The sequence below is a fragment of the Rhodnius prolixus genome, unplaced genomic scaffold (assembly GCF_049639745.1).
Source record: "Rhodnius prolixus isolate KJV_2025 unplaced genomic scaffold, Rpr scaffold_5, whole genome shotgun sequence".
Classification (NCBI taxonomy): domain Eukaryota; kingdom Metazoa; phylum Arthropoda; class Insecta; order Hemiptera; family Reduviidae; genus Rhodnius; species Rhodnius prolixus.
In genome coordinates this window covers 21,992,969-22,137,147 of record NW_027411624.1, presented here as the reverse complement: position 1 = coordinate 22,137,147, position 144,179 = coordinate 21,992,969, and the positions used below count along the sequence as shown (strand labels likewise).

Below are 144,179 nucleotides of genomic sequence, written 5' to 3'. Positions count from 1 at the left end.
AATCTCCTTAGAGGATTACCACATAATGTGGAGGAAGATAGGTGTTCTATGAGAGGGTTAGGATGAGCTGCTGTAGAGTGGAATGAAATTTGAAGAAACGAATGTTAGCTAGATCTGTAATGAAAGGAATTTTGAGGTCATTATGGATAGTGTGAGGTTAGATACATAGAACGGAGCGTTAAGAAGTTTTCGAAGTATTTTTTGACTGTAATGCCTGGAGGTGTAGTGAGTTGGAACGGTTTAGTCGATCCCCATACTTCGATGGGCCGTATGACCAAATAGGTCGCAGTAACAGTAGATATAAGAGTATTTTGTTATGTAGGTTAAGTTTCGAACGTTTGTCAAGTAGTTTGTAGCGTTGGTTAGTTTCTTGTCTTTTCAGTCTAGTATGGGGGATTCCATGTCAACCGTTTCTAGGTGCAGTCCAAGGTAGCGTACTTTGTCCCACAGTTATTACAGGAGTTTGGTTCAAGATGATGGGAGGTAGGATTTTCCGTCTAAGAGTAAATACTATAAACTTTGACTTCGTAACGTTTAATATAGATTTTTTTTTTTATCTGTAATAGCTAAATAATGTGCCTATTTTTTTTTCCGGCGCATCGACGTCTGTGGCCATCAGCGCCTACTACACAGTTTCTTTTCTCACATAAAGGCCACTACAGCTGGGATGGTACCTATTGTCCTATCGGGCTGCCACACACATATCTTGCTCAGCAAGGCAGGGCGGAGACTAGGCAAACGGAAGCAGACCGCGCTCTCCTCTTACATCATCGATCTAGCTGACGAGAAATGTGCCTATTATTATGCAAAATTTAGTGAATAATTTCATATTTCAATCACTTGTGTCTGAAAATAGTTATTGAACATTGTTCTATCACTTTGTTTTGTGAATGCATAACCTCAAAGGCACCACGATAGCCGAGCGGTTAGAGATGGGACTTGCTAAGCTAATACTTATTGTGGAGGTAGTGGGTTCGATTCCCGGTCCTAAACCTTTGAATTTTATTTAATTTCATTTATAAAAGGAATTAGCAGTAAATTATGTTTTTTCTGCAACCATGTAGGGAAGTTCTCATTACTCAATTAAAATCAGCTGTGTAATGCCCAACTTCCCACACTAGTGGGGGGAAATTCCCATTAGTGTCACTTTCCGCACAAGTGAGTGGAAAAACTTTATTGTGCTTCCTTGATATAAGAAGTTTTGTTATTAACATAAATATTTTCAAAACTCTAATAAGCTTATTTAAATTTATTTTATTTAAATAATTAAAAAACGAATATTAAAAAATAAAATAAAAATTGAAAGGAATATAGAAATCAAAATAATACTTTAATAAATAATTAGATATTTTTAATTATAACAGTTAAAAAGGTTATAGTGTTACCTTATAGAAATTTAAAATGGATTCTAGTGATGCCTGTTTAGAAAACACTCCTCCATCAATAAAAGAAACAGCAGAAAATGTAATAAGTAATGTAAATACGTAAGTAATGTAAATAATTGTAATATAACAATAAATGTTTATAATAAATAAATTACTTTTTGTAGACTGTAAAAATGAAATTTTTAATTTTATTAGTTAATAAATGGTTGCAGTAAAAATATAATATTTAACTCTAGTGTAAAGTATTTTCCTCACACTCGGCAATTTGCACTTGCACTCGCATCGCTTCGCTCGCTCGTGCGTGCAAACCCTGCCTCGCGTGAGGAAAAGTACTACTTTCCACACTTGTTAAATAAATAACTATTGCTAATCGCCTCCTTCCACAATACCCCTAATTTGGTACATGAATGTGCAAAGCCTGCCTGAAAAAATAGTCATTGCATTACTTTTAATTTAGTTAGTTTATTTATTTATTATTTTTTTTTAATGATTTAAGGCGCGTCAACATCCAAGGTTATTAGCGCCCGGAGCTTTTTCCAGTGCACTGCCGGCCTCCGGACAGTGTTCTCTCGTTACAGACAACACTGTCCATCACCGGACAGTGAGCTGTAAGAAGCTCCTAGGAAGAGAAAATCTAAAGGTCAGCTGCTGGATTCGAACCCGGGACCTCCGCGTGGGAGTCCAGTATGCTAACCTCATAGCTAATCCCTTCCCTTTAGTTAGTTTATTTATTTTTTTTTTTATTCAGAACCTCTAGAAACTATTTTTAGTGAATCTAATATAAGCAGTTTTCTTATCTAGATCAACTGTAGAAGTGAAACTGCCCCAATGGCAACGCTCTCGCCGGAGTTTTGTCACATTACTGTTTAAAAAAAACTGCAAAATAATTATTTCACATAAAAACCTGCCTACGTACTTCCTATTCTTATGTATTAAATATAACATAATAAAAATGTAAGCATGTTTTTAAGTTAAATAATTATTTTAACATTTTTCTCAATCTTTTCGTAGTAATATTGTTTAGTTCAAAATCCGCCAGAAGACTATTTGCAAAGTACATCATTCTGTTAATAGGGAAATGATAAGAATAATTGATTTTGAAAAAGCTTGGTTAGAATAAGTTTTTTTTAAAAGGGTTTGAAAGGAAGTTACGCGGAAATTAAGTAAAGTAATTTGTATAATAATAAACCATTTCACTTCCTAGAAGCTTCTAATAGTTTATGTCCGGAGATGGGACAGTGTTGTCTGCACTGAAAAGAAATTGAAGTTTTTTTTTTGTTTTTTTTTTCACTTTATTTGTACATTTACAACTGCAACAATTGTTGCATCAAGTAAATTTGATATTACTGGTTCAGTTCACTTGTAATGTCATGGTTAGAGCAATCACCCACTGGTGAAACTCTTTCACAATGATTTACGATCACAACAAATCTCTGGGCCACCTCCGCTTCAATCGTCGAGGAGGATTGTCTGGAAGGTGAGGAGAGGAGAGCTGTTGTACGAGAGGATTAGGATGGAGAGAGCTAGGAGGCTGTGAAATTTGCGGTAGCGAGACTTTATAAGATCGGTGACGAAAGGTATGTGAAGGTCAGTGTGTATGGTAAGGTTAGAAATGTAGTAAGGAGCATTCAGGATTTTCCTTAGGATTTTAGATTGTAATGTCTGTAGGCGTTTGGTGTTACGAGGGTTTGGTTGAGCCCCACACTTCTGCTCCGTATGTCCATATGGGTCTTAACAGAGTCTTGTAAATTGTCAGTTTGTGATTCAAGTCGAGTTTAGATCTGCGGTCAAGTAGTCTAGTAAGTAACTTGTAGCGTCTGTTCACGTCTTGTCGTTTCAGTCGAGTATGTGGGTTCCACTTGAGTCTCTTGTCAATGTACAGTCCTAAGTATCGTACGACGTCAGCTGGAGGAATCGTTACACCGTTCAGTTGAAATGGTGGACTCGCAGATTTTCGTAAAGCAAACGTAATGTGCACTGATTTTTGTTCATTAAGTTTTATTTTCCATTTACGGAATCAGGTTAAGAAATTAAAGTAAATAAATAATAAACAAGCGGACTGAATAACCAAAAAAAACTAAGAAATAATCTTCCAAAATATTGTTTTATCTCAATTCTTGAAGATTAGTTTGTTTGTTTAATCCTCTTTTAGAATTGAGCGTTTCGTCACATTATCTCGGAGGTTAGAAATAGATTCGTTCTCATCTGTCTTTGCTTTGCTGGCACGATAAATCATTGGTAGAACAACCATACAAAACAGTGTGGCAAACATTCCCTCTCTCAAAAATATACACTTAAATATTGTACACACCAAACAAATCTCCTCCATGGTTCCGGTACTGCAAATGTAAATTCTTCCGTTCCCTATTTCCTGAAGCTCTTCAGATAATGTAGACGACTGTCCCTAAGTTTGTGTGTATGCGACTGTGCTTTACTTTGAAAAATGATAATCAAAACGTTCTGTAGGAGAGTAAATTAGAAAATGTGTACCGTGCATGACTCCCCTATGATGGTAAGGGATTTTCTGATTCTAGTTCATTGTCTGCTTATAGCTCTGTCACTATAACTGATTGTAACTGCTACGGATTATTATAGTTATCCCCTCTTCATTCAACGCACTTACGCGTTCCAAGTTTCTCATACTGTCAACAATAAACATTTCCGCCCTTCTTTAGGCAAATAATCCTTGGTAACATATGCTAGCTTGTCCTGCTAAGCCTGTAAAGCTGTTAAGATTTATTACCCAATGAATTAAAAGCAAAGAAAACATTAACTAAATCCCTACTAGCTATGACGTAAAGAGCTTTAAGAATGAAATCGTCGCATGATTTACGTCTAGTGAAATAATCAACAGTAATAACTAACACATTTTTATTCGCCTGCATAATAACGATTTGCAAAGCACTGAAGTTTGTTGCATGGCTTCTCCTGGTGGGTACTTCATTGTTGTACCCTTAGTGATATCTACATAAATTGCTTACCAAAGCTTGTATCTTCCTCTACAACTGCAACAAGAATCAAAAGTAAAACTTCTGAACAGATTTTTACTACAAATACAGGTTTAGAAATTTAAACAACTTTGATAGAAAATAAATAATAATAACTCGATGATGGCCCTCAGAAGAAATAATTTTCTCTTCTTAGGAGCTTATTACAGCTCATGGTCCTGCGATAGGATCTTTCGAGTCAGTAACGGGAAAACCAGTGGTCAGCAATGTACTCAATAAACCTCAGATTTTTTCTTTTTGCGAGGAGGAAAAATGCGGAAAAGGCACCTTCCAACGATCTGTCGAGTGTGTGGGGCTCAACCCACTAAAAACCCTCTTCAGGCAAAAAATGTCCAATCCCGGAACCGCCAAACAGCATTACATCGGGATGGCGCCTCGTATACTTGGCTTCCCTTCTTGTTTACTCTTCCTCCATACCTGTAATTATCCCTGGTCCTTTCTTATCCTTATTAGTATATTATTTTTTACAATGGAAGAGACCTTCACCTAGTGCTGTTCAAGAGCTGAGCTATAAGGCTATAAGGTTCGAGCCTTGAGCGCTCGAGCTCTCAGGGCTCAGCGGGTGACTCGAGTCAGTGCTCGAGCTGAAGCCTCACAGAGAGCTCGGTGAGCCTCCAAGGCTTGGCACAAAAGGCTCGAGCTTTTTTTTTTTTTTGTTTTTTATATGAAGCATTTTATTTGTACTATTAATAAATTCATTTCTTAACATAAAATCAAGTTATAGCAGCTAATGAATTTTTTCAACATATTTTTGTATAAATGAATACAATAATTTTCAAAATGTTCGTTGTTCATTGATTACTCGTCATTCCTTAAGAAGTTAAAAAGGCTTGCACTTTGTGAGCCTTCAACTCCAGGTTTGTGAGCCTCCAACTTGAGCTTCACGGCTCGAGCTTCGAGGGCTATGAGGCTCGAGCTTTGAAGGCTCAAGCCGTAAAGGCTCGAGTCGAAGCTCGACTCGGTTGAGCCTTCAGCTCGAACCTCAACTGAACAACACTACCTTCACCTAAGCTTCCTTGTCTTCCAGCATCTGTCCGACGATGTTGTCCGGAGTTATAGGACCGGTAACTTCCTGCATGCTTCTTCTTTTTTATTGCTAACGTGAACATTCAAAAAAATCATCAGAGTGCCCGTAAATGCGTGTCCCAGATGGCCTTTTCCCGATTTTATTAGGGAATCCTGCGAAATACCAGTAGCCAGTAAGGAATTGGGCGAGATAATAATCCTCCTCTTCATGTTTCCTATTTGCCCAGGTCACCGGATCAACAATCAACCTTGCAATCCATCGCTCATGGTCGTCATTCGTCCAGCAGTCTCCCGATTCTTGTGCCAGCCAAGCAGTCGCTCTCTTTTTGGCGTCGGTACTACCCAAAGACTCCCTCAGCAGATAGGTCCGTCTTCTGGCCATTGCCACCAAAGTCAATGGTGGGAACCTCTGCTATTACCAAGGCCACCGACCCCGTAACCGTCCTGTAAGCACTGATAGCCCTCAGTGCCCCTTTATTTTTGGACTGCCCCCAGCCACTTCTTATAACATGGCCGCGGTCATGAGCCGTCTCTTGTTAAGCGAAGGTCCTCCAACGTTTGCCATTAGTCTGCTTAGTGCAGATATGGTTTTTTTTTCAGCCTTGAGAGTTGAGACATCTTTTAAATATTCCCCTAGATATTTCAACGCGCTCTTGGTTTCCATTGCAACCTCTCCCATTTGCATCTCGACTCTGGTCAGACATCAGAACGTCAACATATCAATAATAATAAAAATCGGCTGTATAAGGGCATGTTGAAATCAGAATACCCCTCCTAAAAAATAAACAAAAACACAAAAATCAACCCCGAATTCCACAGGAAGTTCAAAAATGGACATTGTTTTGAAGATTCGGTTAGGTTTGCTTGATTTTATCCATTGTTGGGCGCACTTTTCTGGTGATTTACATCCATTATAAGAGGTACTCTTAGATTACTCAGTTTAGTGTTAAGAGATTTCGAATTCACTTACACCATCTCACGCTACACTTGCTCAATTTTTGTTACCACTTGCTGAACATCGATCCTGGTTTCAAAAGACTAAAGGGACCAATAGTTTAAATTTTGGAACTGCTCACTACAGACGGATGTCAACTGGCTAGAATTTAATACTCCTTCAATATCAAGATCTGCCGATATTAGTTATTCTTTTGTTTACCTTAAGATGTAATTTAAATCGACTACTTTACAACTGACCAATAAAAATCTCATTGGTTTAGTTCTGTAAACCACCCATATATATGTATGTTGTAATAAATGTCTGAAACAGGTAGCCATTAAGACAAAATAAAGAAAAAATAGAATAGAATGTAAAAATAAAAGAATCACTATCTAATGATTTCACTATTGCCGGTGTAAAGTAATAAATAACCTCTTAAGATAAAGAAAAATAACTAATATCTCGGCAGGGCATAATATTAAACAACCTCTATTATGAAATATATGTTTATTCGATAATAATCAGATAGCTGACAGTGTTTGGTCTATCCTTTACTTACTCCCGGCTCCGTCATCTTGCTTTCTTGTTTTAGCCATACTCTCTCTTGTCCCTTCTCTTCTTCCAGAATATTAAACTACTTGGCCCATACATCTTATGCACACTATATACATGTAATGCTTTAAACAATATATCATACTGGCGTATAATATTAATTCAAGTCATTTTTTATTTTTTTATACTAACTATATATAATCTGAGATCATTTATCTAAAAAAATATATCATATATGAGACACGCAAAAGAACACAATGCTGGTGGTGGTGATAGTTGACATTAATATTATGTAAAAATACTTATTAGTTGAAGAGTTATGATAAATATATTGAATTAATTTCTTTAATTGAGTAACAATTTAAAGCTCAATATTTATAGCTTTTAAAAATATTTTTTGTTAGTTTATTGCCTTCGTAATTAAGATTCGTTTATATATTTACTAAATTTATTTATTTTTTTGTACGTTCGTTTAGTTAATCTTCTACTTGATTATTTGCAACTGTAAAATTTACTACATGCAAACGCGATACTACACAAGTCTGTCCAGGTTTTAGCCTACGCAGATAACGTGGATATAATTGGATGGTCCCTCCAAGATATGGAAGGATCCTTCCTTAATCTGGGTTAGAGCGATTGGAAAAGTGGGACTACAAATAAATGCTGCCAAGACCAAATATTTAAGAGCCGAAAGACCTGCAGATCATCCCGCGCACGTAACATTTGGCAATTATATGATTGAACAAGTTGATTCATTCAAAGAAGGAGTATGTTGGCCAATAGGTGCTATAATGGTTTAAATAAGCAAGTGAAAAGCAACCTAATTTCAAAAAATACAAAAATGCTTCTCTTCTAAAACCCTGATCCGACCTGTATTAACATACAGCTGCGAAGCTTGGGTAATTTCAAAAAAAGAGATGAAAAGATGCTGCAAGTGTTCGAGAGAAAAGTTCTTCGACGAATTTTTGGCCTCATTAAAGAGGGCGCGATTAGCAGAAGAAGAAAGAATCAGGAACTACAGCATCTATTCCAAGAAGCAGACATCGTAAAGGTAATTAGGCTTGGCAGGCTCAGATGGGGCGGCCATGCGGGAAGGATGTCTGAGTTGGAAACACCCAGACGGCTTCTACAGGAAGATGTACATACAGTCAGGAGAGTGGGCAGACCTAAATTGAGATGGAATGATGGGGTAGGCGTGGATGCCATAGACCTGCCAGGAGTGAGGAATTGGGAGGTTGCTGCAATGGACAGGGAGGACTGGCGGAAGCAGATTGAGGAGGCCATGGCCCAGTAATGGGCTGTAGCGCCAATAGTAGTAGTAAATGCGATATTAGAATTAATTGGCATGAGTGACATTTGAAGAAGATACACACTCAGTGGTTGAACTGTTTGAGGAATCCGATATTGTATCCTGTATACAAGCGGGTAGACTGCGATGGTTGGGACACATTCACCGCTTGGAGGATTAATGGGGACCAAAGAAAGTTATACATGGACATCCTGGTACGTGAAGATCCTGAGGCAGCCCAATTTTGAGATTGGTTGCCTGGGATGGATTTTAATTACCACACTTTGCTTAATTCAAACACATAATGTCGATTCCATTTTAATAATAAGTGTGTAAAAAATATATAAAAGGTAAAAATGCAATCTTGATAACAAGAAGCAGTTACAGTAACCGCAATCAATTTAATTACTACTAGACAGCCTTATTAAGAGAGACGTGTGATTGTCGCTTAGGATGGAATGTGCACAGAAAGGTTGGTTGGCCGAAGGTACCGTTATAAACAAGAGACTGTCTTCTCATCGTACCTAAGAAGAAGCTCCTTCTCGATTATTACTGGGATTTATTGCTTCGATTAGTACATTTATTTAAGGAGCAACAACACATAAGGAAATTGGCGTTTGAACCTCCTCGCTGCATTGCTGTCTCCGGACAGTAATCTTTTATCACAGAGAATCCATGCCTTAATTGTGCAATGAGGAGAACGTCCTTATCGGCCACTATTTCCTCAAGATGTCTACCGGTCAACTGCTACTAACATCAGGGCCGGAATGGAGGACATGTCCACTGGGAGGAGTAATCTTTTCTAAACGCCACTGGCATTTTAACCGCCATAGAAGGATGATCTGGAAGGTGGTGAGATAATAAATGATGAACAAAAGGTTTGGAATGAGACTGTAAGTTCTGATGAACGAGTTCGAACAATCTGGACTTTCAAACGGAATTACCAACAAAAAGTCTGTGTGGATGGTTAGATTTAAAGCATAAAATGAAGTTGTTAACGATAGTGCGTAGAATTTTCGATGGAATAGATTGAATTCGTTTAAGATTAGAGTGTTTCGTTGAACCCCACAGTTATAGCCGGGATATACATCCAGAGGTAGGGTTTTATGTAGTCGATAGTGCCTGCTAACTTCCTTTTGTTCAAGTCGTGTCTAATTACAGTCCTGTCTAAATACAGCCCAAGATAACGGACAACAAATTGGCTGAATATGTAAAGTTAAATTCGTATATTAATGCATAACTGCTTGTAATGAGATGTGAAACTTAAAAACAATAAAATTTGATTTGATTTGAAAAGAGTGTAAACAATGGACAAGGAGAAAACACAAAACGAGGGACAATAGGTAGCAGCAAGAAATGAACAAGTATAAAATATAACCATAGTAACTAAGTATGCAAATAAAGATCGTTCATACGTCTTGGTAGCTAGTTATTACTTATCAATTATAAATAGTTGGGAATAGAAATTATGTTGTAGTTAGTGTACAGGTAATTGCTTTGAGCTATTCGAATGGGAATAGAAGAAGGAGGTAATAATTGCTCTCTTGTTATCCTTGGTGAGAGACTGAGACACAGCGTTGCTCTCGGATAAAGAGAGAGAACGAGAGATATGCGATGAGAAAGTATAAATACTGTAATAAAGGTGAAGTTTATTTCTACACCGTTCACACAAATCATTGTTAACTTCTCCAATTACGCGCTAGAGTGTGCTCGTGTAACTAGAACCAACAATATACCCCAGCAATGTACTGACAATCCTTATTAAGGTTAGATATGTCCTGCTTTCCATAGGTGGTGGTTAAGTAGTTAACTTGTATATATTACTTGCATTCCCTGAGTGCATTTATTACCCACAATCTGTTCTGTTTTACTGTGAGAGAATTTCTCATCATGTATGCAACAAATAAACAATTTCTCTCATTCATAAATAGTTGCATAATGTCCATTGTAATGAGGTTTGTTTCTATACATTTCTATTTTTAAAGAAGATGAGAAGAATACATAAGTTTTTCAACACATGTTGCTGATGAGCCGAGAAATGTTGCCACCCGCGGGATAAAAACATAGGTAAGCGAGATATTAAAATTGAAAGGTATAGCTTCATTTTGAAACAGCCTTTGAAATGAAATTCAAATACATATAGGTCTCCTAATAACAAGAAATAAGTAATAATAATAATAATAATATTACTTTATTTAAAAATACAGAACAGAACTATATTCATGAACAAAAACAAACAAGTAATGTACAGCATGGAACTAGTCCGTCTGCTGGAGGTCGACGTAAAAATAAAATATTGATTCGTATTATTATACTAAAGCAATATACAATATAATTAGAATATAATACAAGTTATAATATAATACGAATAGATTAATAAATACTTAACGAGAACAAAATAAAATTAAATGCCTAGTAAATTATAATAATTGAACAGAAAAAGAAATCTGAGATTGAACTAATTTCTCAAAATTTGAACGTGTTTTTTTTTCAGGAAATATTATTTTAGGTGATTCTGTGAGAAAAGATTAATATTCGTTCTTAACTATGACAAGAAATAAGTATAAAAATGCCTAAACTTATCTGGAAAATTCAAGATGGCAGAAATGGCAAGCATTGAGAAGGGGATTCAAAAGTGAAAAGGCACGGATGAGGAAGGATTTATCATGGACTGCTGCCCTATTGGGAAGGAATGTAAAAGTTACTAGGACGAGAACGGATATGTCGAGAATGCACAGAGGATCTAAAATGGAGAAATTGCAGGATGCAGTAAGGTTTTGGGAATTTTAAAGCTTGGAATTGGGAGGCTACTAAGGCGGAATGCAGGATGGAGTCAGTTTAACGATTCTTTTGATAGGAGCATTTTTGGGAATTTCCAAAATTAAAACGTAGAAAACGTAGTTCATCCCATAAACCAAAATCGAAATTATAGAGGGGACGAGCAGTTAGAAGGTTATTTTAGGGATGAAGAGGACGGAGTTGATTCAAGATCTTTTGAACGCAATTAGATGTACTGCCGGAGCTGAAATGCAGGTAAAATATGGCCAATAATTAAGGAAGCAACAAAAGAATTTTTTTTTTGTAAAACAAACAAAAAAATACTTCAAACTTTGAACCCGCTCACTAACATATTCTCAAAATGAAATGAGTAAGTAGATATAGTTTATAGAGGTGATAGAGATAGGACGAAAAGGTAAAACTTGTGATTAATGTTGCAGGGGGATAACGTTTGTGACAAGTTGACGATATCGTTAGCGTAACGTCAAGAACGATTTGTCAACACGGGGGAGGGGGAGGGTCAACAATTCGTATTAACACTGTCCTCCCTACCATAACATGTGGCGCTCTCTTACTAACTTACATTGTACCCCTGGCATCAACACGGGGCGTTATCTCGTCTCCCCGGCACTACTTGTCACACTGGACTGTCCTGTAAACTAATGAGAATAGATTCGCAACATGTTGACATAATTAGATAAATTATTTATTTTTTTACATTGTTACTTCCTTTTTATTGTACTAATTGTAGAATGGGTATTACAGAAGCTAATTCTTTAGTACAAATAATTTTTTCTAACAAATAAATAGTAGTCATACGCGGGATTCGATCTGGTGATCTTCCACACACAAAGCCACGCTCTTGACCACTAGACCAACACCTGCCTCTTTGAAATCATGTGGCGACGCCACAATATGAATCTGTCCACCTAAAGTACAACTTTTCTTTATTTTTTTAATCTTTTATTATAATTTACCACTGCAACGGTTGTTGCAACAAGCAAATATGGTAAAACAAAAAAGAAATAGAAGAAAATCATGAGTGGAGAAGGCACCCAGTGGTACCACTCCAGTAACGTGCTTTGCTCTCACGATAAGAGAAGAGGCCATCTTCTCTTCAATCTCCTTAGAGGATTACCTGGTAATGTGGAGGAAGATAGGTGTTCTATGAGAGGGTTAGGATGAGCTGCTGTAGAGGAATGAAATTTGAGAAAACGAGTGTTAGCAAGATCTGTAATGAAAGGGATTTTGAGGTCATTATGGATAGTGAGGTTAGAGATACACAGAACGGAGCCTTAAGAAGTTATCGAAGTATTTTTGACTGTAATGCCTGGAACGCTTTGTCGATCCCCATACTTCGATGCCGTATGACCAAATAGGTCGCAGTAACAGTTGATATAAGAGTCTTTTGTTATGTAGGTTAAGTTTCGAACGTTTGTCAAGTAGTCTGGCGAGAAGTTTTGTAGCGTTGGTTAGTTTCTTGTCTTTTCAGTATGGGGTATTCCATGTCAACCGTTTGTCTAGGTGCAGTCCAAGGTTTGGTTCGAGATGATAGGAGGTAGGATTTTCCGTCTGAGAGTAAATACTATAAACTTTGTCTTCGTAACGTTGGTTTTGATTCTCCATTTGAAAAGCCAGTCCTGCAAGTGGTTGATGTGTGTTTGTAGAGTTCGTGTAACGATAAAAGGATCGGAATGAGGAGATAAGATTGCAGCACCGTCAGCAAAGGTAGAAAGAATGGTATTTGGATGTTGAGGTATGTCTGCTGTATATAAGGAGTAAAGAAGAGGACCTAGGTCACTGCCCTGAGGAACACCAGCTCGAGCTAGACGGATATCAGAGTCTGCTGCTCCACAGTTGACTCTGAAATATCAAATCTTTTAGGTAGGATTTGAGGATGAGGTAGTAAGTATGAGGAAGAATCTCCCTCAGCTTAAACAGTAGTTCCTCATGCCACACCCTGTCGAACGCCTGAGCGACGTCAAGGAAAACACTCGGGCAATACTGCTTTCGCTCGAGGGAGGTAGCGATAGTGTCTACTTACAACTTAAATTATTTTTTTTTCAATTATTAAACATTTTGTAAAAAACGACAATAACTATTTGTTTTAAACTTGTCATACTAATGGTAAATATGTACGTAGATATTTGTTTTGGAACATAATTTTTTTTTTATCGAACTATTCGATTAAGGACAGGTACGTGATTATCCTTTCCCGTAAAGCCAATTTATCTTCGAAAATCCGATATGTGTGTTGTGGAAAAAAAAATCTTCATTGAATAAATAATTAGATGCTGTTATAACACATATAAATATCTTGGCTGTGAAAGCTGTCCATTATTCCACTCTTGCTGTTAACTAATTATGTTCACTAGTGGACAGATATGTAATCATTTCTCTTTTTTATTTCTTTTTTACAAAAAAATAAAATTAAAATAAAATATAACTCTTTCAAATAAGATCTAATAATCTGACAACTCTAGCCGGATCTTTCATGAATTATTTATACTTTAATAATATTTCTTCTCTTATTTTTGGTTTAGATTGTTTCAATTAATACATCATCTGTTGCTATTTATTAAGCTGAAAGCTTATTTATTTCCACTTTTTCTAATATTAACGATCTTCTTCTTAACTGGCACTACAACTCGCTTGCGCGAATCTTGGCCTCCTCTATCAAAGTTTGCCAGTTGTCCCGATCCAATGCTGCCACCATCCAGTTTCGGACACCAAGGAGTGTTCTTGAATCCTTCGCAACACCATCAGTCCATCGCGACCTCTGTCTGTCCACTCGTCGCGTACCATATATATTTTCTTTTATTATCTTTTGTGGTATTTCCACAGGATTCATTCTGGCTACGTGCCCTGCCCAACGAAGCCGTCCAAGCTTCACCACACTCACCACGTCGACGTCCCTGTACAAACTCCTTAGTTCTACATTACTTTTCCGTTTCCATGTTTCGCCATCCAAAATGGCTCCATAGATCCGGCGAAGAATTTTTCTTTCTAGCCTAAGGAGAACAAGCTCGTCATTTTTGGTGGTGACCCAGTACTCTGAGGCGTATGTTAAGACGGGTCGGATAAGGGTCTTATAAAGCCTTATCTTAGTCGACCTGGAGAGTAACTGACTTCTAAAATGATGTTGCAAACCAAAGTATGTCCTGTTAGCCAGCAGTATTCTTCTATTAATTTCACTGTGCACGTTGTTGTCGGAATTAACCTGCGTTCCTAGATAAATAAAATTATCCACCCACTCGAAGGCGTAATTTCCGAATTGCACATTATCCTGTTTCTGCTCCGCTCCAGAAGTGGACATATACTTTGTTTTTGCTTGATTCACCTCAAGACCTATTTCTGTTGCAGCTCTCTCCAAGTCGATGAACGCATTTTTGACCGCACCTCTTGATCGACCAATCAGATCTACATCGTCTGCATACGCCAACAGCTGAATGGTTCTATTTAGAATGGTGCCATTTTTCTGTATGCCAGACCTTCTTACAACCCATTCCAGTGCCAAATTAAAGAGCAGGCAGGCAAGGGCATCTCCCTGCTTTAGGCCTTTATTTGTAATAAGGGTGACCCAGTGAAAATGACCACATTTATTTCTTTAATAACAACAAAAGTATTATAGATATAAAAGTAACAAAAAAATCTTTGAAAAGTAGAAACATGGGAGATTATTTGTGGAATATTACATCCTTCAAATGATGACCGTTCTGGGCTTTACATTCTTCCAATCGTATAACTAAGTTTTTGAATACTTTCTTCAGCATGGAAGCCGAATTTTTTGCGAATTCGGCTCTAATCCTCGATTTTAAATCCTCTAGATCACGGGGCTTGGTTTCATAAACACGACTTTTCAAATACCCCCACAGAAAAAAATCTGGAACCGTCAAATCTGGCGAGCGAGGCGGCCAAGCGAAATCTGAAGAACGTGACAATAAACGAATTCCAAACGTTTCTTTCAACAACGCAAGTGTAAGAGCGGCGGTGTGACAAGTTGTTGGAACCAGGTTCGATTCAAACGACGTTTGCGGCGGAGTTGGGGGATGAGGAACAAGTTTAACATCTCCCTGTACCTCTCTCCATTGACGGTTCCGTCGAAAAAATACGGTCCGATAATTCCCGACGACGCTACACCGGCCCATACTGTAACTCGTTGGCTATGTAACGGTTTTTCTGGAATGGATTGGGGATTACCACTTGCCCAGTACCGAAAGTTTTGTTTATTTACCGATCCAGAGAGTTCGAAATGAGCTTCATCGCTCATTAAAAGAGTATTTAAATCAATCTCACCATCGTCCAATTTCTTTAACATGTTTTCGGCGAAAAGTAATCTCTGTCGGTAATCAGTTTCTTTCAACTCTTGAGTGATCATCAACTTATATGGATGGTGGTTCAAGTCTGAGGTTAGAATTCGACGCACAGATTCCCTTGAAGCTGCGTGACGGCGAGCGGAACGAGTTGGACTAATTTTTATTGCTTGGCAAACTTTTCCGATGTTTTCCGGTGTACGAACTGTTCTTTTGGCACCTGGATGAATCTTATCAGTCGTCTTGCCACTTTCACGGAAGTTTTCAACCCACCTGAGGATCGATTTTCGCGTAAGAACAGATTCATTACTTTTAACTTTGAACTGTTTACGAAACGCTCTATGAACTTTCACAACCGATTTATCTCGAAAATACGCTTCTACACAAAATGCTCGTTCATTTGCAGTGTAACGTTCCATGATTACTAAAATGTTGATAACACGAATCTCCCAGGTCTCTACTAACCATAGAGCGCGCGTTCGTCCCTGTAGCAGTGTTACCACCACAGTTATTCAAAAAAGAAATGTGGTCATTTTCACTGGGTCACCCTAACGATCGGCACACATTTTTAATTATCAAGATGTATTGTTGTTTAAGGTTTGATTCCCGGTATGTAGGCCTTGGATTTTAATTATTGTTTAACATGAAAGTATTTATAGTATGAAGTATGTTTGCGAATCGCTTCCTTCCACGATTTGGATGTAAAGCCCGCCTCGAGAAATAGGATTCGCTTTGATTTTTTTTTTTTTTTTAATTTAACAAAATCGTATTATAGTTCGCACCATAATTTTTTCAATATTAATTCTAAAACCTATAATTTGATAAAAACAAAATTTATTTGTTAGATTCGTACCTGCGTGTGACCGGATTTGATGGTATTTATAAGTAGATATTCAGTGTGTATTATATTGTATGGTAATTCTATTATCTAATAGATTGTATGTAAATGCGATGTAGTTTTATAAACGATTAAACGCGATTAGTATTTATTGCTATGTAAAAGCGGTACAATTATTGGTTTTGTGGTGTTATTATATAAAAGAACGTTTTGCATCTCCCACGTTTTATTTGGTTTCTCATCGATTTTTCACATATCTTTTAATTATAGTAGTGAGGCAATTTCACATACTATACGTTAATTGGATTTCAAAGATTTTTGAATTGTAATTACAAATTTTTTGAAAGAACGAATAAAGTGTAAAAAATAAATAAATATTGGTCTAAATGTGTGACTGGTGGGTGAAATCGGTGAGTTCTTAATTCGAAATTTTCATTACCACAATTTCGGTGACGTATTAGGCAATGCGGTAAAAGTCGACCTGGGTCACATTATTCTTCAGTAGGGAGAGAAACCATACTGTATTAAAAGCCGCTCTATTCAAAGCCATAGAGTTGCATGAAAGCGTAATAACAGGGGGAGAAGCCGTGAGAGTAACAAAGAACTGGACGAAAAATTAGATCCAAGATAAGTTCCAGAGTCCTCAGGAGTCACCTAAGTACAAATTGAGCAATTTCCTTGTGGGGGAAATAGTCTTAACCCTCTTGAAACCTAAACAATCCGTAATAAGATGGATAGGTGTTAACTTCTCCGTACTCAGATCAGTCATGAACCCGATTTTTCAAAGATTTCTCTTAAACCACAATGTCCAGCAACTAGGATTCTTAGCGTAGTCCGTGAAAGACTTCACAGCAACTAAATCTGCAAAGGTCCTGATCCATAATTTTAGACTGCCGACAGATCTAAGAGCTCATTCATTACAATAGATAACTGCAAGGACGACCAAGCCTGGAGACCAGACATGCATGTTTAAAGCGACACTCCCAGCTGGTTCGGGCTCCCGATTTGGACTACCTATCCCTCTTTCTTGATATCAGAAATCCCCACATGAAACCGGCACTCAGTTTAGAAGAATATCTTTAAAACAGCTAGCTCTTCTTTTTCTCCTTAGAGCATTGTAACACCATTCTGGAAGTAAAAGATACAGCGTTCAGTACGTGACAACGCAGCCTGAGTAAGCAGCGCATACCGGACAAGTCACAGGTCGTCACTTTCAAACACAACACTGGAAAACTGAGGTCAACTCTCCAAACAAACAAGAGATTTCCTGTAAATAAAAAACGGCCACTCCAGACCTTCTCTTCGTGACCCAGGAATCTTAAAATTCATATGAATTTACAGCGATTTTAGATTAAAAGAAAAAAAAAATTACTCCCTCCAACCAAATCAATAAAAGGCGCTGCTAAATCATTTGAATAATTTAGAATACAATTTAGGAACGTTCCTAACATACTCGTTTCAAATTAAATCATAAATTTTTATCTTTTTAACATAAAACTTATATCAAAGAGGTTATACTCCTGTTATCTAAAAAAAAAATCCTTTATATATAATTATATTGGCCAATTAGTGCCTCGCATTTATACAGCTATATTTTAACCGCATGATTTACAACTCACCTGTGTTTAACCAAATATCTATTTACAACTAAGCACATAATATTTAAGTGGTCATTAATTTTAATTATATTTCAAAACATTGCCACACAAAAAAGTTCCCTTCACTTCATTATTGATATCCTGATTAATTAACCGCCTTCTGCTAATATTTTGTCTTTTTTTTTACGTATAAGTAATATACGTGATTTAAAATGGATAAAACTAATTTTGATAGTTAATCATTCAGAGGAGAGAGATTGCTATTAAATGTTCCATAATAGTATTGGCTATTATGCAATAGTAATCAATAATACAAATTTTATTTCATAAATTCCAAATAAATTATTATACTGCCTCTATCGTAATACTTTGATGACCTTAATGTCGATACCTTTATATCGATACCTTCTATATCGATGGTGATCCGGCTTCGTGTATTTTAATGGCATCCTGTTCCAGGAGCTCACATAGAATTTGTTTCGAAGGGAATTTAGAGTGTAGAGATCACAGAGTACCATAATAAAGTACCACAACAGTTGAGTCAGCAAAGCAGCAAAAACTTGGTGAGTTATGTGAAAAATCTCAGGGCAGAGGCAGGCGAAAAAATGCATTTTTAAGTCTCTACGGGCATTACTAAAACTTGAATTTACATTTAAACCATTAAAACCATTTATATTTATTTTTTCTAGCTTCGCAATTGAATTATGAGTTTGGATTTTAGAATTTTAGTAGAGTTCTAGCTAAATTAGACTTTATGAAACTTCTTATGTGCCTATGCTCGAATTCGTAGCGCTAATTTCCATGCATGGGCTTGCCACATCATTTGAGTTCCGATCTTTTTGGAACGTAGCTCGGTCGACTATCTGGCCGACTATAGATAGATTTAGAAACAGGACGGGACCTACGCCCCAAGGCACCGCAGTAACGAGAGGCTTATTGTACTAGCTCCCTTTTTTTTTGGATATAGTAGACGAATCCTTCCCTACTAAGGAGTTTGAGGACTTTCCCTACTAGTTCTTTTTGCGCTACTATCTCCTTTGGTCTCAAAGTTCCAAAGGTTTCCTAGCGCAACCGCAACACAATCGAAAAACAGGTGAGAGGCCGTTTCCTCCTCTTCCTGACACAATCTGCACCACGGTTCTGAGCTAATAAGCCCCCACCTTGTACAGAACTGCTTCCTAAACCTACCGTGTCCCTGTGAATAGGCCTGTGATCAAAATAATCAGATTTCTACCCAAACACTGGGTCTCTTTGGCTCTTTGCTTACACAGCCAAGGCATAATAGTCTTGCTGTATTTGACCACCAGGACACATCACCCAGTTCTTTTCCGTGCTCTCCCTCCAGATCCAATCTCTGGGAGCCGCACGAACCGGGCCGTTGGTGATCCCTAGGACAGGCTCTGGGCCGATGAAAGGAGTGTTAGATCCATTCAGCTGTCTCATTCCACGTCCGACTATAAGTTGAACCTTTATTTAATCTAGTTTTATAAGCTATATTTTCGTAAGTAAAAGTTTTAATTAATAGATTTAAAGATTATTAAGTTAGTATTTATTTCAAAATTAAATTGGCCTAATCTTAACTTCTCTCTTAAATTGTAATCATAATTGAACTCATAAATTGATTACCTCTTGATGGCTTATCTATTTTTGATACACTGAGAAAGTTTTCCGAGGCACTGCTAACTCAGAGCTTGTGGTACTATTGCCTTAAAAGGCTAAGTAGATAATGTTCTTTTCCTCGTAGGGTGAAGTGGAATAGTGGATTCTTCAGGGTACTTGGCGTCCTTGCAGGTATCCCAGTCTAACATTCATGAACATGAGCAAAATTTACTGTTACACCCCAATAAATTTACACAGTACACATAGGACATAGTCATCTGTACAAGGTGGGGCTTATTAGCTGGAAACCGTTGTGCAGATTGTGTCAGGAGGAGGAGGAGGAAACGGCCTCTTGTGGTTGCGCTATGAAACCTTTAGATCTTTGTGACCAAAGGAGATAGTAGCTCAAAAAGAACTAATAGGGAAAGTGCTCAACCTCTTTAGTAGGGGAGGTTTCGTCTACTAGATCCAAAAGGGATGGCACAATAAGCGTCTTTTGGCTGCACAGGTCCCGCCCCGATAATCTAATCTAATGTCCTTTTACGTGGAGCTATAGAGTCTGCGGTATAGACTATTTTGCAACATAATCTTCTTCTTGTCTCAACATATCGAAGAGCTATAGGTAGCAACCTAGAAGAGTTTGCAATGCTGACAAACTCTTCAGAGAGGCTGAGGCTATTTCCTTCTGCTCATTTGTTTGTGGACTCTGGGCACCACAAAAACGGATCTCTTTCCTACTTTTTAATCTAATATAATGTAGAAAAAAAAGAGAAGCAAAGCGCAGAAGTAAGAAGAAACGTAAGTTCATGTGTGGGTAGCAGAGAATTAGGAGTGTTAAAACGTCTGAGGCCATGGGTTAAAGTGTTGAATTAGTTGAATGCTCCACTGTCTATGTAACAAATGTGTTGGGGTCAGGGGTAATACACGCTCTCTATCCATCACATCGGAGGCGGCTAGTGGAGTGTAGGCGTGTGATTTAGGGAGTGAAAGGAGGCGGTCAGTCGGCCGGCCAACTTACTCTCATACCTACTCTACCACGGGCGGGGTTGGATCAGTATGGCTCGTCCGTACATAACCACTACAACATTTAGTTCACACATAGATATTCCTTCAACCCCCGCGCTTACAGAATGCCCACAAATTCACAAGCTGAACCCATAACAAACTGTATACCTCCCAGTCCACACCACTTAATCTATTAATTACTTGATCTCCAATCTTCCCACACCATACAGAAGGATTGGTGCCCTCTATAGTTCTCGACAACATTTCAACGCTTTAGTCCGAAGCTATTGTCGGCCATTAGTTAGCCCAACTTCGCACTGCTAGTTTGGCTGCCCTCTTTTCAATATAATAAAACCCTACCTTTATTATTACTAAACTTATTTGAAGCAATAACCATTCATTATAAGCCTTCAATTAGATGAAATTCCAATGTTTCAGCACTTTCTCCATTAAATGATTCGATTGGCTTGGAAATTAAAAAATTGTTCATTATTTGAACTAATCCGAAAGCGCAAACAGTGTTTATCTTCTTTTTTAATCCAAACTGTGCCGTCAGATTAAAACCCAATAGTCATCAATTAAAATTACAAGCATTCACTTGCAAGCTGCAAAGTATTGGCTGAAAATGACATCACTCAAAAGATTTCTTACCATTAACTATTGAAGAATAAGGCGCCACGGTAGCCGAGCGGTTAGAGGCGAGACCTGTAAAGCTAATATGTATTGTGGTACTGGGTTCGATTCCCGGTCTTAGGGCTTGGATTTTATTTAATGGTTAATAAAAGAAATTTACAGTAAAGTATGTTTGCTAGTCGCCTCCGTCCACGCTACTTGGTAGTTTGACGTTAAGCCCAGCCTGAAAAAATAGGCGGTTACTTTACTTTTTTATACACTCCACAACCTTAATATTTACATTGGTAAATCTGTTCAAACTTACATACCATGGCAAAAAAACCTTACTATATAGAGTTAATTAAAGCAAGATATGCTTTAGCCTTTTGTGCTTGTATTTTTATACAAGAGAACTTAAGTTATAGTCTACAATACTTCATACATATCTCCTTAACAAAAACTTACAGTTTAAAATGTTAAGTATAAGGGTTGATTAAACGCCAAAAGGTACACAAATCAGCGAGTACCCAACATTTCATTAATACTTCATTAATAGTTAAGTAATTCTACTGCATTAATTTTCATTAATAAGTTATTTTTTAGAATTTATTAGATGTCACAGACCCTTATGCTGGCCATTTTCGTCTACAAAATATATGTTCAAGTAGCACTGTAGATTGACTGTAATATCTAGTTATCTATAATAATAAAACTATTAATTACAGGTTAAAAAGAAAAACGTTACAAAAAATAAAAAAAATTATGAGGCTAAAAAATTCAAAAACTTTTTTTTATAAAAAACTTACACCAATGATTTTGTTTATTTTATTTATTTATTTTTATTTTTAAATAAAAATCGTCGGTTTAAGTTCATTCTTTGATTAAAGTAATTGTTATTTTATGAAGTAGTCAAACGTTTATAATAATAGATAATAATTATCTGGCTTTATCGCAAATAATATAGTTTTCTTCAATTACATTCTCAATCTAGGTATTCATTCCACAATGTTGTATGTATGTAATATAAAGTAAATAAGATATGCATATTTTTAGGGCAGCTAATTATTCCAGTATTTTACTATAAGTAAAATTAGGGGGACTAAATTAAATTACAATTGAGAAATGAATAATTGTTGTTGAATAATCTATTTGTTATTAACTGTGTGTTATTTGTGCTCACGAATATTTCGGTAAGACGAATTCAAGACAGTAGCCTACTCTAACTTTGTCTTTTTCTACTTTAACATGCATGTACATATTTATGTGATTTATCATAATTATAACAAAAAAATATTATAAATGAAGTGGCCAGCATAAGGGTCTGTGACATCTAATAAATTCTAAAAAATAACTTATTAATGAAAATTAATGCAGTAGAATTACTTAACTATTAATGAAGTATTAATGAAATGTTGGGTACTTGCTGATTTGTGTACCTTTTGGCGTTTAATCAACCCTTATACTTAACATTTTAAACTGTAAGTTTTTGTTAAGGAGATTTTTGTACCTTTTGGATAGATTTTCATTTTTGTTTATTTTACAAAGTTACTTATCTTCTTTACAGATTTTTTTAAAATTTGGAATAAACAATTCTATCATTATAATCTGATAAGGTGTTAAGTCGGAACCGTAACTACCAATGGAGAGATCTTTTTAAAGAATGATTATAGTTGCGTTCCCCCAAACCATCCTCAATAACAATTTTTTTGAAAAAGCGTTTTGAATAACATAGGAAGGTATTTGTACGTAAATAGCAAAATTAAACTGCGATTTCAGTACTTCCTTTTAAGAGGAGTAAGAAAAATAAACTACGATTGCAGTACTTCTTCCTAAAAGGCAAATAGGCAAAGATCTTTTAATCGAACGACAATTCATTGATTTAAATCGGTTCACTCATTGATAATTTAAATGATTGCAGTACTTCCTCTTAGTAGGTGCAAGAGCATCAGCAACGTAGAGCAGCTTTAACCACTTATTCGAGCTGAATTTTATCAAAATCGGACTAAGCGTTATAGAAATATTGGTAATAATAGTTTTAGAAAGGGCCTTATTTGGGTGGGGCAAACTCCCCTCCTTATGAGGCACGGCGTCGAGACTTTTAAAGTGCAAATCTGTACAAAATTTCGATTCGAATGACCCTTCATTCATGCAAATCGGTTCACGAGTCGATAATTTGCAACGATTGCTATACTTCCCCTTAAAAAGTGTAAGAGCTGATCGTCGCTTTAATGTTACGTAGGGGAGCCCTAACCCTTTCATCCTACCAAATTTCATCACAATAGGGTTAAGTTTTACTGAGTTATTAGTAATAATAATTTCGGAGGGGGCCCCACATATATGGGGCTAACTCCTCTCCCATTCGATGCACAGCGTCGAGACTCCCAAAAGGCCCATCTACATAAAATTCCGAATCGAATGACACTTCATTCATGAAAATCGGTTAACGCGTTTAGGCGCTATGTAGTTTACAATAAAGCTAACAAGAACAACAAGAACAAGAACATTTTTTGAAAATGCCGTTTTGCCCATTTTCAGCAACTTATTTCTCGATATCTATTTAATCTATGTTATTGCAACAAAATTACAGTTATAAAGGAGGATTTTTCCTATATTTTAAGGAAAATTTGGGAATTTTATCTTTTATAGAAAAAGAGAAAAAAATTGTCAAAGTTGGGTGTTTTTCAACGTTACGCTTTTTCGTGCAGTTTTTGATGATCAACCCTTATACAACTGTCCTACCGGACATTTTTAATTGGTAGGGACTGTGTTCAGGAAGGTACAAAGTTTTCCGCAGCATTGTAGATAAATGTAGACACGCTGGCAACATCAAGTGCTACGTGTATGTAGTCTAAGGGTGTCCGTCGGGGATATGACACAATTAGCCTTAAGCATTTGTTTTGGACTCTTTGTAACTTCCTGTAGTTGGTGCAACAAAGTATTGGACCACAAAGGAGCCGCATATAAGAGTACTGCACGGATGTAGTGATTATAAATTAGTTTTTTTTTAAGAAAATCTATGTTAGAGTTGCGGTTCTGCTCATAATAATTATTGCTTAGTCACAAACTGTATTTATGTGTTGGGTGAATGTTAGTTTTGAACCTAACATCAATTCCAGGTATTTAACTTCCTTACTCCACGGAAGGGATTAATTTGAACTAAACTATTCACTACCGGCCTACGACGTGTAAACAATATCACTTGCGTTTTGGCATGGTTTGGCCTTACTTTCCATTTGGTGAAATATTTGAAACATTTATGAAGGACTATCGATAAATGTTTGGCTATTGTGTCAACTCTGAATGAAGAAATAAAGAAGGCACTTGAAAAAAACATTATTTCTTGCTGTAGACGCTAAAGAGATCTGGAATGCACAAAATGAACTAATTTTAAAACAGAACTTGTCCATCCTCAAAGCTAAAAAAAAAGGACAAAAATCTGCCATCTAAAGTTATTAACGGGAGGATCACTAAATTTCAGAGATAATTCCCAGTCCATGGCGTGCACATACTCACAATGTAACGTTCCTCAATCAGTCAGGAAGTCTAGTGTATGATCGAATCATTTTGAAGGCAAATTCTCTACACCAAGAAACCAATTAATCAACTTTTAATGATGGATGAATATCCTAAACCGTTCACAGTGTTAAGATGGATGGAATCTGCGATATATCCATCACTGTAGATCTTACCACTTTTTTTTTTAAGAGAAACATTTTTACAAAATGATCTAACATCACGATGTTGTGACTAATTATACGTGTTAATCGTGAATATTTTTATGAAAATATTTCTTTTAAAATTATTCAGAAATTTAATAGATAAATTATTTAAATCTTACTAGCATATAATTAATCAGCAGAACTCGTTACCTTTACAAGTTAAGGATACTATTCAGTGAGTACCTAAAATTAGAGTATATCTTTTAAATTGTAGTAAAGAAGAAAAATAATAATAATATTGCAAGGGAACAGATTAGCTGAGTGGTTAGAGAATACTGGTTTCCATTACAGAGATCATGGGATCGAATCCAGCTGCTGGCCATTAAATTTTTCTCTTTCTAAAAGCTTTTTACAGTTCACTGTTCGGTGATGGTCAGTCTGTAACGGGAGAATACTGTCCGGAGGCTGGCAGTCCACGGTAAAAAAAATCCTGGCGCCAATAACCTCAGATGTTGACTTAAATAATAATAGTATTGATAATAATAATAATATTAATAAATAATAATAGTATTAATAATAATAATAGTAGTATTAATAATAATAATAGTATTAATAATAATAATAGTATTAATAATAATAATAGTATTAATAATAATATTAATAATACAATAATACTGCGCACGAGGGAAGTATTTGACTCGCTCATGAGAGCAAAATTCGGTGAGTAAAAACTCAACTTACTATACTTGTACAATAAATAACTATTCTCTATGTGAGATAAAATTGAAAAATGTTCCTACCAGATTTTTATTATTTTTGTAGGCGGTATTATTTTGAATTAAATATTAGCGCAAAATATGTAGAAAAGAGAAATTGTTTTAGTTAAAGATTGGACAGTTGGTAATATGTTAGACTGATAGGAGATGGTTGGTGCCAAGGCGGTTAGACGTGTCATTTAGTTGAGTACAGCTGGAAATAGATGTGTTGTGCCGTGGAGAAGAGCTAATGAAAGGAGTCCGCCCCAAGTGAGGGCATCCATCATCGGCCGAAAGACGCGGCGGCCCAGCGTCGCTGATTAATGGAGAGCTACATCGCCGCCGTGCCGACCCGCTTGCTCATTCTAGCCTTGTCATGCCCTCTCCTCGCACTTCTCTTCAAGACTATTCAATGACCTTGCTCCCGAGTTGACTGTGATTGATGCCCCTAGTGGTATATAGCAACGCTACTCTTCTTCTTCTTCTTCTTCGTGTTCTCCCATTCTACGGCTGCTTTGATAAACGAGCCCAAGCTCGCAGTCTAAGTGCCCCCGATTATTCAGCGGTTTCCATTCTACCCTGTCACTTTGCTTCTCTCTCTCGCTTCTATATATTCTTAATTCTTCTATCTCTTTCTTTCTCTTTCAGACGCTCTTCCAGCCGGCAACCTGTGGCCTACTCCTTCAAAATTATAACCAATTTATAGATCAGCCCTCTTTACCTTCTCTTACTTCGTAAGACTAAGTACTCGTATGTCGACTATATCACATGTTCAATGCAGAATTTTCATTTAAATGTGTTGAGCAAGGTCAGAAACAGTCCAAAAAAAATGGCATGTGTATTTGGTTTAAAATCGAAAAATTCGAGAAAGGACAGACCTTAAATTTTGTTTTAATACCATCGCTTATAAGACCCATTAAGGATTACATTAATAGCTAAAATTTGGCAAATTAAAACTTTCAGGTAGGACAGTTGTATATGGGTTGATCGTCAAAAACTGCACGAAAAAGTGTAACGTTGAAAAACACCCAACTTTGACCATTTTTTTCTCTTTTTCTATAAAAGATAAAATTCCCAAATTTTCCTTAAAATATAGGAAAAATCCTCCTTTATAACTGTAATTTTGTTGCAATAACATAGATTAAATAGATATCGAGAAATAAGTTGCTGAAAATGGGCAAAACGGCATTTTCAAAAAATGTTCTTGTTCTTGTTGTTCTTGTTAGCTTTATTGTAAACAACATAGCGCCTAAACGCGTTAACCGATTTTCATGAATGAGGTGTCATTCGATTCGGAATTTTATGTAGATGGGCCTTTTGGGAGTCTCGATGCTGTACATCGAATGGGAGAGGAGTTAGCCCCATATATGTGGGGCCCCCTCCGAAATTATTATTACTAATAACTCAGTAAAACTTAACCCTATTGTGATGAAATTTGGTAGGATGAAAGGGTTAGGGTTCCCCTACGTACTATTAAAGCGACGATCTTCTCTTACGACCTACTAAGGGGAAGTTTTGCAATCATTTAAAATTATCATTTCGTGAACCTATTTTCTTCAATGAAATGTATATTTGCATTTTTAGAGGTTTCGATGCTGTGTACCTTTAGGAAAGGAGTTTGCCCCACGCAGGTCAGGCCCTTTCTAAAACTATTATTACTAAATATTTCTACAAAGCTTAGTCCGATTTTGCTAGAATTTAGCACGAAAAAGCGGTTAAAGTTTCCCTAAGTGAATAAAGTGCCATCATGCTCTTACATCGAAAATATATTTGAGTAGTGTTTTGAAATTTTATCAAAAATGGCCCCAAAGATTTCTTCAACTTCGTAAAAAACGTTATTTTCATGTTGATCTACGTATTTTATTTTATAATGGCCATGGCGATTTCCAGATAGTAACCATTTCCAAAGAACAGTTTGCCAACAGTAAAGCGAACATAATGCGTACATACATCCAAGAAGATAGAACGATGTTTCATCTTCCTGGCCTCACTTAGCACATAGCGGTTCCGCAGCAAGACCCTCCCTTCGTAGATCCTTATTGGCCTTGTTTTTCAGGCGGGGCTTAACGTTCAACTGCCAATTAGGTGTGTCGTGGACGGCAGCGGAAGCTCATACTTTACTATAAACATATTTTTCTAATCAATAAAAAGTAGCCATACGCGGGATTCTTACCGGTGATCTCCCACTTACAGAGCCACCCTCTTGACCACTAGGCCGTAGAGTAGCGGTAATTTTCCTCAGCTCTGCTTTCGTTCTACCAAAAAAGATCTACATAAGGTTTAGATATACGAGGTCTGTAAATTAAGTAATGAGACTGATTTTTTTAATTTTTTTTATTCAAAAAGAATTACAATTCACAGCGCTGGAGATGTTTCTTCCACTCCTCATAGCGAATAAGGAGGCTGAGGAGCCACAGGAATATTTTTACTAGTCAAAAACTCCGTTTATTGAAATTGCTGTGTGACAAGGAGCATTCTCGTGATGGAACACCCACTTGTTCTTGATGTTTGGTCTCACACGAATGACCCTTTTTCAAAGTTTTTCAAGAACCTCTCGGTAAAAGTGTTGATTGACCGTTTGACCTTGAGGTAGAAACTCTTTGTGGACGATTTCGTGGATATCGAAAAAACAAATCAGCATGCATTTGATCTTCGACTTCGCCATCCTTGCTTTTTTTGGGCCTTGGAGAGGTTGAAGTGTGCCACTCTACATGCTCTGGCGCTTGGTTTCTGAGGTCGTACTCAAACACCCAAGACTCGTCACCAGTAATGACACGTTCCAGAAAATGGGGGTCATTTTCTCATTTTGGGACAGTCGAAAACATTCAAACGGCTGTAACCGACCAGCGAAACGTCTCCAGCGCTGTGTGGCTTCAGAAGGAAGTTATTTTGAAGGTGACAATATAGAATTGTAATTCTTTTTGAATAAAAAAATCAGTCTCATTACTTAATTTACAGACCTCGTATTGTTGAAGAGACAAGATAAGAAATATTGAAGCTGAAACACAACCATTCCTCGTCGCGCATTAGAAGCTAAAGAATGGAACAAACTTATGTAAAATAGTTGTGTGCTCTAATATGATGAAAAGTTATTTTTCTTTAAATGAGGAATGACAGACAATTAATTAATTTAGAAGGAAACAGAAGCAATTATTTGGGATAGATGAGGTGAAAAGAATAAATAAAGAAAGACTAGACAAGAGGGCGATGAAATAGAGAAAGTGTGTCGATATATTGGATGGTAATTGAAAACAGGTAAGCTGGTATTAAGGAATCTGTTTGCGATGTGGGGAGGAGAGCTCTCGGCTACAAGTAACAACTAAAGTGTGGTCGAGAATAGACCTGTACGCGGGGATCTGTAATAGAGTTTAATCGGCCAATTAATGTAGCGTCGTCAGTCTTGTGGTTAGGTGCTAAATAGGGGAAAGACGGGAAATAGAAGCGGCGGCAGGGCTCTCTGTAGCGTTTGCTACACAACAGACTTAGCGAGCGAGTGAGCAAGAGAAAGAAAGCCAGCGAGCAGCGGCGCGGCGATGTTGATGGTAGGGCGAGATCGTGGCAAACTGGGAACCAGTAGTGGGGGCAGGCGGCCATCTTGGTCTGTCTGGAAGTGGGGGGAGAAAAACGTTGAGGCTCTACTGCCTTATAAATCAAGCCTTCCTCTCTAGTTTTGAATTATGGGTATGTTACAACAGCTCTTTTACACATTGGGTTTAAATAAAGTGTGCGCGTTGGTTTGTGGCGCACACAAAGAGGTTTTCCGCGTGCTCGCTCGTGCGCTTGCGGATATGTATCTCTTTCCGGGCTTTTCTTTTGTACAGAATCCGCAGCCTTTCCCCCGTCTCGAGCTAGTTTTCGCAACGCCTTTTCTGCTACATATAATGTCGCACGTTCAATTTATGGCTCGCTCTATAAACATTTATTACACAAGTATTTTTTTACATTCTGATTTCAATTTTCTACTGCTTTTTTAATTTATATGCTTATCTACTATTTCCCAAGTCGCTTATAAGAATAGATCAAATTTTATAGAATCATTCTTTAAAAAACTGAGATTGATGCAAAGTTGCTGTGATTTTCAGACATTAGGGACAAGCATGCTAAGCAATATATTTGTACCTTGAATTTTAAATGAAAAGCCATAATTTTCCCTTAATCTCAGAATTAGCCTAATCGCGCCATACATTTAGCTGTTCAATTACAATCCTTTTTAATCCGTTCTCTTCCCTCAAGAACCCATACACCTTAAGGTTGGCTGCCTTCTTGCATTAATAACCACTTAAAGTGGTTGATCGCCGTTCACGTTCCCACTCCTGCGTATCGATTAGCTTGTGTGCAGTTGTAAAATAAAATTGAAAAGAATAAATCTAAAATAGTTTTTAAGTCATAAACTTAAAAGTGCAGAAATTAATTTGCTTCATCTAAGTTGAGATTCCAAAGACACGATTGAGTCTTTTTAATGATTGCAATTCACCAATAACATCACACATGTACAACTGCCTTTATTATCACAGGAATTACTGAATTTTGATTAGAAGAAGAAAAAGTATACTATATATTACACCCCACACTAGACTTAAAAGAACAAAACTGAATAGACGCTATCGACTACTTAAAGGCTCTTAGACGAAAGATCAAAACTCTCTCTGGACAACAAAAGACTAATTAATACTACTATTTTAAAACCCATCTGGGCGTATGGAATAGAGCTGTGAGGTTCAACCAAACGCTCCAATCTCCAAAGGATTCAATCTCTACAATCTAAAATACTTCGAATTATTGTAAACGCTCCATTTTACATCTCCAACATACTGACCTTAACATTCCTTTTGTCACACAAGTTGCTAAAACAAGATACAGAAAACTCCACTTCAACTTGCAATCTCATATAAATCCTCTAGCTAAAAATCTTTCTTTTAGAACTCTTCCTGAATACCCGACAAGACGCCTTAAGAGACAGTGGCCTCGTGATCTCCTCTCAAGTGAAGAGAGCGACTAATAGCCTATTTTGGAGTGTTACCACTGAGTAACTTCTCCACTCGTATACCTCTGTAATTCATAGTTCTGTTATCACTGTTACTTATAGCTCCAACGCGCTGATTGTATCAAAAATAAACGCCAAAAAAAAAATATATAAATATACAGGGTGACCAAAGTTATATGCTCCACCCACTTTTTTTTTTAGCGGCGGGAAATTTCGAAAAAATAAAAAACACGTATTTAATCATTTTTAGTCTAGTTTATTTTCAGAGATTGACCCATTTTTTTAAACCCTTGTATCTCGAGATGCAGCATCCAACTTTTGTTTTTCAAATGGAACGTTATATTTTTTTTTGCATATAGTATTTGAGCACCTAAAAGAAACAAAAAAAATGTTTTTGAAATCGGTTAAGTTTTTCAAAAGTTATGGTAATTTAAAATATGAAAAACAAATTTCAGTTTATTGTCAAAATTACGTTATTTTTTTTAAAGAATCTGTTCAAACTGGGCACAATCAACGGATAGGCAAGCCAAAACTCTGGACTCCCACGCTTTGCTTGTAGCAGCACTTATGGTAACAAAGTCAAGATCTAGGCAGGCTAGAGTTATTCGACGTTCAGGTTGTTTTTTCTACAAACGTTTGGTGTGGAGTTTTAGGAAATCAAACTAATCGGCCCATACTTCTACAGAGAGAACTTAACTGGTGCAAGGTATCTAACTTTTTTTTAAGAGACATTTTGCCAGTTCTGCTTGAAGATCTTTCTCTACAACGTCGGCTAGATATGTATTTTCAGCAAGATGGTTGCCTGGCACATAATGCGAGAGTTGTTCGACGTTACCTGGACAGAAATTTCCATGAAAAGTGCTTGGGAACTCATTGTCCCATCCAATGGCCACCTCGATCTCTGGACTTAACCCAAATGGACTATTTTTTGTGGGAATATCTAAAAAATAAAGTGTACAGTAACCTTAATCCCGTGGCTTTAGTCGATCATCTGAAACGTCGAATAACTCCAGCCTGCCTAGATCTTGACTTCGCCACCATAAGTGCTGCTACAAGCAAAGCGTGGGAGTCCAGAGTTTTGGCTTGCCTATCCGTTAATAGTGCCCAGTTTTGAACAGATTCTTTAAAAAAAATAACTTAATTTTGACAATAAACTGAAATTTATTTTTCATATTTTAAATTACCGTAACTTTTGAAAAACTTAACCGATTTCAAAAAAATTGTTTTTGTTTCTTTTAGGAGCTCAAATACTATAAAAATATGCAACAAAAAATATAACGTTCCATTTAAAAAACAAAAGTTGGATGCTGTATCTCGAGATACAGGGGTTTAAAAAAATGGGTCAATCACTGGAAATAAACTAGACTAAAAATGATTAAATACGTGTTTTTTATTTTTTCGAAATTTCCCGCCGTTAAAAAAAAAGTGGGTGGAGCATATAACTTTGGTCACCCTGTATATTACAAAATCAAACTCTCCCTAATTATTATTTGCCTATTATCACGTCATTGAATCTGTCGTTAATGTCATTTCAGAATAGAGAATAGAATCTCACAACTAATGGTAGCTCCAGTAAAATTAACAAACAAGAACGGACATGTCTCTTCCAAGAAATAATTTTTACCCGAATTAATAAATCTAAATTAAGAAGCCAAAATTCCAAAAGATATACAAAGTTATTTTGAATTAATTAAACAAGAAACTGCTTATTCGTAAATTGAGATATTTAAAAATTGCTATTGGTTATTAAAATAATTCAAAATCACGTTATAAACCCTCACTGAAATTGAAAAAATATTTACCTAATATAACTTCATTAAATAAGAAAAGCAAATTGCATTATTTGCATAAACACGGATTTAATTAGACACTTCTTGGGCAGGATAGTTAATAAAACTGTTTTGTTTTTACTTAAAACTGATTATTGAACTTAAAGAAATCGGATCACGAACCCGTTACATCAAAGTATTTAATAACAAATATATTATTTTTGGTTCTAAAAATTCAATGAGAACACTTCGCGATCTTCAAAATGCACAGAATTGCCGCTTCTCGAGTCAGACTACTATGCAAATTCAAATTTGCTTTTTAAGCAGAAGATACAAACTTCTTTTTTCTTTTTTTTTGGCATTGGCTTCCGCCATACAGCCAGCATCGTCTAGGTGCTTATCACTAGAATATCACTCACTCTCCATTCTTACCTACAAATACATTCGCTTCACACATTCATCATTCTACTATATACCGCTATTTACATAAACTACTGCTAATGGATGGAGCAGCACTCTGTGCTCCTGCCATCCTTATAGCTTAACCAAAATTAAAATCACGTAATCCTTCTCTAAGCATTTTCTTCCCTTCATTCTAATTCGGCTATAGCTTTTAAATACATTCATATTTCATTGCTAGCTCTGCTATCGACTTAAGCACATAAATGTTGGTGGAGAATATAATGTCTTCCTAGCGAAATGGTGCATCTAAATACCTGTATATATCGTCAAACATTCGTTTCCTTTCTACCACATAACGTGGACATATCATTATTACATGTTTGAAATCCTCCTCCTCATTGCAATCTACGCAAAGAGGAGAGAGGACCTTTTGTTGATCCTGTGTAGATACGATTCGCACACCGCGTAGTTTGCTCTCAGCCTGCTTATTGTCGTAACAACCCGTTTATTAGTGACAGTTCCCCTTAAACCATGGTTGTCTAGGTAACTGATCTGCCATAGTTTTATAGATTCTCCCTTTATTACCATTACTGTAATCTGTCTGCCATTTTTGTAGTGCTGTTTTTGCAATTATACACTTGATATCGGTGTGTTAATTTATAGTTAGCCATTTCCCCACTAACTTCTCTTTAGACTTCTCGACTAACGTTTCGATCGATAGTAGAGAACTCAATAACAAATCGCTTATATCTACACTAATGATACTTAAACCTGTCAGGACTTGCAGAATGATACTTTGGAGGACTCCGTCAAAACTTCCAATAACTTCAGAATGCAATTCTTCCTCAAAAAAAACCTCCATCGAATCGCTAATGCTCTTCAGTTTGTATCCAACTCTACCTTATACTAAGTTCCTCTTGTTCCTGATATGTCTAAAATTGCGCAATCTCTCTATGCCAACTTCCAGGCCCCAGTTTTTTTTTGTCATACTTCTTAATTTTCAATTTACCCAACTCAATGCATCGTCAAGAAATCCTCTAATTTGGTTGAAGCACCTGTTACTATACTATTTGAGTCATCATATTGTGGAGTTTAAGGTTATACCAGACCACCAATTTGGTTTTTCAGGAGTCATCGTAGCACTGTTCAACAATGCCATCGGGTTGTGGATGCTATTGCTTCAGCGGTGGAGAGAAAACTGTATTGCTCAGAGGCGTTCTTAGACGTAAGCCAGGCCTTCGTTCGTGTTTGACATCCTGGATTACTATTAAAACTAAAAAAGAATCTTCCCTCAACATACTACCTCATTCTGCACTCCAGATTTTTTTAAGTTAGTACTGGCTCCGCAATCTCTTCTTTCTACACAGTGGGGGCGGTAGTGCCGCAGGTGAGTATACTTGGCCCCGTTCTCTACACAGTATACACATCAGACATACCTGTACAACCCTCTACACTACTCTGTACATATGCAGACGATACAGCCACACTAGCTACAAGTACACATCCTTCATCAGCTTCATACAAGTTACAAACACATTTACGCAAAATAGAAACCTGGGCAAAGAAGTGGCGGATTAAAAATGAACCCGCAGAAATGAACCCAGCATGCCACCTTTACTTTCCGGCGGGGCTCCTGTCCTGTCTTCAACAGCAATCCTCTTCCTTGTACAGATCTGGGTGCGCTACCTTGGGCTCTACATAGAAAAACGACTCACGTGGAACCCACACACGACTTAAAAGACAAGCAATGACAAAACGTGCGAAACTGCTTTACAGACTTCTTGGACGACGCTCCAAATTACTCATTGAACTCAAACGCTTAATATACAACACTATTCTGAAATCTATGTGCACTTACGGACTAGAGCTGTGGAGTTCAGCCAAACCTACAAACTTACGGACAGTACAAACATTTCAGTCAAAAACTCCTCCGACAGATAGCTGACGCTCCTTTCTACGGTGACTAACCTTACTCTTCACCACGACCTCAACATTCCCTTCATAGACCAACTCGACTAGCTCTAATCCTCTTGTACTGTCTCTCGCCTCCTCTGACATCCCTAATACTCCTCGCCGACTGAATCGCCAGTGGCCCCGCGATAAATTTTAATGGCATATTTGGTGCTTTTATTTTTTTCATAAATTTTTCGAGTTGGTTTTTAACCTCTACATCTCTCCAGGTCATTGCTATGGCAAAATTAACTTTTCAGCCAAATTGCGGTTAAACTTTGTCAAGACTGACTGGTGAAGTTTTAATGGAAACGATTTAGTTCTGAATAGTTGTGACGCTCCTGGAAATATGGATAATTGGACAAAGTGGAAAAAAAGAAGGGAATGCTTGAGGCAATTAGGAAATCAGATTTAGATGGTGAACATAAGAGGGCTAAATCTTAATTATAACGTAAGTTGCTGTATGCTTTAATCAAGATATGGTCAGACTACAGAGTGTGCTGATCTCTCTTTACATTTGCAATTTAACGTATATTTCCTAGCGAACAAACGGGACAAAATAAAAAAATGTTTAGGAAAAAATACTTCTTCTTTTTTAATTATATATAATAATATGTAGTATATAGTAAGCAAATTACACAGCTGTGAAGCGTCAACAGTGCGTTAGCGTTGTTCATGACCGAGCTCTCGGCTAACACTCAAGGTACCTGTAATTACCTTGCCGACTCAGTGGATCACGATAACCTAATGAGAACCTACCAACATCCTGATGCTCTTCGGTACTTCCTCCATCAGACACCCTCTCTCAACGCCTCGGCACGTCCACATATCTCTACCGCATAGGTTGCACGTTCGTTGTGGTGCACAACGGGCTTGATGAGGTTATAACGACTGGCCCCCAGGGCATCTCACTTAAACTTTCCTCCTCGTCCATTTTCGTTTGCTTCCACCCTTCCTCCAGCTTCATATGTATATTATTACCTCTCACCCTGAACTTATCCTTCCCACACATGCGAGGCAGACGTTACGGTTAATTACATTTGATACCGCCTTCACACCTAAACCATCATCCCACTTCCAGAACCTACAGCACACACAATCATCCCTCGCCAACCAAAGATCTTGTCTTCACCGTCTCCTTAACTCCAACTACTCAATAAATAACTAGTGATTTTCTCTGACATTATTATATCCTTAAACCAGACACACTCATTAATCTTTTTCTTAAATCACGCTCAGAAATGTACGTATTGAAAATACTATTTATTTGTTCTGAATGAATTAAAGCAGGAGGTATCAAACTGACGGCCCCCGACCAGTAATTTCTTGTGGCCCACAATGTTCTGAAATAAGATGAAAATAGGAAAAATTGTTATAAAGAAAGTAACGCTTAAGGGAGATCAAGGCAATACCTTGACCCATAATTCCCTTCCTCGTTAACCCTTTAGCTACTGAAGAGGAGTATACAAGTGGCCCAGTGCCTTACCTGGAGGCCTGCGGGCGTGTATAAACACGCTGACTCAGTTCTGGCAAAGTTTGGAAGCAATATGTCGGCCACTCTAAGTGGAATTCCAGAATGATTCGGTTTTAAAAGACAGGAAATATGTAGGGATTCCCCAAAATATATTCTTACGTTCTTAGTCCTTGAATCCAGTTATAGCAAAACTTGTACGAGGAAAGCGCTGGCTAGTTTCGAGTTAAAAAAGAATAATTTTAGTTTCATGAATACATTAAATAGAAAAATAAATAAAAGCAATTATATTCTGTTTCAATTATTCTATCCACATTCTTAATCCTCACTTTAGAATATAAATTTAACAAGATTTGTAAATGTGGTCTGGAGACTCTAGGTAATTAGTACCAGTGGTTAGGGGGAAATACTCTCTTGCTGTAAACCCATTGATGGTAAAAAGTAAAGTAATTGCCTATTTTTTCAGGCGGGCTTTACGTCCAACTACCAATTAGGCATCTTGGACGGAGGCGACTAGCAAACGTACTTTAAGGAGCGTATCAGGAGCTATATGAGAAGCTGGAAGCTGACCCTGTCGGATGTTATGACCCCCAAGTATAGCTTAGACAAGCCTTTCAAGGTCTGTATTTGGGACCAGAAGGCTTGGAGACGCGGTCCTCCAGTTGTGGGGGACTCGATGTGGTTCACGGACGGCTCCAGAACAGAGGAAGGGGTATGAGCGGGAGTGTACGGGGTGAAACCGAAATGTAGGTTTTCGGTTAGCCTAGGAAAACTAACTACAGTTTTTCAGGCTGAGCTAGTTGCAATTAGGTTCTGTGCTGCCGAGATTGTTGGGCGAGGAATTAATTCCAAGGTCGTAATTTTCTCGGATAGTCAGGCTGCTCTAAGAGCTATAAGTTCCTACTAGGTCAACTCAAGGCTGGTTTGGGACTGTCTGGGTGCACTGAAGGAAATTAGTGACCAAAACAAGGTCTTTCTGGTGTGGGTACCTAGTCATTCAGGACATTAGGGAAACATAAGATTTATTGGCCAGGGAAGGCTCTGCGGGACACTTCGTTGGCCCGGAGCCCTATTTTGGGGTCTCCAAGTGTCTTAAGACTGCGGCCATTAAACTATGGATGCACACTAGGTCTTAGGATTGATGGCTTGCCACCACTGGGCAGAGACAGGCGAAGGAGTTCTTAACGGGCTATTCTGACTGCAGGCTCAGAATTAATCCGTCAAGGCCGTGGGGGCTATAAAGATAATTGTAGGCTTATTAACCGGCCACTGCAGGCTCAGAAAACACATGCATTGCATGGGCCTGGCAGATGATAGCCTTTGTAGGTTCTGTCTGGAAGAGAAGGAAACGGCACTGCACGTGTTGTGTCAGTGTGAGGGGATTGTCTGGCTAAGGATGTTACTTCTCGGGGAGGAAAAACCAAGGCCTGTGAACTTTACCCAGGAGTCACTCTCCAGCATTAAGAGTCTGATTAAACGGACAGGTCTGGAGGGCGAGCTCTAGAGTTGGGGAGCCACAATAAATCCAAAGGGGTCGCAGTGGCGTAGGCCTTAAGAGCCGCCCTATTAGAATCTTATCTTAACATACTTTACTGTAACTTTCTTTTATTAACCTTTTAATAAAATCCAAGGCCTAGACCGGGAATCGAACCTACTACCACAATACATATTAGCTTTACACAAGTCTCCTCTCTAACCGCTCGGCTACCGTGGCGACTGGCCTACTGATAGTTTTCTTTAATATTTAAAATAAGGGAATGTAGCAGAGAGGGGTTTACCGGAAGTTGTCAACCCCCAACAGTCTATTTTTCACTTCTTTTCTAGAGGAACTGGGGTGTTGTTGTATCACTTGGGAGGTCTCCATTAAAAAAGGTAACTGAGCAGAGATTATTGTGAATAAGATAGGACTCAGAATGTTTCCTTTTGGAACACCAGGTTTCACAGAAAAATAAGAATAAAATGAAAGAGACTTGGCAAAACGTGTTACACCAAAAATGATTTAAGAAATAGGAAATGAGAAGTGAAGTTTCATACCATCAAGCACTTAATAAGTTTAAAAGAATAAGAAAAAGGGCACAAAAGAACCAGCCTGAGGTGATTAATGTGTTACAAGATATAAGATTAAGTAGTCATGGTGTGTTCTTAGAAAGCAAAACAATATATCTTATTGTGGAGACTATTAATTCTTGGTAGAGGGGGCCAATGAATAGTTACTACAAACGTGTGTAACAGTTAAAATATATTGTTAGATATTATCAGATGAAATCATTTAAGTAAATCACAAACACCGCACACACTCACAAAACTTATTATACAACCTGTGGGGGGATGTGTTAGTGTTGGTAATAGAGAAGGGCAGTCAGGGGGACCTTGGGTTAAAAATTTCAACATAACCTGCAACACAGACAGACACATAGTGGTTGAATGCTCATGTGTTTCTGTGAGCTGTCTTAAGTTCCAGAGAGATGTTACCAAGTGATGAATGCTTAGGTTTTTTTTAAATACCACCTAGGATTTCGTGTGCACGGTGGGGGAACACTGCAAAGAGATATCTACTGGCAGGAAATAATGAATAGGTGTTGTCAGGTTACCTTTTTATTCTCTTTTCTCCTCTATCTGTTATAAATACGCTTATCTTAAACAAGAATCATTTTGATAGATCAAGGCCGATCTTTTCTATCTTTTTAGTGAACTATTTAAGGATTATTTGTGCGCTGGCCTACCGCACTCAACTAGCAATTTAATGAAAAGTAAAAATCTAGTTAAAAGAGTCAAATGAATTTTTTTCGAGTACCTATCTTCTACTTTTAAATATTTTATTTAACAAATTAAGTATTTACTAACTGAAATCGATTTAGACTTTCGGACTCGAAATACGGTGATCAGCCAATAATTTCTGTGTCAATCATTACAATTTAACATTCTTCGCCAAATAACTAAGGTATATCCAATTACATCTCCAACCGCAATGTCCATAATGATCTTAATATACCATTCATATTGGACTTCATATCATCTCTAGTTATCCTTATCCATTAGCTCTCATTTTGTACTCATTCTAACAATCCTATTCTAACTGTTCCAAAGATTTACTTTGAACTTTGTAAATTCATAGCAAATTTTGTTAAGGAATATTTTTTTCCCCTACCTGTTGGTAGCCCTGCTGATAGGGAGTTTATTTACAATATCACATAACTTGTACCATTGTTCGTACAATATGTTATTATAACATACAGGGTGTTCATTTTAAGACGGCTCAAATGCATTTCATGCTTAAACGGTTGATCTTAGCAAAAAATGGTAGAGGAAAAATTTGTTGCCCATCACCTCCAGTTTCAGAATATGGGACTTGATTTTAGATTCCTGCCCGTATACGCGGCTGACGCGCGTCCAAAAGTAAGGGTTTGCAGATGATCCCAATTTTCATATACACAGTTTTAAAGAATATAAAAACTTATGAAAGGAACCGGAAACCGCAATTCGATATCTTTAACATTAAAGGTGCTAGGCCATTTCAAAATCTGGTATTTACTAATCATATTTCAATTTAACTTGTTATCAAAGAGGAAGAAGAGCACGCGATAGGTCATTTTTATGTATTTTTTCATCCCTTTTTTTCTGAAAATATTGCCAAGGCGGTAAAGCTAGCATTTTCAAATGAAAAGAGCTTTAGATGTTCTCAACCATACACAAAATAGCTAAAAATTAATTTTACATCTGTTACAAACAAGAAGGTTTAATAATTATTTGGTAATTTTGGGAGAGTTGCGTTTAATTATCAAAAAAAAAAAATGGAAACCTCCTGCCACATATTTAAGTGATCAATTTCTTTCATTTAAAGGATCAAACTTATTCCTTAATTTATCAAATAATACACTTTACACAGCTTGTGCAGCATGTACTGTGCCTTCAAAGGTGCCTCCTCTGTCTCGCCTTCTTGTTTGTATCAGATGTAAAATTAATTTTTAGCCATTTCGTGTACGCTTAAGAACATCTAAAGCTCTTAACATCTGATTTTTCCAAGAAAATCACTCGGAAAACTACTTATTTTCTGATATCAAGAAAAATACTAGCTTTACTGCCTTGGCAATATTTTTAGCAGAAAGGGGATGAAAAAATACATAAAAATGACCTATCGCGTGCTCTTCTTTCTCTTTGATAACAAGTTAAAAAATTGAAATATGATTAATAAATATCAGATTTTGAAATGGCCTAAAACCTTTAATTGTAAAGATATCGAATTGCGGTTTCCGGTTTCTTTCATAACTTTTTATGCTCTTTAAAACTGTGTATATGAAAATGGGGTTCAACTGCGAAACCTTGGACGCGCGGCGTATGTGGGCAAGAATCTAAAATCAAGTCACATATTCTGAAACTAGAGGTGACGAGCAACAAATTTTTCCTCAACCATTTTTCGCTCAGATCAACCGTTTAAGCATGAAATGCATTTGAGCCGTCTTAAAATGAACACCCTGTACATAATATCTAATATACATTGATACAATACATAATGCACAATACAATATACGTAATTACACATTAATATACTATATATATTCATACCCAGGCGCTTATCTCTATTGAATAGACGAACCACGGCCAACTGAAGAGTTGAACTGAAGCGGTAGTTAAGTAATGGACACAAAAGATGTTCGACACTTGATTTCGTTTCCCACTTATATTTGACAGTCAGCAATGAATTTGTTTTTAATATACTTACCTTCCTAAGAGAAAAATTAATGGTAATTCGAGAGTAAATTAAGTTCTTTCTACAAGTGAAATCACAATATCAGTTGGCTGCAATGTTTTTATCTTTCTCTATCAAAAACATTCAATATCTAAAACAACAATAGACTAGTACTGAAATTCATAATTATACTCTTTGTTAAATCCAAGAGTTATAGGATTGTTCGTGTTGTTGTATATATAAATATATAATTGTATTTGAGTAAAATACGATGTGTCGGTGTTTGCATTAAATCAGTACAAACGGTCACACCTCTAAGTTGTAGAATATAGCTGCCATAGCTAATTACATGGCCGACACTAGTGTTTATATCTGGAAGAAATACGAGCAGCGTGCTAACCTAGCAGCTACCTTGTCAAATAAATCCGACTCACAAAACGGCCCACTTGATTAAATGTTCACTTTAAAAAAAAAATAATAAAAAATAAAGGAGTAAAATAAATAAATAAAAAGAAAAACGAATTTAAGAACCATCTGCTTCGATAATAGACTTCGCGCTCGCCAACTCCTTCACACCTTTCTCAAATAACTTGTTTCTTCTTTTACACTTTTATTTTGTTTTTGGTCTTCTTTTTTCATTTTTACATACCAACTTAGTTGTTTAGAAAGGTATTCACCGTTATTATTTATGGTCTCTATAATAAAATTTATGTTGATTGCACCATATTTCTCAATGTACAGACGCCATATTGAGTGAATTACGAGATAGAACATTTCCTTAGCATTTATATATCGTCCGTTATACAATCGTTTCTAAACTTAATTTTTATTAACGACAAAAAATACTATGATTTATTTTTCTAATTTTAGATGAATATGGAGCAGTTGATTTTTGTTTATTGGTTAAAAATGTATTGACGACAGAAATGAATTAATACCTAAACTATGGATGCAGAATTAACCAGTTAACTGTTTCGACCTTCTTGGAAAATGTGTCCCCTACGTGCGTCGTACAAATCAAACGATGACATACAGTGACTCCCATTAATATTGGGACACCTATTACAAAATGATTTAAAAGGAAAATGAAAATAACATACAAAAGTTTGGAATTTTTTTTTTTTTAAATTACATTAGCAACATCTGTGGAAATTATATATAAGTATAAATCGATGAAATTCCAAACTGTTAGGTAGCACTTTTTGAAAACGTGTAAAATAAGGCTCTCAAAAATATTGGGACACCAGAAGTGCTAGAGTTTAAATGTTCAATATTTAAAATCTCCTACTATTTAATATTTGGTTGGTAATAATTTAATAATTGCTTTTTGACTTACAATAGCCCTCAAACGATCAGGCATAGGTGAAACAAGTTTTTGGTTAATTCAGGTGGGGTTTTTTTCCCATTCTTCCAGGAAACATCGTTTTAATTCATTTTTGTTAGATATTATTCGTTTTTCTTAAAGCACTGGCTAAATATTGCCATAAATGTTCAATGGGATTAAGATCTGGTGACTGCGGAGAGGTTTGGAATACTTTTGGGCCATTGTATAACAGTCACTGACGTATCACCCAAGCCGTAGGTTTGGGGTCGTTCTCTTGGTAGAATTTAGAAGACCCTAAAATACCAAATGTTTGGGCACTTTTTTCAAATTATATTTTAATATATTACTATAAACCATTTTGTGCATCATTCCATCAATAAACACTAATTCTCCAAATCCTGATGCGGACATCCAGCCCCAAATCAGAACTGACCCACCTCCACCCGGAGGTGCAGCTTTAAAACCCTTTAAAGTTGGCTGTAAATTCTTCTTTTCGAGTTCAGCATTCGCTTTCCTCCAGACCATAACCCTTCCATCTGACTGGAAAACATTAAATTTTGATTCATCGCTAGAGTATACCATTCCAAAAGTCACTATTTCCATTGGAATATTTTTCGGCAAATTTCACTCTCTTAACACGATTTATCTTACTGACAAAAGGATTCTTCCAGGCTACTCTACCATGATAGTCGAGTTTTCTTAGCACTCTCCGAACTGTTTCTGCTCCTTTTTTGCTCTCTGAACATGTCAAAAATTTCACATAGAAGTTTTGGAGCACTAAGTCGGTGATCTTTTCTAATTCTTTTAATATATAACGCTGCTCTCTCTCAGAGAGCAGTTGAGGACGGCCTTTTTGTGGGGTTGAAACAATTCTTTTTTCTTTTTGGTAACGCTGAATGATGTTCCACGCAGTAGATGTTTTAGGTCCGATCAGTTTTTCTGTCTCTCTAACACTTTTTATTGTCTTTGTGCAAAGAAATTATAATATTTCTTTGTTCAATCGTTGTATTTGTATTTTTGCGCGACATGTTACACCTGGCTTGATTTATATAAACTAATATAATTATTAATTTCATATTGAATATATGCTTAAGGTATATATTTACAAATTGTATAAATATTCGGGCAAAACCTTGGACAAACTATAAATTATAATAGTGTCCCAATATTTATGAGAGGTAGAATTTGCTCTTATTATTATATATTTTTTTAATCTACCAAAACATTTTTATGTACTTATTTAGTTTTTATTTAATTAATAGTAATTATAAAATGAAATGAATTTATAAAATTTTGAATAAATGGGTGCCACTTTTAATTTTCGTCAATTTTTAACTTCTGTATGTACTGTCCCAATATTAATGGGAGTCACTGTATATATTCGTCAAACCCAGAGTACGAGTATGTTTGATATGAAATTGCGCTGCAATGAAATAACTTTTATATTTTTTTCGTTATTTATTTCATGTACATTTATTCATTTATTTATATTAACATAAATAGGAACCAAAAATATATTTACGAGAATATATTTTAGTTTTAACTAAAATTGCAAAATTAACTGCCGATGGTCACTACTGAAAACGCATGACGAATATACTCGTCATATCGCAAAATTTTACACGTTTTTCATAGCGAATATCTTCGTCATAAACAGTTAACTGGTTAAATACAATAACTTCTTCTTCTTTGTCTTAGGCTCTTATGCCTTTCAGCGTCGAGCTTTAGATAACTTAGGCCTTTAACCAACTCTCCCCGCAAGTGGTGCCTGATGCATGCAGACACTTACTTAGCTCACATCGGTTTGAGAAAATTCTGCCTTCAGATGTCTAATGGAATCCCCTGCGAAAATTCAAAATGCGAAATCTATACGATTATAATAATTTTTATTAACAATAAATTTTAAAGGGAAAGTAAAAATGAGTATACAAAATAAATGTTGAATGATTCATGCCTTAATTTAATTACTATCATTATTGTCTTGTATATGCAATACATATTTATGCCTATCACCTGGCATCCCTCATGCATTCTGTATGTTTTTACATACAACATGTTCCCTCTCATTAAGCTGTATATATCATTTTAGACGCACAAATAATTTTCTAAAAAGCTTATTGATTTTATAAAACATTTCCTTTATTAACTCACTTCTTTTGTATATAATTTAAGGCGCGTCAACATCTGAGGTTATTGGCTTTCTTCAGCGCACTGCCGGATCCAGAACAGCGATCTCTCTCTTGCCAATCACCGGACAGAAGCTCCTAAGTAAAAAGAAAAATATTTTAAGCTTTAGCAGCTGTATCAGAACCTGGTATCTCCGCGTAGAAAACCAGTATACGAATCACTTAGCGATTTCCTTCAACGTCATCGTTGTATGTAGAACATGGAGAAAGGAATTCATAATGGAGTTTCGGCTTGCGGTATGATTGAAATGTCACGATCAGTTGGTAAGTTAGAATCTGATTTGGATGAAAACAATTTGTGACAATATCCTTGACAACTTCTAGTGACTTGTTGAAGGCTATAATATTTGTTGATCCTCAAGCTGAAACATAAATAGTGGCAGATTTATCTGAAGTACGAGAAGTACTCGTAGAATAGAATACCTGGCTTTAATGACTAGTAGTGCGACTGCCAATAAAGAAAGGTATATGTAGTCTAAGGATTCCCAGTTATCCGTGGGATCTTCGAAGAAGCAGCTATTAATGTCCAGGCAAAGGTAGGAGCTAAAAAAGCTTTATCCCAACAAGATGAATCTTCTAGCCAACTAATTTTCCTCTTTATTTGTGAAGAGCGAGCTAAGAAAGCGCCTGGATAAGAAGAATAAAGATGATAACTGTTGGCCTACCTAAGAAGAGAGATACTCTGTAGAGCCGGAGTTACGTATCTGTATTAGCCTTCTTACTCCATTATCTACAAGCCTAACTCTACCTCGAAGAACCAATTGAAGACCCAGATGATGTTCTGGACAAGGCAGTGAGAACCTCAAGATGTACACTTCTAGGAAAAAGGAAAAATTGAAAGTCTTTACAGTTAAAAGGGATAAAAAAAAACGAAGTCGAATTCTTTACACTGAACAAATTATTCTACGTCTGCTGATGTATCCGAAACCGGTATGGGTTATAATAATCATAATATGGATCAAAATTAGCGATATTATCTAGTACAAAGAACCGAACCGCATTTTCAACATGAATGAGGGCGTTAAAGTCTTCGTGCAGATAAAAATATCGCTAGGCAAGCAAATAATTTAAAATGATCACCCAATAAGCTATTAGAACAAAGTAATACGAATGCAGGAGATTGTAAACAGTAGGATTTATTCCAATTCTCTGGCATGCTGTTCAACCTTAAGAGAATCCAAAATATAATTATTTTTGTACTTATTTAAACCGGATTTTCTCTCCATGGATTTCTATAGAGATCAGCGCCTGTGTCTAAATCTCTCTAGTACACCAATCATCCTCTCGCAGAGCTCGCCCAGCCATCTGCTAGTCGATCTTCTTACTCCCATCTCTTTGCTGGTCTTCCTCTGTTCCTCAAAAGGATTCCACTTCCCCCTACATCCTCTGGCCATCTACTGGAAGTCATACTCCTGAGATGTCCATACCACTTAAGCTCCTTTCTCACGGTCCTCATCGCTGATTTTCTGATTATATCTGCTCAATTAAATCCATTTCCACTTCCTTTCAATGACTCTGAACGTGGTAGTCTGCTTCATACGTGTGAATCCCTTCTATAATTGATTGAAAAAGATTTTTTTCTGTTTTCCGCAGGAATTACTCTTTTGCACAGCTCCCGGATGCATTATTCTCGCAATTTTCCGAGCCTGTAGAGCTCGTTCCTTCACTGTCAAAATAAAATATTTTAAATAATAAATTTGACCATCGAAACCGCATTTTCTCTCCATAGATTTCCACAGAGATCACCGCCTGTGTCTAAATCTCTCTAGTCTAATCCTCTCGCAGGCCTCGTCCAGCCATCTGCTAGTCGATCTTCTCCTCCCAAACTCTTTTCTGGTCTCCCTATTCCTCTGTTCGTCAAAGAATTCCACTTCCCTCACATCCTCTGGCCATCTACTGAAAGGCATCCTCCTGAGGTATCCATAACATATTTGGAATAAAACAGATTCTTAAAAATAAATGTTGCAAATCTAAAATTGAATTTAGAGCCCAGAAAGACAATAAATAACTACTTTCTAATAGCCAATAATTTTTATATTCTTTTAGTAGTCTTCTTTCATCAAAAGACAATACAAAGACCAGAAACCAGGAATAAAATATTTTAAAGCTGTATACAGCTCAAGATCAAGATTAAAATAGATTTCTTTTTTTAAAAAAATGGTAATTTAGACCTTGTCGATATTCTCTAACTGATATTTGTGAGTTTTCTTTACGAGTAATTTTAAAGGATTTTTCGTTTTGTTTCTTCTCATGATCAATTAGTTTATTAAAGACAGACAGGTAAAGTAAAGTAATCGCCTATTTTATTAGGCGGAGCTTAACGTCCAACTACCATTTACTAGATGTCGTGGACGGAGGCGAATAGCAAACGTATTTCTCATTTAACCATTAAATAAAATCCAAGGCCAAGACCGGGAATCGAACCCAGTACCACAATGCATATTAGCTTTACAGGTCTCGCCTCTTAACCCGCTCGGCTACCGTGGCGCCTTTTAGTAAAGACAATAAAGAGACAAAATGTAATTTGATCCGACCAACTAAACATAACAAAAGTTTATAAGAATAGTTCAGAACATGAAAAATGATGGTTAAACCAATTTTATCTGCCTGGCAAAAGTCTTAAATTTATACTGGCATCCAATTCGCTGAACTAGACGATAAGCTTATAAACTTTCTCCTCTGAATCTATTCTTATCTATTATCTAGTCTTGTATTTAGGGATTTAAAAACAAAATAGAAGCAGTTTCCCCATCTTTCATCAAACATACAATATTAACAAAAGGAAAAATTTACTCTTTAAAAAAAATCTTTTATAGCAGCATAAATTATATTTATCAAAGTAAAAAAAAAAACTGCCAATAATAAATCAGACTATATTTAAACAACAAATCTTTAATGGTTAACAGTAAATTAAAGTGAAGTTCAAAGGAAATGAAAAAGTATAAACTCAACTTATCTCAGTCGTTCACAAAAACACATTTGTCAATAATAGAAGCATTAGTTTCTTATACTGCTGTATTTTTACACCAAACAACATACTCACAAACAAAAATGAATAATGATAAGTTAGTGATGGTAAATAAAGCGCTAGCATTTAACTAATAAATTTATTATGATTTATTTTTGTATAAATATTGACTAGAGCGGAATGTTTGGGCATTTCTACTTTTATTATTATTACTTAAAATTAAAACAGATTCTTAAAAATAAATGTTACAAATCTAAAATTGAATTTAGAGCGCAGAAAGACAATAAATAACTAATAATTCTAATTCTTCCTAATAGTCAATAATTTTTATATTCCTTCGCTAGTCTTCTTTCATTTAATTAACTACAGTATTAATTAAACAGGTCACTTGATCAAATCTAAATACAAATTTCTTTTAAGATTCAATTATTATTTCTTTTTATTTTATCTACAAGTCTATTGTTAACTGGAAAGTTATTTTAATTTTTGATTATGAGAAGTGTTTTTTGATAATTTTAATTTTTTACTAAGTATTATTTGGAACTCTAATAATTATGTTTACAAATGTAAATGTAGGTCAATTTGTATCAGTGTTAAATAAATAAATAAAATAGTCTTCTTAGGGAAGGGATTAGCTATGCTGTTAGCGTACTCGACTCCCATGCGGAGGTCCCGGGTTCGAATCCAGCCGCTGATCCTTAGATTTTCTCTTCCTAGGAGCTTCTTACAGCTCACTGTCCGGTGATGGACAGTGTTATCTGTAACGAGAGAACACTGTTCGGAGGCCGGCAATGCACTGAAAAAAAGCTACAGGCGCCAATAACCTTAGATGTTGACGCTCCTTAAATCATTAAAAAAAAAAAAAATAGTCTTCTTAGGGAAGGGATTAGCTATGCTGTTAGCGTACTCGACTCCCATGCGGAGGTCCCGGGTTCGAATCCAGCCGCTGATCCTTAGATTTTCTTATCCTAGGAGCTTCTTACAGCTCACTGTCCGGTGATGGACAGTGTTATCTGTAACGAGAGAACACTGTTCGGAGGCCGGCAATGCACTGAAAAAAGCTACAGGCGCCAATAACCTTAGATGTTGACGCTCCTTAAATCATTAAAAAAAAAAAAAATAGTCTTCTTAGGGAAGGGATTAGCTATGCTGTTAGCGTACTCGACTCCCATGCGGAGGTCCCGGGTTCGAATCCAGCCGCTGATCCTTAGATTTTCTCATCCTAGGAGCTTCTTACAGCTCACTGTCCGGTGATGGACAGTGTTATCTGTAACGAGAGAACACTGTCCGGAGGCCGGCAATGCACTGAAAAAGCTCCGGGCGCCAATAACCTTAGATGTTGACGCGCCTTAAATCATAAAAAAAAAAAATAGTCTTCTTTTATCAAAAGACAAAATTCAGGGGTCCCGCATTTTTACTCAAAATAAACTAAAATGTTTTACAGAATGGTTTTTCCAATTTTTCTCAAACAAAAACAAAAAAAATTCTCCATCGATTTTATTTAAACATTCTATCGTAGCTACAATCGATCTTGACCTCAGGCGCACCTAAAAGAGGGACATTATGGGGTCGACCCCATAATTTAGGAGTAGTGCTGCACGAGACCGAGACGAGGCGAGACTTTATGCAGTCTCGGTCTCGGTCTCGTCGAGATATCTCGTTTTTTTTTTGAATTTTTGTTTAAGTATTAAAAATGAACCTAATATCTGAGGCAATCAAAATGAACAAAAAAATGGTTTGTTATTAATAATATTTTCAAAAATTGTTATTATTAAAACTGTCCGGTAGGACAGTTGTATAAGGGTTGATCGTCAAAAACTGCACGAAAAAGCGTAACGTTGAAAAACACCCAACTTTGAATTTTTTTTTCTCTTTTTCTATAGGGTAAAGTCGGGTGAGATGGCCAATCGGGAGAGATGGCCAACAGCCGAAATTTAACCGAAATGTCGTCCGACGGCACTGCGTGACTTCTCAAGTGATGAACGTTCATGTCTGACTACAGTGAGTTCATTTTGGTCTGCGCCAAAACGTTATTAATTAACTCAGAGAATAAAAACATTATCGTCTCAACAAAAAATTTTATGATAGTTGCATATTGCGTGCTGCAGCGAATGATTGTCGAAATGTTAGTGTGGTTTTTCTACATATTAGGAAAGTACAATATACATTAATGAATCCTAACTTTTAAAACTGTCAAAAAGTACGCGTTGAGTTATGTTTATCATGATAGCCATCTCTCTCTAGCATCCGGGACAGATGGCCATCAAACAGTAGGCCAATTATTTTTATTTTTATTTTTGAATATATTGGTTTCGTGACCGTAAATTACTAAATCAAGGATTTAGTACTGGCGAGGAATCGGTCAAATAAAAACAAGAACTCGTCTTTTTCGCCAACGTTTCGACAAATATATTGCCTTCTTCAGGGCCTGGATATTACAAATACAAAAATACAAACAATTTAGAGAATGATTAATGTAGAAAATCAGTTAACAAAATTAACAATTAACAAAAACGTTAAATACAAAACATCGGAAAAACCTAACTTCTGTGGCGGTATCTGTGTGTATTGTTTTATAGTGTTCCATTTTTTGGGCAATTATGTTGACTACCAGAAGGCCAGACTTAACCTGAGCCGGAGAAGAAAGGGCTAGATTGTTCTGGGAGTTTAGTGACCGAAGCCTGTAACGGTCCGCTGTATAAAAGCCAAGGGAGCGGCCCCAGTTGGGGTGGGGGCAGTGTGTGTTTTCCCAGTCAGTGAGTCGCAGGTCTCTAAAAATTAATATTTGAAAAACCAAGACGAGACCGAGATTTCTCGACGAGATATGTATGATGTCTCGATCTCGGTCTCGGTTGCTCAAGTACCGAGACCGAGATTTGTCTCGTTTCTCGTGCAGCACTATTTAGGAGCAATTTAATGAGTTTCCCTCTAACATGCTATAAAAAAAATTGTGTGTTTACCGATTATTTTTACATTATTTAAAATATTGCAGCTCTAAGACCAGATTTCCTGAGTTTAATTCTCCTAAATCGGTGTAGAAACATGAATCCAACTGTTGCTTGCATTCTGGACATATGGAATGCACTAATCTAAAAATTGGTAAGTTTGGATTAGATTTGATTCCGTGAGGATTGGTTATTTAGCATATTCCACCACGATCCATGGATCTGTTAAGGGCTCCCCCAAAATGGTGTTCCTCTTCATCTCTTGGTTTGATTAGGGTTAAATGCCAAAGACTCCTAGGTCTTCACACTGGCGGAAACCATAAAGCCGTTTCCTCTTCTATCTAACAAAACCTTACTTACCCTTTGTCGAGGCCCATACATGCTGCATTATTTACTCAGTCTGTTTACTTAGATCCTTCAAAAAGGCCAACGGTCGTTCAAACTGCCTTTCGGCCTTGCTGGAATAATGATGTACGAGTAGTAAAATTTACATGAGTGGCTAATACAAGAAAGCATTTTGTCTGCCTTGGTCTTCAGGTTAACATCAACCAATTGCATCATTTTTTAGGCTATTCTAAAGTAAAAAATTAAAGTAAAGTAATCGCCTATTTTTTCAGGTGGACAGAGGACTAGCAGACATACATTACTGTAAATTTCTTTTATTAACTATTAAATAAAATCTAAGGCTTAAGACCGGGACTCGAACCCTGTACCACAATGCATATTAGCTTTGCAGGTCTCGCCTCTTAACCGCTCGGCTACCGTGGCGCCTTTTTTGTTAGGCTATTTTAACAGCTTTATTGGCTGCATTTCCACGAAATTTTCTTTGGATGTAGATCCTTTGAAGGTACCAAGGGCTAGGATTTCCGTGCTTTTCCCGCCTTGTATATCCCTCAGATCATTTACAAAATACTCACCACAATGTCCAACCAGATAGTCTCTCAATTCTTTAAATTAAAACACAAGAACTTGTAGCCAAAATAGCCTCCTAAAATTTGAGAAAATTCGATGATTCTTTGAAAACATAAGTGAACATTAATGCGACATCATCAGGTGCCACGGTAGCCGAGCGGTTAAAGGCGAGACCTGTAAAGTTAATATGTATTGTGGTACTGGGTTCGATTCCCGGTCTAGGAATAAGGTTTTATTTAATGGTTAATAATAATTAATAATAATAATAATTGTTTTATTTTTAATTAATTTATACTTAATATTACAACCAATGATTCATATGTACCCAAAGCATGGTCAGCAGTCCATCTTCTTGACCAATTCGAATTCTACTTAAAAAATTTACTATAGCAGCCAGAACTTAATCGTATAATTTTCGTTATACACATTATTACTATTATACGAAGTAAGTATGTTCTATATTACTGTTAGATTCTTGTAAGTGAAAACTTCTGTATTTTCATGCTCTAATATGATTTCTCTGATTTTTTATTAATCTTAGATGGAACTTACGTTCATTATGATAGTAACATTCCAAGGCCTCTTGTAGTCGATGCGCCGGAAATAAAAACTTAAAAATTTCATTGTTTCGTTATCCTGGTGTTGGTCTACTTTTCTTTCCTTAAATATTTCCCGCTTCTCTATAATGTGTACACATCTGACCTACCAACTGTCTCAAACACACTGCTCTGCACTTACGCTGACGATACTGCTATTCTCTCTTCTAACTCAGACGCCACTGGGCCAAAAAGTGGAGAATCAAATTCAATACTCAAAAGTGCGAACAGATAACTTTTACTCTGCGTCGTAATTCTTGTCCTACTTTAAATTTTAACTCAATTCCTCTTCCTTCTGCTAATTTAGTTCGCTACCTTGGGATGTACATTGACAAAAGATTAACGTGGAATCCACACACTAAACTGAAAAGACTCGAACTCAACCGACGAAACAAATTACTGTTACGATTAATTGGCAGACAATCCAAACTACCACTGGAACATAAACGACTAATATACAACAGTGTACTTAAACCGATCTGGACTTACGGACTTGAGCTGTGGGTTTCAGCCAAACATTCCAATTCACAAAGAATACAGTCCTTCCAATCAAAAATTCTCCGACAGATTACAAATTCTCCATTTTATGTGTCTAACTCTACCCTCCATAACGACCTCAATATCTCATACATAACTGAAGAATCCAAATCTAAGTATAGAAAATTCTTTGACTCTCTTCCATTCTGTACCAATCCTCTTGTTCTAAATCTCGCCTCCACAACGATTCCAGATCGTCCTCCACGACGATTGTGAAACGCTGTTGGCCTCGTGACAATCTCCAGTAATGTAAGAAACCCCAGCGAGAGTGTTGCCGGTGGGCAGCTTCTCTCCTCAAGTTGATCCAGTCATGAAGACTTCTTTTATCGTATTCACTTATTACGAATTTTATTCTTTGTAGATTGTGAATAGTAAATAAATTTAAAAAAAAAAATCCAGCGAAATTCGTTTAAAACACTTTTTTTAAAATTATCTTTTAAAATTATCCTGAAGTTTGTATTCATTTAAAAAGGTTTTAAACAGTAAAATTTTTCAGACCACTTTTTTTTGGGGAGAGAGAGAGGAGAAGCCATTTTGAAAATTGTCAGCTTGTTCGTAATACACATTTGTCTTATTAGAAACGTAGTAAGAGAAATTCGTGTCCCGAGTTCATCTAAGATTTTTGTACTTATTTTATTTTCTTTAATTGATGGAGATTTAAAAATAATCGTTTCTGTTATTTATTAACACGGTAGAAATAGTTCGTTTCTCTCTATTTTATATGGTAGAGCTATTTGAAAGAAACAACCGGTGAGTAATAACGTATGTAGAGCTAATGTAAATAATTCTTAAGCAGAACTGTAGAACCTGGTGCTACGAGTCTGTGAACACTTACAAATCGTTCTACCTAAATCAAGCGTGTCTTGGCCATTAATCTCAAACTGAACATACCACTTTGAGCACATTGGGTTGTGAGTGTCGCACCACTGTTAGATAGGTACATCTTAGCAAAGTACACCACACTAGATATCCCAGCCAAGACGTTATGTTCTTCGTCAGGGTGACAAATCGTTCACAGTTTCTCTTAAATTAAACTACTTAGCAGTTTGCCACTATTTCTATCTCTATTTTTTTTTTATTATTTTTTTTCTTGTTTTTATGCCACCCATAATCTTTAACAGTGTGGTTAATATTGCTGAAATATATTACCAGAGTCATGCCCACTGTTGGTAGCCCTGCAGGGGACTTTTTCAACGCACTCAAACTAGGATTGGATGTACTGTATTTTGTGGTTATTTTTCATCTTTTACCGCCCACATATGTCAACAACTAATCCATACTATATTTAAAAATATATTTTTCTGCAACCATGTAGGGAAGTTCTCATTACTCAATTAAAATCAGCTGTGTAATGCCCAACTTCCCACACTAGTGGGGGGAAATTCCCATTAGTGTCACTTTCCGCTCAAGTGAGTGGAAAAACTTTATTGTGCTTCCTTGATATAAGAAGTTTTGTTATTAACATAAATATTTTCTGTAAAACTCTAATAAGCTTATTTAAATTTATTTTATTTAAATAATTAAAAAACGAATATTAAAAAATAAAATAAAAATTGAAAGGAATATAGAAATAAAAATAATACTTTAATAAATAATTAGATATTTTTAATTATAACAGTTAAAAAGGTTATAGTGTTACCTTATAGAAATTTAAAATGGATTCTAGTGATGCCTGTTTAGAAAACACTCCTCCATCAATAAAAGAAACAGCAGAAAATGTAATAAGTAATGTAAATACGTAAGTAATGTAAATAATTGTAATATAACAATAAATGTTTATAATAAATAAATTACTTTTTGTAGACTGTAAAAATGAAATTTTTAATTTTATTAGTTAATAAATGGTTGCAGAAAAAATATAATATTTAACTCTAGTGTAAAGTATTTTCCTCACACTCGGCAATTTGCACTTGCACTCGCATCGCTTCGCTCGCTCGTGCGTGCAAACCCTGCCTCACGTGAGGAAAAGTACTACTTTCCACACTTGTTAAATAAATAACTATTGTATTCTTATTTATTTTTTTTGTATTATTTGTGTTGCCCTGTGTTTTAGGAATTTGAAAAAGGGCTTGTAGAAAACTTTCATGGAATAATGGGTGACTGCAAAGGGTGTGAATACATGTCAACGGATAACCTTGCAGATTTGACAGAAAGAGGAAGAAATAAAAATACATTTGTGGGATATTTATTGTCAGTATGAAGAACGAAGAGTCGAAGGGTGTAAAATGAGCCAAGTAGACCCTTTCCACCATAACTCCAGTTTTACCTTCACGCGGAAGACCCTGTTAAGCTGAGCAATCCTGACCAAGATTGGGGTAACCAATCCCTACGGAGTTCTGGAACAGCAAACAGTCGAAGTAGACGGAGCGCCTGGCCAGTTTTGGTCAGAATTGGTGTTAACTGCCAAGTTTTTACATCTAGGTGGCGGGACGAACTTGTCACTAGAGATAACCACAGCCTCCTGTAGAAGTTAGAATGTCTACTGTGAAGGGGTAGGAAGAACTCTAAAGGAAGGTAACTTTCAAAGGGGAGGGCACCCTAAAATCATAGCCAACAGTCCTCCAGGGATGCAGGTTAAGCATGGGAGGCCAACTCCTCCATCTTGTAGAAAAAAAAAATAAATCCATGTGCTTTGAGACCCGCAATTCGAGGGAAAATGGATGGTTATGATGGCAATGATCATGGCGAGAAAAGGGAAAATTAGAAACAGCAAAAGGACGCCCAAGGAAATGCTGTAGAAGATGATCTGTCTAAAATCGGAGTGATCGAATGGAAGACGAAAAGCTCCAGTCAGAGATACTTGGAGAAGAATTGTCAGGGAGGCCAAAGTCCACCTCGGACTGTACAGCCAGTTAAATAAGGGTTTTTAGTTCTGCAAAAAAAGTGTGCCTTTACGCAACGTGAATCCCGATTTTACACAAAGAAACCCTTTTTCATACTCTTACGTCCAAACAAACCGACTGCTGGCCAAATCAAGCCAACAAACTGAGTCGTGCTTGTCAAAGGATAATCAGAAAGGTAAGAATTTTTAGTCAATTGTGGGGCACTTTGGATGAAGGAAAATTCAGGCCTCCATGTTTTTTGTCCCAGCTTCCTTTCTTAGACTCCTTAATCCTGTTCCAACAGACAGGATTATTTGAGTGCTCCAATGAGAGGGTGCCATGCAATAGATCCCTATTAGGCTGCAAAGCGTTGGTATAGGCTGGCCAATTTCACAGAAACTAATTTGTTATTCACTTATTATAGAATTATGTTTAGAACGCTGAAAAAAACAGATGGGTTCAAGTCAGAATTCGTAAATTTTTCTTGTTTTTATATATTTTCCGGCAGTAGAGGTTAACCACTAACTGCTTCTGTGTATGCCATTATTTCTTTTATTGAACACAATTAAGAACGCCTGAGCAATCACTGGAGAATCGAAAGAAGAAGAAAACTGATAATGAAAATATGGAGAATTTACTGTTTCAGTAAAGTTATCCTGCGATTGTAGGATTGTCTCAGAGATAGATTAGATTTGAACGGCGGGACGGGACTCATGCCCCACGGCACTGCAGCCACCAGAGGCTTATTGTGCCTTCCCTTAAGTCTATTAGATGAAACCTCCCCTTCTAAGAAGGTTGAAAGCTTTCGCTACCAGTTCCTTCTGCGCTATAATCTCCTTTGGTCTCAAGGTACCAAAGATATCATAGCGCAGTCTCTCGATTGCAACGCAATCAAATAACAGGTGAGAGGCCGTTTCTTCCTCTTCTTGGCACAATCTGCAACATCGGTTCCAAGCTAATAAGCCCCCACCTTGTACAGAACTGCTTCCTGAACTTTCCGTGCCCTATGAATAGGACTGTAATCAGAGTGATCTGATTCCTGCCCAAACCTAGAGTCACTTTGGTTCTTTGTTTGCACAACAAGGGGACCCCAGGAAACATTACCCAGTACTTTTCATGTTCTCTCTAGATGCAATCTCTGAGAGCCTCACTAACTGCACCCTTGGTGATCCCCAGGACTGGTTCCGGGTCAATGAAGGTAGTACATACTAGCTCCATTCCTGGCCAACTGATCAGCTATTTCATTACCCTTAATCCCCACATGGCCCAGCACCCACTCCAGCCGGACTTTATTGTGCCGATCCAGTTGATCTAGGACCTTTTTACATTCCCAGACCGAGGAAGAGGTCTGATGTAGTTCTGAAGGAAGAGAGGGCCTTCAGTGCCGCTTGACTGTTCTAAAAAATCCAAATCTCCCTATTTCTAAGATTCATTCGCAGATTTTCCTCAGCGCAGGTTTTGTCTCAGAGATAACTTTGTGCCTATTGCTACATTATTTTCAAAATGGAGTAAACGGGAATGAGTAGACGACAGAAGGTTACAGATACTGGAGAAATTGATAAGTTTACTCGATAGAACTTAACTTTTCTCGTTGCTACGCGAAGATTCGATAAAAGGCCTTTTTATATAAATGTTTAAATTCGCTACTTTCTGGTTTTCCCTTTTGGTGATAACATCACGGTAATAAATTTACTTAATAAAAATTAATGAATAAAAATTTATGTCTTACAAAAACCCAACGAAATCAAGTTTTTTAAATTTTTTTTTTTATGAATTGGTGACAGTCCTTTAACAATTAATTGTAGAATTGCATGTGCTCTAACGATACAGTCGCAGTTTAATCGTTATCTTAATTTTTGTGGCTTTATTCAACATTCTCATTTATCATTTCTTTTATTTATTCTTTCTTAATTTAATGTATAAAAGCTAACTGTAATCTTTGTTAATTTATGCATTGCCCTTATTATTAATATTTATTTAGGTACTCTACGTTAACTTAATTCTCTCCTAATTATTAATTGCGTGATTATTAAGTTTACTTTTATTTTCTAATTATTATGGAACTGAAAATATTTTACGCAATTAAAGTAAGAGTATTTTTTTTACCAGTTGTGTCGATTAATTGCATTAGCAACCAATAAGCACATACGTTTAATTATGCAGCAAGATAAGCTAAAGAAATTCTTACTTCTAGCATGGGCAAGTGCAGTTAACCGGGTAGCGGTCCACTACAAGACCCAGTAATGTGTGTAACTCTATCCAAGAAGTGATCTCTAGGGCTACTTACGAGGCTCGTTTGAAAAGTCCGTTCAAAAATAAAAACTACTTAATTTTGGGGGGTAAACCTTTTTTATTTTTCAACATAGTCTCCTTTTAGGCTTATACACGTCGTCCAACGCTGCTCTAGTTTGTTGATCCCTTCCGAATAATAGGATTTGTCCAAGTCTGAAAAATAGCCATTCGTTTCTGCAATCACCTCCTCGTTTGAATAAAATCTTTTTCCCGCCAGCCATTTCTTCATATTGGGGAACAAATAGTAGTCCGAGGGAGCCAAGTCTGGAGAATAGGGGGGATGTGAAACGAGTTGGAACCCTATTTCCATTAATTTTGCGACCACAACTGCTGAGGTGTGAGCTGGTGCGTTGTCGTGATGGAAAAGGACTTTTTTGTGGGCCAATCGTGGGCGTTTTTCTTGCAGCTCGGTTTTCAAACGATCCAATAACGATGAATAATATGCACCTGTAATAGTTTTACCCATTTTCCAGATAGTCGATGAGGATTATTCCTTGCGAATCCCAAAAGACAGTCGCCATAATCTTTCCGGCCGAAGGAACGGTCTTCGCCTTTTTTGGCGCAGATTCCCCCTTGGTAACCCATTGTTTAGATTGTTCTTTGGTCTCAGGAGTGTAGTGATGTATCCATGTTTCATCCACAGTGACGAAACGACGCTTAAAGTCCAGCGGATTCTTCTGGAACAGCTGCAAACCGTCCTTGCAACACTTCACATGATTTCGTTTTTGGCCAAGCGTGAGCAATCGCGGCACCCATCTTGCGGATAGCTTTGTCATGTCCAAATGTTGATGCGAAATATTATGTACCCGTTCATTCGAGATGCCCACTCTATCTCTATGGTGCTATCTCTCTGACTTTGCACGGACTTTTCAAACGACCCTCGTAAGAGTACAAAAGCTACTTCACAGCCGACATTCTGGATGAAAATCTGGGAATTTGACCAGAAATAGACTTCAAATCATCTTTGAAAAGAAGCAGTTCGACAACTGGTAAGTTAAAAGACTATAAAAAGTAATGAAAAGTAATTGCCTATTTTTTCAGGCGAGCTTTACGTCAAACTATGAAATCATGGACGGAGGCGACTAGCAAACATACTTAACTGTAAATTTCTTTTATTAACCATTAAATAAAATCCAAGGCCTAAGACCGGGAATTGAACCCAGTACCAACAATACATTATTAGCTTTACAGGTCTCGCCTCTTAACCGCTCGGCTACCGTGGCGCCTATTAAAAAAACTATAATTTATCAAATTTGTAATTTTGACTATGCGTACTATAACTTGAGTACTTTTCAAAGCATTTTTTTTATTTTTAGTATCAAACATTCACTTAATACTGTTGATAGAATGATGACAAATTTTATGTTTTTTAAAGAATTTACCTATTTTTTTTGCCCCCAGAACTGTAAGGACGAATAAAGAAAGCTAAATATAGATTCAGTAACCACTGAAACAAGTGTCTTTCTTTCAACACATTACTCAAAAGATACGTATGTATTTCTATCATTTGACATATGAGCCGTTCACTGCACAACACGATTAACTCCAAAAATCAAAAAAAGTGAAGAAATGCAATGAAATAATGCACATTTTTTTTTTAAATTCCATTTACAATATAAATTACAATAAATTTACTGTTATCACACAGCGCCTTCTAATGAATTTTAGTTGAATTATTGCAACGATTAACATTAGAGCATAAAGTTGATCAAAATGGCTTCAGAAATAAATGATTTATTTATTCAATGGCCAAACAAAATTTGTCGTTTAATGGTTTTAATATTTTATTATTTGTGAAATTTATTATACGAGGGTCGTTTGAAAAGTCCGTGCAAAAATAAAAACTACTTAATTTTTTGGGGTAAAGCTTTTTTATTTTTCAACATAGTCTCCTTTTAGGCTTATACACTTCGTCCAACGCTGCTCTAGTTTGTTGATCCCTTCCGAATAATAGGATTTGTCCAAGTCTGAAAAACAGCCATTCGTTTCTGCAATCACCTCTTCGTTTGAATAAAATCTTTTTCCCGCCAGCCATTTCTTCATATTGGGGAACAAATAGTAGTCCGAGGGAGCCAAGTCTGGAGAATAGGGGGGATGTGAAACGAGTTGGAACCCTATTTCCATTAATTTTGCGACCACAACTGCTGAGGTGTGAGCTGGTGCGTTGTCGTGATGGAAAAGGACTTTTTTGTGGGCCAATCGTGGGCGTTTTTCTTGCAGCTCGGTTTTCAAACGATCCAATAACGATGAATAATATGCACCTTTAATAGTTTTACCCTTTTCCAGATAGTCGATGAGGACTATTCCTTGCGAATCCCAAAAGACGAAAGATTGTTCTTTGGTCTCAGGAGTGTAGTGATGTATCCATGTTTCATCCACAGTGACGAAACGACGCTTAAAGTCCTGCGGATTCTTCTGGAACAGCTGCAAACCGTCCTTGCAACACTTCACACGATTTCGTTTTTGGTCAAGCGTGAGCAATCGCGGCACCCATCTTGCGGATAGCTTTGTCATGTCCAAATGTTGATGCAAAATATTATGTACCCGTTCATTCGAGATGCCCACAGCACTAGCAATCTCACGCACCTTCACTCTTCTGTCATCCATCACCATATCATGGATTTTATCAATGATTTCTGGAGTAGTAACCTCAACAGGGCGTCCAGAACGTTCAGCGTCACTTGTGCCCATATGGCCACTCCGAAAATTTTGAAACCACTTATAAACTGTTCTAATCGAAGGTGCAGAGTCACCATAATGTTTATCAAGCTTCTCTTTAGTCTCCTGAGGCGTTTTGCCTTTCATAAAGTAGTGTTTAATCAACACACGAAATTCTTTTTCGTCCATTTTTTGAAAATCACTCGACTTCCTCGATTCAAACGAATGCCAAACACAAAGAAATAGACCGATCTGGCTGAAACTTGGTTTGTGTTCTTCCAAGAGATGCTACTAACTAAACATAACCTCGATACGCGCCAGTAGTGCTATCTCTCTGACTTTGCACGGACTTTTCAAACGACCCTCGTAAATACAGAAAGCTATGACTGAACCAAGTGCTTTGACACTTAAATTTAAGATATTTCAAAATGTAGAGTTAATCGGCACATTTAATATTTGTCTAAACTTAATTGCAGGTCTTAATCACAGAGAATAAAAAGTGGAATAACGATTTTACTGAAGACAGTCTTCTTTAATCTTTTAACAGCTGAAACGATGGCGTTAACAGGAAGTCAAATGAGCTTTCAAAAGAAAGCTGCCTTCTTTTTTTCCTTTTTTGAAGATTGAAAAATTTAATACAAAACAAAAAAAAAGTTAAGTACATAATTAAAATTGAATTAGTATTGAGCAATAAGATAGCTGTTACAGTCTTGCGTTACTATAAAGAGAATCATTTACACAGACATCTTCGTAGTTTTCTATTTAGAGAGTGACAAATTACTGAAGGCTTGCCAGAGCAAGAATGGATGTCCGCAGGGAGGTTTGAGAGTAAGACATCCCCTTCCAATTCTTAGCTACAAAACATTCTGCTTGAGTTCATCCCGTTTTCTGGTAAAAGTAAATTCAAATTTAACTATTGTCACTCACTAACTCTTTAAGACGAGGTTGCATTCCAACTTCAGTCTTCGTTCTTTACTTACTAACTATATTAAAAAAACATCGTACATAATGAAGAGAACTCTATTTTATTTTTTCTTTTCAAGTCATTGCTTTGTTTAGAAAATTCGTTCCACATTCCCATCTCATTTTATTTCTTAGATAATTTTATTCGAAAATCTAAAACATGTGACGTTCAAAAGAATTCTTAAAATACCTCAACACAATTTACATTTTAACAGAACTTTAAAAATAAAAAACAAAAACAAAAAACCTTCCAAAATAGAAGAAAAGGCTTAGAAAAACGCGCAGGCAGATATAAACTTTGAATATAAGATTAATGAGTAATGCATATATTTAATATATATAAGTATAGGCAACATATATTATAAATAATAGGCCGCTGGCTGCTATATTCTCATCCAACCATGCTTGTTGATAAGATCGTATCGAATTTTTCATTTTTGTCTTTGCCTTCTTTTAAATTCTTGACTAAATTCCAAGCATAACAATCTGTTGAAAGAAGATTTGAACTTTATAAAATAATTTTAAACATAAATTTTGAACGGACAGTCATTTTGTATTTCTACTTATCGTGAATTCCATTCTAAATTAAGCTAGCTCAGCTTGATTCGGGTGATCTTTTATAGTCCGATTAATCTGAAGCTTTTTCTGGATAATGATACCGAACCAGTAAGGGGAATGTTCAAGATGAGCACCTGGTTAAAGCAATGGATGATAAATTTGCTTTTGAACATCAACTACACGAGCGAAATAACTATATGTAATTCTTAAATTTTCTTGAATATTTTTCGACTCGTAGGAATTCCACTGAATATAGCATGAACGGTTGAACCCAGCACTCCACTATCTCATCCAGAAATCTTTACCTAACTGACAAAGACATTTTCAAATCATCCATGGCAAGTCTGCTGTCTCCATTTTGTGCACGCAGCAATATCGTAGGGTTCTAGCACCTCTACTCAGTAAACACAGCCGTCTTATACCTTCAGACTTCTTTATACCTTCACATTTACGTTCGCCGACGATGCTGCTATTCTCTCTAGACACACATTGACCCCTGAACACTCTTTGCGTTCTCTTAAGTTTCATTTTCCTGACTCTGAAGCCATTGATTTCAATTGGTGTTTAAAGATTAGCGTAGACAAATGAATGCATGGACTTTACCCTCAAACAAGTAACACATCTACCAGCCTTCTTTCATAAAAGACCTATTTTAGCGGTACCTTTGACTGTTCTTACAATAGAGACTTAGTTGGAACTCTAATACCAGGCATTGAACTAAATAAGTCCAGACTTGATTAACGATCTAAACTAACATTAAAGAATTATTGTCGGCTATCTACCTCTTTTTACGCCGATAAGGACTTACAACCTCAAACTACAATTAAAAGACACAACATGGACAGATTACAGAACTGTACAAATCCTTCTTCGAATTTCAAACACTCCTTTCTATGCCAGCAATTTAACTAACATAATCATACAGGCCTCAAGATTCTATTTATAATAGAACTTTCCAAATTTCTCTATACCAAAGTCCACCAAAACAAGATCTCAAAAGGCCAATCCTCTTGTAGCGAATCGATCCTTTAACCTTGAATTTTTGTTAAATCCTTAAAGATGGCTGAGGCACCGAGAAATGTTGATTTTTCACTGGACGAGTATACATCATGCTGATATCTATCCCCATTCATAACATTTATTAGTTGTACTGCAATGATGAAGGAAATTAATTAACAAATCTTTCTTGGAATTTAGGTTTTTTCCCTTTGAAAGGCAATGATGAAGGAAATTAATTAACATATCTTTCTTGGAATTTAGGTTTTTTTTCCTTTCAAAAGGCAATGATGAAGGAAATTAATTAACATATCTTTCTTGGAATTTAGGTTTTTTTCCTTCCGAAAGGCAATGATGAAGGAAATTAATTAACATATCTTTCTTGGAATTTAGGTTTTTTCCTTTCAAAAGGCAATGATGAAGGAAATTAATTAACATATCTTTCTTGGAATTTAGGTTTTTTCCTTTCAAAAGGCAATGATGAAGGAAATTAATTAACATATCTTTCTTGGAATTTAGGTTTTTTTCCTTTCAAAAGGCAATGATGAAGGAAATTAATTAACATATCTTTCTTGGAATTTAGGTTTTTTCCCTTTCGAAAGGCAATGATGAAGGAAACTAATTAGTTAACATATCTTTCTTGAAATTTAGGTTTTTTTCCTTTCAAAAGGCAATGATAAAGGAAATTAATTAACATATCTTTCTTGGAATTTAGGTTTTTTTCCTTTCGAAAGGCAATGATGAAGGAAACTAATTAATTAACATATCTTTCTTGAAATTTAGTAATTGTAAGTATTCTATAAACAAATTGTTATCTTTCCTAAAGTTTACTTATTCAATAAGAAAAATAATTGACAAATGGAAGGAGATATTGGTAGAGATGATGATGCACCACTTATCGCTTTCTGGTCTTGAATCAGGATTAAATACCTCCATTGTTGCGGTGATACTGATAAAAGGATACCGACCAGTTAGTGCTAGAATTGCGTGCCTCGATGGTAGGATGAGAGGATCAAGAAGTTGTGGTCTATTTTATAAGGGAGGAAAAAAAAGTAATGCTGACCAAGTGTGAAGGGGCTGGTAAAGATGGAGAAGAGGTTCTCAATCACTGAAGACGTTGTAGCAAAGGGGCCGCGCAGGCTGTTACATTGAGTTGGACAAGACGGGAGATCGGGCTGTCTAAGCGCTCTCTTTCAATCCATTGTTGCAATCACTAGTGGAGTTGCCTGCGGCGATGTGCGCAAGTGCCATTCCTTGCAGCTTTCACCATCACCAACACACTATTGCACTATTGCAATCAGCCAAGAATTTTGCTGTAATTCATGCTTTATTTGATAGCAAAAAATACCTGTGAAATCTCTAAATAATTTAAATTTAAGACAAAACATATCCACTTTGAATTACATATCTAACATATCTTTCTTGGAATTTAAGTTTTTTTTTTCCTTTCGAAAGGCAATGATGAAGGAAATTGATTAACATATCTTTCTTGGAATTTAGGTTTTTTCCCTTTCAAAAGGCAATGATGAAGGAAATTAATTAACATATCTTTCTTAGAATTTAGGTTTTTCCCTTTCAAAAGGCAATGATGAAGGAAATTAATTAACATATCTTTCTTGGAATTCAGGTTCTTTTTTCCTTTCGAAAGGCAATGATGAAGGAAATTAATTAACATACCTTTCTTGGAATTTAGGTCTTTTTTCCTTTCGAAAGGCAATGATGAAGGAAATTAATTAACATATCTTTCTTAGAATTTAGGTTTTTCCCTTTCAAAAGGCAATGATGAAGGAAATTAATTAACATATCTTTCTTGGAATTCAGGTTCTTTTTTCCTTTCGAAAGGCAATGATGAAGGAAATTGATTAACATATCTTTCTTGGAATTTAGGTTTTTTCCCCCTTTCGAAAGGCAATGATGAAGGAAATTAGTTAACAGAAGAACCTTAATAATAGGGTAAATTCAAAATAACAAAAAGTGTAACATTTCCTTCGACTTAAGAACAAATTGCTCGTATAAATATTGTGTTTTGCATAGAATGTCTTAATGTATAGAATGAAGTTATTCTGTGTTTGATTTGTTGATGCAGTAGTTACATTGTAAGGAAGGGTAGATACTGAGAATTAAGACACTGGGTCTAAGTTTAAAGAGAGGGTTCTGTTGAAGAAATATGTTGTTTTACGACAAACACACAAAGTTGTTACGAGAATGGTTTAATATTTATGTAGAAGATATTACAAGTTATGTAGTAATACTTAGCCATTTTACTTCTTTTATGCAAGTGTGTGTGTGTGTGTGTGTGTGTGTGTGTGTGTAAATGGGTGGAGAAATAGGGGGATGTTGAAGGGAAAGTACTTTGTTGTCTTTACAAATAACATTTGTTTGGGTGCGCTAGTGTTATGTTTTTGAAATGGGTTGGGGCCCCCTGCCTAACTGAAGCCAGTATCTCTCGATAGTTGCGAGTTTATTGTTTAAGATAAATCATTGTTATATTGTGCTATATGTTTTCTACATACATTTAGTGGGGCGTGAGAGGGGGTAGAGTTATATATGGAACGACTGCACTTATTGTCAGCAGGAACTTGACACTTAAAACATGTTCCTTAGTTCTTATTCCATTGTATGCATTTCTCAGTTCCCTATCTTCATCCATTATATATATCTCTTCTTCCGCTTGGTCGTTTGCAATTTCTTTTTCAGGTTTTTCTTTATGTATTCGTTTCTTGTCTTCATCGCATTATAGATATATTATTTTGTTTATGGTTTATAAAACAAAGTTATCTTTACCATACTCTGTTTACTTAATATTTATTAACAGCAAGCTCTGGGTTATCCCAATATAAGTAAATTCTCTGGAAGGATTTCCTGGCAAAATTTAAGAATCCATATTTTTGTATGTATTTATTCTTAAAACTCTGCTACGGGAAGAAACTTCTGCGTTATACTATCAAAGACATTAAAGGTCCATTAAGCTAATCCATTGTAATATCATCAAGTTGACGAAAAGTTTTTATATTATGTAGTTCACGTATTGATGTTCTCTTAATATGAAAAAGTGAAATTGTGCAGGATTGTGTTCAGCATAACTGGGAAACCCTCAAAATTAGCAGCAAGTTCAAATTTGATATTTTATTTCAATACAATGCAAACCCAATAGACCCATCAGTAGAATGCAATACGCCAACAGGTTCCCTGCATTCGGATATTATCAATTCCATGTAAAAGAGCCAGGTATTGCTACCATTTGAAATTTCAGTTATCATAATTTTACTGGAAATAGCATGCAGTCACCGACACCGTTTTTTTCATGTTGTGGAGTTTGATTGTCGATGGAATCAGTATTTATTAGATTCCTGCGTCATTCATAAACATCTTTCCGATTCCTAGTTGGATATCTTAATGGGCATTTATCTCTGCATAGTAGTACAAACTTTTTTTTTTTGTATACATTTGTATTGGGGTTTGGGGTTTGAAATCAGGATCAAGGTCTCTAGAATGATGGCTGTGATTCTCCATAAGTTACAAACTATTTATTACTCGATTAGATATTTTCCTACATTGAACTCCCTTCTTCAACTACATGTTTATTCTAAAATATTTATGATACCAGTATAGATTAAAAGAGAATCCGCCAAATTTAACAAAACGTCATGGCGTACTTACTTTTCTTGGCCAACATTAAAGCACATCTTGATTTTCCTTCTCGTTACATATAAATCATACAAATTTACCTAATTCCCAGTCTTACTAAGCATAAATAAGTTATATCAATAAATATGAATGCATTTGAAAATATTTTTACATGCAGAATTTTTATTGCATTATCTGATAAATTATCAAATACCTAAAGGGGGGAAATTAGTAAAAAAAATCTAAACCATATTTTTCTATGAAAAAATTAACGTTAAATAATTAACCAAACAGAATGTAGAGATGCAAAATGTGGGCGGAGGTAATGGCCAATCAGAAACTAGAATATCAATGGCGACCACGCCTACGCCATGCCCTATTATAAAGGATTGCAATGGCTTCTTTGTCGAAAGGTATCAGCTTGAAAGCTCAAAAATAGTGTAAAACAATGAAAATTCGTTTATACTTTTTAACTATTTTTAAATTAGCACAAATAATGTTATTTTATTTAAAGCTAGGTCAGCTGTTCAGAACCTGTGGCCAACGATTACATTTCTTGGGCTCAATATTGTAAATAAAAAATAAAAAATGTGTAGTAAATCAGATTCTAATCAAGGGTTATTGCAAAAAAAAAAAAAATACCAACTTGACGGACATAACAAATATTGGTGTTAAATTTCTATAAATAAGATTAATAATAACCAGGCGTTTTAGGAGGGATTTGAGGTCAACTGTGAACGAATAAAATGACAGGGTCTGTTAGTTTGATCAGAATATTTTCAAAAACGTGAAATCATAAGAAGCTTAAACTTGGTAATTTAAGTATTTTCGGATGCAATTTGCGTTTTTTCACCGAAAACAGTTCAAACGATTTCGTTTAAACTTCCTTCTCATTATGATCTATCCTTGCAGGCCGATCACTGCCATATGAAACTTTTTTCTAAAAAGTTGAAAAGAATTACTACTTCTTTTCCTTAAATTTTGTTTTTTGTAGCCAATTTTTATCAAAAAAGAAAAACTTTTTGTACTGATTATGCAAATGTCATGTACTTTAAAAAGTAGTAATTAGTTTTTACGTGTAGGAATAATTAAAATTAATTAAATTACCATATAAATTGAAATTAAAATGTAGATTATATAGTTAATATTTTACAAAAATTACTAAATTAATTTCACCAATAACATAGTCTGGGCAAAACAATTAGAATATAAATTGGCCAATAAGAGAACGAAACTGTTACATCACTAAAAATAAAGAAAAATTGTTTGCAAGATTAATTAAAAAAAATAATAATAAAAGAAAAAGAGAAAGGCCCATCACTTTTGATTTATGGCTGTAATTAAACGCTAAATATGGCGGATACGATTCTGTTTACTTTTTGTAAAAAAACACAAAAAAAAAATTTAACTTATACTAAGTTGTTTACGCATTCTTTTTAAACTTTCTAATTCTGAAATATTATTTTAAAAAAGTATTCAAATAAATAACGTAGTGGGGAAAAATTAACTATTAAAAAAAAAAAGAAGTAACTTTGGTAGCGATTTGAGCTGAGAAAAAGGAGAAAACATAATAGTCTTTAGTCCAATTTTTCCATTTCAACGACTGAATTACCTTAATTCGGAGAGATAGTGTGTTGGTCTAGTGGTCAAGAGCGTGGCTTTGTGTGTAGGAGGTCACCAGTTCGAATCCCGCCTAAGGCTACTTTTTATTTGCTAGAAAAAATTGTTTATAGTAAACTATGAGCTTCCGCCCCTCGTCCACGACACCTAATTGGTAGTTGGACGTTAAGCCCCGCCTGAAAAAATAGGTGATTACCCAAATTTTGAAAAATAAAAAAAAACAATAGCATTAATTAAGTGATAGACTGAAGAATCTATAGCTACAAGTGTTTGTGGTTCGTTGCAAACTGCATTTCAGTGCAACAAAATGATTCTATTTTATCTACACCTGCGTTGCAACCATCTTATTCCCTTCACAGTTTTTAAAACCTGATATTTTTGGAACTCGAGAATACCTAAAAATATTATATAAAAGTGAAAGTTAATTTGAATTTAAATTTCGACTAAAAATAGCAAGGGAAGAAATGTAATTTGTAATATCTCTTTTAATATATATTTTTTTTAAAACTGAACATATTTTAGCATAGTCTGGGCAAAACAATTAGAATATAAATTGGCCAATAAGAGAACGAAACTGTTACATCACTAAAAATAAAAAAAAATTGTTTGCAAGATTAATTAAAAAAATAATACTTAAAAAAAAAAAAAGAGAAAGGCCCATCACCAAAGTATACAGAAGCTTGCTATTTCATTGTAGCAGAAATGCACAATATCATTACTGGGGATCAGATTATTGTAAAGAGAAGATATTTTTGTATTTATATATATATTTTTTTAATTTAAGACAGAAATTTAGTGCCCAATCTTGAGAAAATTTAATGCTTCTCAAATAATTATCCGTGCTCCATTTAATAAAAACCAAAAGCAGTTAAATTAATAAAAAACACCTCGCCGTAAAAAAAAAGAAGCGTTTAACGGCTGTATTACTTGATTTCATTCGAAAATAAAGGTTAAGTAAAAGCTGTAATAAAAATTGCTGGCTAGTACAGCTGTTAGTCTTGTCAATCTTGCTCAGACTCGGCAGTCATAAAATTTTATGTTTATAAATTAACTTCTTATTCATTTATTATACAAATTAAAATTAATTATAACATAATTTATATTTATTTTACACTTGATTTCAAGCAATTAAGTTCTTTATTTTCTCTTACGCTTAGTGAAAAATAGTTATTTTTCTGCAACCATGTAGGAATGTTCTCATTACTCAATTAAAATCAGCTGTGTAATGCCCAAATCCCCTCACAAGTGGGGGAAAATTCCCATTAGTGTCACTTACCTCACTAGTGAGTGGAAAAACTTTATTGTGCTTCCTTGATATAAGAAGTTTTGTTATTAAATATTTTCTGTAAAACTTTAATAAGCTTATTTAAATTTATTTTATCTAAATAATTAAAACACGAATATTAAAAAAATAAAATAAAAATTGAAAGGAATATAGAAATAAAAATAATATTTTAATAAATAATTAGATATTTTTAATTACAACAGTTAAAAAGGTTATAGTGTTACCTTGTAGAAATTTAAAATGGATTCTAGTGATTCCTGTTTAGTTTTTTTTTTTAAGTTAATAACCCTAATGGTTGCAGAAAAAATATAATATTTAACTCGAGTGTAAAGTATTTTCCTCACACTCGGCAATTTGCACTTGCACTCGCCTCGTTTCGCTCGCTCGTGCGTGCAAACCCTGCCTCGCGTGAGGAAAAGTACTACTTTCCGCACTTGTTAAATAAATAACTATTATTTTCAAGGTTTTAGTTGAATCTAGTCAACCGGTGTATTTTAAATATTTCACGGAAAAAACAGATATTTAAGGGAAATTTTGGGCCAGGAGTTAGTTGAGCATTCTAATGTTTAAAATGAAGTTGACGAAATAAGGCAGTTGTATAAATTTAATCGTCAAAAATTGCACGAAAAAGCGAAGCAGTTGAAAAACACCCAAATTTAATTTTCTCTTTTTCTGTAAAAGATAAAATTCCCAAATTTTCTTTATAATTTAGGGAAAATCCTTCTTTATAACTGTAATTTTTTTTGCAACAACATAGATTAAACAGATTTCGAGATATACTTTGCTGAAAATGAGCAAAAACGGCCTTTTCAGAAAATGTTCTTGTTGTTACCTTTTTTTTGTAAACAACGTAGCGCCTAAACTCGCTAACAGATTTTCATGAATGGAGGTATCGTTCGATTTAAAATTTTATGTAGATATGCCTTTTAGAGGAGTCTCGACGCTGTACATGCAAATGAAAGAGGAGTTAGCCCCAAGTATGTAAGGCCCCCTTCTAAAACTATTATTACTAACTTCTTAACAAGAACTTACGGTTTTAAAATTTAAGTATGAGGTTTGATTAAATGGCAAAAGGTGCACAAACTGATTTGTTCTTGTTAAGGAATAGTAACTCTTTAACAAAAACTTACAGTTTAAAAAGTTAAGTATAAGGGTTGATTAAACGCCAAAAGGTACACAAATCAGCAAGTACCCAACATTTCATTAATACTTCATTAATATTTAAGTAATTCTACTGCATTAATTTTCATTAATATTTTTTTGAATTTATTAGATGTCACAGACCCTTATGCTGGCCATTTTAATCTACAAAATATTTGTTCAAGTAGAACACCATTTAACTTAGATTGACTGTAATATCTAATCAACAAACTATTAATCACAGGTTAAAAAGAAAAACTTTATTGAAAATATAAAAAAAAAATATGAGGCTAGAAAATTCAAAAACTTTTTTAAAAAAATGCTTACACCAACATTCATCAATGATTTCATTTATTTATTTATTTATTTTTAAATAAAAATCGTCGGTTTAAGTTCATTCTTCGATTAAAGTAATTGTTATTTTATGAAGTAGTCAAACGTTTATAATAATAGGTAACAATTATCTGGCTTTATAGAAAATAATATAGTTTTCTTCAATTACATTCTCAATCTAGGTCTTCCCACAGTATTATATATTTGGAATATAAGATAAATAAGATATGCATATTTTTATGACAGCTAACATAATTATTCCAGTATTTTACTATAAGTAAAATTAGAGGGACTACATTAAATTACAATTGAGAAATGAATAATTATTGTTGAATAATTTACTTGATATTACCTACGCGTTATTTGTGCTCACAAATACTTCGGAAAGACGAATTCTAGACTGAAATATTGTTTTAAATCCGTGATTCAAATTTAAATAGAAGCCGACTCTGCCTTTGTCTTTTTTTACTTTAACGTGCATGTACATACATACGATATATGTGACTATTCAGAATAAAGAGCATAATAAAGATAAATCAGAAGAATAATTTGGAATAAAGCTAAAATAAAGTACCTATTTAATTACGAAAATATAATGTACATTTTATCATAACAAAAAAATAAAATATTATGAATGAACAAAGGGAAGGGATTAGCTATGCGGTTAGCATATTGGATTCCCACGTGGAGGTTCCGGGTTCGAATCCAGCTGCTGACCCTTAGATTTTCTCTTTCTAAGAGCTTCTTACAGCTCACTGTCCGGGTGATGGACAGTGTTGTCTGTAACGAGAGAACACTGTCCGGAGGCCGGCAGTGCACTGAAAAAAGCTCCGGGCGCCAATAACCTTAGATGTTGACGCGCCTTAAATCATAAAAAAAAGAAAAAGAAAATGAATGAACTGGCCAGCATAAGGGTCTGTGACATCTAATAAATTCAAAAAAATATTAATGAAAATTAATGCAGTAGAATTACTTAAATATTAATGAAGTATTAATGAAATGTTGGGTACTTGCTGATTTGTGTACCTTTTGGCGTTTAATCAACCCTTATACTTAACTTTTTAAACTGTAAGTTTTTGTTAAAGAGATTTTTGTACCTTTTGGATAGATTTTCCTTTTGTATGTTTTGCAAAGTTACATATCTGCTTTACAGATTTTTTTAAAATTGGGAATAATAAATTTTAATTTTATCATTATAACCTGAAAAGGTGTAGAGTCGGAGTTACTACCACTGGTGAGATCTTTTTAAAGAATGATTATAGTTGCGGTCCCCCAAACCATCCTCAATAACAATTTTTTTGAGAAAGCGTTTTGAATAAAATAAGAAGGTAATTTGTACGTAAATAGCAAAATTAAACTGCGATTTCAGTACTTCCCTTTAAGAGGAGTAAGAAAAATAAACTGCGATTACAGTACTTCTCCCTAAAAGGCGAAGAGGCAAAGATTTTGAATCGAACGACAATTCATTGATGTAAATCGGTTCACTCATTGATAATTTTAACGATTGCAGTACTTCCTCTTAGTAGGTGCAAGAGCATGATAGCACTTCACAGCCACGTAGAGGAGCTTTAACCACTTCTTCTTGCTAAATTTTATCAAAATGGGACAAAGCGTTATAGAAATATTGGTAATAATAGTTTTAGAAACGGCCTTACTTGGGTGGGGCAAACTCCCCTCCATATAAGGCGTAGCGACGAGACTTTTAAAGTGCAAATCTGTACAAAATTTCGATTCGAATGACACTTCATTCATGAAAATCAGTTCACTTGTCGATAATTTGAAACGATTGCTATACTTCCCCTTAACTAGTGTAAGAACAGATCGCCGCTTTAATGTTACGTAGGGGAGCCCTAACTCTATCATCCTACCAAATTTTATCAAAATCGGGCTAAGATTTACAGAGTAATTAGTAATAATAATTTTGAAGGGGGCCTTACATACAGGGGGCTAACTCCTCTCTAATTCGGTGTACAGCGTCGAGACCCCCAAAAGGCACATCTACATAAAATTCCGAATCGAATGTCACCTCATTCATGAAAATCGGTTCTTGCGTTTAGGCGCTACGTAGTTTACAAAAAAGGTAACAACAACAAGAAGAAGAAGAAGAAGAAGAAGAAGAAGAAGAAGAAGAAGAAGAACAACAACAACAACAACAATTTCTGAAAATGCCGTTTTTGCTCATTTTCGGCGACTTTTTTCTCAAAATCTATTAGGTCTGGGGGGTTGCAAAAAAATTACAGTTATAAAGGAGGGTTTGCCCTATATTTTAAAGAAAATTTGGGAATTTTATCTTTTATAGAAAAAGAGAAAAAAATTGTCAAAGTTGGGTGTTTTTTAACGTTACGCTTTTTCGTACACTTTTTGACGATCAATCCTTATACAACTGTCCTACCGGACAGTTTTAATACAACTGTCCTACCGGACAGTTTTAATGAGTGTAGAAATTTAAGTTTTATTAATTGACTTGAAGACTTTTCCAACGATTCTCTGTAAATATCGAAAATTTCATTGAGTACGTGAAAAGCTATTGCTAGTTTTCTTTTAATTATTTTACGAGAAAAATAATTCTGGAAATTTTCTTAGCTTATCTCGCAAATTCATTTATAATTTTATTTATTTATTTTTTAATTTCATTTAATTTGTTAATGTAATGAACATAATGCGAATATAATACGATCTTATATTTTTGACATCTTGATTACAATGTGATATCTGAGAATGCTTATTTTTTTTCTTTTTTTTTGTAAATACGTTCAGCAGTAAACGTCATAGGGACAAAGGGCAATTTTAGACAAAATTATTCTCTGGTTTATTGAATGGAAACACAAAATTAATGAAAAATCGAGTCAAAATCTGTAGTTCTTTTTTTAAAAAAAAGAAACTCGTAAAAGTTAGGAACATCTAAGTTCTTAAGCTTGTTGATTATGACTGCGCAGTCAGTTGGCTTTCGGCCCAATCCAGACCCGGTAATGGATACAGAAATCTTAAATCACATATACGCATAATTTTTAAAAAGTTTCTGTATTCTGCAGTAATCTTAATTTTCTAATCTGTGTTAATTATTATTATTCTCTCTTTTGGGTTACAGAAACCCACTTGCACAATGACTATTTCTTCTTTTACTGTATAATAATAATGATAATAAAATAATAAGTAATAATAATAATAAGTAATAAACATAGCAACGAAAAAATTTACAATACAGAACACAAATGCATGGACACCGACCATCAGCATAGTGGCACCTAAGGGTACGTTTACAACGGAGCTGTGAGTATAGATGATAGCAGAGATGATAACTGATAGAGTAAAATATAATCGCTGATTAGTGTGCACAACGGAGCTGTGATACATGCAACATGTCCGAGTAGTGAAGAAGAGTTTTTATGTTCAGCAGCAACGAAATGGAATATTTTAAAGAAAAAACGCTTTAGAAAATATCATGTACATCCCATAAATAAAAAACGAAGTACTTTGGGCGAATTTCACCATTTATATAAGGAACTTAGAAATTATCCGGATCGTTTTTTTGAATATGTGAGGATGGGTCCACCCACATTCGACTATATTTTAGAAAAAATAAGGTCAAAATTAAGAAAACTTTGGAAAAATTGTCATGGAAATCCTATAACCATAGAAGAAAAACTAGTGATTACTCTTAGGTAAGTAATGGTTTGATTGAAAAAAACAACAACAAATAAATACACATGAAAATAAATGTAAGCACGATTTAAAAAACAAAATATTGTTTAAAAGTAAATAATAAAATAATAACCAAAAATAATGAGTAAAGAGAGCACTAAATAATTTTTCGACGTCCATTTTGAAGCTCCGATACTGGAGTTCAGCTAGCAGAAAAATGAAAAATTCAATTCTATCATCTATGCTCGTTTATAGCAGCGAGTATGAGTCACTAGTCGCAGCTTCGTTGTGCACGCTCACATAAGAATGTACTAGGTTATTCTATAAGCGCTGATGCATCACTGCTATCATCTCCGCTATCATCTATGCTCACAGCTCCGTTGTGAACGTACCCTAACTAAAAATTCCAACTTGATACAGAACAAAAATAAACGAATTTAAAAGAAGAAATTAATAATTAAATTCTTCAACCACAAACTTCCGATACCTACCTGGGCATAAACAAAACATATTAAGCTGAATCCAATCCCTACCATTCAAATACTCAAAAAATTGGGGTTCACTTAACTGTTTTGTCCCAAAACATCTAATTCTGAACTCCTCCTAAAACTGGACAAATGGTAATTTAGTGATAAATCTCCCTCTACTTGACCCAGATTACACAAACTGTACTCATTTGCTCATTTCTCCTAAAATCTAAAATTCAATCCTAACAGCTGTCTCCTAACCCTAAATACATTTTTCATCAAAATAAAGTTATTATCATCGGAAATATTAGGATTTTAGTGCCTCCTCAGACTCGCAAGCCAGGTTAGCCAGGAGGTTATCAACTGCTCTCTGTATCTGAAGAGGCACCTTTGAAGGCACAGTACATGCTTCACAAGTTGAGTAAAGTGCATTATTTGGTAAATTAAGGAATAATTTTGATCCTTTACATGAAAGATATTGATCACTTAAATATGTGGCAGGAGGTTTCCAATTTTTTTGGTAATTAAACGCAACTCTCCCAAAATTACCAAATAATTATTAAACCTTCTTGTTTGTAACAGATGTAAAATTATTTTTTTAGCCATTTTAGGTATGTTTGAGAACATCTAAAGCTCTTAACATTTGATTTTTCTTAGAAAAATCACTCGGAAAACGACTTATTTCCCGATATTAAGAAAATTACTAGCTTTACTGCCTTGGCAATATTTTTAGTAGAAAGGGGATGAAAAAATACATAAAAATGACCTATCGCGTGCTCTTCTTTCTCTTTGTTAACAAGTTAAAATAAAAGAAATATGATTAAAAATACCAGAGTTTGAAATGGCCTAACACCTTTAATTTTGAAAATATCGAATTGCGGTTTCCGGTTTCTTTCATTACTTTTTATATTCTTTAAAACTGTGTATATGAAAATGGGGGTCAACTGCGAACCCTCACTTTTGGTCGCGCGTCAGCCGCGTATGCGGGCAGGAATCTAAAATTAAGTCACATATTCTGAAACTAGAGGTGACGGACAACAAATTTTTCCTCTACCATTTTTCGCTCAGAACAACTGTTTAAGCATGAAATGCATTTGAGCCGTCTTAAAATGAACACCCTGTATAAACATAGTTATTTAAATTTGAACATTCAAAATAAATTCTTTGACATTTAAACCTCATAAAATTTTGAAAAAAAACTGTCATTCCACTTAGTAAACCAGCTTTATGCGTGTCTTTTCAAATTAGTTTTATTATTGAGTGAATAAAATTCTTGTAAATATAACAAGTTAATATAAATAAATTTATGAGGATGTAGCATTTATGAGCTTGTTTTTGAGGCGCGTCGAGTCCATGAATCAGAATATTTATTAAATATAGGTAATAAAATATTCCTCTTGAAAATAATTCATACAATAAGGCGCCGCCTGTGTAGTGCGATTCTACGTCGAATAACTTAGCTTCTTGTAAAAAACAAATACATGCCAAGTTAATGTAACTGTGTGTTTAAAAACGATGTATTTACAAAGTGTATTCCTGAACAACTCCGTAGATTTGTGGGAGTTTTTTTTGAAACCACTCACTCCTCCTACAAGGGCATAGTGACTGTGGCAAACAACTTTTCATCGCAATAAATTCTTTTAACAAGTTTACTCGCAGCAATAAATTAAAAAAAAAAAAAATAATAAAGTAAATAACATTTTTAAAAAACTGAAGGGATCTTTCTCCTTTCTCCAATTTTTTTGGGGGCCAAGTGACCCCCCCAAATTTAGCAGCTTCCTGACCCTTAAAGCTGCCAACACAAAGCCATCCCAATGAGTTTACAAAGGTGTATGCATAAGTTTTTTTTCCGGTTTTGGGGTAAAAATTAATTTTTTTTAATTCAAAATATTGGCCATCAGCTTCTACACATTTCGCCCATCTTTCAGGTAATTTATGAATACCATGCCAGAAAAAGTGCTTGTCTTTTGCGGCAAACCATTCGTGAGCCCATTTTCCAACTTCCTCGAAATTGCTGAAGTGCTGTCGCGTGCCTCCATTGATGCGAAGAGGTGATAGTCAGATGGCGCCAGGTCTGGGGTGTATACGGCGGGTGCGGAAGGATGCCCCATCCAAGCGATTTCAAGGTGTCTTTCACTGGTTTTGCTGTGTGAGATGGCGCATTGTCGTGTAACCACAAATCACTTTGCCAAGTCTTCCGGCCCATTCCGGTCGTCTTTCGATTAATGCGTGGTTTAAATTAATCATTTGTTGGCGATAGCGTTGTGTATTAGCAATTTCACCGGGCTTCAAGAGTTCTTAATACACAATACCTCTCTGGTACCACCAGACACAGAGCCATTGTCTTCTTGCCGAAGTGATTTGGCCTTGGTGTTGATGGACCGGCCTTCGCCAGGTGAAAGCTACGATTTTTTCCGCTTCAGGTTTTCAAAATAAATCGCATTTTTCGTCACCCGTCACAATTCGATACAAAAATGATTTCCTTTCGTGGCGGCGTTGAAGCAGCATTTCACAAGTGACTTTGCGATTTTCCACTTGACGTTCATTCAAATTGTGAATGGACCCATTTACCGAGTTAATTGATCTTTCCCATTGCTGCGTAATCGTCTGCTGATTGTTTCTTGTGATACATGTAATGCTTCTGCTAATTGCCGTTGAGTTTGAGTTGGGTCATCAACCAATAACTCCTGCAATTGCTCGTCTTCGCATTTTTGTGGTCTACCAGAGCGCTCACTGTCTTTCACATTGAAATCACCACTTTTAAATTTTCGAAACCATGTCTCACATCTTCTAATCGATGGAGCGTGTTTACCATATGTTTCTACCAGCAAACGATGACTTTAAATAGCCTTTTTCTTTTTGATTAAATAAGAAAAGCAATGCGTGCCGCAAATGTTCTTTTTCAGGCATAAAACTCGACATGATCACTGAACGATAAAATAAAGACGCCAGTTTTTGGCGGACTCAACTTGTGTGTGTTTGTAGTTATAAATGTAAGACGAACAAAATGACGTATGTGTCAAATTAATACGCTGCGTATTTTTCACTGGCGCCATCTCTTAGTTAAACCGGAAAAAAATTATGCATACTTGATAACGTCCATGAAATAGAGTACAGAAGACTCTAGGGTCCACCCTCCTTAACAGTAAATTCAATTCAAGAATTTATGCGCTTTTAAGAAATACGACTTTTCAGCCCGTACTACAAGCAAGTTCTGTCGTTTTCTCTTATTATCGGGCAGTGAGCCTAAGTTTTAAGCCTATTAGACGAGCAAGGGAAGGCAAATTAATTTTTAATTATGCTCTCCCAGATGGCACCTAGGGCTCTTCTCCAAGAAGAAGGCGTTTGGAATGGGATATCTAGAGAGCTGGCTTGTATACGGCCCCATTAACTTACAAGTTTTTATGAAGGGTCATTAAATAAATAAAAAGCGACGCTCTCTGGAGGGGATTTTTCTTTCTTTCGAATAAGGCAGACTTAATTAGATGTAATTATTTGTCCTAATTAAGTACTAACTTAAAATGTGAAAGTTTACTGTGAATAAATAATTAAATATTATTTTTACTGTAATGATACAATAAATTTTTACCTTAACAAGGTAAGAAAAATAAGCATTAAAATCATCTTAAATAATCAATTTCAAGTTTTCACTAGCAATATTCCTTTTTAACGACCGGAGATTTCAAAAAAAGTGTTTTTAATAAAATAATCTTTGTGTTTTTACAAAATATCTCAAAAACAAGATATCGTAGAAAGAAACGACTGAAAGTATCGTCTGAAATTTAGCGATCAAAATTGCTCATGAGAAAATGAATTGTACCGAATGAATTTTCCAGTTTTTTTTTGGGGGGGGCATTTGTTTCAACTTGTGTTTAAAATATTTTTTCAAAAAAATAATTAATTTATTTAACAAGTGAGGAAAATACTTTACACTCGAGTTAAATATTACATTTTTTCTGCAACCATTAGATTTATTAACTAATAAAATTAAAAATTTCATTTTTACCGTCTACAAAAAGTAATTTATTTATTATAAACATTTATTGTTATATTACAATTATTGGCATTACTTACGTATTTACATTACTTGTTACATTTTCTGTTGTTTCTTTTATTGATGGAGGAGTGTTTTCTAAACAGGCATCACTAGAATCCATTTTAAATTTCTATAAGGTAACACTATAACCTTTTTAACTGTTATAATTAAAAATATCTAATCATTTATTAAAGTATTATTTTTATTTCTATATTCCTTTCAATTTTTATTTTATTTTTTAATATTCGTTTTTTAATTATTTAAATAAAATAAATTTAAATAAGCTTATTAGAGTTTTACAGAAAATATTTATGTTAATAACAAAACTTCTTATATCAAGGAAGCACAATAAAGTTTTTCCACTCACTAGTGAGGAAAGTGACACTAATGGGAAATTTTCCCCACTAGTGTGGGAAGTTGGGCATTACACAGCTGATTTTAATGGAGTAATGAGAACTTCCCTACATGGTTGCAGAAAAAGAATCTTTTTAGTTTGCTATTAGCAGAGGTTTTCCCTGTAAGGGAGTGTAATTTATGGCCTCTCCACTTATAAAATATTGTCACTGAGTAAGTATGTAAATTTAAATTCAAATTTAAAATAGACACGTTGACCAGAAATATCATTTTAGGTGGGTAGGTTTTTGTTTAGTTTTTGGCGGTTCAAAAATTGTACCTTTAAAGCGGTCAAACTGGCGTCTCGCAGATCGTGTTTTTTTGTGGCCCTCAATGTTCTGAAATAAAATGAAAATAGAAAAAAAATTGTTATGAAGAAAATATCGCTTAAGGGGCATCGAGACAGTACCGTACACACAGTTCCCTCCCTCATTAACCCTTTAGCTGCTGAAGACGAGTATAGACGTGGTCCAGTGCTTTACCTAGAGGCCTGCGGGCGTGTATAAACACGCTGACTCAGTTCCGGCGACGTTTGGAAGCTATGTGTCGGCCACTCTAAATGGAATTCCAGAATGATTCGGTTTTAAAAGACAAAAAAGAAGTACGGATTTCCAAAATACTCGTATATCCTTACGTTCTCAGTCTTTGAATTCAGATGTAGCAAAAATAGTACGAGGAAAGCGCTGGCAAGATTCGAGGTAAAAAAGAATAATTTTCGTTTCATGAATACATTTAATAGAAAAATGTTTTAATAAAAGCAATTATGTACTGTTTTATTATCATATCCATATTCCTGAATCCTCAATTTAGCATACAAATTTAACAAAATTTGTAAATGTGATGTGGCCTGCGTGAATCTTGCCTGTAGCACATATTGGAGCATGTTTTAATTGAGTTTGACACTCCTGCTTTAATGTGATAGTATTCACAGAGATTCACACACACATACAGATCAACTGTGAAGTCTCACTCCAAGGGAACCATCTTCATGATCATGGTTAACCTAGATGCACAGTAATGGTAATGAAGGGTGTTTCTATAAAACTATGGCAGATCAGTTACCTAGACAACCATGGTTTAAGGGAACTGTCACTAATAAATGGGTTGTTACGACAATAAGCAGGCTGAGAGCGAACCACGCTGTGTGCGGATCGTATCTACACAGGATCAACAAGAGACCCTCTGCGTAGATTGCAATGAGGAAGTGGATTTCAAACATATAATAATGATATGTCCACGTTTTGTGGTAGAAAGGAAACGAATGTTTGACGACATATACAGGTATTTAGATGCACCATTTCGCTACGAAGACATAATATTCTCCACCAAATCTGTAGCAGAGCTAGCAAAGAAATATGAATGTATTTAAAAGTTATAGCCGATTAGAATGAATGGAAGAAAATGATTAGAGAAGGATTACGTTATTTTAATTTCGGTTAAGCTATAAGGATGGCAGGAATATAGAGTACTGATCCATCCATTAGCTGTAGTTTATGTAAATAGTTGTATATTGTAGAGGGATGAATGTGTGAAGCGAATGTATTAAATTGATAAGTAAGAATGGAGAGTGAGTGATATTCTAGTGATAAGCACCTAGACGATGCTGGCAGTATGGCGAAAGCCGATGCCAAAAAAAACTCAGATGCAAGGTTAGTGATAGTATATGGTATTTAAGAGGCACCACGGTAGCCGAGCGGTTAGTACTGGGTTCGAATCCCGTTCTTAGGCCTTAGATTTTATTAAAAGGTTAATAAAAGAAATTTACAGTAAAGTATGTTTGCTAGTCGCCTCCGTTCACGTCTACCTAATTGGTAGTTGGATGTAAAGCCCGCCTGAAAAATAGAACATATGGTATTTAAGAGTCAACTACATTTTGCAAGTTTCAAAAAGAATTAATTACGTATTCAGCAGTGTTTTCACTTTTATTTTTTCAATTAGCGCTTTTCATCTCAGAGATTAATTGACGCCCAATGCTTTCTTGACGTCCTGTCAGCTTCAATACAGAAAATAATACTGTCTATTGCTGGGAAGTATAAGATCCCTTACGGAGGGGTTAATCTACGCAGGTTGTGAAACCCAAGATCCTTCATGCTGGAATCTAGCGCGTAACATTGAACTAATTACTTATGGATGAAATAATTATTTTAAAAATAACAATAGTTACCAAAATTGTGGTTAAAGTTATGAATATAAAGCATTATGAAGTTTTTAAAAATCTCATTGTTCATTTTCTTTAATAATCATTTTTGAAGACCCACTCAGAACTTATAAGTTTCGGTTGAGTAAGTAAACAATAAAGGATCTTTAGAATCCCCCTTTTTTTTTGCTTTGATGTCTCACACAGGGATGGAGAGACGAAGGCTATTCCATTAGTAACGTCCCAATTACAACAAAATGTATTGCCTACTTTATACTCTAAAGAAAAGATTATAGTTCCTACCAGTGAGGGGCTAATACCTCAAACAAGAAACTAGCGGCTGGCTGGCACACCCAGGGCTAAGATTATCCTTCAAGTGGAATAACTGGATTTGGAAATATTTCACAAATCAAAATGGCTTCTGTGTACAGATGGTTGAAATGAATTTGCTAGTTTATCTTTATTTTATAGTCTGTTATTCTTCAATTGAATTTCTATTTATTGAAATTAGATTGCTTTAGAATCTCATTTTAGATGATGCGATACGTTTGTATCTCCTTAACAAAAACTTAGTTTAAAATGTTAAGTATAAGGGTTGATTACACGCCAAAAGGTACACAAATCAGCAAGTACCCAACATTTCATTCATTCTTAGTTGATATAATTTAAATAATTTTGCTGCATTAACTTTTCCTTCACATTTTTTAGAATTTATTAGATGTCACAGACCCTTATGCTGGCCATTTTCATCTACAAAATATTTGTTCAAGTAGCACTGTAGATAGACTGTAATATCTATTAATCTATAATAATCAAACTATTAATTACATGTTAAAAAGAAAACGTTATTAAAAATAAAAAAAATTAAGAGGCTAAAAAAATTCACACTTTTTTAAAAAATGCTTACACCAACATACATCAATGATTTTGTTTATTTTATTTATTTATTTTATTTTTAAATAAAAATCGTCGGTTTAAGTTCATTCTTCGATTAAAGTAATTTTTATTTTATGTAGGAGTCAAACGTTTATAATAATAGGTAATAATTATCTGGCTTAAACGCAAATAATATAGTTTTCTTCAATTACATTCTCAATCTAGGTATTCATCCCACAATGTTGTATATATGTAATATAAAGTAAATAAGATACATATTTTCAGGACATCTAATTATTCCAGTATTTTACTATAAGTAAAATTAGGGGGACTAAATTAAATTACAATGGAGAGATGAATGTTTAATAATCTACTTGTTATTAACTGTAAGTCATTTGTGCTCACGAATATTTCGGTAAGACGAATTCAAGACTGAAATATTGTTTTAAATCCGTGGTTCAAATTTAAACAGTAGCCGACTCTAAATTTGTCTTTTTTTACTTTTAACAAGCATGAATATGTGTCAGAATAAAGGGCATATTAAAGATAAATCAGAAGAATAATTTGGAATAGAGTTAAAATAAAGTACCTAATTAATTACGAAGATATAATAAACATTTTATCATAATTATAACAAAATAATATTATGAATGAACTGGCCAGCATAAGGGTCTGTGACATCTAATAAATTCTAAAAAATGTGAAGGAAAAGTTAATGCAGCAAAATTATTTAAATTATATCAACTAAGCATGAATGAAATGTTGGGTACTAGCTGATTTGTGAACCTTTTGGCGTTTAATCAACCCTTATACTTAACATTTTAAACTGTAAGTTTTTGTTAAGGAGATTTTTGTACCTTTTGGATAGATTTTCATTTTTGTCTATTTTGCAAAGTTACATATCTGCTTTACAGATTTTTTTAAAGTTTGGAATAAGCAATTCTATCATTATAACCTGACAAGGTAACCGTAATTACCACCGGAGAGATCTTTGTAAAGAATGATTATAGTTACGGTCCCTAAACCATCCTCAATAATAATTCTTTTTTAGAAAGCGTTCTGAATAAAATAGTAAGGTATTTGTACGTAAATAGCAAAATTAAACTGCGATTTCAGAACTTCCTTTATGAGGAGTAAGAAAAATAAACTGCAATTACAATACTTTTCCATCAAAGGCAAAGAGGAAAAGATTTTGAATCGAACGACAATTCATTGATGTAAATCGGTTCACTCATTGATAATTTTAACGATTGCAGTACTTCCTCTTAGTAGGTGTAAGAGCACGATGGCACTTCACAGCCACGTAGAGGAGCTTTAATCACTTCTTCGTGCTGAATTTTATCAAAATCGGACTAAGCGTTAGAGAAATATTGGTAATTATAGTTTTAGAAAGGGCCTTATTTGGGTGGGGCGAACTCCCCTCCTTATGAGGCACAGCGTCGAGACTTTTAAAGCGTAAATCTGTACAAAATGTCGATTCGAATGACACTTCATTCATGAAAATCGGTTCACATGTCGATAATTTGAAACGATTGCTATACTTCCCCTTAATAAGTGTAAGAGCAGATCGTCGCTTTAATGTTACGTAGGGAAGCCATAACCCTATCATCCTACCAAATTTTATCAAAATCGGGCCAAGATTTACAGAGTAATTAGTAATAATAATTTTGGAGGAGGCCTTACATAAAGGGGGCTAACTCCTCTCCCATTCTATGTACAGCGTCGAGACCCCCAAAAGGCACATCTACATAAATTCCTGAATCGAATGACACCTCATTCATGAAAATCGGTTCGCGCGTTTAGGCGCTACGCAGTTTACAAAAAAGGTAACAACAAGAAGAGGAACAAGAACAACAACAATTTCTGAAAATGCCGTTTTTGCTCATTTTCAGCAAAACCTATTAGATCTGGGTTGTTGCAAAAAAATTACAGTTATAAAGGAGGGTTTGCCCTTTATTTTAAAGAAAATTTGGGAATTTTATCTTTTATAGAAAAAGAGAAAAAAATTGTCAAAGTTGGGTGTTTTTCAACGTTACGCTTTTTCGTGCAGTTTTTGACGATTAACCCTTATACGTACAACTGTCCTACCGGACAGTTTTAATGTCAGTAATTCGCAATAAAAATAATGTTTGGCAGTCAAAAACTAGTTTTTCTTGGTCGCCGCACTTATGACAGTTACAACTGTTAGTTTTACTTTACAAAAATTTGAAATTATTATTAACATTTTTTATTCTCCAACCGTCTTAGCACCATGACAGCTGATTTTAAGTTAATTATATTTTCAAAGAAGTTTGTTATTTTATTTTATATTAAGGTTATACAGGAAAAAACTAAGAAAGAAAACTGTAATAAAATTTAATCCATCATTGAATTCGCTTTTTGCAAGGAGGGTTGCTCGTAGGTTTCCTTCGATGTTCAGCAGGCGCCAGGAGTGGACAAATTTGGATGATTTAGCCACCAATTATTATTTTATCATAAAATTCCACTTGTCCGATAGGTATTCGAGTATAAATAGGGTCGTACTTTTTTGCCATTCAAGAGTGTGAATCTGTCGTTTTTCAGATTAGCATTTTTGGCTTCTATTTTTATACTATAGACACACTAACTGATTCTAGTACTATACTTCTTACATACGCAGATGATGGCCAAATTATAGGGTTGTAGAGAAAGGAGATGCTAAAAATGTTCAAGAATCGTTTAATTAAACTGCGTAGAAAACATTGAATCTTTCAGTTTTTGTTCTTGTTTTGTATAATTTACTGTTTCAAAATCTTAATTTTAGAGGGCATACTAGAAATGGACAGACTAATGACAGCGTAAATGTTAGGGTCTCGCCAGTAAACTCAAGAAATAAAAACTAACCAACACAAGACCGCACATTGCTGTTAGGGTTGAAGGTTTTTCATTCATTGTAGGGACCTGTCGGTTCTTATAAAAGGACATGTTTGTCATCCTTAAGGGTGAGATCCCCCATTAGAGTTAAGACATCATCTCCAAACATACATGGAAGGTTTAACAGGAGGAAACCCTTTTGAGAAGGAACTTGTCGGCGGCCCTTATACTTCTACAGATTTTTCTGGTTAAAGGATATTATTATAAGGTAACCTGAGAAAGAAAGATTGGAACTGTCAAGTTATCCTGTACAGCATGGTGTGGTCCACATTCTACCACCCCTGTCAGCTCTTCTTAATCTTCTAGTATAAAGCAGAAGACTGGCCGTCTTGTGTTACCCCTTTAGCGGGTAATTGCTACCTCTATAACTAAAACCTTGTTCAACAAAAAAAAAGAAGAAATACTTCTATATAATATAAACCTTTACTTAGTTGTCCGTTGCTTCTTTTTTGCCGCCCGCAGGCATCTTTGAATATTGTGGACCTCCCTGTTCAGTCTTAACCAGGATTTCCTTTAAGTACATCTAATTGCAATGCACTCTAGATCTGCACTATAAGTAGTCTAAGGTACTTTGTTCCTTTAATGTCCTTTTGATGTATACCCCGCATTTTTGAGAAAAATGAATCCTGGTATGGCGCACTTAATCTAGATTCTTAGTACCATTGTCGCACTTGGTACATTATTACTATTTAAAAGGATGTACCGCAATCGTGTCGTTTTACAAAAAAAAAAAAGAAGCTTTCTCACAGGAAATTTTTCCATTTTGAGACTCTTTGAGCGCAAAAAGAAATAAATTAAATCTGAATATCAGGGACAATCATCTGTAGTCAGAGTCAATGGTTCACCTTGCTGTTTGACGAGAAATTCTCGTAGATATTAAACTAGAAGTATGGACAGGTCTAAACTGTGTGGTACTGATGGTGAAAAGGATGTTCGCAAAATATCGATAGAAATGGATTTAGGGGACCAAAGCAGATTAAAGGAGATTAAGTCTCCTAATCATTTGTTCTAGGATTGCACCGATGCAGAGAATTTGGGATCAGTCTGTTTAGTGAATAGATAAACCGCAAATGTAGCATTAACAATTTTGTGTTTAAAATTTCTACAATTTTCTAGAATGTGACACCTAGTTTACTAACCTAACAGTTAAAGAATGATTGATTGAATGATTATGATAAAAATGATTATTTACCAGAATGATTATTGCCAATTTCAGGCTTAATTTTTTGCCTAGCATTTGACCTGGTATTACATTACTAAAAACAAATTTACCACTTAACAAACATAAATAGAAGATTCAATTTAACAGTCTAAAGTAATTCAATAGTCAAAATTATTTCATATTTCTTCACAGTATTGTTATTGTTTTGTTTTTACAATTACAATGAAAGTACGAGGGTCGTTTGAAAAGTCCGTGCAAAGTCAGAGAGATAGCACCACTGGCGCGTATCGAGGTTATGTTTAGTTAGTAGCATCTCTTGGAAGAACACACACCAAGTTTCAGCCAGATCGGTCTATTTCTTTGTGTTTGGCATTCGTTTGAATCGAGGAAGTCGAGTGATTTTCAAAAAATGGACGAAAAAGAATTTCGTGTGTTGATTAAACACTACTTTATGAAAGGCAAAACGCCTCAGGAGACTAAAGAGAAGCTTGATAAACATTATGGTGATATGCACCTTCGATTAGAAAAGTTTATAAGTGGTTTCAAAATTTTCGGAGTGGCCATATGGGCACAAGTGACGCTGAACGTTCTGGACGCCCTGTTGAGGTTACTACTCCAGAAATCATTGATAAAATCCATGATATGGTGATGGATGACAGAAGAGTGAAGGTGCGTGAGATTGCTAGTGCTGTGGGCATCTCGAATGAACGGGTACATAATATTTTGCATCAACATTTGGACATGACAAAGCTATCCGCAAGATGGGTGCCGCCATTGCTCACGCTTGACCAAAAACGAAATCGTGTGAAGTGTTTCAAGGACGGTTTGCAGCTGTTCCAGAAGAATCCGCAGGACTTTAAGCGTCGTTTCGTCACTGAGGATGAAACATGGATACATCACTACACTCCTGAGACCAAAGAACAATCTAAACAACGGGTTACCAAGGGGGAATCTGCGCCAAAAAAGGCGAAGACCGTTCCTTCGGCCGGAAAGATTATGGCGACTGTCTTTTGGGATTCGCAAGGAATAATCCTCATCGACTATCTGGAAAAGGGTAAAACTATTACAGGTGCATATTATTCATCGTTATTGGACCGTTTGAAAACCGAGCTGCAAGAAAAACGCCCACGATTGGCCCACAAAAAAGTCCTTTTCCATCACGACAACGCACCAGCTCACACCTCAGCAGTTGTGGTCGCAAAATTAATGGAAATAGGGTTCCAACTCGTTTCACATCCCCTCTATTCTCCAGACTTGGCTTCCTCGGACTACTATTTGTTCCCCAATATGAAGAAATGGCTGGCGGGAAAAAGATTTTATTCAAACGAGGAGGTGATTGCAGAAACGAATGGCTATTTTTCAGACTTGGACAAATCCTATTATTCGGAAGTGATCAACAAACTAGAGCAGCGTTGGACGAAGTGTATAAGCCTAAAAGGAGACTATGTTGAAAAATAAAAAAGGTTTACCCCAAAAAATTAAGTAGTTTTTATTTTTGCACGGACTTTTCAAACGACCCTCGTAGTTAGATACTTAACTTATTACATCTTTTGGCTGTGGTTAAACTGTTTGTTTACAATATTTCTATGTTATCCAGTTACAAATAAGGATTAAACAATTTTAGCAAACTAATATGCCTTTGATAAGCATTAATATAAGATTTAATGTTATTACAATGGAAATTCTTTATTTTTGTAAGATATATATCTAAATAATTTCAAATAAAGTATTATTTTAATAAATATTGTTCATCGTTATTGATGACTTCTTTGAACCATAAGGCGGAATGATTATTGCCAATTTCAGGCTTAATTTTGTTTGCCTAGCATTTGCCCTGGTATTACATTACTAAAAACAAATTTACCACTTATAGAAGATTCAATTTAAAGATAATGGTTTCTGTTCAACCAATTCAGTTCTAAATGAACTTATAATTACAGGATTTCTTAGTTTGTTTTTTTTTATTGATAGCATTCATACTGAATGTAGTCCAATTAGCACATTACTCAACTTAATGAACGTGTATTTACGGCTATGTCAAGAATTTCTACAGCCACCTAATGTCATTTCTACCGTCTTTAATATTCTTACAACCTTCAAACGTTTTTTTTCATTTTATTATCTCTACTTCAATTTATATTATTTCTTATGGCGTTTTCAAAACATTCTTTCGTAGAATATCTAACCGTCGGCAAGTCACAATAGCGATTGGGGAATATACGCCAGCGATGAATACACAAAAGACATCTGAAGGTGGTCTCCTCTGTTTTTGTTTTTTCTGTTCCTTTTGGAATGTTTTGATCGGCAAATATTTAAGGGTCTTTTTATTTGTTAATACTTGGTTTTTATCAGGACTACATTGTTAGTTCGCTTGACTGAATATCAAGTAGATGTAAAACTTTTTATTGCAACCTCTACAGCCTTACATTTTTATGCACTAATGTGGCACCAATAACCACGAGCCAAATAAAAGTATTAAACAAAACAAAGGGAAAAAGACAAGTAGTATTTTAAATGAAGTCAGCTAATTGATTTTTATCATTACTTATATCTTTTTATCGAATACTTTTTTTTTTAAATTCCAAATTCTGTTATTATCGTTTACATTTCATAAATATCTTTTTTAAAAATAAACTGACAAGTGAGACAAGTATCAGGTTAAATAGATTATTTATTTTAATTTGATATTTTAATTAAGTATTTATATATTGGGTTTCTCTTAAACAGTGTCAGCTAAACCAGAAATCTAAAGGAGATTGGCTGAAATTTGTCAATAAAATGTGCTATTCAATTAATTTCGCATACTCTTTTAACCATATTCAATTTTATCTGAAAGATTTTGCAAGGAAACTGTTGATATGAAGATGTTCAGATCTGAGTCCAATCATAACTTGCGGGGGCATAAACCGCGCCATCTTTGTTTTTCAAATCTATCATCTTAGTCAAAGTTCTGAAATAGAGGTTCGAAAACTAATAAGTGAATAAAAAAATAAGTAATAATAAATGAAATATCGTGTACCTCCCACTTTGAGACACATCTTAAAAAGTCACAATCAAAATCATTACTTTAATTTAAATATAGCGTGCCTTTTGAGTAAGGAACGGATTTTTATGTATTTAAAAATGCCAAATATTTAATTAAAATATGCATTTATTTTCGCCAATTATGTGGAAAATATGTGATTTTCTTAAAATATTTTCTGGAATATTTAAGTAAAATGGAATTTTTTTTTGGGGGGGGGGCAAGTTATAATGATTTATACAACAAAGAGCATTTTTACTATTTATAAAAAGATGTGTTAAATTTTCAATTTTGAAAACTTCACTCTTCGAAATTGTTTGCAACCACATGAAATTTCAAATGTTGGAACGTAAAGTGACGACGATCTGGGCGTAAGATGGACTTGTAGCGACTAAAAGATCGTTCAACATCTACAGATGTTATAGGTGCCTTGCTGAAAGAAGTTATCTCGTTGGTTGTAAAGGGTACACGATGTTCTGAGGTGACTTCTGTTCCACTGATAATATCAGAAATCTGGCAGATGGTCTCCCACCCTTTGTTCTTGCTCAGTACTTCTACCAGTTTTGATCTGATCAGATCTCCCTTACTCCCAGGTATTCCTTCCACCTTTTCGATGACTTTTTTAACGTTGGACACGTTTTCTGTCAGTCGAACATTTTGGGACTCAAGTTGGGTAATGGCTTGTGCAAGAAATACGCAATTGTCAGAAATGAATGCAAGGTCGTTCCTTAAATTAGGTTTCTCGAATAAAGACTTGGCTGTATTTATCGCTACTCCTTCGTCTTCGAGATGTGAAAGGACATTCTTGATTTTATTGTAGTTTTCATAGTAATACTGAGCTGCTTCCAGCCAAGTACCCCATCTTGTCAATATTGGTTCTGGTGGAAGGCACAAGTCTGGATAGAGATCTTTTAGCATTTTAATGCGACTTGGTGCTTTTAAGAACACTTTTTTAACCGAGGAGATTAAGGAATCTACGTTACTGAACAAAGATCGGACAGTTTCTGCTACTCGATGCAAGGCATGAGCAATACACGTCACATGAATTATCTTAGGATAAAATACCTGAATAGATTGCCCAGCCTTGACCATGTTGGGGGCAGCATCAGAACATAAAAGAACTTTTTCGTTCAAAACTCCACTGGGCCATAGGATGTGCATTGAGGCATCGAAGAATCGTAAAATGGTGGAATGATTGCATTTTTCGAGAACCTCACAGTTCAAAAGGAATGGTTTTGAATCCACAACAGCATCACTGTCAAGTTTTCCAATAACTGCATTGGCAATATATCTACCCTCAACATCAGTGGTTTCATCAATTGCACCCAAATCGGTCCATCTTTGATATGTTCTCGAATTTTGGTTAGTGTATCTTTATAGATATCTTCCAGGTAGTTTTTCCGCAGAGTGCTCTCTTCAGGCATTTTTTTCCCAATATAGGTCTCTAAGAATCCTTTGAAATGAGGATTTTTAAGTTTGTGGAAAGGGATATCTGCTCTAACCAAAGCCCGACACAGATCTGTACTCAGAGTAGACTTACTTGATGATGGAGATGTAAGGAAGGCTTGATAGGACGTCCTCTCTTTCTTTCTGTTTTTATTCTCTATGTGCGATCCGGTGGCAATATGTTGGGTGACTTGGGAACGTTGAGAGCAAGAAACGTGCTTGTCACAAGCTGTGCAGTACAAAATGTCTCCATCACTTCGAAAAAGTTCTGCTGGAAACTCGCGAAGATATTTAGCAACCAGTTGTTTGTTTGAGGCCGATGTTCGTGGCATTTCACCCAAAAAAGAATACACTAAGTGACCGAACGAAATGAATTGGACACTTCAACGAACGAGCTGAAAGAACAGACAACGTCAGACAACTTCAAAGAACTAACAAGTGCCCGTCACTGTTTAGCAGCATTCTGTGTAAATTACAATAACCATTGTACCCACTGTGATTCACAGCCCTACAGTCTGTGGTTCACAGTTCCTGTCAACCACCTCCCAATTATGAAAATATGCCCAAAATGAAAAATATGAAAAAATATGTACATATTTTGATTAAATATGTAGAAATATTTATTTATTTTAACCAAATATGTATAAATATGCGATAACATCCAAATATGTGGAAATATGTGTAATAAAAGTAGACTCAAACGGCTTAAAAAGTGTCAGTATGAATACTTCTAGTTTAAAAACGTCTGTAAATTGCCTAGAAAAAAATATGTAAATACATACGAATCCGTTCCCTACTTATGAGTCTTATCCTGTTTCTGAGTTCAAACTTAAATTTTAAATGAGACTGTTGTAATGAAACGTCAACTTTAATTTTAAACTAATCTAATGTGAAGGATGAATCTGATGATTTTTAACAAGTTTGTTAATATCAGACTCGAATTTACTGCAAAACATGCAAACGATTTCTCTTTCTAGTTAGCAGTGTTGCCACAGCACTAAATCAACGTTCTCAAAAATACGTCGATGGGAATGCTATCAAAAATCGTTGAACAATCGACCACAATCCAGGGGTACAATTGCGGGATTGGCTTTTGTAGCCCAAAATTAAGGAAACAAGGAAATAATCGATGTAGGCAGGTTTTGATTTTAAACTATCTGAAAAACAAAAATCAGCCATCTCGCCCTCCTACACGCTTCAATATCCCCAAATTTTCTCTGGGTCCTTTACCGACACCCTGTAGGCCTCCAGCGCCCACAAGGGGCCGTTATCGCCCACTTTGAGAAAGACTAACCTAAAAGTTACCCAGCAGTAACACTCCTTTAAATAATCTAACTACACTCTTCATCAGACTACAGTAAATCGCAAAGTCACTGGTGTTTTAATCGCCTAGAGTAGAGTTCACCAAACGTTTTTGCAAAGAGGGCCGAATAATTGCCCCTAAATGAGGAGTGCGGGCCCCATATTTATTATGTACAATACTTGCCAGCGAAAAACGAAAGCTCTTAGAAAAAAGAGGAAAAACCAAGTTCAGCCTTCCCCGTGTTAATCTTGGGTGAGTGCCAATGCAATGCACAAAAAACAAGGACAACCAATATATTTATTTACTGCATAAAGTCATCAGAGAAGGCGAAGTTAGCAATAAGATAGTTTATATCGGACCTAGTGTGCATAATTACGAATCTCACAAACTAAAAAGCAAATAAACGGTCGTGAGATTCATGATACTGACGTTTGGCTTTCAAGATATCAACGTTTGGTTTGAAATTGCAGCATCCAATCAAAAGAGTTGCTTTCAAATGTTCATCTGTCAATCTCATTCGATATGCTGAATACTCACACTTCATTTTCTCCTAGTATTCTAAATATAATATTTAAATTCAAATTTGTCTCGTGTTCCTACATTTTATCAAAACAAATTCAAGAACCGTCGACAGGAATAGTTGGGTGTGGCCCTGGCCGATAAGGACGATTTGAATGAAAATGACTGATAAAGAGAATTTTTACGTTCTGATGAAAGTTTCTAAAACTGAGTTCGAGTAACCAGATTTAAGAAACAGAATTTCCAAGCCTGTGTGGTTGGGTAGATTTAAAACATAAAATGGAGCCGTTAACAAAAAAATAAAACTTACTTCCGTAAGCTGTAGAAAGAGAAAGTCAGGTGAGGATACAACCAGATTTATTTGGTGCAAATCGGTTCAATAATATTTTCAGAAAGACCTTTCTATTTTTTGGCACCTGAAAGGATTCTAGAAAGAAGGTGAAAGAAGTAACATCTTCACATTATTTATTTATTTATTTTTTAAAAAGACAGCAATCGACTAATAAAAGTCCAAAAAATGAAACAAAAATAGAAAAAGTAGAAACATAATCGCTTGTTTATTGGTGGTACCGAAGTGAAAGTACAGTTGGTTAGATTTACAAATCTGACAAATTAATTTATGACAGCTTATATATTATATATAAATGTTGACAGAAATATAAAGATCTGTTATTATGTTATGAATTTTATATAATTTTTTTTTTTTTAAATTTTCAAATTGGAATCACAGGTGTTATAACAATTTTCAAGTCATTCTTGGGTTACAGAGATATCTCGAATGTAGACTTAAGCATGTGGTTTGTTGGATTTATTGCTTTGTACGTGCGTATGTATAAGTATAGTAATTTGCAATTCAAAATAGACACAAATGTATACAAAATACAGCACGCATACAAGCACAGCACAGTTGTATATATATATATACACACACACAACACATATGAGACTGAGAGAGAGATAGCCACAGCACAGAAGTTGGTATTTGTAAGGTTATGCAATCAAAATGATATACAATCTCTTAAATAATATTCCTGTCAGGGCATGTTCAATTATACCTACTGGTTTCATATTTGTGATTGTCTAACTTGTCTTTCTACAACAAAGCGTGCGTTTGTGTGGCAGTATGTGTATAATCTTGTGCAGGTTGTAGTTTCGATGTTCTGTTGCCTTGTTGTGGCCAACATAAAAACAAAAGATTTTTGTCTAATTTAAAAACATTATCCCTTACGCACATTCTACAGAAATCTTTTCATTTATTAACTAACTATTTATGATGTTATCACTTTATAGCTTATAAATGAACTTTTTCATTTATTAACTATTTATGAAGTTAACACTTTGTAGCTTATAAATGAACTTTTTCACTTTGAAGTTATCACTTTGTAGCTTATAAATGAAATTTTTCATTTATTATGGACCCAATTCTTATACTAAATTTTTAGTTTAGGAAGTTCTAATTTTAAACACTAATAGTGATTGTTAAATTTTCATTTTTAAAGCTTGATTGGTCCACTCTTATTTCAAGGCTGTAATTCCAAATTGGTTTCAATAGTTTCAGGAGTGCTTAATTCTTACTTTGTGGAACAATGTCAGTTTTGATCGTATGCTCAGTGGTAGCGCTGGTAAGTTTCTTATTTGAGTCTTATGTGCGAATTCCATGTTAATCATTTACCAAACTATACGTAGTTCTAGATTTTTGACAGTTGCAGTACAAAAAAAAAAGTGCAGTCTGATTTAAGCTTAAACTGGAGGGCAAATAGTTCGTATAAAAGTAAATATTCTGGAATTAGAGAACATTTAACTTTATCTTGAGTTATTCAAACCAGATTTCCAGAACGTTTTTAAATGTTTTTGCATAGCTGCTGGAGGATTTTAGTGGGTCAGAATGAACAGCGGGAGCTGATTGGGTTTAAGAGAAGTTTTATTTTGACATCATTGCTCACCATCAGCGGAACACTCATTGGGGATGCTTTTCTGATCTATCCTGACTTACAAGGAAGCGTGAGTCTAGATTAACTCGGCAATGGCAGTCGGCCTTTGTCCAGATCAAGTCCCGCAACCTGTTACCGGCTTGATAACCAGTTACTGGCCTGTTTGAAGGTGTGCCCTTTGTCTTGACCATCAGAGGATAGTATAAGGCATATCTCCTCCTAAAAAAAAAAAAAAAAAAATCATCCCAGACTAGAATGCCCTAAATCTGCTCTAAATATCAATTCCTGCTACTTCTAAGGACGAGGAAATATCAGCCTTTATTGAGGAGCTTAATTTGTCAATGTGGAGTACAGAATCTGTCTTCTCCTAGGTTTCCTGTCACTGCATCTGTACTCGCTGTCTCCAATAAGTAACTTAACTGTTCACTGGTTCGGGCGTCATTCTCGATGTGGCTCAGGCCTTTGATCGGGTCTGGCACTCGGGCTTACCGCACAAACTTATAAATCATCTTCCTTTCACCTACTACTTGATCTTAAAATCTTACTTAACCGATCGGTACTGCCGCGTTCGTCAAGGGCAGGCCCTCTCGTCCTTTATACCTATAAAAGCTGGAGTCCCTCAAGGAAGCATTCTAGGCCCTTTCCTTTTTCTAATATATACTGCTGACTTACCTCTATCCCAAAATACAATAGTTTCAACATTCGCCGACGATACTGCCATACTTTCATCCCACACCGATCCGGTTCATGCCAGTCAGAATATTCAAATTCATTTAAATTTTCTCGAAACCCGGTTCCGAAAATGGAAAATAAAAATTAATGAAGAAAAATCAGTGCACATTACTTTTACATTACGAAAATCTGCGAGTCCACCAGTTCAACTGAACGGTGTAACGTAGTACGATACTTAGGACTGTGCATTGACAAGAGACTCACGTGGAACCCACATACTCGACTGAAACAACAAGACGTGAACAGACGCTACAAGCTACTTACTAGACTACTTGACCGCAGATCCAAACTCGACCTGAATCACAAACTGACTATTTACAAGACACTGTTAAGACCGATATGGACATACGGAGCAGAAGTGCGGGGCTCAACCAAACCCTCTAACTCCAAACGCTTGCAGACACTACAGCCTAAAATCCTACGGAAAATCCTGAATGCTCCTTACTACATTTCTAACCTTACCATACACACTGACCTTCACACCCCTTTCGTCACTGACCTAGTAAAGTCTCGCTATCGCAAATTTCACAGCCTCCTAGCTCTCCATCCTAATCCTCTTGCCCAACAACTCTCCTTTCCTCACCTTCCCAACAATCCTCCTCGTCGTTTGAAGTGGAAGTGGCCTAGAGATCTATTGTGATTAAATCATTGTGAAAGAGTTTCACCAGTGGGTGATTGCTCTAACCATGTCAATACAAGAACTGAACCAGTAAGATCAAATTTACTTGATGCAACAATTGTTGCAGTTGCAAATATACAAATAAAGTGAAAAAAACTGTTCTCTGTATGCATTTACTGTTTCTGCTAATAATTGAAGAGCTTGTTGCAAAAAGGAGTTATCTACAGTTTTTTAAAAATTTTAGTAGAGACAAAAAAAAACTAAATATACTTTAAGATGTATTCCTTATGTTGTGTCTACTGTAAGGATTAGTTCATATACTGTGATGGGGGTCATTTGGGACTCAATTTAAACTTTCTAGGGCATTTTTTAAGCTTGCTATAAGCAAAAGTTATTTTGCAGCTAACTCTTTTTTGCACCAAAATCATAATTTTCAGTAAAACTTGAGTACATATTAAGTACTTTAGTCAACAGATTTCTTGTTTTTGAGCTTTTAAGTAGCATTTTGTGTCTTGTCGAAGCGAATGTTAGATATATTATTATGCCCGTCAAAAGGAAAAATAATAATATCCACCTAATTAAATAAACCTAATATAAACATTTTTGTTTGATTGATGGCGTCATCTTTTCTGTTTGGAGCAAAAGAAAGTTATCTGCAGTAGAAAACTCATTTTTGCTCCACATCTAACCTAGGTTAGAGTATAAGTAATAATTAACGAGTCTGCATAAAGACTCGTTTATGCACCAAAAGATGTAGAATTGAACATACAATAGGGAGCGCCACTAAACACATTTTCTGAAAAAATGTAGATAACTCCTTTTTGCACCAAGCTCTTCCAATTGAAATCTGTTATATTTTCGAAACGTTATTTTTTAATAAAATTAAATGTTCTACTTAACTTGAATGTTGTACTGCTAAATATTAACAGCGGAAAGTGTTGCCTTTTTGTTATTATTTATAGACTAAAGTCACTACTTTAATAAGATAAGAAATTTATAAGCATCTAACTACAAGAAATATAAGGTTAGAATCAATAAAAGGTTGTTGCAGATAAAAATATAAAATTAAAAAAATAATGTAATTTCATCATATAAGGAATTTCATATCTTTATTATATCTGGAGGAGACATTGATTTCTTTTCTACTTCTACTTCTTCTACCTCTTCTACTTCTTCTACTTCTTTAAAAATACGTTGAGTATAATTTATATTTGATGCAGTTTTTGCCCCTTTTTTTACTTCAATCTCGGTTCTTCCTAGAAAGGGAGCGCAGCAATTTAACAAGAAATTGTCACATTCTTATTTATGTGTACAGTAAGAATGTCGGTACGTCTTAAGATGATGATGATGATGATGATGATGATCAGGGCAGCCAAGGGAGTGCATCTGATCGGTATGGACAGTCCGTCAATCAGTCAATGCCGCCAGTCCGTCAATTCCTTCTTTCTTTCTACAAGTCTGGCCTGTCCGTCCGTCTAACTTTCAACTTGCGATGTAAATCAACGTCAGTCTAATGAGGTGCTCGTCTATCTCTAGTCCCCATAATTGGATGTTGTACTATCGCCGCGGGATTCTAATCTATGCGGATTTTCTAGTATTCTTTTTCTTTCTCTATCTCTTTCCGTCATTCTCCTTCCTCTGTACTCGTGCTTCTCCCACTTCGTCAAGATCTATGAATAAAACACGAAAGCCGATGCATTGCATTTGTCTTGTACAGTTGAAGAGAAAAGGTTCTCAAGATTTTGTTACAAAACTAAAGCAGGTTAATGTTTAGATAAAACATTAGATATCTTCTCTAGATTATCTACTTCAAGATAATTATCTCTGAATGAATATTGATCGAACAGTTAAGATTGATCGGATAGATGTATTGTTGTAACTGTTAGCAGTAGTAATGAGTTGCATGTGCAGTCTAATTGTTAAATAACATTGCGTTGTCAACTACCAACAAGAAAAACACACATCATTAGCAAGGCGGTCTTTTTTTAAAAGGAGAAACGCGGAAAAAATTGTATTTCTTTAACAACCAATCAAATTTTATTGAATTTTCGTAAATTAACAAAACTTAATTACATTAATTAGGTATTTGCTTATTAATTTTCCTCTTCTGTTCGAATGTAGGTCCCTCTTTAATGTAAATTTTTTTTGTGAAGGCGGAGGCTTTATCTCTTAAAATATTAAAATAATTAAGAACTGAACTGTGATGATTTCTCCAAAGAGATTTCGTGAGAATTTTGTTCACTTCATTGGAGAAAGGTGAAGTAATTAATACGAGGTCTGTAAATTAAGTAATGAGACTGATTTTTTTAAATTTTTTTATTCAAAAAAGAATCACAATTCTATATTGTCACCTTCAAAATAACTTCCTTCTGAAGCCACACAGAGCTGGAGACGTTTCTTCCACTCCTCATAGCAGTGCTCGAACTCCGATACTGGTATAGCCTTCAGTTGGGCGGTTACAGCCATTTGAATGTTTTCGACTGTCCAAAAATGAGTTCCTTTGAGGTTTGATCCCATTTTCTGGAACGTGTCATTACTGGTGACGAGTCTTGGGTGTTTGAGTACGACCCAGAAACCAAGCACCAGAGCATGGAGTGGCACATTTCAACCTCTCCAAGGCCCAAAAAAGCAAGGATGGCGAAGTCAAAGATCAAATGCATGCTGATTTGTTTTTTCGATATCCACGGAATCGTCCACAAAAGAGTTTCTACCTCAAGGTCAAACGGTCAATCAACACTTTTACCGAGAGATTCTTGTAAAACTTCGAAAAAGGGTCATTCGTGTGACACCAAACATCAGGAACAAGTGGGTGTTGCATCACGACAATGCTCCTTGTCATACAGCAATTTCAATAAACGATTTTTTGGTCAGTAAGAACATTCCTGTGGCTCCTCAGCCTCCTTATTCGCCTGACTTGAGTCCTTGTGACTTTTTTCTCTTCCCGAAGTTGAAAAATCACTTCAAGGGAACTCATTTTGGGACAGTCGAAAACATTCAAACGGCTGTAACCGACCAGCTGAAGGCTATTCCAGTATCGGAGTTCGAGCACTGCTATGAGGAGTGGAAGAAACGTCTCCAGCACTTTGTGGCATCAGAAGGATGTTATTTTGTAGGTGACAATATAGAATAGTAATTCTTTTTGAATAAAAAAATTTAAAAAAATCAGTCTCATTACAGACCTCGTAAAATAATATTTAAAAAATATAATTGAAAGAAAGAATTCATGTAAAATTTAAATTATAATTATTATTCCACGTTAGCCGAGCGGTTAGAGGCGTTGCCCAAAAGTAAATATTTATGTATTGTTGGATAGTGGGTTCGATTCCCGGTCTAGAATATTGGATTTTATTTAATATTTAAAATAAGAACTGTTCGCAAGTTGCTCCCATCCACGATACCTAATTGGTAGTTTAAACGTAAAGCCCACCAGAAAAAAACAGACAATACTTTACTTTTTACTTTACTTATAAATTATATTAATTCTTTTCAGTTAAAACATTGTAGAATGATGTGTCACGTCAATAAAACTATTTATACTTTCAACCTGTACACAATAAAGATTATAATATAGTCAGTACAATAAACAAATTAATATAATTGTACAAAATTGTTGTCCAAAAATTTAAAGGTAAGATGAAAAGTTTATATTTATTTTATTTTTGCATTATTTATTTGTTTATTTCATCCTATAAAAATAAATTATACCCATAATGCAATTTAGTGATAATATTTATTGTCTACCAACAATGTGCTGAATAAGTACGTTTAGTATGAGTTATTTGGACTCAAATTTACGTAATTAATGATTTTTTTTGTGTGTGTGTTTTCAGATGGTATCATCAGGATTTCTAGTTGCATTTATTCATCATGCAGTTGTGCATTACTAATCAAGGAATAATATAGTTTTCCCTATATCAATTTTAAGCTGCAAATAAGTAAACAAATAGTATTACTCTTTAACTAAAGAGACAAAGGCATCGGTTGCTAATTTCTTTTAGAAAATCTGAAATAACTGTACAAGTCAATTTAGTCAGGCTAAAATTCTATTCTACCTGAAATTTTTTAAATAAATCACAATAAATTTTTGTACTCCTAAACTAATTTAGTACTTGTTATATCGATTGTATTGCAAATTTTCGTATAGTAAACTAAACAAATTAAAAATGTCATTTTTCAAACGTGTGTCTTCTTGAGATAACTTTTTATTTTAATTTTTTGTAAAAAGAAATTTAATTCTTTATTTAAAAAGGCAAGTGATTTGGTAAATAATGTTGATATTTTTATTAGTTGCACTAGGTTTGTTTATTAAGTATTCCCAAATTACCTGAAATATTATTTAATCTTTGAAGTATTATACCAACACCAGAAAACAGCTCTTCCTACCGCCAAAACTTTGTATTAAAATAATATATAATAATAATTGTAAAGTAATGTACATCTTTTTGGTACACTGATTCATTAATACAAAAGAAAGATTACTGTCAATATCGGTCATGCTTATTTAATTTTATCTTTAAGCTTATAGACCTACGGCCATCTCCAATGGGAGTTCAGTGGGAGAGTAATGAATCCAATAGGAGAGTAATGAGTGCAATGGGAGGGTAATGAGTTCAATGGGAGAGTAATGAATCCAATAGGAGAGTAATGAGTGCAATGGGAGAGTAATGAGTCCAATAGGAGAGTAATGAGTGCAATGGGAGGGTAATGAGTTCAATGGGAGAGTAATGAATCCAATAGGAGAGTAATGAGTGCAATGGGAGAGTAATGAGTCCAACAGGAGAGAAATGAGTACAATGGGAGGGTAATGAGTTCAATGGGAGAGTAATGAATCCAATAGGAGAGTAATGAGTGCAATGGGAGGGTAATGAGTTCAATGGGAGAGTAATGAATCCAATAGGAGAGTAATGAGTGCAATGGGAGGGTAATGCGTTCAATAGGAGAGTAATGAGTGCAATGGGAGGGTAATGAGTTCAATGGGAGAGTAATGAATCCAATAGGAGAGTAATGAGTGCAATGGGAGAGTAATGAGTCCAACAGGAGAGAAATGAGGCGCCACGGTAGCCGAGCGGTTAGAGGTGAGACCTGCGAAGCTAATAATGTATTGTGGTACTGGGATCGATTCCCGGTTTTAGGCCTTGGATTTTATTTAATGGTTAATAATAGACATTTTTATAGTAAAGTATGTTTGCTAGTCGCCTCCGTCCACGACACCTAATTGGTAGTTGGACGTTAAGCTCCGCCTGAAAAGATAGGCGATTACTTTACTTTACTTTATAAATTAATTGGTTTGGATATGTTTTCAGCTAGAAAGGTATATTTAAGGAGCGGCAACATCTGAGGTTATTGGCACCCAGAGTTTTTCTCAGTGCACTAACCGGCCTACACTGTTGGTCATCGGACAGTAAGCTGTAAGAAGCTCTAAAGAAGAGTAAATCTAGGTTAAGCTGAATTCGAACCCGGGATCTGTGCATAGGAATTCAGTATGCTTACCAATGTGAGCTGATCCAATCATAGCTAGTAATATTTCTGACTGCACTTTTTTGTTGACTGAATTGTTGTGGATATGATAAGTCAATTCTTTGCTATAAAGCTCATTGTATTTAAAAGTAAATAATAAATAAGAAATAATTGTTAGTGGCTATCCAAATGCAAACATTAATTTGACATTTATTGTAAGAATAAAAACTATACAAGAAATCATAATTAAAGTAGAACCTAAAAGCTGGGTAATTAATGAAAGAGATAAATGTTTAATAGCGATAAAAGGCCAGCAATCAACATTATGCAAGCAAGAATATTTGCTGGGAACGAGCGCGTGTCTTTGCATAACTCCTGTTTGTGACTGAGACTCACCTCATTGAAATTCGAGGCGGCCACCTTGCTGACGTACGGAATGCGGTTGCTGAGGTCGCCTATTGTTGTCCAGTGTCTCCTCATCAAGAAGCTTCAAGAGGATAAAAAAAAAACAAACCTCTTCCACAGATTGTTGGAACGTCGGCTCGCATTATCACCAATCAGACCTACATTTTAATGTGAATGTTCGTCGATAGTGAGCAAACCAAACTCAATCTTGGTTTTCTTATTTATTTTTTCCTCCTCTCTAGATCTTCTTCATCGTCTACTTCTTGTCATCTTGTTACCACTTTTACCAGTGCTTCTTTTTGTAGAGGAAAGAAATGAAGATGGCCGGCTTTTCTTTACAAGAATCGGGTTCCCGCTTTCAAGGATTGAAATTACTATAAGCAAGTTTTTCTTTCCATCTAATTCTTTAAGTTCTTTTCTCCTGTGTCACTTATTATTTGTAACCTTCCCTCTGCTTCCATGGAGGTAAACAAGGGATTCTAAGAAATGTATTGCTTCAAAATTCTCTGTCCCCCTACATCACCAAAAAAAGAACAATAAATACCAAATGGTATGTGAAATACTTCACCAAAGTAGTTTTTATTTTAGTGATTGACATTGGTGGAACTTTTACAGTTTAATGTGTTTAATTATTTCTCCACGGCTTTGTAAGTGATCAAAGACTTGACATCCGTTTAGCTAAGTAATAAAAGCATTTCAAAACCTAATATGGAGCTAGTATTTCCTGGCAATTAATTCAAATAAGAGCAGTAAAAAAAAAATAGTATTTCATTTTTTATAACAACTGAGGGACCCATTTTAAATAATTAATAATCAAAACAAAATTATAGTGGAAAGGGGGGCACATTTGGACAGAATTTACATTTTCTGTTACAGAGTGCACAGAATCGTATTATTGAACCTTTTTATTTTGTTTTCTACAACTTTCAAGTCTTCTTAACAGATCTATATCAATAAACAGTTGGTACTTTACTTACATATCTATATTTTTTTAATTTAAATGTCAAATGTTAATATCTGCCTCACTGGTGGGGTACCTTTGAACACAATATAAAATAGAAATAAATGATATTACTTTACTCTGAATCTACCTTCTATCAGTCATTTTTCTCACTACTACATTACTTTCTCTTTTAAACAACTGAAATCTAGTTCAAAAATCAAGAATGACTAAGTTCGGGATGTTGTGCCTGAAGTGATGATGAGTTTAGGAAGTTTGAACAAAATATTCGGTGGCGCGTATCGAGGTTATGTTTAGTTAGTAGCATCTCTTGGAAGAACATGCACCAAGTTTCAGCCAGATCGGTCTATTCCTTTGTGTTTGGCATTCGTTTGAATCGAGGAAGTCGAGTGATTTTCAAAAAATGGACGAAAAAGAATTTCGTGTGTTGATTAAACACTACTTTATGAAAGGCAAAACGCCTCAGGAGACTAAAGAGAAGCTTGATAAACATTATGGAGACTCTGCACCTTCGATTAGAACAGTTTATAAGTGGTTTCAAAATTTTCGGAGTGGCCATATGGGCACAAGTGACGCTGAACGTTCTGGACGCCCTGTTGAGGTTACTACTCCAGAAATCATTGATAAAATCCTTGATATGGTGATGGATGACAAAAGAGTGAAGGTGCGTGAGATTGCTAGTGCTGTGGGCATCTCGAATGAACGGGTACATAATATTTTGCATCAACATTTGGACATGACAAAGCTATCCGCAAGATGGGTGCCGCAATTGCTCACGCTTGACCAAAAACGAAATCGTGTGAAGTGTTTCAAGGACGGTTTGCAGCTGTTCCAGAAGAATCCGCAGGACTTTAAGCGTCGTTTCGTCACTGTGGATGAAACATGGATACATCACTACACTCCTGAGACCAAAGAACAATCTAAACAATGGGTTACCAAGGGGGAATCTGCGCCAAAAAAGGTGAAGACCGTTCCTTCGGCCGGAAAGATTATGGCGACTGTCTTTTGGGATTCGCAAGGAATAATCCTCATCGACTATCTGGAAAAGGGTAATACAGGTGCATATTATTCATCGTTATTGGACCGTTTGAAAACCGAGCTGCAAGAAAAACGCCCACGATTGGCCCACAAAAAAGTCCTTTTCTATCACGACAACGCACCAGCTCACACCTCAGCAGTTGTGGTCGCAAAATTAATGGAAATAGGGTTCCAACTCGTTTCACATCCCCCCTATTCTCCAGACTTGGCTCCCTCGGACTACTATTTGTTCCCCAATATGAAGAAATGGCTGGCGGGAAAAAGATTTTATTCAAACGAGGAGGTGATTGCAGAAACGAATGGCTTTTTTTCAGACTTGGACAAATCCTATTATTCGGAAGGGATGAACAAACTAGAGCAGCGTTGGACGAAGTGTATAAGCCTAAAAGGAGACTATGTTGAAAAATAAAAAAGGTTTACCCCCAAAAATTAAGTAGTTTTTATTTTTGCACGGACTTTTCAAAAGACCCTCGTACATATCTATATTTTTTTAATTTAAAAATTTTGTCTCAAACGTAAATATAAAATATAAAGAAATGATATTACTTTACTCTGAATCTATCTTCTATCAGTTATTTCTCTCACTACTACATTACTTTCTCTTTTAAACCACTGAAATCTGGTTCAAAAATCAAGAATGACTCAGTTCGGGATGTTGTACCCGAAGTGATGATGGGTTTAGGAAGTTTGAACAAGATATTCGGCTTGTTGCGCTTCTTAATGTAGGTTCGGACCACTTTCCCCTTATCTGCGAATAAACAAAAAAGGGTCGGTAGGGCACATTTTAACTGAGATTTTGAAATTTGCCCCTTCTCCTTCCATAAAAGAAAATATAAAATCCAACACTTTTTGCAAGCAAATAGACTTTTGTAAATACTAGATTTAAAAATACGAATTCCAAATGGTAATATGGACTAACAATACTTAGACCTTGTCCACTACAATCTTCACAATACACTTCCAAAGCTGCAACAAAAATTTTACTTCCACCTTACAGAATATAACATTCCTCAATTCTGACTTTACAAACAATGAAAACGAAGGGAACTTCTGCCAATTATACAACAGTTCTACCACAACATATGGAGAAAATTACCAATCATAAATGTTTTAAATATTTGGCGAATTTGGAAATTAAAGCTGTTCAATGGTGTTCAAATGTACCCCCTCACCACTACTTCCAGACAACCATCTTTTTAATACTTTTTACTATTTTCTAAAATCAACTAGTTTACCATTTTTCTGCCATTCTCAGGGAACTAGTTTCAACATTAACGAGCATTACAATAGTAATAAGTAATATTTCCACCCGGTGCTTGAAGGGAAGTGTACTGCCGGTCACCAGACAGTGTACTCTCGTTACAGCCATCACCGAACTGTGAGCTGTAAGCAACCCCCTAGAAGGAAAAAATCTAATGCGGCCAACAGCTGGATTCGAACCTGTGATCTTTGTGTTGAAAACCAGTACTCGCTAACCACTCAGCTAATCCGTTTCCTAGTACTTAACATTAATTTTAAATTTAAATACCATTTTCCCATAGATTTAGTGATAGATTTTTTACAACCAATTTATTTGAAAATGAAATATTTATTAGAGAAGGTTATTTTAATATTTTTTCAACAAATATTAAAAATGATTAAATGAATGAATTAATATGATAATAAGGTTTAATTAATTTTCTTTTCTGAATAATACTAATGATGATTTCATTAATTAATATGCTTGTACGATGATAATTTTATTAAAGCAATCAGCTAACATGTTAAAAAGGAGAGAATATAATGGAATAATGTTAATTTCGTTTTATAAATATGTATTAGCCGCGTAGATAGGAAGAATATATAAATATATAATTTATTTACATGCATAAAGGAATTAATGGTACATAAAATTGTAAAGAAACATGCAGTAACTCTAATGAGAAGGCAGTATTAGTTATCTGTAGTTAATAATGTGTGTGTGTGTGTGTCTGTAAAACTCACCGTGGAGTTTTGCTTGTGTTAGTATACAGTGTAGCACTTACTGTGGCGTCGGTAAATAGCGTATACTTTCAAAGGAGTACATACTTTAAATGTATACTTAGTTTAGAGATGAGTGAGCATCAATTATCATGTGGAGAAAAAGAATTAGGTGTTCTGGTTTGTAGACAAGCAGTGCGCATGTTTACTCTCACTGTTTTACACCTTAATGTTTGTATAGAGCTATCTCGGTTTATCACATCTTACTGTGATCAGTGTATTAGTAATCACATTCCTAAGCGTGTTCACTGAGAATACGTTTTAATTACCCCAGATAGCAGCATATGGGAGAGCTTATTCGAACCGGGCAGAATGTGCTCCTATGTCCAACTTTTGAATAATTTTATACAGTCACCTTTTTTTTTATTTATTTTTTTTTTTTTTTGTAGAAGTTGGCTTTTTATCTTAACACAACAAAGCGGTTTCTTCAGCAATCTTGTTCTTTATTTAACAAATTTCCAAATGAAAATAAAGTTTAGTAATGAGAATAGAGATAAAAACCAACGCACTGGAATGGAGTAGCTGAGTGGATAGGGAATACTGGTTTTGAACACAAAGGTAACAGGTTCAAATCCAGCTGTTGGTCCTTAAATTTGTTTTCTTCCTAGAAGCTTATTACAGCTCATTGTCCGGTGATGGGACAGTGTTATCTGTAACGAGTGAACACTGTCCGGAGGCCAATTGTTCACTAAAAAAAATATCTCCGGGCGCCAATAACCACAGATGTTGACGCGCCTTAAATCATTAAAAAATAGTGGATACCAGCGGATTCACAGGATGTTGCTGGCTGATGTATATCTATAAAAATCTGGAGCAAACACTAACAAAACTTTATCCTTACACAGTTTAGGTTTTAAAGTTTTTTGAAACATATCATTTATACTAAAACATGGCTGTCTTTTATATTATGCAATTAAAGTAACCAATTTTCGATAAAAATGCTAGAAAAATCTTTTTATTAATTGCCACAATATTACGTTAAAATGTATTAAACATGTCACTATTATTATTGTAGACTATTACTATTATTGTTATTAAAATCTTTTTATTAATTGCCACAAAATTACGTTAAAATGTATTAAACATGTCACTATTATTATTGTAGACTATTACTATTATTGTTATTAAAATCTTTTTATTAATTGCCACAATATTACGTTAAAATGTATTAAACATTGTCACTATTATTATTGTAGACTATTACTATTATTGTTATTAAAATCTTTTTATTAATTGCCACAATATTACGTTAAAATGTATTAAACATGTCACTATTATTATTGTAGACTATTACTATTATTGTTATTAAAATCTTTTTATTAATTGCCACAATATTACGTTAAAATGTATTAAACATGTCACTATTATTATTGTAGACTATTACTATTATTGTTATTAAAATCTTTTTATTAATTCCCACAATATTACGTTAAAATGTATTAAACATTGTCACTATTATTATTGTAGACTATTACTATTATTGTTATTAAAATCTTTTTATTAATTCACACAATATTACGTTAAAATGTATAACATGTCACTATTATTATTGTAGACTATTACTATTATTGTTATTAAAATCTTTTTATTAATTCCCACAATATTACGTTAAAATGTATTAAACATGTCACTATTATTATTGTAGACTATTACTATTATTGTTATTAAAATCTTTTTATTAATTCCCACAATATTACGTTAAAATGTATTAAACATGTCACTATTATTATTGTAGACTATTACTATTATTGTTATTAAAATCTTTTTATTAATTGCCACAATATTACGTTAAAATGTATTAAATATATCACTATTATTATTGTAGACTATTACTATTATTGTTATTAAAATCTTTTTATTAATTGCCACAATATTACGTTAAAATGTATTAAACATGTCACTATTATTATTGTAGACTATTACTATTATTGTTATTAAAATCTTTTTATTAAAATGCATTTCCTCCATTCAGTGAATTGTCTTCACTGAATAAATGTTTACTTTAGTCTACTAAAATAAAATTTGATAGGATGATTACTTATTTTATATTATTATTATTTATATTAGTTATTTTTTCTTATTTATCTTTTATAATTAATTAATTAATTTATTTTTTATTTTACTTTATTTTATTTTTTTACATGAGCATATAAATTTTCAATTTATTTTTCTTTTGCTTATTTGGAGTATCTTTCTTTTATTTATTCGTTTGTATTAATTTTTGTTTAAATTGTTTATTTCTATCTTATTGTATTGTTTTTGAATCTTATCAGTATTGTATCAAATCTATTTAATGTATGAGATGGTCGACTCCATTGATGGTCGATGACCAGGAGGATTTATTCTAATAAAGACTATTACTATTATTGTTATTAAAATCTTTTTATTAAAATGCATTTCCTCCATTCAGTGAATTGTCTTTAAATTTGAAAATTGTCGTATTAAATAGGAAATAAATCCATACATTATTTTTAAAAGGCACTTTGAAAAAAAAAAGCCTAACTAACCCCTCCACTTTCAAAAACACCCTCAATCCAATTTATCAGAAAATATGTTTAAAAATAAAGTTGTAGAACTACTTATGAGCACTAATTACATCAACACAAGGAGTACAAATTCTTGTTGCTATGATTATGTCTTCTGTCAACTGTGCTGTGCGGGTTCAGTCGGATATCTCCCAAAACTTCCAATGGGCTTCTAATGGGTTGAACGCAGGGTGATGCGTTAGCCTGCTTATTGTTTAACGTAGCTTTGGAATGGGTTATTAGAAAATCCGGAATACAAACCATCGGAACTCGTATATTTCACAAGTCTGTAGAACTCCTCGCGTATGCCGACGATGTCAACATTATAGGAAGATTCAGCCGATGCTGTAAGAACTGTTTTTGTGAAGATAGAAAAGGCTGGCAGAAGTACACGCCTTTTTAACAAATTTTTTAACAAACGATCAAAGGTTTGAAGGTCCCCTTAGAGTCGGCGGCTACTCATTTGAGAAGGTCGACGACAGCTTTGTGTACCTGGGTTCTCTAGTAACTGCTAGTAGTGACGTCTCGAGCGAGATCAGTAGGAGGATCATATCCACGAATAAGTGCTACTTCGGCCTTTTTAAGCACATGAGAAGTAAGTTGTTGGACAGGGCCACCAAGCTATGAATTTATAAAACTCTTATTCGCCCTGTCCTGGTATATGCCACCGAAACCTGGACAATCACGAAAGCTGATGAACAACGCCTTTTAATATTCGACTGGCGGAGTAAAATCGAGAAGGCCAGGACCCAACTAACTGGGTAGTAGTGCCATTGAGAGAGAAAGAGAAAGGAGTACAAATTAGCCTTAAATAGCTTAAATGTTAACATTAAAAAACAAAAAAAGTAGCTCAAAAAATAATTAATACTATATGTTGAAATCAATAGCTTTTGCAAAAAAACTGAAATTAATAGTTAATAATTATTTGATAAATATCGAAGTGAACCCAAGGTCAAGTTCTGTTGATGGTGTAGCATTTGGGATTTTGAGACACATTTACGGCCATGGCATGCTGATTCAACTTGTCAAAAACTCTCTCTGACATTTAAACTCCCCGATTTCTGCCGAAAACCTACGAAATCTATAAATAAATAAATAATTTATACAGCCGAATACATTAATAACATTTTATTTCGCTTGAAAATTATTTAACCAGTTAATCGTGGAATTTAGTTTTAAAAAAGTCCCCCACAGTGTGCGGAATTAAAATCAGACAATGACATGGTATACACGTCGAACGCAGGGGCAAAACAACCAAAAGTTTACAAAGTCGTAATAGTCACTGCAAGCGACTTTTTCTGCAATCTCTGGGGCTTACAGATTACAGAGTATTCTGTAACACTTTCAAAATCTTGCACCACTTCACGTATACATTGCTCTAGTTAACTAGAGACGCAAGAGCTTTTACAAAAGAAGAAAAGAGCTTTTTAAATCCTGTGCAAAATGAAATCATGCTCGTCCTGAGGTTTGAACCTCTATCTAAGATGTAAAAACGGCATTGCACAAGGGTTGAGAGCTTCTATTTGTGTGCGTAATTCCCAATCTCTAATGCGGAGACCAAACTTGATAAAGGAAACATCCCACCAAATAATATTCTTATTGTATTTTATTAAAATTTCGAGTTTTTATAGTTAATGGCAATTTTATATTTTTTACAACGTGTACGAGGTGTGTTCAAAAAGTAACGGGAATTTTTAAATTTCGCGGGTTTGGAGAGTCTGATTGTAAAATTTTTTTTTTATTATGTTGGTACACATGCCCCTGAAGTACGATAAAATTTTCAGTAATATTCATTGTTTACTTCTTAAGTGGCAGCCGTTAAGGTTAGACGTGTTTTTCGAGCTTGGCGATTTTTGTTTGTTAAAAAAAATGGATCAAAGAATTTGTATTAAATTTTGCGTAAAAAATGAAATAAAGTGTAATAAAGTGTGTGAAATGTTAATAAAGGCATATGGTGAGTCTGCTATGAGTAAAACAAGGATTTACGAGTGGTATAAGCGTTTCCAAGATGGCCGCGAAAACGTTGAAGATGACGAACGACCTGGACGTCCAAGCACATCAACAACCGATGAAAACGTGAAAAAAGTGAAAGAAATGGTTATGAACGATCGCCGAATCACAATCAGAGAAGTCGCTGATGATGTTGCCATATCAATTGGCTCATGCCATGAAATTTTTTCGGATGTTTTGGGTATGAAACGTGTGGCAGCAAAATTTGTTCCAAAATTGTTGAATTTCGAACAAAAACAGCGGAGAATGGAAGTTGCTCAAGAGTCACTCAATGAAGTCGACAACGATGCGGATCTACTGAAACGTGTTATAACAAGTGACGAAACATGGGTTTACGGATATGATGTCGAAACTAAGGATCAATCGTCCCAGTGGAGGCATTCTGGATCGCCAAGACCGAAAAAGGCTCGACAAGTGCGGTCGAATGTGAAGGTTATGCTCACTGTGTTCTTCGATTTTAATGGCATAGTGCATCATGAATTCTTGCCACAAGGTCAAACAATCAATAAGGAGTACTACCTACAAGTTCAACGCCGTTTGCGTGAAGCAATCCGAAAAAAACGCCCGGATTTGTGGCAAAACAATTCATGGATTTTGCACCACGATAATGCACCTGCTCACACTTCATTGCTTGTTCGTGAATTTTTGGCCAAAAACAAAACTTTAACGATGCCCCAGCCTCCATATTCGCCAGACATGGCTCCATGTGACTTTTTTCTATTTCCAAACATAAAGAGAACATTAAAAGCGAATCGCTGAAAGAGCTGAAAGCTATCACAAAGATCGAGTTTCAGAAGTGTTTCGAAGATTGGAAAAAGCGCTGGCACAAGTGTATTGTATGCGAAGGGGACTACTTTGAAGGCGACAATATTAATGTAGATGAATAAATAAATATTTTTTTCAAAAAACGAAAATTCCCGTTACTTTTTGAACACACCTCGTATACACGTCGAACACACCGTAACAGAGATTTGCTTTGACGTGTATACACGTCGAACACACCGTAACAGAGATTTGCTTTGACGTGTATACACGTCGAACACACCGTAACAGAGATTTGCTTTGACGTGTATACACGTCGAACACACCGTAACAGAGATTTGCTTTGACGTGTATACACGTCGAACACACCGTAACAGAGATTTGCTTTGACGTGTATACACGTCGAACACACCGTAACAGAGATTTGCTTTGACGTGTATACACGTCGAACACACCGTAACAGAGATTTGCTTTGACGTGTATACACGTCGAACACACCGTAACAGAGATTTGCTTTGACGTGTATACACGTCGAACACACCGTAACAGAGATTTGCTTTGACGTGTATACACGTCGAACACACCGTAACAGAGATTTGCTTTGACGTGTATACACGTCGAACACACCGTAACAGAGATTTGCTTTGACGTGTATACACGTCGAACACACCGTAACAGAGATTTGCTTTGACGTGTATACACGTCGAACACACCGTAACAGAGATTTGCTTTGACGTGTATACACGTCGAACACACCGTAACAGAGATTTGCTTTGACGTGTATACACGTCGAACACACCGTAACAGAGATTTGCTTTGACGTGTATACACGTCGAACACACCGTAACAGAGATTTGCTTTGACGTGTATACACGTCGAACACACCGTAACAGAGATTTGCTTTGACGTGTATACACGTCGAACACACCGTAACAGAGATTTGCTTTGACGTGTATACACGTCGAACACACCGTAACAGAGATTTGCTTTGACGTGTATACACGTCGAACACACCGTAACAGAGATTTGCTTTGACGTGTATACACGTCGAACACACCGTAACAGAGATTTGCTTTGACGTGTATACACGTCGAACACACCGTAACAGAGATTTGCTTTGACGTGTATACACGTCGAACACACCGTAACAGAGATTTGCTTTGACGTGTATACACGTCGAACACACCGTAACAGAGATTTGCTTTGACGTGTATACACGTCGAACACACCGTAACAGAGATTTGCTTTGACGTGTATACACGTCGAACACACCGTAACAGAGATTTGCTTTGACGTGTATACACGTCGAACACACCGTAACAGAGATTTGCTTTGACGTGTATACACGTCGAACACACCGTAACAGAGATTTGCTTTGACGTGTATACACGTCGAACACACCGTAACAGAGATTTGCTTTGACGTGTATACACGTCGAACACACCGTAACAGAGATTTGCTTTGACGTGTATACACGTCGAACACACCGTAACAGAGATTTGCTTTGACGTGTATACACGTCGAACACACCGTAACAGAGATTTGCTTTGACGTGTATACACGTCGAACACACCGTAACAGAGATTTGCTTTGACGTGTATACACGTCGAACACACCGTAACAGAGATTTGCTTTGACGTGTATACACGTCGAACACACCGTAACAGAGATTTGCTTTGACGTGTATACACGTCGAACACACCGTAACAGAGATTTGCTTTGACGTGTATACACGTCGAACACACCGTAACAGAGATTTGCTTTGACGTGTATACACGTCGAACACACCGTAACAGAGATTTGCTTTGACGTGTATACACGTCGAACACACCGTAACAGAGATTTGCTTTGACGTGTATACACGTCGAACACACCGTAACAGAGATTTGCTTTGACGTGTATACACGTCGAACACACCGTAACAGAGATTTGCTTTGACGTGTATACACGTCGAACACACCGTAACAGAGATTTGCTTTGACGTGTATACACGTCGAACACACCGTAACAGAGATTTGCTTTGACGTGTATACACGTCGAACACACCGTAACAGAGATTTGCTTTGACGTGTATACACGTCGAACACACCGTAACAGAGATTTGCTTTGACGTGTATACACGTCGAACACACCGTAACAGAGATTTGCTTTGACGTGTATACACGTCGAACACACCGTAACAGAGATTTGCTTTGACGTGTATACACGTCGAACACACCGTAACAGAGATTTGCTTTGACGTGTATACACGTCGAACACACCGTAACAGAGATTTGCTTTGACGTGTATACACGTCGAACACACCGTAACAGAGATTTGCTTTGACGTGTATACACGTCAAATGCGCTTAACTGGTGAATAGGTATTATTTTTAATTGTGAATCGGTTTTTGTTTGCTTTTTAGTGGCACAAGTTTTGTGAGACAGAAGACCTCTACAATGAATCAATGAAATGATTCATTAAGATGTTATCTGATTGATTACGAACATCTACAATTCTACCAACAAAAAGAACGCCTTCTGTCCATATCTTTCGACAGTTCTAATGCCTAGAGGTCCATCCTTAACTTCTGTTATAATAGTTAATTTTCCAACTGATTTTCCTCACTCAGGACCACCATTTAGAAAACCCTCTAAACTTATCTTGCAAGACGATAAAAAAGACTCATATCTTCCGTTTGTTTTTGTTTTTTTTTGAATTTTGGTTTAAGCAAGACAATGGCCGTCTATATCTAGCAAAAAAATTGTTTCCAATTATCTGAAATATATTTTAGTACGGTGCTTAGAATAGCAAACAATATTGAGAGGGAGAAATTAAATTTAATGAAGCATAAGTTCCAATTGTATGATTCGAATTTGAGCTTTCTTCGAATTAGTGGCCAAACCCTCCCTTTGCAGAGGCCAAATTATAAAAATCCATGTTTTTATTGGATTCAGTGTCCACTCAAAACGGTTGCATCCGTAATAAAAAAAAGAAAAAAGGCCAAGATCCGGAGAAAGCCAAAATAAATAGCAAATTAAGTGAACAAAACTTTTTTTTTTTTATTTCTGTCCGCACCAATAGAATAATTTAAATTTTGCAGTTAAATTGTTGGTTTAATCTCTAGATAAATAACATAACAAGGTTTTAAAAATATTTTATTAGGTTTTATTGCCAGAATATATAATAAAAATAAAGTTAATTTTACATTTTTATTTTTTTAAATCGGGCATAAAATGGGGAAAGCAAGAATTTTAGTTTTATACATACATATATATTTTTTTTAAACAAAAAACCTTTAAATAAATTAAAAAAAAAACTTACCCTGTTCTTATCGTAATAATTTATTGCTGTGACCAGTTAAGTTAAGTGGTTTTTAGCTTTTATAACAGCCAATGTGATAAGTGAAAGGATACCAAAAAAAAATAGAAATTCACCGTCGAAAAATCACAAAATTTATGACTGTAGTAATATTATTTTTTATTATTATTACTTTGTCCTTTTTCTTTTATTGATTCTCTTAAATTTCATTCACATTAAATTATCTTCACAATAAACAAAATACATAACTAATATTATATTGATAATAAATTAACTGTTAACCCGAATAAAAAGACAATATACGTATATATACCTTTATTTATTTTCATCAAAATTTTAGATTATTATAATTCCAATATTTACATAATCTATGTAAATTAATGAAAATGTGAAATTTTATTTCCCCAAAAAAATAAATAAAACAAATTAAGAAGATCCAGTTAAATTTATATTGCTCTTAGTTTGTAAATGGCTGTTGTAATTGAGCTGACTTGGAAAAACATTCACACCTGTCAGATATTTAAATTTCATAATTTTCTATTAATGATTATTTATTTTATTAAGAAACTAAGTTGTAGCTTGTCGAAGTAAAAAAAAAATTAATCTCTTATATGTAAATGATTGTGGATATAAAAGACCTGGGATCATATTCTGTTAAGCTGCGTTGATTTCGATAAGGAGTGATTGCCCAGTAAGAGAAGTCATGCGTTTGACAAGGAGTACTGTGTAACTGTGGGGGACCTCAGATAGTGGACAAAAAGCTAAGAGCAAGAACACTAGATAAATCATTTTAATACAATTAAAAAAATAAAATCTATTTTAAACAATTATAGGCAAAAAATTATCTTTTTATCGATTCGCAGGCCGCGATAATGGCATTGACTACTTGGGCTGCGACCGACTCTCACGATGTAATTCAATGTCGTAAAATAATTAACGACCTCATCGAAGAAAATGTAAGGGTAATTTTACAATGGATCCCCAGCCATTGTGGCCTCAGCGGGAATGAGGAAGCTGAAAGACTCGCCAAGCTGTCAGCAAATATGACACAGCCTGAAGGGTCCATTCCTTTTGAGACCACAAGACGAATCTGCCGGACAAAAGCTAAAAAGAGAACGGCGGAGCTGCACATCACACAATCACAGGGCAAACGATGGGCTATCTTGAGGGATAATGTGCTGCCAAATAATCTGCCTCGGAGCGTAGCGGTGGCCTGTTTTCGCTTGGTCACTGGACACGATTACCTGCAGGCACACTTATTTAAGATCGGGGTAGTTAACAACCCGAACTGTGCGCTTTGCGGAGATGGGCACATGACAGGAGACCATCTTTTTGAGTGCGAAGCCCTGTCCCGTTTGACTGCCACTACTGACGAGCTCTCTTCAAGAGCGAAAATCTATTGGGCTGCGAGACATCTAATGGCCGAGCGCCAATGATGTATGGCATTAGAAAAAAAAAAAAAAATTAAACAATTATGAAAATAATCTAAGACATTCTTAAGGTTTTTAGCCAGCTTCTTTTCAGATTTTATATTAATTTTAAGTCTAAAGTTAAGTTACAAGTTATATTATTTACAGGTGCTACGATAGCCGAGTGGTTAAAGGCATGGCTCACAAAGCTATTGGTTTGTAGTTACTGAAGTTCGATTCCCGGTCTAAATCCGTAGATTTTTATTTAATGGTAAATACGAGAAATTTATTATAGTAATGTTTGGTAGTCTCCTTCGCCCTTGGACAACTAATTTGGTAGTTTTGAATGGTAAAGCCTGCCTGAACTATATATGTTATTTTATTTACATATATGCATTCAAAAAACGAAAGCAGAAACTTCAGTTTATTTACATTATTTACTTCCCAAAGTTCTATCATGTACATTTTAACCTGTACTTTAATTAACAAGTATTACCTTCTCAAAATGGATACTTCTATTGTCAACTTGATTGATCTCAATACTTCTCTTATCCAGTTGGAAGAAAAAGTGTAAATGTAATTAATTCAATTTGTTTAAATAGTGAATTATAGATAACAGACAGTATATTAAGATTATCGTTACTGTATTAGGATTAGACTAACTGTTTGGCTAAATATCGAGACACTTTCTCACGAACCCAAAAATACTGTAGAAACTAAGTGAAGGCAAAATGTCATTTAAATTGACAAAACTCTTGTAATTCAATGGTAAAGCGAGCTGAGGGATGACCAGGTCTGAACAGATGTTAATTACGTCACACCAGTGCCATCTCTATCCCATCATTAGAGAGTATAGATGAGAAAAAGGTCTTTTAGAAGGCAGATTTAGTCGAACTTCTGTGCAATTAACCTCTACTCTTATTTCATACAGATTTCTTGTATTCCCATTTAGTCCATTGTTTTAATTATTACTCGTTATTTAATCTTTAGTTGTTAGTTTTCTTTCCTAGCTCATTTATGGGCTATTTAATTTAACCGATTTTGCGCTTAACAAATAGATAGATTAATAAATCATTCTTTTATTTCCCATAATCTTTGGACACTAGTTATCTAGTAATTTCGGCTAGAGCCGATAGATTTTGTGTCCCTTATAACAACCGATAGATTGTGAGCCCCTTAACAACCGATAGATTGGGAGCCCTCTATAACAGCCTATAGATTTTGAGCCCCTTATAACAGCCGATAGATTGTGAGCCCCTTATAACAGCCGATAGATTGTGTACCCCTTATAACAGCTGATAGATTTTGACCCCTTATAACTATGTCTTCTTGAAGATTGTGTAACCCTTATCAGTTCATGTTCTGGACACCATATTTCACAAAGAACAGCTTAAAGGTTACTAAACAAATAAGCACGGAGGAAGAGTCGAATTTAATCAAAATATTTATATCGATTACTACAGATAATTCAACATTAATTTTCCATTATCATTTTTTATAATATCAATATATTTTGAACATAAAAAATTATCCATAAAATTAGGATTATAATTGATGATGTTTTACCCTGAGGATGACATCATATAAATGAATGAAGGCAATTTAAGTTCTTTACAATTCACACACATCAACAAAGTGTTACTAATGACGTAGCAGCACATGATGTTCTGTTGTTGAGAATGAGGGAAGTTAATATAGGAGCGATAATGATATCATGCACGTATAGATGAAGGGGAAGCTGTAGAGGGAGAGATGACATAGAGAAAGAAAGAGGAGACTGGTCCATACAGCATCCTCCTTGCCATCCTGCAATGGCTCTTCCAAGTGTGCCTTTTGTCTACCTACCTACGTAGCATAGAGCTGTACACAATCCCATTCATATTATATTATTGATAAATTACGTCTCGTTTTTCATAATACCCTTCTACCACAACATTAACCACTCCTCTTGTGACCCCTGCTGTAGAACTTCCACTGCTTTGAATTGTTTTCTATTAGCTACAAAATGAATAATTTTTTACTCTATTATAAAGCACACAGCACTTGTATTCAACACCGAATTTTCCTCGAATAAATCAAGAATGTGTAAGACCCATTTTGGAGTTGCTTTCTAAAATTTATTAATAAAATAAATAAAGTAATTTGATCATTAAGTTAATGATAGCAATTTATTTTTTATAATCGACCTTTATAGAGTGTCGAATTTCTGCTTAATCACAATACATATAAATATAATTTATAGATTTAATATTATAATAATATAATAATAATATTTATAATATTATAATAATATTATAAATATTTATAATATTATAATAATATTATAAATATTTATAATATTATAATAATATTATAAATATTATTCAGTTTTCTGTAACCAACCCGATAGCCACGCCCTGAAGAAGGCAATATATTTGTTGAAACGTTGGCAAAAAGACGAGTTATTGTTCTATTTGGACCTATTCCTCGCTAATTTGAATCCTAATATAAATATTATATTGCATCCATAAAAACTGGCATAAAGAAGCCGGTTTTTACTCTTTCTTCCCCTCACAATAGGAGGTATTGCAATCACAACAAATTTTCTTTATATTTTTGACAAGATATGTAATCTTACTGCTTACTGATTTACCTTAATTGTTAAGGTTCATCCTTTCCACTTTAAGTATAAATATAATAAAGTAAAAGTAAAGTAATCGCCTATTTTTTGAGGCGGGTCTTAACCCCTTAATGCACAGTATTTTTGAAAAAAAACGCTATATTTTATACGATTAAGTAAGTGTTATAGCTTGCAATCCCATGTAAATGAGAAATATCAGTAAAACGATTGTTTTTCTTTGCTTTCACATTATTTTCAATTCTCGATTATATTCGAGTGTGAAAAATTATAGCAGCATAAAGTACAACGCCGCTCGAATTATCTCGAGTGTGCACAGTTTGGCTAGTTTAGCGCGCTAGTTTCGAGCGAGTTAACTCGAAAAGGACAATGTAAAAAAGGACAAAGGTAAAAAGGACAATGTCTTTTGTTTGAAAAACCAAACAAGCAACGACCAAAAAATCATTTCACATCCAAAAAATATATTTGGTAAATCTTTTTTATAAAACAAAAAGATATAAAAAGAAAAAGATAACTGCCTCTAAATTTTTGGTTCACTATATGTGAAAGCCGATTAACAAAGTATCAAAATTAATAAATATTCTTACACAAATAATAATAATTACACATTAAGAAACCTGTAATTTCATAATTTATTGTCCACGTTGAAATACTATGATATATTATATAGGGGCCAAAATTCTCACATATTATCTGTATAATGAAAAAGATAATAATAAATAAAATTAAAGAAAACAAAAAAAAAATACAACATAATTTAACGAAGTAGAAAGAACCGCAACAAAGATAATGTAACAAAGAAAGAAAAATAGGACTAATAAAATAAAAATTATTATAGTCGTGCTGTCATAAGTGATTAGCATACAATAAAGATAGCAAGCATAGATTATAATACATTTAAGAATATGGAATAAGGAAGAATAGAACGGTTATTAAGAATTATGATCGTTTATAATAAATGACTATATATCCTTGGATATGTTATATGTCCTGCTTATATTGTGTATTTTAGTTTGCTCTTAATGAAGCTTAAATTATATGTCATCGTATATTTCTTATAATATCATATATAATTATAATGATCTATTCTCTCTTTTTTATACCATGTTTACATGGTTCACTTGCTTTTGCATGGGGAAAATGTTGCAATCGGACTGAGTTCTGAGATCTGAGATAAACTTAACGCGGGAGAGGGGAGAATAGTGTTCAACACGACTTCATCTTAACACGAATTACGTAATTAAGTTTTCTTGAAACTAAGAGTTAGTTCTGAAGAAATAGATGACTTTAATATTAAACATACTGTAGAAGGAAACTAAACGGCATAGCACTCTCAAAATCAATACTGTATTCTCTGAAATAACAATTAACCTGAACGATTTTCTAGGAAAAATCGCCAAAAATTGTAAGCACTATCAGTAGTAAATGGCACTGGATAAAAGTGATTTTCATTGAATTTGGAAATTGAAAAGAAAATAATAACATTAATGATAATTCTTTATTACAAGTATTTAATAACAAAACAAAATCAGTTAGGCTTTCGCATGACTACGAGATCTGTAGTTATTAACAGGCTTAACTTTTTACGACTTTTCGACTTTAATTTACAAAACAAATGTTACAATTATATATAATAGGAACTACATACTTAATAATATTAAAACAATATAATACAAATTAAAACAACATAACCTTACTCTGCCAGTATTTATTTTATTTATTTATCTGCTATTGAATTGAATTTTTTTTTGGAACACAATAAATTCAAACGCTACTCGCCAAAATGTTACAAAAATTGACTGTTATTATTCTTGGCATTTAATAAGACATCTAACAATGCATACAAAGGCTAAATAATATAGAGCATTATGTATAATTTTAAATGAACATCTGTCGTTACAACTAGTATTTTAGATAATTTATTGAACGTTATAAAGTAATTAGGAATTAGGTAAAATGGTCAGTGCCAGTAAAATAACATATATAGTTTGTAATTCTGCTACATCGCCAGCATCAATCTTCTGGAGGGACAGCTGTCTTCATTTAAATCCATTTCTCTACAATTACTGACCTTCAATAATACTAATTCCCCGCTGTATTAAGTGAATTTAAAAATATATACTTTAATTTATAAATAATATTTTAGTTTTAAACAATCTCTTTTAGGTAACTAACATAATTTATTTATTATCAAACAAATAAACAAATTATCATATAAATTTTAATTTCACAGTATTTGAGTAACATTATGAGTTGAATGAAATCATAATTTAGTTTAAGAAGCATATAAAAATGGTTAACATGTTCATTTCATTTGTTCTATAGTGCGTGAAAATTTTTTTTTCTGCAACCATGTAGGGAAGTTCTCATTACTCAATTAAAATCAGCTGTGTAATGCCCAACTTCCCACACTAGTAGGGGGAATTTCCCATTAGTGTCACTTTCCGCACAAGTGAGTGGAAAAACTTTATTGTGCTTCCTTGATATAAGAAGTTTTGTTATTAACATAAATATTTTCTGTAAAACTCTAATAAGCTTATTTAAATTTATTTTATTTAAATAATTAAAAAACGAATATTAAAAAATAAAATAAAAATTGAAAGGAATATAGAAATAAAAATAATACTTTAATAAATAATTAGATATTTTTAATTATAACAGTTAAAAAGGTTATAGTGTTACCTTATAGAAATTTAAAATGGATTCTAGTGATGCCTGTTTAGAAAACACTCCTCCATCAATAAAAGAAACAGCAGAAAATGTAATAAGTAATGTAAATACGTAAGGTAAATAATTGTAATGTAACAATAAATGTTTATAATAAATAAATTACTTTTTGTAAAAATGAAAAACTGTAAAGAATGAAAGACTGTAAAAATGAAATTTTTAATTTTATTAGTTAATAAATGGTTGCAGAAAAAATATAATATTTAACTCTAGTGTAAAGTATTTTCCACACTTGTTAAATAAATAACTATTGGAGTTAAATAATAGAATTAAACGTAGTATTCATTGTTTCTATTAAATATACTCTAGAAATAAATAAAAACTCAGATTTAATTTAGGTTTGGTCAAATAGAAATGTTTAGGCATCATTTAAATGTAAAAACCTAGATAACCTTCGAAATTACGTTATTTGAAAAGATTTCTATCTAAAATTGTGGTATAATTCTCTATTAGTATCAGTAGAACATGATGGTACAGGAGCTCGACGTGGAATTTGCATTGGAAGGGTGTGAAGGAGTGGGGGTTAATCCCAGCCAATCAGTCTTCAAAAAGGTGATCACCTCCATTTTGTCTAAATTCAAGTTAGCCAATACGATACAGGAATTGTACAGGGCAAAGCAAAGGCCTGTTCTAGTACTTCTGATTGGCTGTTTGTTTCTTCCAATGTGAAAATACCTTTTAACCAAGAACTTGCAGCGAGCTCCTTTTGCATTATGTTCTACTGATACAAAATTCGTATTTTTCTCCGTTTTTAAATAGGAATTGATGACAGTTTACTTTTTTCCTTATATTCTATTGTATTTTAGGAATTATTGAACTCCAATAATACTAATTTCCGGCCTTAATAATTGATTTAAAAATATTAAAACTTCTGGTTGAACAGTTTTGTAAGTGTTGATTGTGTAACGTTGAAAAATACCCAATTTTGATAAGTTTTTCTAAGAATAAAATTCCCAAATTTTCTTTAATTCACAGGGCTTATTCTCCGTTATAATTGTAATTTTTGGTACTACAACGTAGATTAATTATTCTTCGAGAAAAACGATGGCAAAAGTGGGGAAAAACGGCATTTTCACTAATTTTTTTTTTTTTTTTTTTTTTTTTTTTGTCATTAGCGCCCGGAGCTTTTTCCAGTGCACTGCCGGCCTCCGGACAGTGTTCTCTCGTTACAGACAACACTGTCCATCACCGGACAGTGAGCTGTAAGAAGCTCCTAGGAAGAGAAAATCTAAAGGTCAGCTGCTGGATTCGAACCCGGGACCTCCGCGTGGGAGTCCAGTATGCTAACCTCATAGCTAATCCCTTCCCTCATTTTCACTAATTGTTCTTGTTGTTATCTTCTTTTTGTTGTTGTAGTTCTTATTTGGTAGTTGTTGTTGTAATTGTTACCATTTTTGAAAAAAACATAAATTATTAATGTATATTGTTCGTTTATGCATTTTTTGAAAAAAAGTTTTTAATTTTAAAGACGCGTATTTTTTTTTTTTTTTATAAAGTTTTTTATATTAACCTGTGATTAATAGTTTGATTACTACAGAATATTAGATACTGCAGTCAGTTTAAGTTAAATGATGAGCTAGTAGAACAAATATCTTGTAGATGAAAATAATTAGCATAACGGTCTGTGACATCTAATAAATTCTAAAAAATATTAATGAAAAGTTAATGCAGTAAAATGACTTAAATAATATCAATGAAGTATTAATGAAATTATGGGTACTTCATGATTTGTGTACTTTTTGACGTTTAATCAACCCCTTATACTTTTTAAACTCCAAGTTTTTGTTAAGAAGATATAAAATATGATTACGTAAATACTTTAATTTAATTTGACCATAAATTAGTATCAAAATAAAATAATCTAAGAAATATTTAACAACAACAGCTGAAGTGTGAATAAACAATATTAGATAATCATTATTATTAATAATGAAAAAAACAACTCGTTATTATTCATCCAGGATCCAATATTCTGCGTGTCTGTGTGTGTGTATGTGTAATAAATAATGAAACACATTATTACATATTTATTCATCTCAATAATGAATCAATTAATATTTACATATTAATGTGAGTGTGTTGTGCAATTCAAATTAGTATCCTTCTGATTTGTTCACACTAATAAATCTATCTTTTGATATGAATAATAATAAATAAGCAAATAAATAAAGGCTTAATATTAATAATACTAACATGCTAAGATTATTTTATTTTATTTCATTTTTATTTCTATTCTAAATATCTGGTGTTATTTATTTTTGTTAAATATAAAAATTGTTTTTTAAATTTATTTATGTTTTTTAACTAGCTTTTCACTAATTTATATTCTAGTTTTTTTTTATTTTTACTGTTTCTTCCTACTGGGGTCATTTTTAAGATCGTTTCTACAATACTTTCCGAAATCCATTTACATAAAGCTTAAATTTTAGGGCTTCTATATTCAGACCTTGTAATGAAATCACTTGTTAACACGGTACCACCAAGAATGGTGAACGTACACGACACCTAATTTGGCAGTTAGACGCAGCCTAAAAATATAGGCATTACTTTACTTAACTTTTTTTTACTTTTTACATATACCTAAAGGTTTACAAAACTAGAAATATTGTTTGACAAGTATTTTAATTATATCTTTTAAAAATTTGTTTGACCAAAACATTCAAGTTCTTTAGCTAATGTTTTGAATTTATACGATCTCACTTATGATTTAATAGAGAAATAGTAGCGGGTCTAGTGGTCTAGTGGTCAAGAGCGTGGCCTAGCGTGTGGAAGGTCACCAGTTCGAATCCCGCGTATGGATACTTTTTATTTGGTAGAAAAAATTGTTTATAGTCAAGTATGTGCTTCCAGCCCCGTCTTCGATAACTAATTGATTATTGGACGTTGAGCCCCGCCTGAAAAAATTGGTGATTACTTTACTTACTAAATTACTTAATAGTGAAGTAATATCGTGTCCTTCATAAGCGATCTAGTCTGCTGCGATTTGATTTGTACTTTTAATTGATTTAATTTATTTATAAATTCTTATTAGAAGGAGCTATGGAGTTCGAACCTTAAAAATAAGCGTTAAAACAAACAATATCTATTATACTTCATCATCAAATAATAGAATTCAAAAGTATGCTTAAAAAAATAATAAAAAAATATCAATTCTGAATTAATTTTCAATGCACATATTGTTGAGTGATATTTGTGAACATAACCATAGTACGTACATGACATTTAGAAAATTGGGAGGAGAAAAGTTGTCAAATTATCTGTGAAAGACAACATGTTAAAAACTTGTCATATACCAGACGTCGAATAACAATAAAAAAAAAAAAAGCATAGTATTACTGAAAAATGCTTGTCAACAGAATGACTAGACATGAAATGATGCTATCTACCGTGTGGTGCGTGTGTCGGTTGTAGAAGTGTATAGTATAGAAAATGACAAGGGACAACGTACATAAATGTAGCTAAGAGAGGAGGAATTGGTGCGTGCGTATGAGTAAATGTGAGTGATGTGGTTACTAGGGAGGACATGATGAGGTCAACGGTAGCCTTTTGCTCGTCGTCTGTCCATCCTTCCATTCTACAACTTATACAAGCGACAAGATAACAATCTAGACAACCGAGTAAGTTATACTGGAGTATAACTTGGGTGTATATAAGTGTTAGTGTGTCTGGAACCTCAGACAATACTATTTGACAAGTCTTCTAAGAGAATCTACAGGCGAGACAACAAGGGAAAGCAAAGCGAGGTTGAAAAAACAAAGAGCAAAAAAAACGAACAACTTCTGCAGTTATAAATCTGAACCGATTTGGTGTGCAACTTGATTTAAAGGTTCAGGTTTTATATATATTACGCACAACGTGCAAGCGGTACAGCAAAGGCGGGTTTGTTTTGTTAAAATTGTAACTAAAAGGAAGCCGCTACCGTTCTGGCGGCTAGCCTTCCAATCGGCTTCTCTTCCAAGGCTACACGTACATAAATCAGGCAGTTTTATTCTGGGCAGTAGTCAGGTAATATCTTTTGCTTCCAAATAAGATATTACAAATAAATATTTCTGTAGAATTCTACTCATTTCCTTTCTCCCATCATTATTATTTTTTTAATTACCTGTATTGAATAAAATATTTATGTAATGCATAGATGTCAATGCCATTACAATAGGGAAAGTATCTGGCAACAAGTTTATATTTCTCTATATTTATATAGTAAATAGTTGAATATTTTTCTTAATTTTAAATTAAGTATATTAAAAATTATTAGGAAAAATTAGTTTTATTTATAAATTTTTAATTTTCTTTTACTCTAAATTGTTTTTATTTTAAGTTTCCATGAGTCGGAAAACTGTTTTTACAAATTGGTATAAAACACGTAAAAAAGTTCAAATGTGAATTTCGTAAAATTTCACCAATAATAATAATCCTATCTCCCATCATCTTGAACCAAACTCCTGTACCAACTGTGGACTAAGTACGCTACCTTGGACAAACGGTTGACATGGAATCGCCCATATTAGACTGAAAAGACTAGAAACGGGACGTTTTTCTAAGGAATTCCTGCTTTCACTACGCAAAATGAGGCAGTAGGACATTGCCCTGAATAAGCCTAGAATTGAAAAACGGGACGGGACCTACGCCCCACGGCAACGCAAGACACAAGAGGCTTATTGTGCCAGAAATGATTCTTAAGTGTCTATAAGTTAAATAGGAATGGAAAATTAGTTATTTATTAGTTATTAATTAGCCTTTAAGCAAACTAAGATGCCAAAACTGGCCAAAGGCTTGGCGTGTCATCAAGCGTTAGTCATTGAAATTCATATTAGGTTTAATACGTATAGGCGCCACGGTAGCCGAGCGGTTAGAGGCGAGACTTGTAAAGCTAATATGTATTGTGGTACTGGGTTCGATTCCCGGTCTTAGGCCTTGGATTTTATTTAATGGTTAATACAAGAAATTTACAGTAAAGTATGCATTGCTAGTCGCCTACGTCTATGGACACCTAATTTGGTAGTTGGACGTAAAGCTCGCCTATAAAAATAGGCATTACTTTACTTCACTTATTAGGTTTAACAATTAGATTTTTCTTTTCTCAAAAAAAAGTCCTCTAGTTGGTGAAAAATTAATTTATAAGGAGTATTCTTTTTTCTGTAACTATTTGTGTCTGCAACTCAGTTAAGATTAAAATTATAAAAATTAATACAGAAATTGTGCGACAGTACGGCTCGAAAAAATCAAATAGAATAAAATTAGTCGAAATAAGTTGTGACAGGGCAGCTGAGACACCAGCTTTGAACAATTTAAGACCTGGTGGAGAGCTCCGAGGTAGCAGTGTCAGAGGTCGGACATGAGAGTACAAAAAAATTCGTAAAAAAAAAAAAAAGATTAATGTAACCAATGATGAGATATAGCATTATGACTAATGAGTTTAGCGTGCTTATAATAACACTGTATGTTTGGCAAAGTGTGAGCGAAGAAATGACTATTATAGTAAGGATAGTATGTAAGTGTGAGTTATAGCGACAAGATGGCCGACCTCCAGCCTCAAGGTTTGGTGCTCGTTTATCATGTCGAGGCGGTCATTTTTCATCATTAGGCCTACAGTGGCTTGGCAATGTGCAGAAGCGCGACAAGGAAGAGGGGGTCACAGTGGCTGCAAAGCAAAGGCTTCAAAGTCTTGCACCAACGGCGGTATATCTATCTGTACTGCGCATTATACAGCTCCAGTCTGCACAGATGATCACCTAGACAAGTCGTCTAAAAAACTATTCAACCTACGACATTCGTCTGTTATCTTGTCGTGTGATAATTTCTTATTTAAGTTCCAACAAGTTATACGAATTAATTCATTTATCTCTTTCGGTTTCATCAACATATTGTTCAGCTAAAATATAAAGACACAATAAAAATTCAATCTGATACCACAATTACGAAGGCACTAACTTAGTGTTTCTCCATTTAGAACTTTGGAATTCGTTTCCTAAATATTTTTCTTGTAGAACACTTTTTTGTTCCTTGATTTATTAAATATGTATATTTATTGCTACCTGTATAAAAATACATATAATATACACCAGGCAAAGTGTGAATGGAACAAGTACAACACAGGATGCGAAAGCTGCCCGGCATAGCCGACGCACACCGCAACCTTAAGACACAGGAAGAGAGAAATCTGCCAATGTTGACACTCTCGGGAATTTTAGTTGCTGGAAAGGTCTAGGCTTGGAGATCACGAGGCCAACGTCGTTTTAGACGTCGTAGGGGATTATCAGGATGGGTTGATGAGGAAAGAGTTCGAGCTGTTGGATTGGGATGGCAGGATAGGCTTCTTGAGGACTCGTAAATAGATAATTTAGTAACAAGGAGGATATTTAGGTCTTTATGATGAGAGAGGTTAGTGGCATAATAGGGAGCATTGACGGCAGAGGACTTGTGATTGGAAGGATTGGATGCGGGAGAGATTGGAAGGTTTAGTTGAGCCCTACAGCTCTGATCCTGAAGTCCAGATGGGTTTAAGATAAATCTTGTAGAGGTTTAATTTGTTGCGTTTCCTTAGTCTAGACTTAGGTCCGATCATGCGTCTTAGTTGTCCATACCTTTTGTAGAACACTAAAATAGAAAAAATGTGAAGTACGGTGGGTTCAAAAGTGAGCCATTTAAGAAGGAATAAATCACGTTATAATTACATTATTAATGTAATATTAAATTTAAAGATTCATTTCAAACGAATTTATACTTTTAATAAACAAAATAGAAACAATAAATAACAGGGAAGGGATTAGCTATGCGGTTAGTATATTGAATTCCCACGCGGATGACCCAGGGTTCGAATCCAGCTACTGGCCCTTAGATTTTTCTCTTCCTACGAGCTTCTTACAGCTCACTGACCAGTCATCGACAATGTTGTCTGTAAGGCTGGAAACATAGTGGAGCGGCGAGCAAAGTGGCGATGATAGCGAAGAGCAAAGCGGCGAAAACAAACACAAGTTAACAGCATAGGGACAGCGTATAGTGGAGAGCAAAGTGAAGATAGAGCAACGCGTTGTAACATGTTTGATTTCTACGCTCTCAATTTTCAAATATTAAAATGGATATTGCTACATTTATTGGTGTAGTTTTTTTAAAGAAATCTCTGTGAGACCAAAAGGATCTTCTACACCACAACCGATTTGTGTTGGATAAGGAATGGGACTGGATTAATGGGGTTAACATTGAAATTCGTCCTTTTTCTTGATTAAAATGACTTCAACACTGGCTAATTTGTAATTAAATGTAGAAACAGGCATTCGAAAATACGAATGAAACTTGCCAGGATGCTCCCGAAGTTGTTGGTACAAAGTGATGGAATTCACCAAGTTCATGTCTAGTGCTACATCTCTATAACATGTCCTATTACCTTTCTCGTCGAATGGAGAACGCGACTAAACTCGTCACTATGTGCAAGCGACTCTTTGCTCGTTGCTCTCTCTGATTTGAAGCAACTATCGTTGCCGCTTTGCTCGCCGCTCCACTATGTTTCCAGCCTAACGTGAGAACACTGCCCGGAGGCTGGCAGTACACTTCTGGCTCCAGATGACCGCCAGATGTGAGTATCACATAAATTTAGTGTGGCACTTGACAGAATCAGTAAAAACTACATATTTTGGAAAATGAAAATTAAATTTCTCAGTTCGTCCATCTTTTGGATTTAATTTTTTTTTTTTTTTAGAGCCAAGGGATTTGTAATTTGAAATCAATTGGGAAATAATATTGGAGATGTAAGATTTCTGTTTTTTCAAGGGGGATCGATCTTATTATAGCAGAGTGGTTATTCTATAGATCGGACAGCCGTGACAGTAACAGTCAAAAGAGCTTCATTTCGTCACAGTCTCCAGCTTTTTTTTTTTTTTTTTAGTTATATGGTGTGTGTTGTCGACAAGCCCTTCCTACCAAAGGCTTGCTTATCATCAGCACTGCTGGCATGATGTGCGCTGGCTGTCACGTGTCATCTTTCTTAGTGTCATCCCCTCGTCCTCTCTCTATCTAATGTGGCGTACAAGGAGCCTGTCCGTTTATTCACCATCCCTCCCTCTCATTCTAGCATATGCTACCTATTCCATGATGTCAGTGTCGGCAACGGCTTTCCACTTCCTTCACATCTCAAGAGCTGACATCCCAGATTAGCTATGGTCTGTACTTCGTCAGGGGTTTGATCAAAGAGACCCGACATCGGGACACTTTACTCAGTGCTGCCAGCCATTATAAACCTCACTTCATCTTTTCTGCTGCTGCTACTGCCTTCATCCTCCACAATAAAGTTCCTGTACCGGACGTACACCATTAAAACACTCTTTAGATAAACATCTGTGTGTGCCAGGGTAATATACACAATTTTTTGCCTAATCAAACTTTATTTTAAATAAATATTCTAATAGACAAAATAATTAATAAAATGAACAAAAATATATCTAGCTTTCAATCTTAGTTTTTTTTTTTTTTTTATGATTAAAGGCGCGTCAACATCTAAGGTTATTGGCGCCCGGAGATTTTTCAAGTGCACTGCCGGCCTCCGGACAGTGTTCTCTCGTTACAGACAACACTGTCCATCACCGGACAGTGAGCTGTAAGAAGCTCATAGGAAGAGAAAATCTAAGGGTCAGCTGCTGGATTCGAACCCGGGACCTCCGCGTGGGAGTCCAGTATGCTAACCTCATAGCTAATCCCTTCCCTAATCTTACAGTTGTACTTTAATACAGTTTTACTGAACTTAAAAATTTTTACGAAACAGTTGGTTGGCTTTACCAGTAAACAATCTACAATAAGACTATTGTAGATCTATTGCCAAGTTACTTTATAAAAAGTCTTCATCAATTAAGAATGTTTTATACAATTCTGTTACGAAATATTAAGTTTGTAACTTAATAGATCGTAAGTATGGTTAAACAATTTTATGGATTCAAATGGCAGCATTAATAAAATAAGATAGACTCATATGTCTAAATTCGACCTATTTGGTTAGACGGTACCGAAATATGGGGATCGATTAAACATTACGCAACTCCCTATGTATCTAGTCATTGCGGTCAAAAATATTTCAAAAAATAGATCTCAAAATCCTTTTCGTCAAAGATCTGGCTGGAATCTCTTCTTCTTCATTCCCTATCTCCTTTGTGCCACAAGGCGTGGAGAAGCAGCCCCAATCCAACCCTTCCATCGACCCCTATCCTGTGCCATCCTTCTCATCCCTGCAAGAGATTCTCCTCTAGCTCGACCTAGACTTTCAATGTACAAGGTCTGCCTTTTGCCCACTTGCCAATAGGTCTAGCATCCAGCATTTACTTGGTCTTCTGCCCATCCTCCATTCTCAAAACATGGCCAAACCATCCCAACTTTCGGGCCTCCAAAATTTGCCACGCTGGCTGCACTTTTAAATCTTCTCTAATCCGCGCATACCTGATGCTATCTCTTCTAGTTTTACCCAGGATGCGCCTTAAGAATCGCATTTCAGCAGCCGACAGCTTACTGGCATGCCTATCCGGCACCGTCCAGCTTTCGGTACCATAGAGGAGCACTACCAAAAGCAACGTTTCATGTAGCACCAATTTAGCATCAATACTCAACTCCTGCTTTCCAACCTGTGTGGTACTTATTTGGTAGAATACGCCGTGAGCTTTCTTTATCCTATTTAATACTTCCTGATCATCTCGTTTTCCCAAAATTTTCATTTCTCTACAGCAGCTCATGTACTGATCCTTTAATCGTATACTTCATCTTTACTAGGTAGTCCTCCAAGAATATTGAAGAGAAGATGGCCTCGCGATCTGGCTGGAAGATGGCTTCACCGTTCAAATTTTCTGATTCTGTGTTATCATTTACTTGTAACAATAGTAAATATCAATAAAATTTAAACAAAATATATCCATGTTTTACAGATGAGGGAACCATTCAAGTTCATTTAAATGGAAATTTTGAGGTATGACAACTTTGTTCTCAAAAATAACGTTTAATGAACTTTACTGAGAAAATAATTTAAATAAAAGTCATAGATCTACACGTGTGCGATTATCCTAGCGTGGCTAACGGAATATTTTGGTTGGTTGTCAATTTTTTTGGGCAACCTTCATTGAAGTAGAAATCATTTAAAAAAAATGATGATATATCTTGACGTTAACTAGCTTCAAAGAGTTCAAAAGATAAGGTTTAATAATAGAAACAATATCGATTATGAAAACGTTATTGATATTATGTAAATAAATTAATTTTAGTTGGTATTATTAACAAACTGTCATAATGTCAGTTGGATTTGTTTGTTTTACAGTAAACTTTAAAGAAATTAAGTAATTTTACTTAGTCCACTTTGAAGTTTATGTAATTAGTAATGAGGCAAAACACTGGAAGAAATATATATATGTATATTAGTCTAGGAACTTGTAGTTGCTGTGATGGATAGATGATTTTCAATTTTACATGCGTCACCAATCATGGCTTTTACATTAATCACCCCATCAAAAACAGAGCGGATACAATAAAGGAGTTTGTAACTGTGCGTGCGTATGTCGTTAAGTGATACGTGAAATAACTGACATAGACTAGAATCGTTTTGGTTAGTTCCTTTTGTTGTCCTATGGTTGTTAGAACTCATATGAGAGTGATAGTCAAGTGAGCTGAAGCAAAAAGCCAATGTAAAGAAAGACAAACGGACAAATATGACAATGAGAGAGAAAGAGAAATGACCTGTATTATTCTATCAAGCCAACACCAAAAGAGTCACCACCATACAAAGGCCTGCCAAATCGTGAGACGCACACATTTCGATTGGATACGTTTCCAACTAGGGGGCTCCAAATGTCAGCTTGGTTTTAGAGAAGAGTAAATAACTTTACTGAGGTTTTGAAACGCACGTTTCGAGACCCCAGCTTCATTGCCAGCTCCTAAATTTGACACCAACACTATTCCTCTACCTCTTTCTAGTCTAATATAAGCCCCTTGATTCCATTCACTTGCGCTCTATTTCATTTTATTTTTTTTAAAGTCACTCTCCACCAGCGGCCAGCACACTTGACGAGGTGCGTCTGACAACCATGCCGCTTGGAAACCTTTTTATCTGACAGCTTTTGACAGAGCTAATTCAGAACGTCGGATTTTGTTATTCCGACTGGTTGCGTAGTAGAGAGGATGTCTTTGATTCCCAGAGCCCTGTATGTCACTCATCTACATTGAGAAACTGACAGACTACATATATATATATATATCAACTATATTCTGATCAGTTTGGATATTATACATATGTTTTAATGGCGTTTTCTTTTTTAGCAATCACCAAATGAAATTAATGACGAAGCAACTTAGTCCTTCATGTACATCATTTTACGAGCTACGTTTTATTTCTCGGAAGTAATTACTTTGTGTGCTACGTAGCATGTCCTTACAAGATATTAACAAATCCTTGAGTGGTTATAAAAAATAACCTGATGTGAACTTTTTTTTTTTTTTTTTTAGGCGCGTCAACATCTAAGGTTATTGGCGTCCGGAGCTTTTTTCAGTGCACTGCCGGCCTCCGGACAGTGTTCTCTCGTTACAGACAACACTGTCCATCACCGGACAGTGAGCTGTAAGAAGCTCCTAGGAAGAGAAAATCTAAGGGTCAGCAGCTGGATTCGAACCCGGTACCTCCGCCTGGGAGTCCAGTATGCTAACCTCATAGCTAATCCCTTCCCTATGAACTCTTTCATTATTTTATCACAATAATTAGATCAATATTTACTGCGTCAATGTGGATTACCAGGGAACGAGCAGGGGCCGATAAACTTGCGAAGCAGGGAAATCAATGTGACCAGCCCGACCACGCAATGTGTTTCGCTTCGGCAAAAAAAGAGTTATAGGTAACCACTTGAAGAGGAAATTACACGCGGAATTCAGGAGCATGGCCACTGGAAAGCAGTGGGTATCTGACGGCCTCCCAAGAAAAGAGTCTGTCGTGCTCTTCCGAGGAACTATAGGGCACGATTACCTGCAAGCATACCTCGCCGATTTTTTTTTTCGGCTTTGGCTTTTGCCTATGTATACAGCCATCATCGTCTAGGTGCTTATCACTAGAATATCACTCACTCTCCATTCTTACTTATCAATTTAATACATTCGCTTCACACATTCATCCCTCTACAATATACAACTATTTACATAAACTACAGCTAATGGATGGATCAGTACTCTATATTCCTGCCATCCTTATAGCTTAACCGAAATTAAAATAACGTAATCCTTCTCTAATCTTGTTCTTCCATTCATTCTAATCGGCTATAACTTTTAAATACATTCATATTTCTTCGCTAGCTCTGCTACAGATTTAAGCACATAGATGTCGGTGGAGAATATTATGTCTTCGTAGTGAAATGGTGCATCTAAATACCTGTATAAGTCGTCAAACATTCGTTTCCTTTCTACTTGCATAACGTGGACATATTATTATTATATGTTTGAAATCCTCCTCCTCATTGCAATCTACGCAAAGAGGAGAGAGGACCTTTTGTTGATCCTGTGTAGATACGATTCGCACACCGCGTAGTTCGCTCTCAGCCTGCTTATTGTCGTAACAACCCATTTATTAGTGACAGTTCCCTTAAACCATGGTTGTCTAGGTAACTGATCTGCCATAGTTTTATAGATTCTCCCTTTATTACCATTACTGTAATCTGTCTGCCATTTTTGTAGTGCTGTTTTTGTAATTATACACTTGATATCGGTGTGTTAATTTATAGTTAGCCATTTCCCCACTATTGGTGGCTTCCTTTGCAAGTTTATCAACCTCGCCGATTTGCTCATCAACAGTGTAAAGACTTTTCAGCATTTAAACGAGTGCCCGGCATTACAGGGCACGAGTACAATACAGGATATGTATGGATGTTTTTTATTTTCAATAAAACCCTACCCCGAACAGAGGGGTGTAAATGCAGAAAACTGGGATGTTGCGTAACTGACTTTTCACTACTAATTTACTCAAATGTCAATTTTTGGAGAAGGAACAAATAGAAAAGTAACCATTTTATTGGTTCTGTATGGTCTTAATGCTCAATAAATGCACAACTTTTCCTGTTATTGGGTACAACTCCTTGATTCATTAATCATTGAAAAAAATACAGTTGTAAATTTTGACAGAAATCATCGAAAACAAATTTTTTAGACATTAAAGTAAATATTTCATGGTTAATAAGAAACGTTTTGAGGCTCAGGATTAAGCAGATTTATAGGAAATTAAATGCTCTTTCGTTTGGAATAGGCAGATTTGTTGTAGGATAAAGGATAGAAAAGTTACGACTGTTTTTATGGTGGAAAACGCGAATATCGACGGAAAAGTTAAAAATGCAAATATCTTGGACACTATTGAGAATCAGGCCAAAGTGAATAGAATACTTTTTTGTTGCATTTGAGCTGCAGAATCACCTCCCGAATTTTCGACCACTCCTCCGTGTACACCCTGTAAAAGAGAAATATTGTGCTGCCAGACATGAAATGGTTTAACGCCTTTTCGCCGGATACGAAACAGCAAGAAATTTACTGCGACCTCTCTGGTACCATTCGTCAAACAAATGATTTTATTCTCCATTTCTATTAACCAAAAACTTCTGCCTTCTTCCATTTAGTCCTTGTAAATGTAAAATTTCTTGGTTAACTAAGAAAACTCTTCACAGCTTCTCCAAAACCGGAACTAGTTCCAACATCAACAAAACATCCATCGCTAATGGTGACGGATTCCTTAAAACGCTAGTGATAGTTATATACAGGGCGTTCATTTTAAGAACCTCGCAAGCCAGGTTAGCCAGGAGGTTATCAACTGCTCTCTGTATCTGAGGAGACACCTTTGAAGCCACAGTACATGCTCCACAAGTTGAGTAAAGTGCATTATTTGATAAATTAAGGAATAAGTTTGATCCTTTACATGAAAGATATTGATCACAGAAATATGTGGCAGGAGGTTTCCAATGTTTTTGGTAATTAAACGCAACTCTCCCAAAATTACCAAATAATTATTAAACCTTCTTGTTTGTAACAGATGTAAAATTAATTTTTAGCCATTTTGTGTATGCTTGAGAACATCTAAAGCTTTTAACATTTGATTTTTCTTAGAAAAATCACTCGGTAAACGACTTATTTCCCGTTATTAAGAAAAATACTAGCCTTATTGCCTTGGCAATATTTTTAGTAGAAAGGGGATGAAAAAATACATAAAAATGACCTATCGCGTGCGCTTCTTTCTCTTTGATAACAAGTTAAAAAATTGAAATATGATTAATAAATAGCAGATTTTGAAATGGCCTAGCACAGGGGTCGGCAACCTATTTTAAGTAGAGAGCCATTTCTCCTTAAATAATTTTAATAAATCTTACCAAGAGCCGCAAGGATAGTAGTGTGAAAAAACTCTGTAGATCATTTGTAAACACAAATTATTATTTTATGGTATCCAATAACATTTAAACGTTTTATATACTTATTTTCACATATTGCAAAGTAAATAAACAATTAAATAATAACTAAACCTGTGTTTGAATGAAAATGGCGGCAGTCCTTTATATTACGTACTGCATTTTAATATAATTCTATTCAATTTCAAACCTATCACATTTAAAACTATTTTTGAAAAAATATCTTTACTTTAATAAATGAAATTTTCACTTGTTTCAATAAAATTGAAATATACAATTTACTTTGGACAGGCTGAAGAGCCACAAAATTTGGATTAAAGAGCCGCATACGGCTCGCGAGCCGCGGGTTGCCGACCCCTGGCCTAGCACCTTTAATTTTGAAGATATCGAATTGCGGTTTCCGGTTTCTTTCATAACTTTTTATAATCTTTAAAACTGTGTATATGTAATGCGGGTCAACTGCGAACTCTCATTTTTGGACGCGCGTCTGCCGCGTAAGCGGGCAGGAATCTAAAATCAAGTCACATATTCTGAAACTAGAGGTGACGGGTAACAAATTTTTTCTTTCACCATTTTTCGCTCAGATCAACCGTTTAAGCGTGAAATGCCTTTGAGCCGTCTTAAAATGAACACCCTGTTACGAAGGCGATATGTAAGGACATATCGTGCCTGTAACACGAAAACCTTATTTATTACCGAAGAAGTGTGCCGAGTCCAAAATAGATGTCGCAGTGGTAATTAGATTTACTCAAATTTGAGGTTAGTGACATCTTAATTTTTTAATAAAACAGATAAAAGATAAGCAGGTTTATTAGTTTTCAATATCATTTTTAATGCATAAAAATTCCATAATATTTATTTTTAAAAATTTAGTCCAAAAAAAACTGTATTTTTAGATGTAACTTGGAAATAAAAGTAATTTATGTTTGTAATTTGAACTCTTTTAAAAAGAAATGAGTCGATATATTAAATGTCCATTTTCATGTATTTAAATATTTTCTATTTAATTTAAAATAATAAATGGCTTTTATTATTGTTGTAACGTATTAAAATTGGAGAACCAAATAAATGGTTTTGTGAAAATAACAAAACCTGGTTCGATTATTTATTTAACCAATAAAACGATAAAAATAATGTTTATGTTGGTGTAAAGTGATATTTTATGGTAGTGATGGAGGACAGGGGAAAAAACAAAATGTCTCTTTTGTAAAAGAACCTTGGCACATATTTCTTTTTTTAAAACAGATAATTTATTTAACAGTTGTGCGGTTTTTTAGTAATGAAACTTTGTGATTAGTTTAAACATTTATAGCGACTAGAAATGTCAAGTCATGTGTTCTAATGGAGGTATTAAATAATTTAGTTTACAGAGGTTGGCTATGATGGCACACATTTAGATAATTAGTAAAACAGAATGATTTTTTTTTTTTCTGGTTCTGCATTAGCTATGTTTTTTGAAGTTGTATTTTTTGAGGTAGAGTTGGTTTTTGGTTAGTTGTGATATTATTCCAATAATTTAGCTAATTGTTCAATGAACTTAGAAACATTAAATGAAACTTAATTTCATTTTAAATTCATTAATTAATTCTTCTAGTTTTATCCCTTTGTTTTGTGATGTTATTTAGATAATAATTAGATACACTATTTAATAATGATTAATATTATTTAATTTTGATATTATATACAAATGTATTATTGTAATGGAACGCGTGAGAAATAAATGTTAAAAATAAAAACAAGAAACCCAACACCTAAAATCGGATGTTTCTATTGAATAATTCAGAGAATTTGACTTAATAGCTCTACTCTTATCTAATACAGTAAGAAACAGTTATAACATTATTGCAATTAAAGCTTTAAATTCTCCAAAAATAATATCATTGCAAAATAAATAAAAAAAAAGTTTTATTTTGCACCCTCCATGTATAACTGTCAGTTAAGATTATACAAGAGGATTATATACAGATAGTATACCCACCAAGCTTTCAAACCTGCCTCTACACTAAAACTGTAGATTATGTCGAAAATAATCAAGCCTGGAATTGAGCAATAAAAGCGAACTAGGGGTGGCTATTTGAAGAGTTAATCTCTTAATGATGGCGAGGTGCTTTACTCTGTTGTCACTCATAGTATATATACAGTAGGGTGTGGCAAAGGTTAGGTCCTCAATCCCTTCAACTCTAATTAGTTGTCTAACAGTTAATAAACACAGCCCTTTTGCAGCTTGTAACAAACTTGGTAGATTATCCATTGGGCGCTAATTTAAGAAAGAATATAAAACAATAAATACTACATTATGTTCTCTTTTATCTACCAATCGCTTTTACAAACATATGTACAATAGGGATAAAAAAGGGCGACATATTAATCCCTTTTAAAAGAAAAGAATGAAGTCATCTCTGTTATGCAAAAGTTAACAAGATAAAGTTATTTTAACTTAACAGCTTAACTTACGTTGTATTTATTTTTATTTTCTCTTATCGGAGTAAGAAGCAGAATTGCCAACCTTCTTTTTTAAATAAACTCCCTAACTCATTTACCTACCATTTTAGTAAAAATATATGATCCCCTGGGTCTTAGATCTTAAAAGAATGGTTAGATGGTGCAGCTAAATTCTGAGTTTAGAAGGAACCCCACAAACGAAGCGACCTCTACTAATGTTAAACATAATCCTTTCTAAGAATTTTTTTTGTTTACTTGCTTCAGCATTTACATCCTTCCATTGTGTTTTAATTTTGTACACACATAAGGATCAATAATTGATATTTGTATAGTTTAGGCTAGCATAATTCTTTACAGGGAATTCTGGGAACGAATAGTATAGGTTTCCCATAACTTTTATCTCTAAATAATGTTGATAATGTAAATAATATCTAATGATTAATTTACAACTCCAATAAAATTATTTTTTGTGTTCAGTTTAAACTTATGTTTATGAGTTTGGTTTCATTTAATGTTTTAAGAAGTTTATTATAACTGATTAGTTTGTTGCAATATTTATCACTTTGTTTATTGAAAAGTTTATCTCTTATTGTAACTTTATTTAATATTTTGTAACAATCTACACTGTACCCATTTGTAGGGCCTAAAGGCTTCACAAATTATTAAATAAATTATTAAATAAAATCTAAAATTTGATTTAAAAACTTGGAGTTAGAAAGCAAATTGCTGCAAAATGTATTTTTTTCTTTTTGCGTTTATTTATGCTACAATCAGCGCGTTAGCGCTATAAATAACAGTGATTACAGAACAATGAATAACAGAAGTATACGAGTAGAGAAGTTACCCAGTGGTAACACTCCCAAATATTAGGCTATTAGTCGCTCTCTTCACTGGAGAGGAGATCACGAGGCCACTGTCTCTTAAGGCGTCTTGTCCGGGTTGTCAGGAAGAGTTCTAGAAGAAAGATTTTTGAGCTAGAGGATTTATATGAGATTGCAGGTTGAAGTGGAGTTTTCTGTATCTTGTTTTAGCAACTTGTGGTGACAAAAGGAATGTTAAGGTCAGTGTATATAGTCAGGTTGGAGACATAAAAAGGAGCGTGTACAATAGTTCGAAGTATTTTAGATTGTAGAGAATGAATCCTTTGGAGATTGGAGCGTTTGGTTGAAGCTCTATTCCATACGCCCAGATGGGTTTCAAAATAGAAGTATAAATTAGTCTTTTGTTGTCCACAGAGAGTTTTGGATCTATCGTCTAAGAGTCTTTTAAGTAGTCGATAGCGTCTGTTCAATTCTGTTCTTTTAAGTCTAGTGTGGGGGTTCCAAGAAAGTCTTCGGGTCTAAGTAAAGCCCAAGGTAGCGGGCAACGTTCACTACTGGTAGAGGTGTTAGGTTATAGAAGACTGGAGGAAGAGTAATGCGACGAAGAATGAAGGTGATGTTATGAGACTTGGTTACATTAAGCTTTATAGCCCATCTTTTGAACCACTGTTCTAATGAGGAGTGATGGGACTGTAGATTTCTGTTTGCTAGGACAGGATCTTGGTTGGCGGACAGTAAGGCGGTGTCGTCTGCGTATATGAGAAATGTATTTTAAAAAAAAGTTTTAGACCATCATGTGTACAAAGTTTTAATAATTTTTTTTTGTGACATTCCATCAGTTTCAGAAAAAATAAAAAAATCTATTAAAACAGTTTACATTTTTTTTTTCAAAATTCAGAATTTTAAAACATTCACAGTTATTACTTACATTAACTTGATTATACGAGGGTCGTTTGAAAAGTCCGTGCAAAGTCAGAGAGTTAGCACCACTGGCGCGTATCGAGGTTATGTTTAGTTAGTAGCATCTCTTGGAAGAACACACACCAAGTTTCAGCCAGATCGGTCTATTTCTTTGTGTTTGGCATTCGTTTGAATCGAGGAAGTCGAGTGATTTTCAAAAAATGGACGAAAAAGAATTTCGTGTGTTGATTAAACACTACTTTATGAAAGGCAAAACGCCTGAGGAGACTAAAGAGAAGCTTGATAAACATTATGGTGACTCTGCACCTTCGATTAGAACAGTTTATAAGTGGTTTCAAAATTTTCGGAGTGGCCATATGGGCACAAGTGACGCTGAACGTTCTGGACGCCCTGTTGAGGTTACTACTCCAGAAATCATTGATAAAATCCATGTTATGTTGATGGATGACAGAAGAGTGAAGGTGCGTGAGATTGCTAGTGCTGTGGGCATCTCGAATGAACGGGAACATAATATTTTGCATCAACATTTGGACATGACAAAGCTATCCGCAAGATGGGTGCCGCGATTGCTCACGCTTGACCAAAAACGAAATCGTGTGAAGTGTTGCAAGGACGGTTTGCAGCTGTTCCAGAAGAATCCGCTGGACTTTAAGCGTCGTTTCGTCACTGTGGATGAAACATGGATACATCACTACACTCCTGAGACCAAAGAACAATCTAAACAATGGGTTACCAAGGGGGAATCTGCGCCAAAAAAGGCGAAGACCGTTCCTTCGGCCGGAAAGATTATGGCGACTGTCTTTTGGGATTCGCAAGGAATAATCCTCATCGACTATCTGGAAAAGGGTAAAACTATTACAGGTGCATATTATTATTCATCGTTATTGGACCGTTTGAAAACCGAGCTGCAAGAAAAACGCCCACGATTGGCCCACAAAAAAATCCTTTTCCATCACGACAACGCGCCAGCTCACACCTCAGCAGTTGTGGTCGCAAAATTAATGGAAATAGGGTTCCAACTCGTTTCACATCCCCCCTATTCTCCAGACTTGGCTCCCTCGGACTACTATTTGTTCCCCAATATGAAGAAATGGCTGGCGGGAAAAAGATTTTATTCAAACGAGGAGGTGATTGCAGAAACGAATGGCTATTTTTCAGACTTGGACAAATCCTATTATTCGGAAGGGATCAACAAACTAGAGCAGCGTTGGACGAAGTGTAAGCCTAAAAGGAGACTATGTTGAAAAATAAAAAAGGTTTACCCCCAAAAATTAAGTAGTTTTTATTTTTGCACGGACTTTTCAAACGACCCTCGTAAAACTGTACATTATCCTGAAATTAAATTTGCTCTTTTTTTTTTTAGCTTAAATAATAATTTTGATGACTAAAAAAAAAAAGAAATCCATCTTCATTCTTATATTTGATATTATTTGCTCCAATAGTAAGTAGCTATCAATGCTAGCTGATCTTTTGGAGCACAGCATTTGCCTGAGTATGCATTTTTTCCATAAGCTTTGACTTTAGACAGTGTTAATGTTTTAGAAGTAAACACAAATTTCATTCTGCCAAGAATGAATAAAATATTTTAAATGGGATCTTCTTGTCTAAGGAAAGTTAGGGATTATTCTCCTTTCTTTTTCATATAGCTGGATACAAAGATGAAGTGGAGAATGTGAAAAATAGATTCTGCAAGTTGAGTGGCAAATATATTACCCTTGTAGTACGTAAACGTGGAAGGCAGAGTCTTGATCTTGAATAAGTTGTGCATTCAAGTGTAAAAAGAAACGGTCGGTAATGGAGGCTCAAGAAGTAGACAGTAGAGGGTTTAGAGTATAAATTGAAATATGATGCCTAAGAAATAAAATGTCAGAAGGACTCAGTAAAAGTTTGTGTGTACAGTTTTGAACTTTGTTTATACCATCTTGAAAGACATAACAGAAATACACAGAGCGCCTGTTTGCTCTTCTCCACTCTGTTCATTAAAACTCATTAATAAATGTAATTGATGTGGAGACAGGTGGCACTAATGAAACAACATAAATAACTAGGGAAGTTCAAGATGACAGTTGGACAAGAAGAAGACGGACTATTTCTAGGCTAAAGATGAACTGTGGGGGCCCGAGAACACAGCTGAGAATAATGTGCAGCAGTAGGCCTACGAGATGCACATACGGAGCAGTGCTAGTGTTCAGTTTTGTGGGCAATCTCTGTCTCTGCATTTCTGCCCCTCTCAACATCTCTACCCCTCTAGCTTCGGCCTTCTAAATATATCACGCGGATAACTGCTCATGACAGCAATGTACTCCCAGAATGTTTATTATGAAACCTCCATTCCTAGCTCTGTCCTGGCCAACAATATTCGGGGCGTCTAAAATGTCTTTGAAGTGAATAGTTCGAAGAACTTATTCATTCAAATGACGTAGTAGTGGCTGGATTCGAATCGGGAACTTCACGTCGGAATCCATGGCTCTGAGATTCCCTTTCCTAAATTTTTAAAAGTATTAAACATTTCATTGAGATTTAGGATACCAATTATACACTTGGGTTAAGTTGTTCCCTAAACAGTTTTAATAATTCCTTGAGATTGTTATTAATAAGAAATGATACAAAGTCAATTCAAGGCTGGTATAGAGCTGTCTGGGTGCCCTGAAGGAAATTAGTGACCAAAATAAGGTCTATCTAGTGTGGGTACCTGGTCATTCAGGACATAAGGGAAACGAAGCGGCAGATTTATTGGCCCCGGGAAGGCTCTGCAGGACACTTCGTTGGCCTGGAGCCCCTTTTTTGGGGTCTCCAAGTGTCTTAAGACTGCGGCCATTAAACTATGGGTGCAGACTAGGTCTCAGGAGTGGTGGCTTGCCACCACAGGGCAGAGACAGGCGAAGGAGCACATAACGGGCTATTCGCCGAGACTGACCTGCAGAATTTATCGTCAAGACCGTGTGAGGCTATAAGGATAATTGTAGGCCACTGCAGGCTCAGAAAACACATGATGCATCGCATGGGCCTGACAGATGGCTAGCCTCTGTAGGTTCTGTCAGGAAGAGGAGGAGTAAACGGCACTGCACTTGGCAAACGGCTCCACTGCTTGTGTGGCTAAGGATGTTACTACTCGGGGAGGAAAAACCCAAGGCCTGTTACCCAAGAGTCGCTCTCCAGCATTAAGAGTCTGATTAAACGGACAGGTCTGGAGGGCGAGCTCTATAGTTGGGGAGCCACAATAGATCCAAAGCGGTCGCAGTGGCGTAGGCTTTGAGGCCGCCCTATTAGAATCTCATTTTAATAAGAACTGATAATTTCGTTTCTTTAACTGACCCTTTTTCCATCAAAGATATTTTACTAATTTCCAATTAAAACCAATAAGATTATTTGTTAGATGCTAATTGCATTAATTGCTTTAATCTGTTAACCCTAAAGGTAAATTACGAACATTAAATTTCCGTTTTTTTTTGCTACAAATGACAAAAGTAGTTAGAAGTTTGGGGAGTTAATTAAGGAAGCATACCCGGTGGAACAGCTGTCATCTATAAGACTATTAGTTGTCTGATGTTACCAAGATAACTTAGTCCAATTAAATAGTAATACCAATGCGATCTTTTAATACTGTTGCGGCAACTTATTTTAATTGTAAGTTTCCTTTTCGTCTTAATTGGGTACACTAATTGAGAATATTTTCTCTGTTTTTATAAAAAGAAAATAAATTATCTATTCAAGAATTCAATTCGACCAAAATATTTAATAACAATTTAACTCTAATTACATAAATTTTGTCTGATAAGAAGTATCTTATCCTGTATCCTGGTTCTGTTCTAGCCAACAATGTTCGAGGCGTCTAAAATTTCTTTGAAGTGAATGGCTCGAAGAACTTATTCATCCAAATGACGGCAGTGGTCGCTGGATTCGAATCAGTAGCTTCGCTTCGGAATCCATTGCTCTGAGATTCAACTTAAATTTTTAAAAGTATTGAGACTTAGGATACCAATTATACACTTTTTAGGTTGTTCCCTAAAAAGTTATAATAATTCCTAGAGAATGTTAGGTCCAATACTGGAAAAGAATGAGACGGCTCTTTACAGAATTTGCTTTACAAAGTGTATTTCATGGTTAAAAATTAGGTTTTGTGGTAAAACATTTTTTATTTCTGATTGCAAATGAAGAGCTTTGAAGTATCCTGCAAGAAAGCCATATTAATAAATAAATATTAAGGGATTGGTAATGTCCAGGTAAAAATTAAAGGGAGGTATCAAATATAGCGACTGGAAATGAAATGGGGACAACTAAATTTGAATCGGTGGACGATAAGTGAGCATAATTTTATGCAGAAGCACCTTATAAGCATGCATTTGCTTTGGGCAATCAACAAACTTCGAACCCTCCTTTATTGGTGACTTTTAGTCGTTTTCATGATAAACTAGCTATTCTTGCCGCCTCAAAGAACCTAAATAATACTGGTTTTGCTATTACATCAAGACCTCCCGGATACGACCAGAAAGAAAAGAATGAAACTCTTGTAAGTACGTAAGACTTAGCAAAACTCTTAAAGTATCTCTGAGAAGCGATAACTTAATTGTAGTGGGACATCTTTTCACCTGGTGTCAAATGATTGGTCTGTGCTATAAAAATCAGGATGGTTTTCAAAGATTACGTGAAATTACTGGCCTGGATCTTAGCGGTTTTATTTCTGCCGTAACTAAGAATAGCCTTCCTAGGGATTACTTCAGGCAACAACCTACTACCACTGCACTTGATCCTCCACCGGTATTACCATCTATTCCGATTGTGCAATCATCCTGAGATAGGTCTACATGCTGGAACTCTTCAAC

The 144,179-nt window shown here is 35.1% G+C and overlaps 2 protein-coding genes and 1 long non-coding RNA gene across 3 annotated transcripts; all 3 read left to right on the top strand.

The window, feature by feature from the left end:
* The first annotated feature begins 7,833 nt into the window (after positions 1-7,833).
* On the top strand, positions 7,834-8,202 carry LOC141458126 (uncharacterized). The gene has a single exon (XM_074135722.1). The coding sequence runs from the start codon at positions 7,834-7,836 to the stop codon at positions 8,200-8,202; it is 369 nt and encodes a 122-aa protein (XP_073991823.1).
* A 49,769-nt stretch (positions 8,203-57,971) lies between these two features.
* LOC141458533 (uncharacterized) lies at positions 57,972-100,878 on the top strand. Its single transcript, XR_012461045.1, has 3 exons — positions 57,972-58,187; positions 99,046-99,183; positions 99,386-100,878. It is a non-coding gene; the product is annotated as an uncharacterized lncRNA (long non-coding RNA).
* A 14,026-nt stretch (positions 100,879-114,904) lies between these two features.
* Positions 114,905-115,468, top strand: LOC141458125 (uncharacterized). The gene has a single exon (XM_074135721.1). It carries the CDS (start codon positions 114,905-114,907, stop codon positions 115,466-115,468), a length of 564 nt encoding a protein of 187 aa, XP_073991822.1.
* The last annotated feature ends 28,711 nt before the right edge of the window (positions 115,469-144,179 follow it).

Excerpts from the sequence above, each read along its gene's own strand:
- LOC141458125 (XM_074135721.1), top strand. The coding sequence starts at position 114,905 with ATGGCATTGACTACTTGGGCTGCGACCGACTCTCACGATGTAATTCAA.
- LOC141458126 (XM_074135722.1), top strand. The coding sequence starts at position 7,834 with ATGCTGCAAGTGTTCGAGAGAAAAGTTCTTCGACGAATTTTTGGCCTC.